Genomic DNA, 144,179 nt, shown 5'->3' on the forward strand with positions numbered 1-144,179 from the left:
CATTAAGATTATTTTAGGGATGTGAGGGCCATCTGACTGCGGCATCTGTCACCCCGTCGATTGCCAGGGTTGATTTGGCTGATCTGACAGGTTAGTCCCATCCTCCCAAGGTTCCATGTGTGTCCCTTCCTGAGCTGCACGGTCTGACCAAGAAGATGACCTTCCCCAAAGGAGGACCCAGGACATTTCTTCTGTCAAGTGTCTGCAAGGAACTTCACTACCCTGCTAAAATCTCCAGATAAGCTCTCGGGGTCCATTTGTACGAGAATGTAAGCTAGTCAAGCTTCCAAGACTCCAGACATATCCAAATGAGGCTCTGCATGTGGCAGTCTGCCTTTCTTTACATTTGTTTTCTTTTTTTTTTTTCATATAACAGATACAAAAAAAGCTATACAACTATTTTAGTATTTCACCGCATTTGATCATTACAGACATATTTTGGAAGTAGATCACTTTTTTTTTTCTTGAATTACTGTTAACTTGAATATTATATTTTTTAATAATTAAGTCCCTTTGTGAAATTACTTTCACCATTATTAGGTGAAATTTATCTTAAGTCTCCTGGCTCAAAATTTTTGTTCTTAAAAATTGTACCAGTAAGCACTTTTCTGATTTTCACCCAGGGTTCTGACAGTCAATACCTTTTTTTATTAGTTCCTCCTTTACCCATCTCATAGCACCATCTTCTCTTAAAACGCTGCAACACAGAAAAGCATAGAACTGATTAGTGCATTATGGAAAAAAATGCATGCATAATTAGTAGGCTCCATTCTCATGCTTATGTTGATTTTAAGTAAAAAAAAAAAAGCATCTGCTTTTACATTTAAATTGTATTCACCTTATTTCATCTGCTGAAGGTTAAGCATCGTATTAAATGATATCTTTTTTTTCCCCCCTCTTTTCACTCCTTGTAAAATAATTGCTAGTTTGAAACAGTGGCAAGTACAGTAACATCACATTAGAGAAAAGAAACAAGAATTGTATCTCCAACAGAGCCTTCTATCTTCTGGCTTCTATAACAAGTATAGTTCATTAAAAAGACAGGCCTTTTCCTGGCCTCTCGCTGTCTCTGTTCATTCACTCATAAATTTCTCACTCTCTGTATGGGGGTCTTCAAACTGGGCCGACGGATTGATACAATTCCCACCACCAGCCGAGATGACTGCCACACCTGCACACTGATTTGTGGGGTAGAAGTTCTGTCCTTCAAACCGGCCTCTGGCTTCCTTCCCGTTAGAGTCAGAGGTTGTGACTTTTAGATGTAAACACTATAAATAATCTTAGCAATGATGCCGTATGCTGACGGAGAGCACAGAATTTCTGTTAGAAGGAGTAGCCATGTGCTTGTCTTGTGAAGGAGGCTTCCAGACAGCCAAGTCATAAATAGTAGAGTATCATGAGCACAGAAAAACAACATTGTGGCAGATTCTCCACTTATTTCATTTTGATTTCATGCTGTGTTTCGAAATATAAATGTTCTAAATGTTTAACTCTAAGATGCAAATGACATATGCTTACAAAAAGCCGTGAAAATATTCTATGATAACCATTTTATATATAATATATATTTTTGGCATTAAAATTCAACATATGGAGCTACTACCCACATGTTAATTTTTTAGATCCTGACTCCACCAACATGATCTGTCTGATCCTTGAGGGTTAATTTTATGAGGTGTGTGTGTTGGGGGGGCGGGAGAGGGGTTAGGGGTAGCAAGAAGGATGAATTTTTACATGTTCACTAAAAAGTTTGTATTTTGCATAGAGACACACTGTATGGAAGATTTAAGTTACGGGTGCAATGAATAATTTGGGCAGTTTATTTCAGTCAAAACCATGAGTTATTTGCTTGTGACTACATAAAATTACTATTTTCAATAGCGAAACATTACAAAGTAAAGGATCACTAGCTCTAAAAAAGAAGATAAAATTATTTTATTAAGGTGCTTGCTTCTCTATCAGTCAAAAGAGAAGATTTCTAAGTGAAATCTTTTTTTTTTTTTTTAAGATTTTGTTTATTTATTTGACAGAGAGAGACACAGCGAGAGAGGGAACACAAGCAGGGGGAGTGGGAGAGGGAGAAGCAGGCTTCCCACGGAGCAGGGAGCCCAATGTGGGGCTCGATCTCAGGACCCTGGGATCATGACCTGAGCCAAAGGCAGACGCTTAATGACTGAGCCACCCAGGAGCCCCTCTAAGTGAAATCTTGCTGCCAATTTGTTTCCAGAAATATTAATTTTTAAATCAGTCCTTTTTTTCATTTTTTTCTTTATCCTAGCTTCTTCTTTACTTTTTTTTTCATGAATCACCACTAATGCATATATATCATATATTTTTCATCACTTTAAAGTTCGATTCTTTTTTTATTTTATAGGAGATGAAGTTTTTGAAAGGAGAGGAGCTACAGAGAATAAATAAGTGTTTTAATGTTTTGAATGTACCTTTGAAAGAGCATTTTAAGAATAGTGTTAAGATCATCAGTTTTAAAGTGTAATTGCTTACATGTTTGTCATACAAAGAGAACTAGGAAATGACACAATTACATTTCTTTTTCCATTGAAGCTGAAGAAAAAATTGTAAAATCACTCAAACTTAGCATAGAGCGCTAGGATATATCACTGGATCTTTTGAATAACATCCTCCTGGTCTTAACTTTCTGTTCCTGGAGTCTTTTTACCAAAATTCTTCTTCCAAAATCAGCCATCAGGAAAGGGAAAACAAAACAATAAATGAAGTGCAAATAGCTCATCCTATTTTGAAATATTACAAGGCTCTTCTCATCACAAAGTAGATTTGTAAGAAATGGAGAACATTTTAGGGAGCTACCAGAGCCAAAGAAATGACAATCTTCACAGACAGGGTGATAAGAGAGTCAAAAGGTTGTTCTGCCTGATGTCCCTGAAAGGAGCCAATGGTTAAATCCAAGTCCCAGTTTGGCTACAACCCAAGTAGGACAATGCACTCTCTTTTTGGGGGGTAACTTTGATAGTCTGTTCTGCTTTTGCTTTAATGAATAGCATGTTTTTACACAGCCCACTTCCTGCATCAGGAATGAGAATAACTCCAGTGTGAGTGCTCTTTCTCATTTGTTCCATATTCTATACGAGAATGCTAATTGTCCAGCATGTTCTTGTCAGAGGTATCACCTGTTGATTTAAGTGAAATCGTCAGTGTTAACAACCCATCCAGCATGTCCTTAGAGCTCTTGGCGAGAAAAATCAGTGGACGGTTGCCGTTGACCTGATATGCAGTTTCAGGTGCCTGCTTCGATTTTTCATGAACAGGATCTGAGAATCTTCAGCAGGCTCTCACAATCCGCTCCAGTTGTGTATGTCCTCTGACTCCCACAAGCTACTGAAAAGCACTCAGCTTGGGGAAGCTTCTAAAAATGGATGTAAATACACATTACACCCGCAGCGGTTTCCTGGTCTCCTCAGCCTCTCCTGGGACAAACCTGCAACAGGTTTTGTGTGGTTCTACGCTGTGGCAGGTTCAGTTAGTAACAGGGAACAATAAACAGTATCACGGCAAAGTGGCCATGGTCCCATCCAACCCTCCCTACTTAAATTAAGATAAATTAATTTAAATTGTACATGATTATGAGTTATATATTTTTTTAGAATAAGCACACAGTTATCTTTTAGTACCTGGGTACCTTAAATTACAAATCAGACAGCACACATGTATTTATTAAGCACCTACAATGTGCAGACATTGCTTTGCAGTAAAATGCTTGTATCATTTCCAGTGTCCTCCACTCCCTTCTCCGTTAAATCACTGTAAAGATGCCAAAAAATGCATTTCAAACAACGTGAGGCATTGATCTTTTTGTCTTACTGAACAATTATTGGGTCTAACCGACTTCGATGAAAAACAAATCATGGGGCATAACTGAAGTTAGAACTTTAATTTTTGCCAAAAACCTGTTTGTCTCTCTACTTGTATGGAGTCTTTAATCTAAATATATTGAGTCCAGGATGACAGAAACTATATTTCAAATACAATTATTTTGTAAAGCAAAAATTAAAACAGAAAACTGGGTAATATTGTGAGAAAGATGAAGCATGTCAGGCTTTCTCTTTGGGTTATATTATGCATTTCCTTCTCCCTACCTAGCAAAATAATATTTGTATGTATGTATCTTGCTCTGTAGTTTACAAAAAGATTTTCACCTATATTGTTTGATACCAACAAACCCCCAAGTTAGGTATTTTCAACCTTCCAGATGGGATCGTAGAAACAATTGTTTTCATCCAAGATGAAACAGCTAGGAAGAGCCACAGTCAAGATACTCTAGACCTACCCAGCTCAGCACAGCTGCTTCCTTACCTCTTTCCCTCAGCTTTGAACGTCTTTTTGCTTTCCGTATATATCCACTTAGCTCTCCCCATTTCAGGGAAGGCCCTATGCGCCCCAAACCCCCCTTGCTTCATGGACTCAAGATCCATACTTTCTTACCACCAAGAAAAATGAGTTATATTAGTTTGTTTTCTTCTTCATGAGAGAATTGCTTTAAGATGTATATTTAAATTATGAATAATGGATCTATCAAGGTTGGGTAAATGAGGGGGGTGGGTTTAGGGGGATAGTAGACTGAAAACGTTCCCTGAGATACAGAAATTTTTATTTCATGTCAGGTCTATTCTACAATGCCATGCAGGTAAGCCTGGAATATACTGGGTACCTTGATCAAAGGAGACTTAGGGTGCCAGAAAGAGGGGCATACTAAGTAGCATTACCACCTAATGCATGCAAAAATATCAGTGTCTGAACAACTGAGAATGTAGCTCTCAGGGAGACCAGAGAGATGGAATTTTATACAGCTCAAAATATTTAGTTTTGCTGTTAGAAATACATATTTTTAATCTAAAAGACGAAAACATTTCTTGTAGGCTCAATCTCCAAAATGTTATCTATCGAGTGAATGGAATTTTATTAGATTGTAAAGTGAGGTGCCTAAGAGCAAAGTCTAAAATGTTAATCCAATTTTTCATTAGATCCTAAGTGAAATGTTCTTACCCACGACTGTAGCAAGCATGTGTCCAGAGACTTTCACAGTGGTCCCCACTGGTCTATAATCCATACAGTCAAAAGTTAATGTATAGAAGTACAACACTCTTACACTTTATCAGGGGAAGGAGAAAAAGGTAAGCCAAAAAACATGCATAATAAAGAACTTTCCCCCACCACCAGAAAATTTATGTTCAAGACTAAATTAGTTTCTTATAAATTATGCACAAGCTCTTATGATGTGAGCAAATATGTGGTGCAAACTAATGTGAATTTGTTCCCAGTGAAAATTCTGTAGCATCTTTAAAAATGATTGTATTAATTTTTATCAAAAATTTTACAAGATAGCATTACTGATTTTGTTAAACAATATTTTTATTCAAGACGTTTACCTTAGCATAGTCACTAAAACAATGCGGAAATTAAATCAGGAGTTTTTGTTACCTTTAAATATTTGTCACAGGTATTTCTGAGGTCCAATGGTCTTAGTGTCAAAAGTGGTCAGTGCTGGTTGCCTGACCTTTAACAACAAACAAAGATGATGGTCAGAGGCAGAGATAGAGAGTATAATTTGGAGCAAGACAAAAATCTATAGACCACGTGAGTTTGGATTTTGTGTTTTCCCCATCTGGAAGTGCTCATACAAACAACACGTGTGGCTTTATGGTGTTAAGAATCTCTGACTGAGATTTCTTGATACATAGCACTTGACTGAATCTTCATGATGTTCTCATCCTATTAGGAAATTTCCAACAGACTAGCTTATGGTTAAATATGCATTCTCGCATATTGCTCTTAGAAAAGTAAACTGGCGCAACCTTTCTAAAATGCAATTTTTTTTTTAAGATTTTTTATTTATTTGAGAGAGAAAATGAGAGACAACACAAGAGGGAAGAGGGTCAGAGGGAGAAGCAGACCCCCTGCTGAGCAGGGAGCCCGATGCGGGACTCGATCCTGGGACTCCAGGATCATGACCTGAGCCGAAGGCAGTCGCTTAACCAACTGAGCCACCCAGGCGCCCCTAAAATGCAATTTGAGACCATTTAATATCAGCCCATAAATATTTATAACCCTTGGCCCAGTAATTTTATTTTTAAGGTGAAAAATTTCATTTATTGCGTATACACATATATATTTCATTCACAAGCACGTATCTATGTGTACAAGTGTATGTGTGCATGCACTCATATACTCAGGAAATTAATCATACCATTCATAAAAAACGAAGCAGGAGAACTACAATGTCCAGTAGAGGAGCACTAATTTAACTATATATTTATTAAATTTTTATTTAAATTCCAGTTAGTTAACATACAGTGTAATATTAGTTTCAGGTGTGCAATATGGTGATTCAACACTTCCATACAATGCCTAGTGCTGATCACAGCGAGTGATACCCCGTTACCTCTTTCACGCATCCCCCCACCATCCTCCCTTCTGGGGAGTAAGCTTCCTGTTAGTAGGTACAGGAAAAAATATCTCATTCTAGGAGAAAAAAAACAAAAACAAAAACAAAAACAACACAGTCCTCCTTGTGAAGAGAGCCATTTGCTCTAGTGGTTCCACACAATTTTGCAAAGTCTTTTTTTGTTTTCTGAAATGGTTTTATTCATTTTTGAAGAAACAGTGTGGCAATTTACCATCTTGAGAGGTCTGTTGTCTCAGTTTGGCAGTGGCTGATTCGGCGAGTCCTGTGGTACTGAGTATGGCAAACTGCATACGGCTTCAGGGGAGGAGAGAGCCCCAGCTGTAATTCGATGAAGAAGCAAATGATTTGAAATGACTGAAATTTTCTTCCCTGTTCCCTGGAACAGAGTTGGGCATTTTCAGATAAGGGACTACTCTCCAGAGGAGGAGCAGCGTTCTGTACTGAGCCGGAATCTCTGTCTCTGCCTCCCTACAGCTACTCCTGATCATTAAATAAGATAATTCTGAAAGATGCATTTCCTTTTGTGTTTGAATAGCATTTTTGAACTTAAACAGAAGAAAAGTGTGTTAAAAATACGAGTTCCCAGGGCCCTCCCTTTGGGAAAATCCGATTTAGTACCATAACCCCAAGACCCAGAATCTGCTTTTGAATGGGATCGATGCAATTCTCATAGTAAACTTTGAAAACATGTTGCCAGAGCATGTTTAAAACTCCAAGTCAGGTATTTATTAAATGATTTCTCCACCGATTTTAACTACAACTTCTCAATAGTGCTCAACTACTTTGATTTCATATGCAAAAAGAACAATCATTATATACAACCTTCATTTTTTGACATTAAGTATAATTTACTTTTAAATTCAAACATGTCTTCTAGTTTGGTTTTCTTCATTTATTTGTATTTTGTGCAATCTTTGGTTTTGTAAACTACTTCTTTTTTTTCCCTCTCTATTCTCTTCTTAGAAAACCAACCCTAAAACTGGAGGAAAAAATTTAAGGGACCTACACTATATGTGTGAATCCCCTTGTGATCCTAGAGCATGATTTCTCTCAAGGGAATGTTCGTGCGGTGCCAAATTGAAGAGTAATTTTTTTTTTTTTCCTCCTACCCACCAGACTCTGTGCTTTTCTTTCAAGGCTGAGATTTTTCTTGTTAAGATAGCTTACCCTACTGGGCATTTCCTAGGTGCAGAGTTGGGGAAGCATCTGGTGCCTCCAGGAGGACATTGCTTGCTTAACAGGAAGTGATGGAGCCCTAAGCCAGGCAAGGTCACCCCAGAGCCCAACACTACCCTACACAGATGTTTCACTGTGTGTGCTTCTGAGCAGAGGGTTGCACCTATGACAATGAAAATAATCACACAAACAAGTGTTTGTTGGATGACATAATGGACGTTTTAACAAAATCTCTGAGAAAACATAAAGGTGCTAATGTATTATACTACTGACTCCCCCCACCAGCAAATCTTAAAATACAGGGATCATGCCACATTTTCTAGGACTATTTTTGAGACACACACACTTTATATCGGAAACAGTTTTTTGTGACATCAGTGATGCCATGTGGATGATTAACAAATTATATATATAATTATGTACATAATGTATATATTTATTATAATAAAAGGCAGGTGTTTAACCACTGAAGATAACCCTACCTCCATTAGAGCTTTATATTTTGTAGAAATTTGCATAACTTTGCATAACATTTGCATAACATTCAATAAGGGTGTGAGGAGGGAATGAGAATCAGCAATCTAACATTGGTTGAGCCCCTAGTCTGTGCTATGTCGTTTTTATATTGTTTAATCATTTGACACATAAAAGGTTAAAAAGTTGCCATGTGTTACTAAATTATTAGATTGTGTACCAAGTCTCACTAGTGCCACAGTGGTTTGGACACCTCACAGGACCACACCCTGAAAATTATTTCTCAGGAGCATCATCATAGTATGACTCATTATTCAAAATGACTTTTTGGGCATGGGGTGGGGTATCACTTTACATTGCTCCTTTTTTCCCCCTTTTTATCTTAATGTGTTCAGGTAGATGCATATTTTACTATGAAGATGTAGATGCTTTTGCATAATTAAAGGTTAATCAATACCACATTGGCACATGTGTATAAATCAAACTTGGTTGGAATACTTAATAATCATTATTGAGCCCAAGTGCCAAACCAATGCCAATCAAATGACCCAGGGATCTTCAGAGGCATAATGATGTGTGACTCATATAGAGTGAATGCTTCAGGATAGACTATGAACTCTTCCAGGGGAAAAAAAAATAATTTTAAGATAAAATTTCAGTAATTTCTTTCAAAATGAAAAATAAAACAAAACACTTCGTATTTGTTGGTCTATATGTTCCCTATCTTAGCCATTTGGGGAAAAATAGTTTGCTTCCTTAAAGTCTTGCGAATTCTGCCTCTTCAAAATACATAGACCACAGGGGCGCCTGGGTGGCTCAGTTGTTAAGCATCTGCCTTCGCCTCAGGTCATGATCCCAGGGTCCGGGGATCGAGCCCCGCATCGGGCTCCCTGCTCGGCGGGAAGCCTGCTTCTCCCTCTCCCACTCCCCCTGCTTGTGTTCCCTCTCTCGCTGTGTCTCTCTCTGTCAAATAAATAAATAAACTCTTAAAAAAGAAATACATAGACCACAGTAACACTTCTACTTTCACACCTCTGCTCATGTCACAGTAGCTCGGGGCAATTTAATGACTGCTTTTTGAAATTTTATATGATGTTGTCCACTGGACCAATCATTACTAAACATTGGTTTAGTATCAATGCTCTTTTGAAGCAATTTTGAAACATTGGTTTAGTATCAACGAGGTCTGGAAATTCAAGCTGTCGTCTGTATGAGCGAATGGAAACTTTATTCATTGCGTCTGCTATTTACATGGACATATTCACATGTGCACATTACTGTTGCTAGGAAATTCAGAACGAGATTCTGCCACCAGCCAGGAGAGATGCATAAATAACTGTCACCAGATCACCCAGTTATCACAGCACACTGTTTTTTCTATTGCTCATCTTACCACTGCCGAGTTATACCACTTCAAAACCCAAGCCTGTTTAAATTAGCTCAAGCTGTCAAATGTTTGCAAATATCTTAAACTAAAATTAAACACACCACAGCAAGTCACTGTGAACTGTTCCATCTATAATTGATTTGCTGGTGTACATTCACCACATCTTTCTTCCATCTAGGAAAGTATAGTCAATCTCTTTTACTCCATCTGTATCTCTATCTACCTATATCCATTGCACATTCTCTTAGTCATTCAGCCCAGAAATTATAGTTTTTTCAAGAGGTTACTTTTTCTTCATTCATTCAGCATATTTTCATATTACTGTAATGATTGAACCGCTGAGTTCTCAGCAGTTCTGGAAATAATGGGATGAGTTAGACCTGGTTTTCACACAGAAGGAATTTGCAGTCAAGTAAGCTAAGTCAATCATACACACGAGTAAGTGCTAATGCCACACAAGAGCCGAATGTATTTTAATAGTCAGGCTCGTGGCAGTCTCCTGTAGGAGAAACCAGAGAAGACTACCTGGAACATGCGGCATTGGCTTTAGATTTAAAGTTGCGTAAAATGAGGACTTGCGTGAGAAGAAGAGTGTAGTAGGAAGACACAACAGCAGCAAGTTTGTTGCACAATCAGAAGTTGAAAGAGGTGTTGGTCACTCTGTGAAGTGAAAGTACGAAGATAAAGGCAATAAACTGTTGCTAGACAGCTGGGATCGGCCATGCTACCAAGAGCGTCCATCAGTGACAGAATGGAAAGGGGAAAGACGCCACTGGAATAATAATGAGTGTCTTCTTACTGGGATAATTTCACTGGTTCTGTTAAATCTATGGGAAGTTGGTACTGAAACGTGTGCACTTTTCTTTCCAGATGCATCCTTATAGGTTTTTTAATTTAAAAAATTTTTTTTCAAATTTTTATTTAAATTCTAGTTAGTTGACATATAGTGTAATATTGGTTTCAGGAGTAGAATTTAGTGATTCATCACTTACATATAGCACCCGGTGCTGGTTTTTGGCTTTTGTTTGTTTGTTTGTTTTAAACTGAATCTGATAAAGTGTCTGAGAGAACTTCTTAAAACATGCTCCATGAAGGAAATTGTGCCAAAAAAAAAAAAAAAACCCCACAATTTTGTCTTCTAAGAGTCTTTAAAAACATGCATAAGAAAGTACCAAATATATTTAAATAGCTGGGTTGCTTTTTTTTTTTTTTTTGGACAATGTTTATTTAGGAAGTGATGTGCCTCCCAGAGGGATACTAATTCTTAGCGTTAAAGTTTAACTAATACTTGTATAAGTGATATTTGATCTACATATTCTTGCATATGACAATTAAAATCACATTAGGTGACTACCTCCATTTGACCCCCGACACAGGTTAAGTATATTAAAAGTTGCTATTGACCTTAGTTCAAAACATTGATACTTACCAGAAATATTTGTGTTACTTGAGATCAATTATTTCTGAGGTATTAGGATACACCCTAGGAGTAAACTCATGGGCTGGCACCAAAATGCGAGTCTCATAGGAAATTTCTTCAAAAGCATAGATATATCTATGGGGTAGAACTGGCTTCTCCTGAGATAAGAATATAAGCTCTCTGGGGTCCAGGTAACAGGTTCAGGAATCAATAATACAAATTAGAAACCTTAAAAACCCACACTGTACCCTAACATTCTAAGACCTGGCTAAGCCTTGAGAGACTGGAGAATCGCTGGGACCGCCATAGCTGGGTGGAGGCTCAGGAAGGCAGACGGGCTCTGAACACCCTTGGGAGACTTTGGGCAGAAACCCAAATTAAACATTTCTTCAACTTGAATATGAATGCAAAATCAAAACTAGGTCAGTCCACTCCCACTTGAAAACAGAACCAAAGGTCAATAGCATTATCTTTAATTAAGTGGACAAAAAAATTGGGAAGAAACCTTAATTAAATATCTAGACTCAAAAATGCAAGTTCTAGAAGGGGAATTAAGTTAAAGCCAACACTACTGAGACCAGACATAGACTAAAGGAATAGACTAGATGAAGAACAACTTACCATTTATGGAAAAAGTCTGTGGGATGAGCACATTATAAATAAAATATTAATAAAGAATCAGATGTGTTGATAGTCATCCCACCCGAACCCCTTCATAGCCCTTTCTCTCAAGGTCTTCCCTCTACTTCTAGATACTCTGCATCTGAGATGGCCTCAGCTTTCTCTGCCTCTCTCCTTAGACCAACCTCCATCCTTTTAGGATCTTTCTCTTTGTTAAAAGATCAACCAGTGCTAACATGAACATGATTCAAACAAGTTGACACAGGTAACTCTCCAAGTTAACAGGTCTATACAATAGAAAGGACTTTACTAGAGATCAAATGTATTGGATACATTTGAGGGGTAATCATGAAGAAGAGATTTTTTCTACTCCCTGGCCAATGGGAGAAAGGCAGAGATTTAAAAGAAATAATTCAATAGTTTAAAAACACATCAAGTACTGATACTTTCAGAGATCCATGTGGACCTATGGCTCTTTTAATCCCTCACTACTATGTCATAATGAGAACAGCATTCCCATTATTAGTGGATGTTCATGGTATAGAGAAACTCCAATAGCATAAGAAGAAACCCCTCTAAAACAAGAGTTTATATTTTGCGGATGTAAACCTGCTTTCAGGATTTCATTACCAGCTAAATCTTGAAGATCTACATATTGTTATTTTTTGGAGGCACATTTTCCCCCTAATAAGAAGAGAAGTAATAAACAGTAATAAGCAACCCTCAGTTTCTATCTTCTTCTATTGTGTCAATGAAAACAATCTGGTTGGTTGGTAGGGTAAGTGTCGAAGAAGCTTTGTTCTGATCTGCATGCTTTTTATCCTGTGCTGAGGGGCAACCAGCGGGTGTCAGGGTTTGGCAGCAACTTTCTCATTCTCTTTTCTTTCCTTTCTTTTCTTCCCTTCTCTTTCTTTCCTTTACTTCTTCTATTAAAAATTTTTTTCTTGGGGCACCTGGGTCAGTCAATTGGTTAAGCATCTGCCTTTGGCTCAGGTCATGATCCCAGGGTCCTGGGATTGAGCCCCACATTGGGCTCTCTGCTCAGTGGGGAGCCTGCTTCTCCCTCTCCCTCTGCCTGCAACTCTGCCTACTTGTGCTCTCTCTCTCTCTCTGTATCAAATAAGCAAATAAATAAATAAATAAAAATTTCTTTTCTTTTCTTTTTTAAAGATTTTATTTATGTATCTAACAGAGAGAGAGAGAGTGCACAAGTAGGGAGAGTGGCAGGAAGAGGGAGAAACAGGCTCTCTGCTGAGCAAGGAGCCCAATTCGGGGCTCAATCCCAGGACCCTGGGATCATGACCTGAGCCTAAGGCAGATGCTTAACCAATTGAGCCACCCAGGCATCCCTGAAATTTTTTTCTTCTAAAAGTTTTAAAATACAATGATAGAAATAGCTGTGTTTTTTTTTTTTTTATCACTTCTTTCCTTTCTTTCTTTTTCTCTTCTGTCTTCTTCTTTGGATCTGTCTTATATTCCCTGTACATCAGAGGTGCATGAATACATGGGTTTGGAAAATTACAATAATAATAACTGTCCGATCAATATAGTGTGTCCTGGCCACAGTTACCATGTGCTGGATTGATATTTCCTGAATATTCATTATGGTCATAGAGTGTAGACAGCACACTAATCAAAGGATTTTCACCAAGATGAACCCCTTTGAACAGTTTTGGGATACTGACTTGTTAATGTATCATTGATATCACTTTTTAAGGGTGAGCAATTGAATATGATTTTTATGCCTTTCATCTGTTGGAGTTTACCAGGGAGGGCATGGGGGGAACTTTTTATTTCTTGCTGTGCTCTACCCTTTCTTCTAAGAGGTTTCCAAGGCTATTGTCTGGTTAACTTGTACTTCACAATTTCTTAAGACTGTAGAGTTGAAAGAAATATTAACATTCATTGTTACTTCCATTTTTTGGTAAATAAGATGAAGAAGCCCAGAAACTTTGGGGAGCGCATTTCCAGTGTTGCATAGACAGTAAAGTAGACGGGTCTACGGCCCCAGCTGGCTGTCCCATCGTGATGTGCTATGCTTCTCAAAAGCCTGGCATTGCTGATGAAAATTCTTCCACCGAAGACTGAACACCGTGTATTATATGTACGCATTGTGTCTGTGTTTTGGGGAGTTACAGCAAAATAAAGTTATTTCCTTAGTATAAACAAATTATCTAGGATAGCCACTAATAGTATCTGATGGTGACAACGTGTTCCAGGAGGCATTTGAGAGCAAAAACGTGCTCTTAAAGAAAATTATCTTTTAAAATGTCAGTGTGATTACTCTCTCTCTCTCTCTCTCTCTCTCTCTCAGTGTGGATCCATACACCTAAAATTGAGTACACATATTTATTTCTAAGTTATTTCCTTCTTCTGATTTCCCCAGTTGTTTTATCAACTCAAAGTTAAAATTCAAAATTACTTTCAACTCTTTTTTGTCTGTCCTTCTTCCCATCAACCAGTGTTATTTCATTCTTCGGTTTATACCTCAGAAATTTGGCTCATTTTAATCCCTTTTTCTTTTTTTTTTTTTTAATTCTTATGTTAATTCCCCATACATTACATCATTAGTTCTAGATGAAGTGTTCCATGATTCATTGTTTGTGCATAACACCCAGTGCTCCATGCAGAATGTGCCCTCCTCAATACCCACCACCAGGCTAACCCATCCTCCCACCCCCCTCCCCTCTAGAACCCTCAGTTTGTTTTTCAGAGTCCATCATCTCTCATGGTTCGTCCACCCCTCCGATTTCCCCCGCTTCATTCTTCCCCTCCTGCTACCTTCTTCTTCTTCTTCTTTTTTTTTTCTTAACATACATTGCATTATTTGTTTCAGAGGTACAGATCTGAGATTCAACAGTCTTGCACAATTCACAGCGCTTACCCAGAGCACATACCCTCCCCAGTGTCTATCACCCAGTCACCCCATCCCTCCCACCCCACCCCCCACTCCAACAACACTCAGTTTGTTTCCTGCGATTAAGAATTCCTCATATCAGTGAGATCATATGATACATGTCTTTCTCTGTTTGACTTATTTCACTCAACATAATACCCTCCAGTTCCATCCACGTCGTTGCAAATGGCAAGATCTCATTCCTTTTGATGGCTGCATAATATTCCATTGTATATATATACCACCTCTTCTTTATCCATTCATCTGTCGATGGACATCTTGGCTCTTTCCACAGTTTGGCTATTGTGGACATTGCTGCTATAAACATTGGGGTGCACGTACCCCTTTGGATCCCTACTTTTGTATCTTTGGGGTAAATACCCAGTAGTGCAATTGCTGGATCATATGGTAGCTCTATTTTCAACTTTTTGAGGAACCTCCATACTGTTTTCCAGAGTGGCTGCACCAGCTTGCATTCCCACCAACAGTGTAGGAGGGTTCCCCTTTCTCCGCATCCCCGCCAACATCTGTCATTTCCTGACTTGTTAATTTTAGCCATTCTGACTGGTGTGAGGTGGTATCTCATTGAGGTTTTGATTTGGATTTCCCTGATGCCGAGTGATATTGAGCACTTTTTCATGTGTCTGTTGGCCATTTGGATGTCTTCTTTGGAAAAATGTCTGTTCATGTCTTCTGCCCATTTCTTGATTGGATTCTTTGTTCTTTGGGTGTTGAGTTTGATGAGTTCTTTATAGATTTTGGATACTAGCCCTTTATCTGATATGTCATTTGCAAATATCTTCTCCCATTCTGTCGGTTGTCTTTTGGTTTTGTTGACTGCTTCCTTTGCTTTGCAAAAGCTTTTTATGTTGATGAAGTCCCAATAGTTCATTTTTACCCTTGCTTCCCTTGCCTTTGGCGATGTTTCTAGGAAGAAGTTGCTTCGGCTGAGGTCAAAGAGGTTGCTGCCTGTGTTCTCCTTTAGGATTTTGATGGACTCCTGTCTCACATTGAGGTCTTTCAACCATTTGGAGTCTATTTTTGTGTGTGGTGTAAGGAAATGGTCCAGTTTCATTCTTCTGCATGTGGCTGTCCAGTTTTCCCAACACCATTTGTTGAAGAGACTGTCTTTGTTCCATTGGACATTCTTTCCTGCTTTGTCGAAGATTAGTTGACCATAGAGTTGAGGATCCATTTCTGGGCTCTCTATTCTGTTCCATTGATCTATGTGTCTGTTTTTGTGCCAGTACCATGCTGTCTTGATGATGACAGCTTTGTAATAGAGCTGGAAGTCCAGAATTGAGATGCTGCTGGCTTTGCTTTTCTTTTTCAATATTCCTCTGGCTATGCGGGGTCTTTTCTGGTTCCATACAAATTTTAGGATTATTTGTTCCATTTCTTTGAAAAAAGTGGATGGTATTTTGATGGGGGATTGCATTGAACGTGTAGATTGCTCTAGGTAGCATTGACATCTTCACAATATTTGTTCTTCCAATCCATGAGCACGGAACGTTTTTCCATTTCTTTGTGTCTTCCTCAACTTCTTTCATGAGTATTTTATAGTTTTCTGAGTACAGATCCTTTGTCTCTTTGGTTAGATTTATTCCTAGATATCTTATGGTTTTGGGTGCAATTGTAAATGGGATTGACTCCTTAATTTCTCTTTCTTCTGTCTTGTTGTTGGTGTATAGGAATGCCACTGACTTCTGTGCATTGATTTTATATCCTGCCACTTTACTGAATTCCTGTATGAGTTCTAGCAGTTTTGGGGTGGAGTCTTTTGGGTTTTCCACATAAAGTATCATATCATCTGCAAAGAGTGAGAGTTTGACTTCTTCTTTGCCAATTTGGATGCTTTTGATTTCTTTTTGTTGTCTGATTGCTGTGGCTAGGACTTCCAATACTATGTTGAATAGCAGTGGTGATAGTGGACATCCCTGCTGCATTCCTGACCTTAGGGGGAAAGCTCTCAGTTTTTCCCCATTGAGAATAATATTCGCTGTAGGTTTTTCATAGATGGCTTTTATGATATTGAGGTATGTACCCTCTATCCCTATACTCTGAAGAGTTTTGATCAAGAAAGGATGCTGTACTTTGTCAAAAGCTTTTTCTGCATCTATTGAGAGGATCATATGATTCTTGTTCTTTCTTTGTTAATGTATTGTATCACATTGATTTGCGGATGTTGAACCAACCTTGCAGCCCAGGGATAAATCCCACTTGGTTGTGGTGAATAATCCTTTTAATGTACTGTTGGATCCTATTGGCTAGTATTTTGGTGAGAATTTTTACATCCATGTTCATCAGGGATATTGGTCTATAATTCTCCTTTTTGATGGGGTCTTTGTCTGGTTTTGGGATCAAGGTAATGCTGGCCTCATAAAATGAGTTTGGAAGTTTTCCTTCCGTTTCTATTTTTTGGAACAGTTTCAGAAGAATAGGTATTAATTCTTCTTGAAATGTTTGGTAGAATTCCCCTGGGAAGCCATCTGGCCCTGGGCTTTTGTTTTTTGGGAGATTTTTGATGACTGCTTCAATTTCCTTAGTGGTTATAGGTCTGTTCAGGTTTTCTATTTCATCCTGGTTCAGTTTTGGTAGTTGATACATCTCTAGGAATGCATCCATCTCTTCCAGGTTATCTAATTTGCTGGCATAGAGTTGCTCATAATATGTTCTTATAATTGTTTGTATTTCTTTGGTGTTGGTTGTGATCTCTCCTCTTTCATTCATGATTTTGTTGATTTGGGTCATTCCTCTTCTCTTTTTGATAGGTCTGGCCAGGGGTTTATCAATCTTGTTAATTCTTTCAAAGAACCAGCTCCTAGTTTCGTTGATCTGTTCTACTGTTCTTTTAGTTTCTATTTCATTGATTTCTGCTCTGATCTTTATTATTTCTCTTCTCCTGCTGGGTTTAGGCTTTATTTGCTGTTCTTTCTCCAGCTCCTTTAGGTGTAGGGTTAGGTTGTGTACTTGAGACGTTTCTTGTTTCTTGAGAAAGGCTTGTATTGCTATATACTTTCCTCTTAGGACTGCCTTTGCTGCATCCCAAAGATTTTGAACAGTTGTGTTTTCATTTTCATTGGTTTCCATGTATTTTTTTAATTCTTCTTTAATTTCCTGGTTGACCCATTCATTCTTCAGTAGGATGCTCTTTAGCCTCCATGTATTTGAATTCTTTCTGACTTTCCTCTTGTGATTGAGTTCTAGTTTCAAAGCATTGTGGTCTGAAAAGATGCAGGGAATGATCCCAATCTTTTGGTACCGGTTGAGACCTGATTTATGACCTAGGATGTGATCTATTCTGGAGAATGTTCCATGGGCACTAGAGAAGAATGTGTATTCCGTTGCTTTGGGGTGGAATGTTCTGAATATGTCTGTGAAGTCCATTTGGTCCGGTGTGTCATTTAAAGTCTTTATTTCCTTGTTGATCTTTTGCTTAGATGATCTGTCCATTTCAGTGAGGGGGATGTTAAAGTCCCCCACTATTACTGTATTGTTGTTGATGTGTTTCTTTGCTTTTGTTATTAATTGCCTTATATAATTGGCTGCTCCCATGTTAGGGGCATAGATATTTACAATTGTTAGATCTTCTTGTTGGATAGATCCTTTAAGTATGATATAGTGTCCTTCCTCATCTCTTATTACAGTCTTTGGTTTAAAATCTAATTTGTCTGATATAAGGATTGCCATCCCAGCTTTCTTTTGGTGTCCATTAGCATGGTAAATGGTTTTCCACCCCCTCACTTTCAATCTGGGGGTGTCTTTGGGTCTAAAATGAGTCTCTTGCAGACAGCATATCGATGGGTCTTGTTTTTTAATCCAGTCTGTTAGCCTGTGTCTTTTGATTGGGGCATTGAGCCCATTTACATTCAGGGTAACTATTGAAAGATAGGAATTTAGTGCCATCGTATTGCCTGTAAGGTGACTGTTACAGTATATTGTCTGTGTTCCTTTCTGGTCTATGTTGCTTTTAGGCTCTCTCTTTGCTTAGAGGACCCCTTTCAAGATTTCCTGTAGGGCTGGTTTTGTGTTTGCAAATTCCTTTAGTTTTTGTTTGTCCTGGAAGCTTTTTTTTTGCAAGAGAGAGAATGGGAGACAGAGAGCATGAGAGGGAGGAGGGTCAGAGGGAGAAGCAGACACCCTGCTGAGCAGGGAGCCTGATGTGGGACTTGATCCCAGGACTCCAGGATCATGACCTGAGCCGAAGGCAGTCGCTTAACCAACTGAGCCACCCAGGCGCCCCTGTCCTGGAAGCTTTTTATCTCTCCTTCAATTTTCAATGACAGCCTAGCTGGATATAGTATTCTTGGCTGCATATTTTTCTCATTTAGTGCTCTGAATATATCCTGCCAGTCCTTTCTGGCCTGCCAGGTCTCTGTGGATAGGTCTGTTGCCAATCTAATGTTTCTACCCTTGTACGTTACATATCTCTTCTCCCGAGCTGCTTTCAGGATTTTCTCTTTGTCTATGAGACTCGTAAGTTTTCTATTAGATGTTGGGGAGTTGACCTATTTTTATTGATTTTGAGAGGGGTTCTCTGTGCTTCCTGGATTTTCATGCCTGTTTCTTTCCCCAAATTAGGGAAGTTCTCTGTTATAATTTGCTCCATTATACCTTCTGCCCCTCTCTCTCTTTCTTCTTCTTCTGGGATCCCAATTATTCTAATGTTGTTTCGTCTTATGGTATCGCTTATCTCTCGAATTCTGCCCTCGTGATCCAGTAGTTGTTTATCTCTCTTTTTCTCAGCTTCTTTATTTTCCATCTTTTCATTTTCTATATTACTGATTCTCTCTTCTGCCTCATTTATTCTAGCAGTTAGCGCCCCCATTTTTGATTGCACCTCATTAATAGCCTTTTTGATTTCTACTTGGTTGGATTTTAGCTCTTTTACTTCTCCAGAAAGGGTTTCTCTAATAACTTCCATATTTTTTTCAAGCCCAGCTAGTATCTTTAAAGTGATGATTCTGAACTCTAGATCTGACATCGTACTAATGTCCGTATTGAGTAGGTCCCTGGCAGTCGGTACTACCTCTTGTTTTTTTTTGTTGAGGTGATTTTTTCCGTCTTGTCATTTTGTGCAGAGGAGAATAGATTAATGAGAGAACAAAATGCTAGCAGAGTAACCACGTCCCCAGAAAATATACTCTAAACAAATCAGAAAAGACCTGAAGCAGTGGGATAAGAAAGGGAAAGAGAGAAAAAAGAAAAAGAAAAAAAAAGAAAAAGAAAAAGATAAAGATAAAAACAAAAACAAACAAAACAACAACAACAACAACAACAACAAAACCAGAATGTGATCAAATATGATCTATATGGTATATAGCTCAGTGCCACACACTAGATTTGGGGTGTATTTTGGTCTTTTAGGAGAAAGTGCTTCCCAAAATTTTAAAGAAAGAAAAACTTATATATGTACAAAAATAAGGGTTGATATGATGAAGGGATGGAATATGACTGTAAAAATGGAAATTATAAAAAATTTTATAAAAGGAATTGATAAGAAGTTGAAAAAAGAAAGAAGAGGATTTAAAAAAAGAAAAAAAAAAGGGAGAGGATGTGATCAGGCAGGGGAATAGAAAACACCATATACTAGAGATTTAGGGTATATTTTAATCTGTTAGAAGAAACTATCTCAAAATTTTAAAGAGAGAACAACTTATATATATAAGCCAAAAATATGGGTGACTACTATGAAGGGATAGACTATGACTCTAAAAATGAAAAATAAAAATGTTTTTTTTTAAAAAAGGGATTGATAAGATGTTGGTTGAAAAAGGGAAAAAGAAAAATTCAAAAAGAAATAAAAAGACAAAAAGACAGTTTGAAAAAATTAACTTTAGAAGACTAAAGAATCATGGTAAAAAAGCCGTGAATTCTACGTGCAGTATTCCCCTAGCGCTGGAGTTCTGCCGTTCTCATTGATCGGTAAACTTGGTCTTGGCCGGCTGTTCTCGCTGATCTTCTGGGGAGGGGCCTGTTGCCGTGGTTTCCAAACGTCTCTGCCGGAGGCGGAAGTGCCCCGCCCTTGCCCCCTCCCGGCTAAGTAATCTGCTCGCGTTTGCTCTCCGGGGCTTTTGTTCCCTGCGAGCTTCCCGTACAGCTTTGGAGGCGGAGAGTGAAGATGGCGGCCTCCCAATCTCCGCCCCGGAGGAGCCGAGAACTCGGGGCCCCGCTCCTCAGTGCGCCCCCAGAGAAAAGCCGCCAGTCACTCCCGGCTCCCCGGTCTCCGGCCGCACTCCGTGCCCACCCGGCCTGTGACCGCTCGTTTCTATCTCTGGCGCCCGACCCCGGGTGGAGTCCCAAACCCAGCAGATCCCTGCGGTGCCCTCCCGCGCGGCTCCTCCCGGGGGAGGAAGGTGAGTCTCCCCGGATCTGCCGCTTGTCGGGTCCCTGCTGGAGGAGCAGGGGCCCGACTGTGCCGCGGATCACGGTCAATGGCCACCCCGAGCTGAGAGCCCGCGCCTGGGCTCCGCCTCTGCAGCCGGCTTCCCTGCTCCGTGTCCTGGGAGCTCTGCCGCCCTCAGGCACCCCCGGTCTTTCTGTGACCCCGAGGGTCCTGAGACCACACTGTCCCGGGGGGTTCCACCCCCCGCTTAGCCACCAGAGTGACGCCCTCAGCGGAGCAGACTTTTAAAAGTTCCGATTTTGTGCTCCGCGGCTCTATCACTTGCCAGAAGCCGCCGACGGAGGCCCCTCCCCCGCCGTCTGTCTTCCCGAATATCGCCGCGGATTCCCTTCTCCGCGCATCCTACCTTCCAGAAAGTGGTCGCTTTTCTGATGAGAGAGTTGTTGCTCTTCTTTTCTTCAATCTCCTGTTGAGTTTGTAGGTGTTCAGATGGTTTGATCCCTATCCAGCTGAATTCCTGAGAGGAGACGGAATCCAGGTCTCCGACTCCTCCGCCATCTTGCTCCGCCCCCCCAATCCCTTTTTCTATTTCCACAGCTATCTCCATAGTTCTAGCCTTCAGTTTTTTCCATTATTTCTCTTCTGGATGGAGCTTCCTAATGCAGGGCTATGTGTGTACAAATTCAGGTTGATCTTCATGACTGAACTGAGGGTAATACACCATCTCTACAATAGTTCTATATTCTCTCATAAGAGAAAGAACAGGACTTTCTGTTCAAGGTGGAAAAAAAAATCGTACAAAATGAAATAAAGTGTTCTAAATAGGGTGAATACAATCAAGTCAATATGAATAGGGAGGAAATATGACCCTGAGAAAATAGAAGGAAAAGAACAGAAAGGAGAAAAATGTGAATTGGTGGCCCTCTTCCATGGATGTCTTTCTTTATAGAGATAAAAGAGTGTATCTATTTAGTACTGGATCCTCTGAAACTTTCTTCTTTATCATGGAAAAATAAGGATCTTCAGGAAAGGTATATAGGAACTCTTTATTAGCATGCTAAGTAAAGAATGTGTTGTGATGCTAGATGACTCCTTGCCAATGTGATTCACTCGGAAAAATGTAGATCTGACTTAGCCAATGAGGAATAACTGTCTTTCATGTGTGTGTGTGACACCTTATGATGAAGAAAAATCTTTGTCTTATCAAGCCTGCTAACTACCATGCCCTGGGTGTAATTAGCACCCTTAGAAAATGTCTAGGCAGGAGGTCAAATAATGACTCCTTTTCTTCTGTTTTGAATCAGAATTGAGGACTGAAGCAAAAAATGGAGAATCTCAGAATTGGTTTTAAGGATGAATTGATCACAATCATCAGAACCCATTTCCTTTTCTTCTAGAATATACAGCCAGATAGCATTTCTTATTCTCCTTGGCAACTTGTTGTTGACAACAGAGTAGAACAGGATTGACTTCCATCACATCTATACCTGCATTCAGAACTTTCCCACCCATGTTTTTCCATGCTCCTCCCTCTGTTCCTGGCTGGATATAGACGTCCAGAACAACCTTTGAAATCATATGTATAAGATGGCAAAGTGTTCGTCAGTTTGAATCAGTCAATGCCTAGAGGAGCCATGAACTGCCTTGAATTTTTTTGAACAGTTTTACGTGAGTGAAAATTAAATACCTTGTGTTTAAACCATTATTCAGTTGGAGTTTTACTTGTTAAACCAGCTAGTATTGTGGTAAATAATACAAATAGAATCTAGAAGTGTATCTATGTAACTGATACGGATGGTATATAGAAGTGTTAAACATCTTTCTGGTTTATGGCTTTTAAATGCTTTTTTAAAAAAATTATTTTGTCTAATCAAGAATCATAATTTGAAAAACAGAGACTAAAGATGTGTTTTGCCTAGAGAATCACCGACCTAAATAGCAGAGGGTTTGAATGAAGGTAGGGTATAGAGTGTAAAAGAAAATTTTCTGGGAAATTCAAAATTATTTTATAATAGTTAATAAAGACAATATAGAAGAAAAACAGAAAAGGCAGTGATAAATAATTCATGTAAGAAATCATGGTTCATAAATTTAGTACATTCCTTATGCTTTCATACAACAAAGAATAATATTGATGTGGTCTTTATATACAGAGGTAAATAAAACCTCACAGGTTTGCTGTGGTTGAATATGGCTGTTACAGTTGTATTTTAAAATGATGGAATTTGGCAGAAATGGATTGAGGATTGGGTCTATTTGAAAAATATGTTTTCCAGTGTTAAGATTTTGCCTTGTTGATTTGGTTTTGGAAAGGAATTAACAATTTTTTTTTTTAAGATTTTATTTATTTATTTGACAGAGAGAGAGAGCAAGAACACAAGGAGAGGGAGAAGCAGGCTTCCTGCCAAGCAGGGAGCCAGATGTGAGGCTCCAGGACCCTGGGATCATGACCTGAGCCAAAGGCAGATGCTTAAGACTGAGCCACCCAAGCACCCCAGGAATTAACAAATGTTTTAAAAGCACTGTTTTAGTAAGGATACTTAACTGCTGGATTACAAAGTCCACAAAGCTTAGTACTTACCATACATGGGCCTCAGACTGGGAATAGTTGAGAAGCAAGGACTTATTTTAAGTTTTCCCAAATCAGGAAGATTAGTGAGGTCATAGCAAGTTCAGCTTGTTGGTGAGTGGTTGGCAAAGAAAGGGTCAGAAGACTGTAACTCATTCCTTCTCTCTTCCTGAGAAATCTGAAAAGAAGGCATGACACCAGTCAAATCTTGTTACGCTCATTTTAGTAGGCTGATCTTCAAATAAACTCATAAATGGTATTTACCAGTGGAAAGCTAACAGAGTCATTGTACATGAAATAGTTTTATCAGAATATGGTGGGTCTGTTTAGGGTATTTACTATAAAGAAATCTGGGGTTTATGGATTTTTATGACTGGCTGGGAAATGGGGTATTGTCACATACGCCATGTAGTTAATGTGATAAAATATGATGTTCCTCAACATCTCAGGATCATTGAGCATTCATTGCTCAGAGCAACCCCCACAGGTAGAAACCAAACCAGAATGCCTCTTAAAGCCAGAGATAAATGACCATCCTGAGCAGCTGTTTCAGACTGAGTGTCTCTAAGAGAATAATGCTTTATGTCTTATGATTGCTTGTATCCTTGGATTCACTGCTAAGGTGAATGAAAACTTGGTTATGGAGTAAAGTCTGTGATTCCTGTGATCCTGACTTGACGATTCAACATTTTGTGTCACCTCGGTGTTATAACATAGATCTAAGAAATCCCTAAATTATTTTCCTCTTCTTTATGGGAAAAAAGCCATACTTCCAAAATGGATAAAAAACTGAGCTTGTTATATCTAAATTTAGTCAAGAAATTGCAAGTGAGTCTTTAGATTTTCTACACGAATTTCAGTCTTTTGGTCAGAGTAAGTATATCAGTTAGGGTTGCATTTGGCTGCAAGTAACATGGTTAAACTAGATCAAGGTTTTGTATTAACCCCACATGAGAAGAAATCAGAAAGCAAACGTTTCCAGATCTGCTTCAGAGTTCTCAAGGATCCAGCTTCCCTTTATCTTTCTTATCTAAGGAACTCTCAGCAGGTGGTTTCACCCTCATGGCCACAAGATGGCTCTCTATCTCAGGATTACCTTTGCCCACTTTCTTTGGGGAAAGACGAAGAGGGAGAGAGGAAGAAGATGTAGTGAGCAAAACATGTACAGAAATTGCTAACAGACTTTAACTTACGCTTCATTGACTACAACTTTGTCATGTGACTATCCATAGGTGAAATACTGTCTGTAAAGTTAACTAGTTCTAGCTGTGCATATTGCCACATCAATAAAATTATGGTTCCCTTAGTAAGAAAAGAGAGTAGAACTTGGAAAAGCAGTTATCAGTGTCTCCACTGCCAAAATTTAAATATATATGTAAGTTTATATATATATATGTATATGTGTGTGTGTGTATATATATATATATATATATAAAAGAGACCATGGAATCACAGAGAATAAAAGAATAAAATTGGATTGTTATCACAAATAGTTCTTGAAAGTAGTTAAACATAGATTGAAGACTAAATGTGAATGTTTTAGAAGGGTTTTTGGATCGAGAGTGTGGCATTACAAAATCACTAATCTATCTTCCAACTGTGAGAGCTGATGAGTCTATTGTTTTCCTTTTTCACATCTCTCCATGGTCATTGTTTCACTCCATAATGAAAGCAAGTTCCTTTTCAGACACATCACACATAAATTCATTTCAATATTCAAATGCCTTTCAAGATTTCTAACTGGCTATCACTGATGCTGAATCAGAATTTATGACCCCTATGAACCTGAAGATTTTGGAAGTTTTCTTTGATTAAAATAGGCACTTAGGACTAGGAACTGTGCTTGACCTTTTGTTGTAACAGACTTTTTCAACCCTGTCTCTCTCTTCGTACTTTTTCTCCACCTCTCCAATCCGTTAGACCACTCAATGTTTGTCAGTCTACCTCTTATTTTCCTATCTCTGAAGCTTTCTTTTTTCTGTTTCTTAGTACAATGGCCCACAATAGCTGACTAACCATTTATTTCCAAAGTTTCTTTAATGGTTACCACATACAGGAATCTTTCTTATTTCTTCCAGGTAGTACTATTTCCTTCTTTGGACATAAACATGGTTTTGTGTGTATATTTTACATCTTTACAATACTGTGTCCCTTAAATAGCATTTTGAAATATCAGAATTTTATCATTTTTTGCCTCTTGGATATTTTAAGAAAAGAACATTCATATTGAACATAATATGTATTCGATGAATGTTTTTGTTATTTTTTTTGAGAAAAAGAACACAAAAAATAATCAGAGAAAAAAGAAAATAGAAATTTAAAGACCATATAAAAAATAAGTTATATTCAACGTTAAACTATGCCTATTACTTGTTTTAAGACACAACCCATTGAAATGAATGTATGGTATATAATTTGTACCAAAGTATGTTTATTTCTTCTTATGAAAAAAACATACAATTAAAGGCCAAATAGTCTGATTTTTAATGGACTTATATATATGAAAATCTCTTTGTGACCCTTGAGGCAGAATCTTTCTTCCCCTCAAGTCAGTATGTGTATGTGTGTGGGTATGTGTATAGATACATATGTGTGTTAATAGGTGTTTTGTGTGTATGTGTATAAATAGCTAGATGGGTAGATAGATGTATACATAAACATAATATAACAATGTCTACCAGTCTTGCATTGTGTTACAAGTTATGTAATAATTCATATGTTACATGTCGTGAGCTCTTTAATAAAGAATATTTCCCTTTTAATTACAGCTTTGTCATTAGGAAAATAGAAGTGGAAGAGTTCAGTGTCAAAAGGAACACTCATGGTTGTAACAGCTGTAATGGGCAGGAAAGAGAGCCTTGGAAATTAAAATCATTGTCAGCTTTCACATTTTTTCATTCACATTTTTTTCTGTGTCTGGGGTCTGAGATAAGTATAAATTAAGAAATCTGAAATGACATGAAACTTGATGATTAACTGCTGGGATAAAATGTAATCAGTATGCAAAAATCAACTGGGCTGAATGAAATCTATTTTCAACCTTCAAGGGTTTTGTTTTGTTATCATAACCCTAGCAGAACGAAAATGTGCAAGATAAAAAGTATTTGTATTGGATAATTAGTGGAAACTTTGGATACCAATTGTACAAATAAAATGACAGAATCTTTTTTTTTTTTTTAAGATTTTATTTATTTATTTGAGAGAGAGAGAATGAGAGAGAGCATGAGAGGGAGGAGAGTTAGAGGGAGAAGCAGACTCCCCGCTGAGCAGGGAGCCCGATACGGGACTCGATCCCGGGACTCCAGGATCATGACCTGAGCCGAAGGCAGTCACTTAACCAACTGAGCCACCCAGGCGCCCAAAATGACAGAATCTTATGAGTGAATTGAAATAGAACCAGAGAGCCCCTCCACCTGGTCCTTAAGAGAAAGCAGAAGATAATGTGAAATTGTCTATCAGGACAAGGGCATTGCCAGGCTCCCCTTTGCACTACGTTACTAGCGTCTTTACTTAGGTAAATTTTATTTTTTTTCTTTTGCAGTTTTCTACAAAGATACTGAAAAAGCCCTGAGTCTTTGATCACTTCCCTTACTGCCTACCCCCTTTGAAATCAGTTCTCAATAAGGGTTCCATAGGAATGTATCTGAAATTCAAGATATTAAGACTTTTCTCAAGTCTTTATTGGCTTATAAAACTTATTCCTTGATGTGATAAAAAGATCTTCTGTAATCTGCCCTTATGTCCGCTCCAATGTCATCTCTTCACACTGTTATTTGCAAATTTTGTCCAACACCTTGCTGGAAACAACTGTTGTTCTTTCCATCTAGATGTAATCTTCTCTACTTACAGGCACTTCCCCACATTCCAACTCCATGCAGTTAACCCCACCCCTGAAAACTCCTTTCAGGCATTAGTTTCTCCAGGAAGCTTTTTTGGCCAACAAAGCTTGGTTAGATGTCCCTTTTCTGTACCCTCATAATACAACATTTAAAAGTCACCTTTTTATGGAAGTATGACACACGCACAGAGAAAGGTAAGCACCATTACGTGCATAGTTTGACAACATGAGCCCATGTAACCAGCACTCGGGATAAGAAATAGGACCTAACCTGCATCCTCGAAGCCTACTTCACTGCACCTTTGTCAGCTCCAACAAAGAGAATCACTCCTCACTTCCAACAGCGTAGGTTAGTCCCATCTGTTCCTGAGTAATCTAATGTGTATACTTTTGTGTATCGAGCAAAAGTTACCTTTAAATAAGGATCTTGTCTTTGTATAGTTAAGTGGTGAGAATGTGATAGATGAAAGAACATAGCTAATTTTTCTTCCCTTTTTCCCCTTTTTCTTTTTCTGTTTGTAATAAATTAAAGTTTGTAGCATACTGCAAAATATTTTAATATGTAGCAATAGGTAGACTCACAGTTGTGTACAGTTCTTATAATAGTCCATCTGTGTTAATTGTGCCACCTTCTTTTGGTTTCTAAAAATATTTGCATAGCAGACCCTCCAGTTTCAGGTGACTTAGCGTGACATTTACATGAAGTATGTATACTATTCTTTGTAGGAAAAAAAACAGGTAATAAAGACAAAGAAACTATTAGATAACTCTAAACATATTGGATTAAATGGTATTTGAAAGATAGTGCGTAAAAGGACAGGGTTAATGTCATCTTCCGTATAAACGTAAAAAGAAATTTAAATAGGAAGCTTGAGTTATGTTTGGATCTGGTTAGAGAAAGTGTGCTTGCCCAGAATTATTGTGAGTAGAAAATTTAACCTTAATTGCAAACCAAGAAGTTAGCCTGTCACAGTTTCATGGATGCTGACAGAAGACATGAGACTCTTGATCAGAGACAAAGGACTTGATCACTCACAGGAATAATAGGGTATCAGCACTTCCTTAGGCTGGATCCCTGAGCTCCAATTACCACAGTGTGACAAGAAGAGGGCAAGTGGAAATCCACACACACAGTGGATGACATGATGAGAGAGGAATCTAGAGCTTACGGAACCCAAATCTTTTATGATGGACAGTCCATGTGCCTGATGTTAAGAAAGACACTGTCTCTCTCTTCCATCACTCTCTGCAAACCTGCACTTTGTTTGGAGGGAACCACTCTGTCTTTTAAGTATTTTCTATACCAGCTTCCTAGAAAAGATAGTCTGGAACAGAGGCCAGCTTCCAAGACATGCAGAAATGTGAGAGCACCATGGACAGTTGTCTCCCCAAAACAGATCCCTTATTTGTACATTGCTTTGTATTCTGGTGAATTTCCCTTAAGAGTACCGCTCTGCCAGCCTCTCTGATTAATCTGAACGAGGCCAAAACCAGATCTATTCATTGTGTTTCATATAAAACTTAATTAAGGCTACTATCAACACAATGCCGAGCAGGAGGATGAGGTCAACCTATGGTTTTGATTTCAACCATGACCTCCAGGGTCCTGGACCCTGCCAACTGAACAAATCTCATTAACCACTAGGGTCTATCTTAGAAAGTCAGATAGCTTTCCCAGCCTTCTGAACTGACCTTTCTACAGCAGGTCCAGCAGGGAGTATTTGTGACTACAGAGCTCCTCCTTACCTCAGAAGGAGGAAGTCTAGGCCATTATATCATCCCTAATGAACTGGCCAGTGGATTAAGGCTGGTCCTTTTCCCTTTTAGAGATGATGTCATTGATCATTGTAGATAAAATCAGAGACATCATTCATACCACCTTTTATGACTGATGACTCCCATTGTAGGGATAACTACACACACGGTAGCTCTCCACAGTAACCAAGAGGGGTTTCATTCTGGGGAGATCTCTGCCGTCATCTGAGGGCCACATGATCCACCAGTGGTATTTCCATAACAATTAAAGGTAACCTGTGGTCTTATATAAGATGTGATTCACTATGTTTTGGGGAGGGAGGTTAGCTAATACTTGAGTTTTACTTTTAAAGTATTGTCCAGATTCCCTGGAAAGTGTTCACAAGGGTTTTTTGTTGTTGTTGTTTTGTTTTTAGTGGGGGGGGGGGGCTCCTATAAGTGCCCAGGTTGTTAGGGGCTCCACTGGGCCCTCTCAGCAGACTAATAAGCCTTGGGGTTCCCAAGTCAGTTTCAGTAATCAAGTTGGTTTCTCCTTTTGAGACGGATTTCCTGAAGACAATCCAATCTGTCTTGTCTGTCTACACCACTAACCAGGCAGGATTCATTCACCCCAGTGAATGACCAAATGAAGGCTAGGGCAATGGGAGACATCTGGCGGTATGGTCAGGATGTTTTGCAGGGATGTGCAGGAACGGTGCCATCCTTGGTTGTTTCAGATAGACAGAGGTTCTGATAAAACTAGAAAAAATGATGATCAAATGGTGATCGGAGCCCAAGATTTGGCCAGGTTGGCAGATCCAGTGTCAGGTAAATTTCAGGCTTTGACAATCATTTGGGAATGCTGCACCAGGGTGCTTTCCTTCCTTATCAAGGCTGCACAGACAGACTCTGAAAGAGAAAAGATTACTAATGTCCTCTTCTTCCCTGTGCTTCCCAGGGTGGAAGGTGCTCCCTCTATAGACATGGGGTGGAGGATTTCTCTCCCTCCACTACCAGAACATCAGGGAACACATTCTATTGGTAATAACTTTACCTCTGTGCTATTACTTCCCAACTCACAGCCACAAGATCAGGTGCAAAAAGGACATGGGAAACATCTATAGAGTGTAACCCAAATGCGTGACAGATTTCCTATGCCCTGTTTTGGCCAGGCTGCCACCTGTAGGGTGTATCTTTGGTTTTCAACAGTTTGACTCTGATTTATCTAGTGTGGTTATCATTTGTATATCCTCCTTGGGGTTTACTATTCGTCTCATATCAATCAGTAATTTTGTCTTCCTCCTAATGGAAAGGTTCAGACCTTATTTCTCCAAATATTTCTCCTACCCTTTTCTCTCTCCTGTTTTGTAATTCCATTTACGTGGTGGTTGGATGGCTTGGTGTTGTCCTGCAGGTCTGTGAGGCTTTGTTATTTTTTTTTTAAACAAATTCTTCAATGAACTGTTTAATTTTTTAAAAATAAATGCTTGGGTTTTATGTTTAATAGCTTCAAATACTTGCAAAATTTACAATATACAAATTTTGTAAATTATTTTAGGAGTATTGTTGGAAGAATTTTAATCTTTGTATATGGCCATGTGAGGTTTACCACAATCAGATTAGAGATTATCATCCTTCAAAGGCTCCCCTGCAGTGACCACTCCCAGAGAAGCCAAAGTACTCCTTTCTTACAGAGCTTTTCTTCTCTCCACAAAGGAAACTATTTGTTTGACCTCTCATTCCTCTTCTTCACCCCTCACAGGACTCACTGTCTTCTGTTCCAAGCCCTTACTCTTCTGTCAAGCTCACCACTGTCATCCCTTACTTCCTTCAGAGTATCCTGAGAGTCCAGTTCTCTTCAGAAAACCATTTTTTGATTAGTGAAATAAAAATGTCTCCTCTTTAAAGATTTTATTATTTATTTGTCAGAGAGAGAGCATAAGCAGTGGGGAGTGGCAGGGAGAGGGAGAAGCAGGCTCCCCACTAAGGAAGGAGCCCGATGTGGGACTCAATCCCAGGACCCTGGAATTATAACTTGAGCCGAAGGCAGACGCTTAACCGACTGAGCCACCCAGGAGTCTCTGAAATCAAAATGTTTACTCTCTTCTCTTACTGGGCACTTTCCAAGGTGAAATGATTAAACAAACTAATGAGTATCACTTTGAAAAAACAAAATCATTCCCCGCCCCCCCCATCTGTACATGTTAGCAAGCACTATTCGCTTATAAATCATTTCAGTATTTATCTAGAATCAGGGCCACTAGAAAAAAATGAAATCTGTTTGAATTGTCTGTATGTGTCCAAGTATAGTTTTGCAGATGATGGACTTAAACATAAATATGAGGAGACATAGATTAAGAATATCAAACTGGTTATACTATGCTAACTCTGCCAAAGGAACTCAGAGGTTGTTTCTTTTTTTTTTTTTTTTTTTGCGGGACAAAGGTTTGGCCATGTGATAGAAAAGCTTCTAGTCATTCCCATCAGTTAAAAATGAAAACCCATATAATATATTTATTACATTAAAGCTTAAAAATATATATCAAATATAAATGCAAAAAACCTCAGAGTTTTTATTGCCATATCTTTATTTTTTTTAGATAGATTTTAGACATGGGTTTGCATTGGTGTACAGGACATATTCCTTTAAATTGTTTCATTACCTTTTTAGTTTACCACTCTAAAACACATTGATATCTCTATCTGGTAATGTTAAGTCTTAGATTTTCATTGTTGCTTATTTTTTCCTTAGTCCTTGCCTCTTCTTTGAGAGAATTTATGTTATTGTTCAGTGTATTCATTATGTAAATCGTCTTTGTCTATGAAAGTGTAATTTGGAAATGAAAATTGAATTTAAAACAAGTGCTAAAAGCTTACAATGGTCAAGTTTATAATTAACAGCACTTTGTATTGTGTGTCAAAAAATCTGTTTTCCATTTTATTTAAATATTCTTTTCTTGTTTATGTCCTGGATTCTTCTTGTCAGATAGTCATAATTAAAATAATTGATTCTGTCAAAAGATCCAGCAGTGTAATGCTTAACAGTCCATATCAAAAAGGTCAGACAGCAATTACTGTAATTTTGCATAAAATGAAATAAAAAAGCTGCCCCTTTCACTCCAAGTTAAAAATGTTAGGGTAATCAGAATTCTCATGAGGCTTTTTCAATCAATACATGCTTCAGTGAATGATTGCAGCCTCAAAATCGAAAGAACATTCTATTCAGGCCTACAATTATGGTCACACAGAATATAAGTCTTTTTAGAAAGACTTTTTTTCTGCTTGAAAAGATTGATTTTGGCCGTCCATAACCCTCATGTTTTCTCTGACACTGTATTTTGTATGTTTCCGGCGCTTAGTCCCTTTTGTGAATGTTTGCATTCACTGGACTGACTCCCAAAATGCTTGTGACTCTTTGTAACAAGGATACCTTCTTTGTTTGGACTTTCTGGGCTCTAACAATGAGACCTGACAATTTTAGGGGAATGTAATACTGTATAACCTTGAGAGTTCCTTTAAAGTCAGCATATGGAAAATATCACATTAAATCAGCTTTTTGAGTCTTAAATACAATTAATTTTTTCCCAGTAAAATACCATTTTTTTTTTCTTTTAGAGCCAACTACACATAAGCTAAGTTAGAAAAAAAATATTTAAGAGGTAAATGTTTAGGTGAAGGATGAGAACTTTCAAGAAACACATAGTATATATGAATAAGCAAGTATTCACCGAGGGCATTTTGTTAGATGCTTAAGGCATAAGACCTGCCTCTCCTACTCGTCCAGACTCTCTTGTTAGAAATGATAAAACAGAAAGTTAAGTTGGAATACGATATTTATTTAATCTATGGAGTGAGAATGTATGGAGTATAAAGCTACAGAATAAGAAGAAATTTATTTAAAGTATGACAAAATAGCTTATTATATTCACCCTGATGACATTTTCTTTTCAAAATTCAATTTCACTTGGGTCTTGAACAACAAGGTGTAAACGAGTAGAGAACTACATTGTATGTAGGAAAAAGAATGGATTAATTTGCTAAAACTGTGGATTTGTGCAGAATCATTTCAGATGGGCCCAGAGGGGGAAAAAAAAACCCTACACAGAAATCAGAGTGTCTACAGGATTTGTTCCTAGTAGAGGCTGTAAGGGAGAATCAGTTCCTTGAATCTTCCAGCTTCTGGTGGTTGCCTGTAATCCTTGGCTTTCCCTGGCTTAGATTTGTATCACTCTAATCTCTGCCTATGATGTCATGGGGCTCTTGCACTATGTATCTGCATCTCTTCTCCTCTTCATATGAAGATATCAGTTTTATTGGATTTGGGTCCCAGGCTGATCAAGTATAAACTGGCTCTGAGGCTAGTTCCAATTTGGGGGAGGGGTCCTCCACACCAACAAATTCTCAGACCCCAGCACCTTTTTTTTTTTTTTAGATTTATTTATTTGAGAGAGAGAGCACGTGCATATGTGGGAGTGGGGGTGGGGCAGAGGGAGAGGGAGAGAGAGAATCTCAAGCTGACTCCCCACCAATCACAAAGCCCAATGTGGGGCTTGTTCCCAGGACCCTGAGATGATGACCTGAGCCGAAATCAAGAGTCAGATGCTTAATCTACCCAGAGATAGCATCAGATTCCACAGGTTCAGGGTTCAGTCCTAAAAGACTCTCCTGAGCCCCCACTTCAGATGCCAGTCACAAGCCCAGGTTATTACTTGTCCTTCTAACCCACTGACCCCAACCCTTTCCTTGACTGCAGATACCAGTTGCAAGCCCTGGCTGTTGTTATCTGTATTTCTGATCAGCCGGCTATAAATCTCAGGTTCCCACAACCCCCTTCTTTGGTTCAATTAATTTGCTAGAGTGGCTCACAGGACTCAGAAAAACATTTTACTTATGAGATCAATAGTTTGTTTTAAAAAAGGTATAACTCAGGAGCAGCTAGTTGGAAGAGATACATAGATAAGATATAGAGGAAAAGGGTGAAGAGCTTCCATATCCTCCCTAAGCACATGGTTTTTCCCATATATCCATATGTTTACCAACTTAAAATTCCCCAGATCCCATCCTTCTAGGTTTTTGTAAAGGCTTCATTACATAAACATGACAATGTCCTCCAGCCCCAGAGGTCTGGGGGTAGGACTGAAAGTTCATCACATGGTTGGCTCCACTGGTAACCAGCCCTGATCATTAGGTGCTTTCCAAAGGGCACTTTATTCACCTAACAGGACAGTTGTAACTCTCTCAACACTTGGGAAATTTCAAGGGTTTGGGGAACTATGAGCCAGGAACCATGGATGAAAATCAAATATGTGTTTCCTATAAATCACAGTATCACAAATATGATCTCATCTTACCTTGATTACATCTGCAAAGACCTTATTTCCAAATGTCACATTCACAGGCTCTTAGTGGACATGGAATTTCAGGCACACTATTCAATCCTCTACACTATAAATAAAAAATTATAACTATAGTAATCATCTGCTTTCACCTTGATAGTAGAAATGCATTTTACATGCTTTGAAGAGCTCAAGACCACTCAAAGCTCTTTGCTCCCAACACCAAACAGCTAACCCAGACACACACACACAAACCATCTTCACTCTAATTTCAGTGTGAAATGTTCTGATATGGATATAGCACATCAAAATAGTATGTTCGACATTTCTGAAGCATAGGAAAGAAATATAAGGTATGTAGTTTGGCTGACCACACGTGGATCTGAAGGCCACAGGGAATATTCCCCTTTTCTCTCTTTCAGTTGAATTTGATGTGGCAAGATTCAGAGAACCAATTCCACAATGAGCCCTTAGAGAACTGTTCCCTAAGTCTGGTCCCTGGACCATGAACATCGCCTAGGACATTAGTAAGAATGCAAATTCTCATGTCCAGAAATCTGTATTTAATACGCCCTCTAGGAAATTGTGATGGGTATTAAGGTTTGAGAACTACTACTCTAGAAAGAACTAGCTTTTTCTCTACTTTTGGGCAGAGAAAGAGAAGTCCTTGGCATCTCTCCTGGTCCAATTATAATTCACCATGGTCACAAAGCAGAAATGAATTTGTCTTTGAGGCTTAGCCAGTAATATTAAAGTTCATGTTCTTGCTTTGTCCCTTCTACTTACCTTCTGCAACCCCCACCCTCATGGACTGTGGTGTCACTTTAGGGAGTAGTTGCTTTGTGAGATCATGAAGGACTTTATATATTCAGTCCAACACACACCTTATTTTCATTTTCTACCTCATATTGCAGACACTTAGGTACACGTTTTATCTCTTCTATTGATATGCATTCTTTTGGGACAGGGTAATATAATGTTATGCATCCATCCATCCCCAGTACCTACAAATAATAAGTTTGCCTTGTACATAGTGGCCACTCAATACTTTTTTTGCGGGTGTGTGGGGGGAGATGTTGAATTAAACATATAATTTTAGAAAAAATAATTTCACTAAAGCAATTTTTATGCCCCAGATTGTTAATCATATTGACATTTCATAGTATTTATCTGTTCATTTCAAAGCTAACGCCTTTCATTGGAAACAGAATAGAATTATCCACTAAACCCATTTCTATAGTGAGGAAAAAAAAATGTTTAGAGCAACATGAATCAAAATGTCCTTTTGAATGTAAAGTACAATGACAGTAATAATTGAAGTTCCCAGCAGCAACATAGCTGTAATGAGCTCCTACCACAGCTGTCATATACTTACTTATTAAGCACAGAAGAGATGTTTGCTGCTCTGGATAAAAAGAGCTAGACTCCTTGATCATTTGCTTAACTCCACTTTAGATAAAGTCTTTAGAAAATAAGCTTCCATTAAGGAGAATTTCTTAAAACCATTCAATGAGTCCCTACCTTCTATTTAATGTTAAAGATGTCAAATAAGTGTGACTTTTCTTTAGGAACTTCTACTGTTAATTCATTTCTACAGAATATAATATTCCTTCCCTAAATTACAAAAAAGATAGAGCTGTCCTAAACCATCATGTATGGTTCTTCATTCTCCTCAATTAAAATATATTTATACACATACATTTTTGATATCATGGTGTTGGGACAGCACCATGAAGAAGAACTGGACAGCAACATGAAGAAGAAAGAAACCCGACCACTTTCTTACACCATACTACACAAAAATAAATTCAAAATGGATGAGAGACCTACATGTGAGACAGGAAACCATCAAAATCCTAGAGAACACAGGCAGCAACCTCTTTGACCTCAGCCATAGTGCAGCTTCTTACTAGATACGACTCCAGAGGCAATGAATTCAAGAGCAAATATGAACTATCGGGACTTGATCAAGATAAAAAGCTTCTGCACAGTAAAGAAAATAACACAACTAAGAGGCAACCTACAGAATGGGTGAAGATATTTGCAAATGACATATCTGATAAAGGGTTAGTATCCAAAATCTATAAAGAACTTATCAAACTCAACACCCCCAAAATAAATAATCCAGTTAAGAATTGGGCAGAAGACATAACATTTTTCCGAAGAAGACATCCAGATGGCTAACAGACACATGAAAAGATGCTCATTAAATTTTTGTTTATCTAAATTCATCCTTTAAAAATAACAATTCTTTTAAAAGCTAGATATGATTTTTGTTTAGATCTTAGCGTTTTTTGGAATTTATTTAGACTGTAACATCCAAGAAGGGAGAATTTAGAATTTTGTTACATTTATCACTGATTACCAGACTAGAATATTGGTATTTATATAAGTATTTGAAAGACTGAATGAATTAATTTCACTACGAAGGTGAATTTCAATTTGAAATAACCCACCCAAGGAATAATATAGTCTAGGAATGTGCAACGGGGAGCAGTATATAGCACTATCTTAGAACTTGACTGAGTCTGAATTTCAAATACCAACTGTGTGGAGAGAAAGCTACCCAGTTTTTATAGAGTGTCCCTAAGTAGGTGGATATGCTTGAAGTTATATCAATATTTTATTATAAATCTAGTCACTTTTGAGTTGGTAATTTGAGAATTATCATAGCATTGTGGAATTTTAAAGAACCATTATAAACGGTAACAGGCAATGTCAGTATATGATGATAGAAAAAAAATGCTACTGGCTTTCTAGAGACTAATTTTTATCCCTAAAAGCAGACTAAGCAATTTAGGATGATAATTCATGCATAATTTACACTTCGGTAGAGTTTCCTCCCTATTAGAATTCATCCAATTCTTCAGGTTATCAATGCCAAAAGCAGGTATAATGTACTTTATCTACTGCTGAACTGAAGATAATCATCTTAAAGAAATGAAAACAACTTCTTAGCATAAAAAAGATGCTTATCCTCTGATATGCCTACTAAATATAGGTTCAGCCAGAGTTAAGAACACCCAGATTAAAAATATCTCATGCATACAAATTCGCCTGTTTTGACTCTCTTTTCTTCGGCTCAACCAGGCTGACAATTCCCTCCACATTTTCTCCTTCCAGCTGATCTTCCATCCTGCAGGCTAATCAGCAAGAGTTTTAACAGTTCCAAATGGGTAGTGCAGACAGTTTTCTGAACTAATATTTACTTACCACTTCTTTTCTTCATTTCCAGATAATCTATTGTCTCTCATCCCCCATCTTACCTTGATCTCATTCATAAAAATTATGTTCATATTCCACCCTTCTTCCCAAGCTTATCCTATTTCACAAAACTATCTAATTTTCACTTTCTACCTTCATTCTATGTATGGGCAAAAGTTTACCAAACTATGACTAAGTATAAAAGAAGTGCTAAAGACATACCTGAATTTACAAAAAAAAAGTACATATTTTGATGTGAAATTAGATTTAATAAAGTATTATTACCACCAACCAGTACAGTCCTTGATGGGTCACAGAACTCCACTTTGAAGTCAGCCTATTTTTTATTTACCTCTTTATAATCTAAGTCACTTTGGTCTTCTTTAAGCTGTAACTTGTAATACTAAAAGCATAATTTCTAATACTATTACATGATCTGCATTTTTTAATTTTAATTTAAATTTTTTTTGTAGTTTTTAATTTTATTATATTATGTTAGTGACCATAAAATACATCATTAGTTTTTGATGTAGTGATCCACGATCCATTGTTTTCGTATAACACCCAGTGCTCCATGCAGTACGTGCCCTCCTTAATACTCATCACTGGGCTAACCAATCCCCCCTCCCCCCTCCCCCCTCCCCTCTAGAACATTGTTTGATTCTCAGGTTCATAGTCTCTCATGGTTCATCTCTCCCTCCAATTTCTGCCCCCCATTTTTTCCTTCCTTCTCCTAATGTCCTCCATGCTATTCCTTATGTTCCACAAATAAGTGAAACCATATGATAATTGACTTTCTCTGCTTGACTTATTTCGCTTAGCATAATCTCCTCCAGTCCCATCCATGTTGATGTAAAAGTTGGGTCTTCATCTTTTCTGATGGCTGAGTAATATTCCATTGTATATATGGACCACATCTTCTTTATCCATTCATCTGTTGAAGGGCATCTCGGCTCTTTCCACAGTTTGGCTATTGCGGACATTGCTGCTATGAACATTGGGGTGCATATGGCCCTTCTTTTCACTACATCTGTGTCTTTGGGGTAAATACCCAGGAGTGCAATTGCTGAGTCATAGGGTAGCTCTATTTTTAAATTTTTGAGGAACCTCCACACGGTTTTCCAAAGTGGCTGTATCAGCTTGCATTCCCATCAACAGTGTAAGAGGGTTCCCCTTTCTCCATAACCTCTCCAACATTTGTTGTTTCTTTCCCTGTCCATTTTGGCCATTCTAACTGGTGTAAGGTGGTATCTCAGTGTGGTTTTGATTTGGATTTCCCTGATGGCTAATGATGATGAACATTTTTTCATGTGTCTGTTAGCCATTTGTATGTCTTCTTCAGAGAAGTGCCTGTTCATCTCTTCTGCCCACTTTTTGACTTGATTATTTGTTTTTTGGGTGTTGAGTTTGAGAAGTTCTTTATAGATTTTGGATACCAGCCCTTTATCTGCAATGGCATTTGCAAATATCTTCTCCCATTCTTCTGCCCACTTTTTGACTTGATTATTTGTTTTTTGGGTGTTGAGTTTGAGAAGTTCTTTATAGATTTTGGATACCAGCCCTTTATCTGCAATGGCATTTGCAAATATCTTCTCCCATTCTGTGGGTTGCCTCTTTGTTTTGTTGACTGTTTCCTTTGCTGTGCAGAAGCTTTTTATCTTGATGAAGTCCCAAAAGTTCATTTTTGCTTTTGTTTCACTAGCTTTTGGAGATGTATCTTGAAAGAAGTTGCTATGGCCGATGTCAAAGGTTACTGCCTATGTTCTCCTCTAGGATTTGGATGGATTCCTGTCTCACATTGAGGTCTTTCATCCACTTTGAGTTTATCTATGTGAGTGGTGTTAGAGAATGGTTGAGTTTCATTCTTCTGCATGTGGCTGTCCAATTTTCCCAGCACCATTTATTGAAGAGACTGTCGTTTTTCCATTGCATGTTTTTTCCTGTTTTGTCAAAGATTATTTGACCATAGAGTTGAGGGTCCATATCTGGGTTCTCTATTCTGTTCCATTGGTGTGTATGTCTGTTTTTGTGCCAGTACCATGCTGTCTTGGTGATCACTGCTTTGTAATATAGCTTGAAATCGGGCAACGTGATGCCCCCAGCTTTGTTTTTCTTTTTCAACATTTCCTTGGCAATTCGGGGTCTTTTCTGATTCCATACAAATTTTAGGATTGTTTGTTCCAGCACTTTGAAAAATGTCATTGGAATTTTGATCAGGATGGCATTGAAGGTATAGATTGCTCTGGGTAGCATAGACATTTTAACAATGTTTATTCTTCCAATCCATGAGCATGGACTATTTTTCCATCTTTTTGTGTCTTCTTCAATTTCTTTCATGAGTGTTTTGTAGTTCCTAGAGTATAGATCCTTTACCTCTTTGGTTAGGTTTATTCCGAGGTATCTTATGGTTTTTGGTGCTATTGTAAATGGAATCATTTCTTTAATTTCTCTTTCTACAGTTGTGTTGTTAGTGTATAAGAAAGCAACTGATTTCTGTGCATTGATTTTGTATCCTGCCACATTACTGAATTGCTGGATGAGTTCTAGTAATTTGGGGGTGGAGTCTTTTGGGTTTTCCACATAAAGTATCATGTCGTCTGCGAAAAGAGAGAGTTTGACTTCTTCTTTGCCAATTTGAATACATTTTATTTCTTTTTGTTGTCTGATTGCTGTTGCTAGGACTTCTAGTACTATGTTGAACAACAGTGGTGAGAGTGGGCACCCTTGACGTGTTCCTGATCTTAAGGGAAAGGCTTTCAGCTTTTCCCCATTGAGGATGATATTCGCTGTGGGTTTTTCATAGATGGATTTTATGAGCTTGAGGAATGTTCCCTCTATCCCTATACTCTGGAGAGTTTTAATCAGGAAAGGATGTTGTATTTTGTCAAATGCTTTTCCTGCATCAATTGAGAGGACCATATGGTTCTTCTCCCTCCTCTTATTAATGTGTTCTATCACATTGATTGATTTGCGAATGTTGAACCACCCTTGCATCCCAGGGATAAATCCCACTTGGTCGTGGTGGATGATCCTTTTAATGTATTGATGGATCCTATTAGCTAGGATTTTGTTGAGGATTTTGGAATCCATATTCATCAGGGATATCGGTCTGAAATTCTCCTTTTTGATGGGGTCTTTGCCTGGTTTGGGGATTAAGGTAATGCTGGCCTCATAGAATGAGTTTGGAAGTTTTCCTTCTGTTTCTATTTTTTGAAACAGCTTCAGGAGAATAGGTATTATGTCTTCTTTGAATGTTTGGTAGAATTCCCCCGGGAATCCATCAGGCCCTGGACTCTTGTTTTTTGGGAGGTTTTTAATCACTGCTTCAATCTCGTTACTGGTTATTGGCCTATTCAGGTTGTCAATTTCTTCCTGTTTCAGTCTTGGCAGCTTATAGGTTTCCAGGAAGGCCTCCATTTCATCCAGATTGCTCAGTTGATTGGCATATAGTTGTTAATAATAATTTCTAATAATTGTTTCTATTTCCTTGGTGTTAGTCGTGATCTCTCCCCTTTCATTCATAATTTTATTAATTTGGGTCCTTTCTCTTTTCTTTTGGATAAGTCTGGCCAGTGGTTTATCGATCTTATTAATTCTTTCAAAGAACCAACTTCTAGTTTCATTGATCTGATCTACTGTGTTTCTGGTTTCTAAATCATTGATTTCTGCTCTAATTTTAATTATTTCTCTCCTAATGCGTGGCTTAGGCGTCATTTGTTGCTTTTTCTCTAGTTCTTTAAGGTGTAGAGTTAGTTGGTGAATTCGGGATTTTTCTATTTTTTTGAGTGAGGCTTGGATGGCTATGTATTTCCCCCTTAGGACCGCCTTTGCAGTATCCCATAGGTTTTGGACCGATGTGTTTTCGTTCTCATTGATTTCCATGAATTGTTTAAGTTCTTCTTTGATTTCTTGGTTGACCCAAACATTCTTGAGCAAAGTGGTCTTTAGCTTCCAAGTGTTTGAATTTCTGCCAAATTTTTTCTTGTGATTGAGTTCCAGTTTTAGAGCATTGTGGTCTGAGAATATGCAGGGAATAATCTCAATCGTTTGGTACCGGTTGAGACCTGATTTGTGACCCAGTATGTGGTCTATTCTGGAGAAAGTTCTGTGCGTGCTCGAGAAGAATGAGTATTCTGTTGTTTTAGGGTGGAATGTTCTGTAAATATCTATGAGGTCCATCTGGTCCAATGTATCATTCAAAGCTCTTGTTTCCTTGTTGATTTTCTGCTTAGATGATCTGTCCATTGCTGAGAGTGGAGTATTGAGGTCTCCTACAATTAATGTATTGTTATCAATATGACTCTTTATTTTGGTTAACAGTTGGCTTATGTAGATGGCTGCTCCCATGGTGGGGGCATAGATATTTACAATTGTTAGATCTTCTTGTTAGATAGACCCTTTAAGAATGATATAGTGTCCCTTTGTGTCTCAAATTACAGACTTTAGTTTAAAATCTAATTTGTCTGATATAAGAATTGCTACCCCAGCTCTTTTGAGGCCCGCTGGCATGGAAGATGGATCTCCATCCCTTCACTTCCAGTCTGGATGTATCTTTAGGTTCAAAATGAGTCTCTTGTAGGCAGCGTATGGATGGATCCTGTCTTTTTATCCAATCTGCAACCCTGTGCCGTTTTATGGGAGCATTTAGGCCATTTCCGTTGAGAGTGATTATTGAAAGATATGAATTAACTGTCATCATGTTGCCTGTGAAGACGTTGTTTTTATAGATTGTCCCTGTAAATTTCTGTTATATATCACTCTTGGGGTCTTTCTCCTTTTTATAGAAACCCCCTTAATATTTCTTGCAGGGCCGGCTTAGTGGTCTCATATTCTTTCAGTTTCTGCTGATTTTGGAAGCTCTGCATCTCTCCATCCATTCTAAATGACAGCCTTGCCAGATAAAGTATTCTTGGCTGCATGTTCTTCTCATTTAGTACCCTGAATATGTCTTGCCAGGCCTTTCTGGCTTGCCAGGTCTCTGTGGATAGGTCTGACGTTATTCTGATGTTTCTCCCTCTGTACATAAGGAATCTCTTCCCCCTAAGTGCCCTTAAGATGGTTTCCTTGGTTCTAAGATTTGCAAGTTTTACTATTACATGCCGAGGTGTTGGCCTGTTTTCCTTGATCTTGGGAGGGGTCCTCTCTGCCTCTAGGACGTGAATGTTTGTTTCATTCCCCAGATTAGGGAAGTTCTCAGCTACAATTTGCTCAAATACATCTTCTAGTCCTCTCTCTCTCTCCACTCCCTCCGGGATTCCAATTATTCTGACATTGGAACGCTTCATGGAGTCATGTATTTCTCTTTCTATCTTCATGGATTCTGAGTTGTTTTTCCCTGGCCTCCTCTTTTCCCTTTTTATCTATTATATTGTCTTCCAGGTCGCTTATTCGTTCTTCTGCCTCACTTACCCTAGCTGTTAGATTATCTAGATTGGATTGGATCTCATTGATAGCATTTGTAAGTTCTGCCAATTCACCTTTCATTTCTGCCCTTAGAGACTCTGTTGTCATTAATTGATTTCTCCATTCTAGCCGTTGTCTTCACAATTGCTAGCCTGAATTCCATCTCTGACATTTTGGTTATATCTGCATCCATTTGTAAATCTGCAGCATAAGTCATAATCTCTGAGTCTTTTCTATTTTGGGGTTCCTCCTCCTAGTCATTCTGTTGATGGGTGTTTGAGGGAATGTACAGAGTCCAAATTATTAACCAGAACCCAAGCAAGATGCACCTGTTTTCTTGGGACCTTAGGGTTGCTGGCCTCTTGTTTTCCCAGCCTGTCTTCTGGGGGAGGGGCCTGTCATGCTGTTACTCAGGCAACCCTGTTTGGGCGGAGTTGCCCTTTTCCCCTGTGATGGGGGATGGGCTCAGCGGGAATCAGTCTTTGGGGCTTTTGTTCTCTGGCGCCTTTCCCTGGCGGCTTTCTGTGTCTCTTCCTCGAGTCAGAGCAGAAGAGACCGTTTCCAACCCTCTGCCTCAGAGCAGAGAGACCGCAGTCTGTTCTTCAGTGAGCTCTCCAGGCCACACTGTCTCCGTTTCTGTCCGTGCTGCTATAAACTGCAGCTTGTGGTTGTGTGCCCCTCTGCAGTGCTCCCAGTCCTGCCTCTAGATCGGGGCACGTCTCTGCCCTTTGTGCTTCTAAAACCGCCAGCCGCTCCCAATTCCCGCGCAGGCGACTCCCCCGCTAGGGGTTTCCACCCCTGGGGGTTGCAGTTCACCTGCGAGACCCAGGCACACTGGGTTTCCGTCTAGGAGGCTGCAGTTCACATGCGAGATCCTGCTGGTCTGGTCCTCCAACCCGGGGGCTGCCCTAAAGTCCCTTCCCGACATTATCGGTCTGCGAGTCTGTGCCCCATCTGCAGAGCTCGAGGCTGTCACTCACCGGCGGTGTAGGATCCCCACATCCAGGCTCCCTCCCGTCGCCCTTTATCCTCCGATATCTGCCCGCAGGATCACGGCTCTCCTCTTAGTACCTCGAAAACAACCACCTGCTATATTCTGTTTGTAGAGATCCAGATCTTCTTACATCTCAGGCTGGTTTCGTGGGTGCTCAGAGTGGTCTGGTAGATATCCAGCTCAATTCCGGGGACCAGTTGAAATAGGGTCCCCTACTCCTCCGCCATCTTTCCCCTCCCATGATCCGCATTTTTATTGTAACATTCTTTTTCACTACATTTCACTTAAACATGTGTGCCATTTAATACCGGTGAAGAAATATTCTGGCGATCTAGTTTGGGAAGCATACCATTCTTTACTGTACTCCTCTCATAGGAAACATCCCAGCTTTAGGCAAATGAATTACAAATGAAATAGAGACACACATCCGAAAGTGACTACTATTTGAGGAGTATTCGCTGATTCAGAATTGCTACTTAGAAAACTTCTAATACAAAAATATTGTTACTGTTATCCACAAGATTTCTTAAGGTGTATTTGTAAGCAGTTTAGAAAGGAAGGAAGAGAAATGAAAATTGTGGCCCTGGAATAAAGCCGGCTGCCTAATCACTTTAGAGAAGGCAGTGGATCCCAATATTTTTACTGTGCATGAGAATTACTGAAAGGGTTGTTAGTACACAGGTTGCTGAGATTCACTCCCTGAGTTTACTGTCAGGATGTAACTGGTGGAGTTTATATATAATATGTATTATGTAGAAATTTGTTTCAGCATATGAAATAAGTACACCCATGATTCACGTGTCTCGTAGCATGTTTTCATAAGGACATTCAAATTCCCAACATCCCCACTTTGTTGGAGTGATATGCCTTTCCACCACTATGGTGTTAAATATTTTTCTCTGAATTTTTGTTTTTTTAATCTATTATTAGATGTCCTTTATTAAAATTATTTTGTCTTTTATCCCTGAGGATAAATACTCTATTGGAAACTAGAAAGTGAGGGGAGGAATTTTTATGGTTTGACTAGACAGTTCATGTTGATTGTAACTTCATTCCCTAAAGTCAAAGAAAGCTGCCTGGAAATCAGTTATAGAAGGGCTCAAGTAGAGTACTTTTGTATGGCAGTAATTTGGGAAGTCAAACTATTTTCTTATACCTACAGAGGGATGGTCTCAATGAAGATCTTATCAAGATGAGATTAATCTCAATGATCACATTAAATTGTACCCCTTTTGCTTCTCCAGGCAGGGCATAAAGGGTTAACAGGGGAATGGGACATTTCTGGAATGGCTTTACATCTGTATTCCTTTGTTGGTTATCTAGTCTATCCACCTGTACTCTTCATGTCATGCTCCCTGTTCCTCACACTTCTACCAATCCCTTATGTATCTTCAACTTCTTTTTCTGAACTTGGCTTAATATAACTTTCAGGGGAGCATCTCTAACTTTCAACCAAGGTGAGTTCTCCTGTTGTATTTCTGGTAGCACACAATATTTCCTCTCTGTTATTATTTAATTAACCTTTGTTTATCATTCTGTCTTTCTAGTTCAGGTTATGAGCTCGAGGGGGGGCATACTACCTGTTTTGGGTAGTACTGTGTCTTTTGTATTTAACAAAATAGATATTGTGTTTGTATGTACTCTATATGTAGTAGGTATTAAATAAATGTCTTGACAGATTGAAAATTAATTTTCCACTCAGCATGAAATTGTAATTAAATGTAAACATTTCAACTGCATTTGTAATGAAGACTATTTCACTGGGAAATAAATTAGATTGGCCAATCAGTTTATCCATTAAAGGCCCAATAATAGTGCTATGGAATGGATCATTTAATGGAGACCTCTATACTTAGAATCATAATGTTTTCAAGCCAAAAGAGGACACAGTGGTATGAACAGGCTTTGGAATTAGATAAGTTTATGTTTGAATTCCAGATTTTCCAGTTAAGTATATGAGGCAAGTTTTCTGAATTACATAAGCCTTGAGTTTCTCCTATATGAAATGTGGTTAATGTTATCAATTTTAAAAATTACGACTTTTAGAAAAATTACATGAAAAATTTGTTACACAATTAATATTACTTATTTTATGCATACTAATTCAAATCATGAACAATAACAACATGTCATCAAAAAGAACATATTAATTTATTCTATAATTAATTTAGCAAAAAATTGTTATTCAATTCTTTCTATATTTCAAACGATAAATATCCAATTTGTCTAAAACTCACCTCTAGCTTTTAGGATGTACAATACAGCGTCACTTAAAATTTACTTGTGTCACAAGACTGTTTCTTCCAATTCTTGTTTCTCAATGTTTAAATTCAGCCTTTAAAGAAACATTGAATAACACTGTGAAATTATATTACCTAATGAATGAATTAAATCATTTTACCATGCAAACTATTATGTGAATTCCTTAAATCAATATGTTAATATTTAATTACATGGCATTAAGAAATAATTAACAGGGAGAGTTGCAATGAATACATTGTAGAGAAAGGTGATTTTTAGGTCTTAAACATGGCTTCATCATATTCTTATCCTTCAGGCTGTAGAAATGACCACTCCAATCTCAGATGAAGTGTGGATTGAATGCATATATTTTATTCTTTCCAAAAACTCCAGTGAAAGCTATTTTTATTTTTCTTCTTATTGTTTTTGCTCTTTTAAGAGATGAATTTACCAAGGCAGAGAAGTCAGAGAGGAAAAAGCAGCAACAGAGTTTCAGGAATAGGTAAACGATGGATAACTGGTAAATCACAGCTCAATCCCAAACATAGAGTGAAGAAAGATGGAACGCCAAGAATCAAATGTATTTTCCTGGCAAAAACCTAAAAAAATCACAAGAATTGGTGGCAACTATGACCTCTATGAAAAGGAGGTAAGGAGGCATGGCTCAAATAAGGAGGAGGGGAAAATTATTTAGGACCAGTTAGATCCCCACATGCCTTTCCTTATTATACCAAACTTCTGGGAGATTGCTGTCCCAGCTTCGCTCTGGAAATCTGGAGATTTATTCTCGGGAGGGGATAAAAAAGAAGGTTTCTGAACTGGGGGGGGGGGGGGGCTGTCAATCATAATGGAGGTATGGGAGCCAAACCAAAAATAGCAAGATAAGGAACCATCATCTTTTAGTCCTTAGCTCCCTATCACTCTGTCCAACTCACTTCCAGAAGCCTTCATCAGATGCAGGGTTTCCCACATCACAGTGGAGATTCCCCAAGTTGGGTCTGAGATGCTTTTTGACATCCAAGTAGAAATTGAATATTCTAGTCTGGAGATCAGAGATAGGTCTAGAAGGGATATATATATTTAAAAGTCATTTGTTCACAGGAACCAGAAAAGGAAACTGATGCAGACTGCCCAGAAAGTGTGATTTGTTGGATACTCACATAAAAGAAAATATTCAAAAGAAAAAATGTGATCAACTATATCACCAGTTGCTGAAAGATTGAGTAAAGGAGAATTGAGGGTTGACCTTTGGGTTTCAAGATATGAAGATGAGGAGAGATAGGAGGGAATTTGGAGACAGTGAATGAAAAAAATTTTTGAGAAATTTTTCTGTAAAGGGCAACGGGGCAATAAGATTGTTGTAAAGGGAGGAGGAGACTGAAATTATTATTATTTTTGTATGGGGGAAACATAAGATGTGTGTTAGCTCAAGGGACAAATATTTAAAGGTGGAGAAAGGGATGGTAATTACTAAGAACTGTCCTTGATAATATGAGGGAAAACTCCAGAATACATACGTAGAGGGGTTAGCTCTTACAGGAGTGCTTACAGTTCATTAATGGTAACAAGAGAAAAGCAAATACACGGGTACCAACACTGGGTGTAATTTTGACATTGGGAGCTTGTGACAAATTCTTCAATCATTCTACTACTCCATGTAAGCACTATTTGAGGAAGATTTTGGTAGTTGGGATTATAATTTTTTTAAAGTTAATGGTAATAAATGGGTATAAGATACAGTTATGGAAATGACTGGTTAAGGATGACTAAGACCAAATAACTTATATGCCAGGACTCAGAAACATCACACAAATACATATTGAAATAATCAAGAATTAAAACTACTAGAGATATCCAGTGAGCAAGGAGATAAGATTTCAAATAAGAAGGAGTTGTCTTCTGATACAAGCATCAAAGATGAGCAATTTTAAGGAGAGGGGGAGAATGCTCTAGAAGTAATAGGGAACAAGGAAGCCACATTTCATGGTCAAGCCAAGGTGTATGAGGAGTGGGGGAGAAAAACACATAAAAACTTGAAAAGGCTGCTGGGAAAGCAGCAAGCTCAGGGAAAATTCAAAATGCAATTACAGCAAGAAGGTAGGGAGCATTCTGAAAAACATCATGATAAAAAGACTGTGTTTGATTTCTTAATAGTTGCTCACACTTATGCATTATATAATAATCTTAATATTTTGAGAAAACAAAATGTTAATCATTTCAAGGAAAATAAAATTTTGGATTTTCAATATATACATTATAAATACATAATATGCATATTCAAGAATATGTTGCAGCAGAGGAGGTTACTGATATATATAGCGTATGTTGATAAATATAAATATATAATGTTGATATATATCTATATATAATACATATATATTATATATGATATGATATATTACATGACATATATCAATATGATATTGATAAATTATATATAATATATATCAATATATAATATAATATTGATATATAACTCTGATTTTACATATATACATATATCTAACACATCACAGATCTTCCAAATTTTTATGCACACTTTCATCTGATGCGGCAAAATATCTATTTATTCAATCAGTTACTTACTGACTAGAAAATTTTACATTTTTAATGAAGTCCAAAGTCTCCCATCCTTTAATTTTAAAAAGTCTACTCTGAGGCAGTTCTGACTTGATTATTCTAAGTTTAATCACTCCCTTATCTACTCTTCCACATTATGTTTAAAATTTGTTGTGAGGTGATTCAAAGTGCAAGAGCCTGCAGCTATGTTTAAATGAGAGCAGTATTTACGTAGAGAAAGAACTTTCTTCCATTCCCGTTGCCAGGGCTAAGTAAACGCTGCTTCCAATAATCAATACACTGTGGTGTTTAAGAGAGTTTTCATCAGGGCTATACTTACAGAATACCCACATACTATCACATGTGACTTTGTCTTTTAAAATACTAATCAAGAACAGAACAATCCTTGACAATTTAACACTCTTGGGAATGACTTCAATTTTTGTGAAACAGCTAAACATCAACCTATGACAGAATACTATTTTCTAGATTCAAACAAATGCTTGACAAGAAATAGAATCATAATAAATAAGCATAAAGTATAAGCATAATTTTTTTTTTTTTCCCAACTACCAGCATCTGGTTGCCAAACAAATTGAGAGGCTGCTTTTTCGGTGTGTTTATTTGTTTTTGTTTTGTTTTCTTTTTTTAAAAGATTTTATTTATTTATTTGACAGAGAGAGAGAGATAGCCAGAGAGGGAACACAAGCAGAAGAGGTAGGGGTGGGAGAAGCAGGCTTCCCGTGGAGCAGGGAGCCCGATGTGGGGCTTCATCCCAGGACCCTGGGATCATGACCTGAGCCGAAGGCAGAGGCTTAACGACTGAGCCACCCAGGCACCCACGGTGTTTATTTGTTTATCTATATGGCAGTATTTTACTTCTCTCATTTTTATGAACAAAGAGAATTGTTTTAGCTCTGGTCTACCTACTTCATACATTTAAAAAATCAATATTAGAAAAAGAAATTATATAAATAGGATGAGTTGAAACAAGTACATTTCAAAGGATATTCAATTAAATCTGAAATTGCTACTTTTAAGCATATATATTTGGAAAAGTTAGTATATAAGAAGACATGCAAATATCTACATTAGTTAAATTTTATGCTGATAAGTTGGATAATGTAGGAAATAAGAAATCACATGTGAAAGATAAGGACATTCCTTTATCCCCACCACGTTTCTAAGTCCTTCTATGACCTATCCTTTATATTACTGGAGAAGTCTAAGCCTTTTCCTAGTGAGTGTGATTATACAGTTATCATTGGTCTATAAATGTCCCAGAGCAGTCTATCAAGCTTACTTCAATCCCCCTTTGCTAGAATAACATTGGTTGAGACATTACCCCATAGAACCCCTAGCAAATGTTAAATGCTTTATTGGAATTCACCATTAATCCTGTATCATTTGTTAACATATTTCCATGAGTATTATTATACATCTGAGTATTACTCAAACTTTGAAATTAGTTAATAAGCAGAAACTTATTCAACATCCAAAGAAAACTTAAGCAGAAATTTTAAAAAGTAACATTTTGCATAACAGATACAATTAGACATACACCAATTTGATTAATGAAGAAACCATGAGCCGCATCAATTTTCTTTTTTTTAATCCACAGCAGCCCCAGGATGGGGCAGGGTACATTTTAACCAAATCCGGGAGAGGGATGAAATGAAGTTTGGAAACTACTAGATTAGATATTTGGGTTGTATGGTTATTACCTAAAATAGAACAGACCCCATTCAAAGAGGTCTGTGTGAATTCATTGTCTAGAGACACTAAAGACAGAAAAAGTGTATTGCTTCAGATTATTGTTAAAGGTAGGCCTAAGGGTCTTGACAAATAGGTAGTCCTAATTAACACAATGCTCCTAGGACATTTGGAAGAAATGTATTTGCAGTTAATCTAACCTACACAGCCCCAGACATATGTTTGCAGTTTGCTTTCTGGCCAAACTCTCCTCCTTCTGTCTGCTCATACCTCAACCTCACACAGTCTGTGAATCTTTAACTGGAGCCCTGATCAAGTCCAAAAGGTACCACTAAGCAGAGCTCAGATATAAAGAGATAATCGTCAAAGGATAAGCCACATAATCTTTATAAGTTTATAGTAGTACTGGATAAGCCTGCCTTTAACAAAGGAAAACACATTCACAGAAGAAATGCAATATAGTTGCATACTCTATATGGACTTTATATAACAATATTTAGTATTCATTAATAATACATTTAAAAATTTTCCCTAAATCAGACAATTTTTTGACCTCCAGGCATCTACACTTGCATAATTAGATGGAAGGACATTCAGGATTGATTTTATTGGGCCCAGGCTCCAATTTCATGGACACATTAAAAATTTCAATTCTTAAATGAAGTCAGGAAACCATTGAATGGGTTTAGATCTTGGTCTATATGAGATTGTCATCCTCACTGTTGCTCCTTTAGCATTCAGATGCTATTGTGGAATAATCGTGCTCTGCATGTCTAGACACACCTCGACTGAGAGAACTCAAGTACCCCCTTGGTGGTCCATCCACATAGTGCAACTATGTCACCAAAGTCTCAGATGCATCCTTCTTGCAAATGCATTGACATCCATTTCATGGTGCCCAGGGTGCATCCTCTTTTCAAACTAGCATGCAAACCTACCACCCAGTCAGTCCCAAAGATTCAAAATCAATACAATGAGACAGGATACTTTGCATTTCTGACTTCGGTTTCTAACAATCTCCCAAGTAACACCAGCGCTGCAGTTGCATGGACCACATTTTCAGTGGCCCTGCTCTAGAGGATTCCTCTTGCACTTCTCCATCTGGGATGATGCATGAAAGCAGGACAAGGGTTTTCTACCATGTATAAGGACATTTTCTTTGGTGTCTTCTCAATCTCCCTCACTCCAGCATATCGCTTCAGTTGTTTTGAACACTCAACACTCATCATTCTCTCATTGTATTTTAAATTTTGCTCCATATTCCTTCAACTTAATCCTCCTAGATGGGTCTGACACATGGTTTTTTGTTTGTTTTTTCCTGCAGTTTTAGTTTTTTTTATTTTTTACTTTTTTTAAATTAAAGTATATTTAACAGTGTTATATGTACCATATAATGATTCAACAGTTCTATACACTACTCAGTACTCATCAGGATAAGAGTACTCTTAATCCCCTTTATCTATTTCACCCATACCGCACCCCCCCCCACAACCACCTCCTCTCTGGGAACCACTGGTTTTTTCTCTGTGTTTAAGAGTCTGTTTTTTGTTTGTCTCTTTTTTCTTTTTTTGTTAGTTTGTTTTGTTTCTGAAATTCCACATGTAAGTGAAGTCATATGGTATTGTCTTTCTCTGCCTGACTTATTTTACTTAGCAAAGTTCTTGTTAATGGCTGAGGATTTTTAAGGACATTTAGAAAAAAATATTGGGCTTTTGTTTCTGTAATGTGGGTAGTGAAAAGATATGCTAACACTAGTTAAATGTTTCTTAATAAACCCAACTGAAGAATGTAGCAAATATAAAATTTGAGTAGGAGTTAAAGTTGGAATTTTTGTTTTAAGTGCAAGAAAAAGAATTTCTTTTGAAATGTAAACTTTATGTAAAAATGATCTAAAACTACAGGGCATTAAAGAGATGGAATGGGAAAAGAGTGAAATTATTTCAGAGATGTAAAACACTTTATGAAAAGGAATATGTAAGATCAATGCTTTCTGAAAAAAATGGGAATCAATAAATAGAAAAAAGCATGAAAATGAATAAATACAAGTGTGGAACACAATGGACTAGATAGGGAAATAAAAGTAATAAAGAAATTAAATGTAAGTTACACAAACACGGTGTACAATATCTATCCTATAGGGGAAAATGCAATGAAAATTCATCATGAACTAGGATGTTTACTTTGTACATTAAAAAAAAAAAAATCATGAACACAGAACTATATTGTTTATTTCCCAATAAAACTGAGTTTCTAATATCTAAAAAGGTCTAAACTTCTTGAAAAATGATTATGTCTTACAAGTGTTGAGGCATAAAAAAATATAGTCTCTAAAGCTGGGGGAAAATTGAGACTGGCCTCAGAGTTCCACTAACCCTAGATGCCAGAAGATAATGGAAAATCTTTTTAGAGTTTTAAAAGCAGATGGACATGTTTAAAATTCTCTAACTAGTCAGGATACCATCAAGTTAAAAGGAGCAGAATTCTGTCTGTGTAAATGCAAGCACTAAGAAATTATAGTATTCATTACTTGAAAATTTCACTTGAATCCATGGTCCAGGAAATAGTGGAGTTGAAATAAAAATTTATGAGTGAAGTAGTCATGAAAAGAGCTGGTCGGTCTTTCAAATAATATATTTTTTTAAGTAATTGTGGCAATTATACTTACAAACTGAGGCCTCAGATCCATTAAGTCAATGGTAAGGAATATATATTTGAAAAATTATAATACTACCAGCAGGTAATACCTATAAAAATGCACTAGAGATTACAAAGTAAAGTACTTACCGAAATAACAATATTTATTCCTATAAAAATCCATAAAATAACCAGAAAACAGTTACATCTTGTCCCCTAGGCTGTATGATGCTCCTATTTAAGGAAGATGCTACTTAAATAATGATCATTTTAACCTATATAAGTCATTTCAAATTTCTTAATTACAACCAAAAAAGTTCTAACCAAAAGTCATGGACATTAAGGAATGTGAGGGCGTGGTAAATAACACCCTATTTCTGTTTACTTTTTCTTTCTTCCAATTTTGCAGCAAGTTACAAAGCGTGACCACAGTTACTCCCTTCCTTATACTCATGCCCTGTTGAAACATGACTCTGAAGCTCTTCTAGCAGTAAGTAAAGTCAGTTCTCCCATTCCTTGACTCTGGATCGGCCTCATGACTTCCTCTGACAGACAGAACTCCTCAGAAGTAATACCGTGCAAGTTCCAGGCCTAGGTTTCAAGAGACCTTAAATACTCTACTTGTTTTCTTGAAAGCTTCCTGAGCTGCTCTGTGAACAAGCCCCAGCCATGCCTACTGGAAGAGGGGAGGCAAGTTATCCCAGAGAACACCATTCTAGATCACCCAGCTCCTGGTGACAAGAACCTGGCTCTAGACGCATGTGCAAGCCAAGCTGAGGCGACTAAATCTAGCTCAGACCAGAACCATCTACTAAAGCTCAGTTCAAATTTCCAACCCATAGACCTGTGAGTTTAATAAATGGTTGTTATTTTAATTCACTAGATACTGAGATGGTTCACACAGCTAATTACTCCTTCAACTGTTTATTTGGCTACTTACCAGGTTTAAATTCACAATTCTATCTATATCCTTCCTATAGCCATATCCATGCTATGATTACTCTTTTAAATGGAATTTTGCTGTGGGAGTGAGTCTTCTTTCTCAAACACAAATTATCTCTTTCATTATGCTTTCTCTATCCAATTTTTCTTCTTTTTCAAGGTAAACATACTCTGAGATGGTTTTCTATGATACCAGATCACAGACACGTGTGAGGTTTTGTGCTGAAATCTGAAAGATAAAGAGAAGCAAATAGGAAGAAAGAAAAAAGGGAGTGGTAGCTTGGTAAGAAAATCCTCTAGTGGAGAAAGACAATACAGAAAAATATCCCAAGGAGTGGGACAAAAGGCCCAGGCTGTAGCAGAATGAGCTACAAGCAAGTGATAAGGATTGAGAGAGTTTGGCAGGACTAAATCATGAAGGTCTTGTGCACATGGTTAGTATTTTGGCATTTATCCTTTAATTGCACTATATAGCAATTAGAAGATTTTTAGATATGGAATTGACATGACCTGATTTATATTTTGAATATATAACTATGGTGGTTGTATACAAAATGAATTTTAAGTAGAAAAATAAAAGCTTCCAGTAGTCCAGGGCAAAGGCAACAGAATTTGATGACTTGTACACAAATTTTGCCATTGGCTGTAGAATAACTCTAAGATACATATTTGGAGATCGAAAAGGCAAGGCTTGGCAGAGTGGCTTTGTGGAGTAAGTGAAGAGTGAATTCTAGTGTTGAACCTAAGCAAGAGGGTAAATGCCACCACTCATTCCTTAAGAACAGGTTTGGAAGTGGGAAGAAAAGTCACATACAAGACTCAAAAATAACAATTGACCATGAAATTGACATATTTGTAATGTGCTCTATGATGAATCCAATGAATATTGCAGTCATTTGGGGTCAGTCATGTGTTAAACTTTATTGCTGTGAAAATGGCTCTATGAATACCATAAATTATGTGTTAGGCAATATGCTCCATGACTGTAAACTCTGTGAGAACAGATCTCGTGTCTCATTCGTGGTGCCAAGCACAGCATCTTGAAAGGAGCATGCTAATGAATCATCTTCCCAACATGAAGAGCTAAGGAAGTAGAATCTAGGAACAGTCAAATAAATACCCGGGTCTTTACCGGGTATAAGCTCATATATCAATGAGCTCAAATAAAAATACAGTCATATAATTAATACCATCATATAATTAATACCACTCTTAATTAGGATCTATTTCTTACTATCTCCAATATTGTTTTCCTTTCCAGTATTTCATTGTCTTCTCCAGCTTGCTGTTGGAGCTTTCACAGGTCACTTTTCTAGCCTCGATTTTGCCCTGTTCTCTCTCTTTGCCTTTCTCCCTGACTCATCCAGCTGTCATCCAGCTCTGCTTCTTCTCTCTCAGGCAAATACACATTTCACTCAGAGTTAATTTTTCTGTTCTTGGCTTGGACATTTCCTTACACTTGGATACTCAAGCGTGGTGAGGCAGTTAAAATGTGTCCAAGAAGAGTTCAATGACATGTGTTACTGTTTCTGCATCCAAGGAACTAGGAAGTGTGTGAACCCTTAGTGATAAATCTCTGTGTCAGAGTGTAAGAGATCAGAAAGGGGAAGAAGTGTCTAAACACTATTTCCTTTCGGATGATGAGGGCTGAACGTCTGAGACCTTTTCAGTACATGGTGATAACTTTAGCCATCCACGATGCAAGTGTGATGTGCTCTTTCTCGCTGGAGAGGATTTGGTGGATGTGTTTGTTTGGTGAGAAAGCTGAGAGGTCCCTCAGAGTGGGCTTGCCTCTCCCAGGTCGACACCCTCAGGCGTCAGCAACACTCATTTTCCTGTGAGCTTCATGGAGGTGGGGGGCGGGGGGGAAGGAGGACTTAGCTACTGAAGCATCCTTGGTTACCTCTGGGCAAGGTCATTATAGGCATTTGTCAAAACATACGTCTTCTCTAAAGGCTTCTTTCCCTTTCTTTTTAAAACAGAATAGCTTCAGCTTTGCAGAACTGCATGTATTTTTATTCTGAGATGCATAGTATCTAGTCAGGCTTCATTAGATCTATTTACCTTTCCCCCTTTTTGCCCTATATGTCTTAAGTGTTGAAGCAGAGATGACATGGTTCCCAAATCCTCCTCATACACAGGCCCCTACTTTTATCCTGGAAGAGTACAGGACAGTCCAGTTTGGGCAAATGTCTTTTACCAGTTTTTCACAACACGATTTGATTTTGAATATATAAAACAAGAAAACTGTATTTGCCTTAAAACTTTTGCAAATATTTTATTTATTTATTTACTTGGGGGGGGTTGAGTAGGGGAAAGAGCAGAGGGAGAGGGAGAGAGAGAGAGAGAGAGAGAGAGAAACTGAAGCAGACTCTGCCCTGAGCTGGAACCCCATACAGGGCTAAATCCCACAACCACAAGATCGTGGACCTTTGCCGAAACCAGGAGTCAGGTGCTTAACTGACTGAACCACCCAGGCACCCCTTCCCTTAAAACTTTTAATTGGCTTTAGCAGTTTCATAGATTGAATATGTTTTTTTTTCTTTCAATAGTACCATAGAGTCATCATTTTCCAAAATCCACATGTAATCTTTTTGGTCAATTTTCCTGCTTTTGCTTTGTTCTTACATCTCTCTTGGCGGTCTAAATGGCTCAAGCAGGCTTCCGCTGCTTCTGCCTCTCACTTGTTTGCTGTCCCTGAGATTTCACGTTAATCTTCTTTTTATTCATATCTCAGTGTGTACTCATTTCTCACGACCTATTTCCTATGCTTCCTCTGGTTATTGTCTCCATTTGAGCTCATCCAGTTTTCTCTTAGGAGAGAATGCAGTCCCTGTTCCTATACATTTGCATTTTCATGAGCAAAGAAGAACTAATATTTGTCAAGTGCCTTCTATGTTTTCTGTAATTAGCATGATTTTTAGGTCAAAAGCCTGGATTTTGTATGTAGACATTTATATCTTCATCTTTAACAAGATCCTACGTATTCAATAAATGATTCAGAACAGATCAGCCCATATTCCATATGATATTTAGGCAACTACACTGAGAAACCTTTACATGTAAAGTGTACGGTCTGTTGCAAAGCTTAATACCTAAGAGTCACATGGGGCACTTCCTAACATAAAAATCCCCTCAACATTCTCTGAGATTCTGATCGTCTAGGTTTTGAGTGAAGCCAGAATTTTGTATTTTTAATAAATTATCCAGATCATAGATATGTGGATGGTTTAATGTGATACTGTGTAAATACCTGAAGCCTATCACTTTTGCCTTTGCCCCAAAGCTCCAAATGCGACTCTGTTTTAATCATGCAAAGTCATTCAGGCAATCATGGCGTTATGGAGATCTTACACTCTCTTATTCTTCCATATACAGATGTGCAAGTAAGTGGAGGGCATGATTCAAACTTGCTATCCTGTAGTAACTTGAAGCTCCATGTCTGAATATGTGCAGGATGATTTAGATGATCTGTAAGTTACCTCTTTATTACTTTGTCAGTATATTAGTTTTCAGTACTTTGAGAGATAAATTCCATGCTAGAGATTAGCCTCCCGGAATAAGAAGGGAATAAACATCTTACTGTTAGAAATAAGTTAAAATTACAGAAGGTCACAATGGCTATGTGATAGACAGAATAACAGCCCCCAAAGATGGTCATGCCCTAATCCCCAGAATTTGTAATTATGTTACATTATATGGCAAAAATGTTTTTGCAGTTGTGATTAAGATTAAAGGCGTTGAAATGAGGACATTATCTTGGATTATCTGGGTAATCACCTGAGTTCCTAAAAGTAGAAGAGGAAGGTAGAAGAGTAGGTCAGAGATGAGACAGAAGAAGAGGCGGGAGAAATATAAGAGGGACTTTACTCAACTATCGCTGGCTGAGTAGAGATGGTGGCCATGAATCAAGGAATGCAGGAACTTTTAGAAGCTTCAAATGATCTTCAGCCGACAGCCAAAGAGGAGATGGAGACCTCAGTCCTACAACCACAAAGAACTGAGCTCTGCCAACAATTTTAATGATCCTACAGATTAATTCTCCCCCACAGCCTTAAAACAAATGCAGATCTGCTAATGCCTTCATTATAATTTGGTAAGACCTGTATCGAAATTCTGACCTACAGACTGAGATAACAGATTTGTGTGGTTATAAACCAACACATTTGTTATACATTTTTTATGGCAGGAATAGAAACCAAATACAGTTGAATCTTGAGAAATACAAGGGTTAGGGGCACCAATCCCTCACACAGTTAAAAATCCACCTATAACTTTTGACTCCCCCAAAACTTAACTAATAGTCTAATGTTGACCAGAAGCCTTGCTGAAAACATAAACTGTCAGTTAACACATATTTTGTGTGTTATATGTATCCTATACTGTATTCTTACAAGAAAGTAAGCTAGAAAAAAGACAATATTATTAAGAAAACCATAAGGAAAATACATTTAGAGTGCTGTACCATATTTATTGAAGAAAAATCTGCATGTAAGTGGACCAGCATAGTTCAAAACAGTGTTATTCAAGGGTCAAATGTGCAGTGTAAAGGGATGTATTAAAATACTTGTATAACAAACATACAATTTAATGCTGAATGAAATTTTCATAACATACTTGACAATTTCATGTCAAATGGTCAGATTCTATTTTTGAAAGGAAATGATTTCCACATTGCTATTCTTTTTTTTTTTTTAAGATTTTATTTATTCATTTGAGACAGAGAGATACAGAGAGAGAGAGAGAGAGAGAGCATGAGCAGGGGAGAGGCAGAGGGAGAGGGTGAAGCAGGCTCCTAGCCGAGCCAGGAGCCAGACGTAGGGCTTGATCCCAGGACCCTGGGATCATGACCTGAGCCAAAGGCAGACGCTTAACTGACTGAGTCCCCATACTAGCATTTTTTTAAAAAAAGATTTTTTCTATTTATCTGACAGAGAGAGAGAGAGAACACAAGAACGGGAGCAACAGAGGGAGAGGGAGAAGCAGGCTCGCCTAGAACAGGAAGCCCGATGCAGGGCTCGATATGGGGCTCAATCCTAGGACCCTGGGATCATGACCTGAGCTGAAGGCAGGCGCTTAACCCACTGAGCCATCCAGGTGCCCCTTTTACTAGCATTTTGAAGCTGTTGCAGTAGAGCATACAAAATATTTCAGAGAATATAAAGCATTTATACAGATTAAGCCAGTTCTTTGTGTGTGGCTGATAAAGTTGTGGATTGAACTATGTGGAGATAAAGGGTAAAAGCCTCTGAAGCCAAGTTGAAATTACATTTGAATTGAATTTCAGTGCATCGTCTTTGTTTTACTTTTCTGGAAATCAAAGTAAGTAATATACTCTCCAAACAATGCAATTTTTCTTCTATGTATTGTGCTTTGAAGCTTATTCTTCACAAGTGAAATAATTTGGAGAATTTCTGTTGCATGGAGAGATTGATTTTTTTTTTCCTGTTTGTAGATGTTGAATCATTCTCTCTTAGTTAAATAGAGTGGAATTATTCATCAAGGTTTCTCTTCATTCCTGTACAACTCTGGGACTTATGCTTCAGAATGTCTCTATTCTATTGTATATAAATGGCATGCTGCTTTTATGTGCTATGGCTAAAAGTTCTTGTACTTGCTAATCAATGTTAGGAACCAACTGGCAAAGCTGAAAGTAAACTATTTGAGAAGGATAAATGTATTTTATTACTTGCCATCACTGTTGTTTTGTCTGAAGAGTGACACAAATTAATCTAATAGTTCACAAATAAACTCAGTTTTATATCATCTGTAATTATTGTCAGAACCATGTATGACTGTCTTACGTAAATGAGGTAGTAGCATTAAAAATTCAGTTATGAATGTTTAAGAACTTCAATTGCACTTTTCTTTTGAGAGAGTTTGGTAATTTTCAGTGTATTTCAAAATGAAATTCTTTTGGGGCGCCTGGGTGGCTCAGTCGTTAAGCGTCTGCCTTCGGCTCAGGTCATGGTCCCAGGGTCCTGGGATCGAGCCCCGCGTCGGGCTCCCTGCTCAGCAGGAAGCCTGCTTCTCCCTCCCCCACTCCCCCTGCTTGTGTTCCCTCTCTCGCTGTGTCTCTCTCTGTCAAATAGGTAAATAAAATCCTTAAAAATAAAAAAGAAATTCTTTCATTTGTAAACATTTATTCTACTTCCAATGTTACAGAATGAAACAAGGATGATTTTTATTTATCTTTGTATCAGATGCCCTGGCCAGTACAATAAGACAAGAAAAGAAATGGAATGGATGATAAAATTAGAAAGGAAATAAAACTGTCATTACTCACTGATGCCATGAGTGCCTACATGGAAAGTTCAAAAGTGGACAAATCTTTAGAAATAATAAATAAATGTATTCATCTTTCTAAATACCAAATCAACATACAAAATTTCATCATATTTCTATATACCAGTTACAAACAAATAAAAACCAAATCATTAATATCCCATTTACAGTAGAATATACCAATATCAAACATAGGCATAAATTTCATGAAAGATGTGCAAAACCTCCATACTGAAATGTCACAGGAGGGTAGTGAAAGAAATTAAGGAAGACCTAACTGAATAGGGAAAAAATATATTCAAAAATTGGGAGGCTGTATTTTAAAGATGCAAATTCTCCAGAAATTACTCAGTAAATCAAAGCAATCTCAATCAAAATCTTCTGAGTTCTCTGGGGGGAGAGGGCACATATTTAAAAAATAACTTTAAAATACTTATGGAAAAGCTTGTATCCCAGACACGTGGCAATTTTGAAGAAGAAAACCAGAATATTCAAATTACATTCCTAGGCCCTGTCAATATTAATACCTATTGTGCAGATTTGGCACAAAGACAGGCTAAGCAATCAATAGAAAGTAAGAGACACTCTAACAACACACATATTCCATTAGATGACTTATGTCAAAGGCGACTCAGTGGTGTAGTGGGGAAAGTGTGAGAACTTCAATAATTGATGATGGATCGATTTTCTAAAAGTATCTTGGCCCCTAATTTATAGCATACATAAAAATACATTCCAGGTGAGCTGAAGATCCAAATGTGCTTCCAGTACTTGGTATTATTAGAATTTTATAATTTAGACATTCAAAAAGGTGTGCAATGGCATCATATTTTAGTACTAATTTTATTTTCCCTAAAGACAAATTATATTTGGCATCTTTTCACGTGCTTATTTGCCATTCATGTATACTCTTTTTTGTGAAGTATCTTATAAAACATTCACTAATTCTTTTTTTTATATAATTCAGTTGTGTATTTTCTTATTTTTGTGAATAAAAAATTATTTATGGATTCTGGACACAAGTCCTTTGTAAGATATATGATTTGCATATATATTGTCCCACTTGTAGCATTGTTTTTATTCTATTAACAGTGCCTTACACAGAGCAAACATTTTAATTGTGCTAAAGTCAAATTTATAGTTTTATATCTCTTATAGATCATGCTTAATGTCATCTTTAAAAGCTCTTTGCCTAAACCAAGATCATGAAGATTTTCTCCTATCCTTCTAAATATTTTATATTTCTAGTTTATATTTAATTCTATCATTTATTTGAGTTAGCTATTTAAATAAGGTATGAGGGGGGCGCCTGGGTGGCTCAGTCATTAAGCGTCTGCCTTCGGCTCAGGTCATGATCCCAGGGTCCTGGGATCGAGCCCCGCATCGGGCTCCCTGCTCCGCGGGAAGCCTGCTTCTCCCTCCCCCATTCCACCTGCTTGTGTTCCCTCTCTCGCTGTGTCTCTCTCTGTCAAATAAATAAATAAATAAATAAGGTGTGAGGAATATCTCAAGTTTCATTGTTTTCCATCTGATGTTCAATTTTTCCAAAACCACTTGAAAAACCTGCCTTTTGTCCATTGAATAGTCTTTGCAATTTTTTTCTCAAAAATCAATCATCCTATGTGTATGCATTTCTTTCATAATATTGGAGTTCCTGGAAATAAAGCCAATGAATATGTGGGGTACCCCAAAGACTGTGGGCCCCAGAAGTTTCTCCCTTCCATGTTAGTTCACAATCATCCACCAACAATTGTCAAAATTACCATTTAAATGTTGTTACCAAGTTGTGACTCCATTGCTCCTTTCCCAGTGAGGCACCTTTTGGCTCTGTCTTTCAGAATTTGTCCTTCTAGGTTCCTAATAGTAGTTTGTTCTGCAAACCCAGTTCTCTGGTGGTCTAACAAATGTCATTGATTTTCAGTTTATCCAGAATTTATGCGACTGACAACTTCCAAGCTCTTTACATCTCTGAACTGTGACCTGAAATCCCCGTAGCCTCTTGCTTAAGTTGTACTTCATGGTAGGCTAGCCACCCAGTCTAAGCTGGTATACCAGATATTTTAGCCTGTTTGAAGTCTAATGTGTTGATTTCATTTGTAGCACTAAGAGTGGGTTCTTGTTACTTCTATCCAAGTGGACCCTAACCAAGTGGCAACTAAATGTTACAGCTTCTTTACTACACACCATATGTAACTATATGCCAAAGCTAGAGGAATCTTAAAAATTGGGCAGAATGTAAATATCAACATATCAACAGCAGCCAAGCAATTACAAACTGGCATTTGAAGGAAAAAGTAGCTGGCTATTATTTAAGTTTGTCATGAAAGTCAATGGCACTCTTAAATTCAACCCAGCATTTCAAACTAATGTCAACCTATTTCACTTGAGCAAAGTTCACCTTACTTACAACCAAGACTTACAGGCTTCAAGAAATTTAGTGAACAATCTGATAAGCAAAGGAGACCATATTTGTTTATAGGCCCAGGACCCGAAATTTCTCAAACATCATAACCAAAATAAGTACATATGAATTTTTGTACCAGAAAAACTGTCTCAACATCATATTATAAGTATAATATATTTTGTCCATTACATTGAAAATAAGTCTTCATTGTGTAACATAATTTTATATGAATTGTGCCTATTTGTAGGCACCTCATTAATCTATCTACCTAAACAATTATTTTTGTAATTTATTTTTATGGCAGAGCAAGTCTTACCTTATTACTCATTTTCAAAACATTTCTAGCCATTTTTATAAATTTGGTTGGAGGGGAGTGGGGTAAACTTTAGAGGCATTCTTTTAAATTTAAAATAAGAATTGTACTGGGAATGCATTTACTTATGGATTAAAGAAGAATTATTGTTGTTGTTGTTTTTATAATTCTGGAACTTTCCATACTGGAGAAACACATCTCATATCTTTCTCTTGACTCCAGTGTATGGGTCCTCTCTGTTTATTACGTTAGTTCTTGATCTGTTCTTTGAGCAGGTAAAGTTTGTTTTTTTTAATGTCATTGAGTAAAATACTTTTAGACTGAAATTCAAAGCAACTGCATTTTATTTACTCATGGCTATGCTCAAAGATTTCTACAAGTATATTTAAATCATACTTAAAATATAAATTCCTTATGACATTTTTTCCTTTATGAAAAGTCTATATTGGTTTTATTTCTCATTGGTTTTAAAATACAGCTTATATGGAGTTCTATATTGTTGAACTGACACATTTTGACTCCTTTCTTCTCCCATTTCTTCTAGGATTTGAAATCCATCGATAGTAGGCTGTCAATCTTGTTTCCCTCAGTTTTTTTGCTTTACGAATATCTCTTAATCCTCAGTTTGCACATTCTTTGTCCTGTGGAGTCCAGACAAAAATCTTTCTAAATATTGCCTATGTGTTTTTTTCTAAAAGATTTATCTGTTCCCTGCTGTGTTCTTTCTGACTGTATTTTTCTTTCACAGGCCCACAGTTTTCTTGGGGGTCAGAAATAGTTTTTAGATGAGAAATATTAGGTCAACTTCTAAGGCTCTTAATCTTGGGCAAATTTCCTCATCCTCTTCTTGATGTTTTCCTTTTTCTTCTCTGCATTTGTACTGTAGCTTGTAGGTTCATTGCTTTACAATAATTACACCTAATTTTACTTGTAAAGTTTTACCTATAAAAAACAAATTAGGCACCCATATTTTGTTCACGAATATTATGCCTTTTTTAAAAAAAAAAAAAACCTTAGCTTTATGAAAAAAAAGCTTTCGCTCTCTTTCATATATTATAATGTACAGGAAAATAAAATCTTTGAATTCTGTTTATTTACAACGATACCTAATAATGTCATCAGGTTTCTTTGTATCTGTTCTGAAGTGTGCCTCTTTGGGAGAACTGAAGATGATACTTAGTGATTGTTACACTTTCTGTATGGGAAAAGGCTGTGACATTAAATCACACCATCATATGAATTCAGTTTCATTAATATATCAGGAACCACTACAATAAATTGCATTATTTTTTCCTCAGATGATGGGATGGCCTAAATAGTTGAGTCAGACAACTGATGATTCTCTAATTCTAAAATCATATTGTAAAAAGTACATATTAGTCCACTAAGTTGAAATGTTGTTTTCATCACAGGATATATTTTTACATGGTTTTAAATCTATTTCTGGGCTCTGCATTAATCTATCAACTTGCACAACAGTTTTTTTTTTTTTCAATCTATTGATTTCATGCCCCGTTTCAGATTCCCCTCTGCTCATCCGATAGCAGTGCAGCCCTGGTGATGTCTAATGCCACTGACCTGCCACAAACAATCTCTGGCAGCCTCATTGTGCTTCCTTTTTTTTTTTTTTTGTCCTGTAGCCAAGGAAAGCCATCCAAGTAACAACAAGGGGCAGCCTGAAAATCTTGGAAAATTAAGGCCCCAGAGGCAACAATCAATCAAATGGAATGGGGATTAGTGGATGAATTGCTTCTTATATCAGAGGGAGAATGCTGATGTGCATGTTGCATGGATCCTCAGGGGATGCCCCACAGGAATGGGCACCATTTCCCACAGTGGTGGCCCTATCAATAATGCATGCTTTATTGTCTTTTCTTTTTCCCTCTTTCACTCTCCCACTGTCCCCTCCAGTTCCTGAAATTACCTCCAAAATAATATGCTTGCAACTAAATTCTCATTTCAGGTTCTGCTTCGGTGGAACCCAAAATAAGAAAGGTGTAACGGAAGGGGCCCAAGAAAACAGTTGCTCAGAATGGGATTGTGACCTCGATCACTTGGAGGATCCTGGACAAAAAGACAATTTACTGGTAGAAGCAAAGGTGGTAGGAGCTCTGGTATGTGGTAGCCTCACAATTATTCTTTTTTTTTCTTTTTTTGCGAGGATATAATACTTTATTCACTAACATGGGTCAAGGGGTTGTAGTGAGCGGGGAGTGGGCGCCGTTTCCAGGGTTCCCAGTGAGGGGATTCTCCCCGCCTCCCAGTTCCAAGGCAGCCAGGCCTGCCATCCCACCCTTTCCCAGCCCCTGGTGGTGAGCCAGGGAGGTCCTGATTAATGCGGCCCCAGGTCGGGGTCCCAGCGTGGCCTCACAATTATTCTGACCTTTCCCTGTGCTGAATGGGAATAGGTACAGGGAGAAGGGGGAAGCTTTGGTTCATGTAGTAGCTCTAGTACTTGAGTGGTATGGAGGTAAATAGTAATTAAGATTGTGGAGGTGGCTTTTTTATTAACTGCCTTAAGAGCCTTGAAAAACACGAATGTCAAGCTAAAGCTGATAACTATCAACTCAGAGCACGCTGTGAAACCAAAAGGTCTCCAAAGACGCGTTTATAGAGACATTTAACTCTTGCAGATGGAAGGCAAACAGTGTTGAGGATTAGGCCTAGGATTTAATTATGATCTTAGGAGAACTTCAGAGGCAAATAAATGTGCAGTCTCAAAAAATCTTCACAATAAAGTTAGGGCCCTGATATTAAATAAGAACACAGAGTTGGGATGGAGAAAGATGAGTAAATGAATTTCAGAAAGTTGAACTCTGAGATTCTCCTAAACCTCACCCTCCCCCACTAAGAAAGCTAAAATAGACCCCTCCCAACTGCTAGCACTGAGAAGGTCTTCCATTGCCTGGACATTAACCTCACAAAATAATGATTATTTCCCTGAAGATTCATGTCTGAATATCATCAGTACTTCCAGATCAATGCATAGGGTCAGGTTCATGCATAGTCCCATCCAGAAAATACATGAAAGGAAATAGTTATTTACAGATAGATTTGCAAGATTCAGCGCATATGTATGAGCACTTGTCTGGTTACAGATGTACCAATGGAACGTGAGGGTTTTAGACCAAGCTGTTAGGATGAGTTGAGGGTGGAGTGCATTACAAGCCTGGCTGGAGAAGAATTTATTGCTCTCCTATGCCCTTTCCTATGGTCGGTGATTTAACATCCTTGGAAGGACAGGTGGAACAAGTCCTAATCTTGCAGTATGGGAATTTTAAGGGACCACTAGAAAGTGGCACCTGAATCTCTGAGAAGCTCAGTCACTGTCCTCTGTAGGTCAGGGTTTCACTGTAACAGATGCTGATAGAGAACTGGGTTCCCTAAGGTCAGGGAGATTGACAGGATTCTAAATGAGCAGAATCCAGGTGGTGGCACTTACCTGTCAGGGACATGGTTGACATAATTACTGTCATTATCAGCAAAATTGGAATGGCAATGAGCATGGCCTGTAGAGATTTATGGCAATGTCTAATAGACCTTGCTTGGTGTTCCTATGGATCATGTAGAGGAGCAGCCATATAGAGTATTTATTACCTTGTACAGCCAGAAAAATATTAAGTACCACTAAATGGAAGACTTATGTCATCTACTAAAATGGGAAATTGTGATTTCTTGCCCAGTTTCTAGACTGAGGCAGTTCTCAAGTCCATGGCCATTGACTGTAGATTGGCTGGTTCCCTCTGAGAAAGGACCCTGAAAGACCATTAAAAATATAAACAGTAAGTGCTCTCCCAAATCTTACCCAAATTGATTGGTGCCCATTTATCAGCTTGACTGTACACTGGGGGACAAAGAATGTCAGGCTTTGGAAGAGCAGCTGATAGAGTTAGGAGGGGGCCCCAACACCAGCATGGCCAAGCCGTTAGAGTGCAGACATAGGGAGCTCATGTGTAAACAGAACACTGGCTTGAATGTGTCTCACCGTGGGTCCTCTGTCACCATTACCCTGGTCCTCAGCTACATAATTGGGATGAATCTACTTAGCAGCCAGCAGAGCCCTTAAATTAACTTCCCTTCCTGTGAGTAAGAACTGTCACAGTGGAAAAAGCCAGTCAGAAATCCCAGAAACTGCCCTCCCAACGCCAGCCATGTTGATAAAGCATAGCGATTCCTCATACCAGGGGAACTGTAGACAGTGCAACTCTCCAAGATAGATTGCTCTTGTCAAATCTATTCCATGGCCTCTGCAACTACCAAATAGATTTTGGCACAAAACCATGGACTGCTGTAATCTTTTTTTTTTTTTTTTTAATTTTTTTATTGTTATGTTATGGACTGCTGTAATCTTAACCAAGATGTTGCTATGATTGCGACTGTGGTTTCAGATAGGTCTTTCCTAAGTCAGATCGGCAAGTTGACGTAGCCAATGTGTTCTTTTCAAATGCCTTCGGGTAATGGAGTAAATGGTTATTTGCTTTTACATGGGAAGGATAGCAAGCCTGTTCAGACCCCTCTGCTCTTGTCATGGCGTAGTCCACAGAGCTCTGATTGTCTGGAAACGTTAAAGAACACTGGGAAATCTGGCTCAGGGTACCTGCTGAACAGGAAGTGGCAAGTAGCCCGGATCTCCCAGAAGGACACATTCTGGTACTGGTGTCTGAGGGGAATTTAATTAGATTGGCTCTGACAGTTGTAGAAAAACTATAGTTAGCTCTTGTCACCAAGAGGAACTGCTGCCTGGGTGTCATCACAGCCTGAGAAGAGGATGCCCACGGGGACGGGAGGGAAATCAGAGGCCATGTGGAAGCAAGAGGAAGGAGCAAGTGTCTTCTTTCCCCTCCAAGCATATAGTCTCTCTTTGGCAGTCCTATTGGCAGAGCCTACAGTGAGCAAGCTGGCAAGGCAGAAATGCGGAGTGCTGGGTCCAGCTATGGCATGCAGTGGCAGATTTTGGGCTGAGTGGCGTGCAATGGCGGATTTTTGAGCTGAGAGACAATGTCTTCATAATTGACACAGCCCACATGTGTGGCAGCTCAGTCACAGACACTTTACTAGTTTTCTCTGCCTTACTGATTCACTGTCCCTACTTCTTCCCTCTGGCCTCTTAGGATCACTTCTCAAATATACTACTTGTACCCAAATCCTTGCTTTGGTCTCTGTTTACAGGATGGAACCTGCTACGGACTGAATGTTTGTGTCCCTTCAGAATTCATACGTTGAAATCTTAAACCCCAACGTGAAGGTATTAGGAGTTGGCGTCTTTGGGAGGTAAGTAGGTCATGAAGGTGGAGTCCCCATGTAGGTGGTTAGTGCCCTTATAAGAGACAGGAGAGCTTGCCTGAGGCCAAGTGTGAGTACAGTGAGGAGACGGCCTATTGTAAAAACAGGAAACATGCTCTCACTAGGTATCTGATGTGTAGCCACCATGCTCTTGGACCTCCCAGCATCCAGAACTGGGAGAAATAAATATTTGTTGCTTAATAGCCACCCAGTCAATGATATATTTGTTATTACAACCCAAACTAACAAAATAAAACAGTGATTCTTATTTAAAATACACACAATTGCATCAATCACATAAATAAAAATCACGAAGAAAAGTTCAGTTTTTAGAGAATCAGGTTTCTTTGTATGATCTCTAATCAATTATGCTTCTTAATGTTGAGTCATCGGTCAGGTCACTTAAGCTCTAGCTTGCCTAAAGAGATTTGCTGGGATGCAGTAGTGTATGATATACAAACTCACCCCTTTTTAATTATGATTGAATTGATCACTGATTTTTGTCAATTTCAAGATGCACTGAAATGATAGTATACATTAACCTTAGCATTTTTTTAGTCAAAATCTGTGAATTCAGCAAAACTTTATAGCAAAGCACAAAGCTACTTCTGAATTTTACCTTTTTTCATATTATTCATATTATAAAGAACACAGAGAAAAACATTTCATTTACTATAAAATGTATGTAGATTAAAAGTATAGTCAAAAAGAAGAGTATCTGTAACTGATACACTTAATTCTACACTGTAATTGCTCTTACTCTCTATTATAAATGCCCACTGTCTTCTCTCTGAAGCTGCAATTCAATAGCTTAAACTCTTAATGAGAAATAATCCCCTTTGAATTGACTTTAGCTTTTGGATATCTTGGGCTGACTGACTTTTTTTTCTTTTTTATAGAGTTAAATTCTGTATACTATAGGTAAAATTAAGTTTACCTCTCAATTCACCGGATTCAATTCAATTTAGTGCATTGAAATCTTCACAGTTTAACAAAGCTTTACCAATTTGTCCTTTTCAAATGTGTATTTTGCATTTAAAATTTGAAAATGGATTGCTTAAATCATTCAAACATTCAAAAAATATTTATTGATTGCCTGTTTCTAAGGGTTCATATTCTGGATCTATCTTAATATTCTCTTTTGGCCAGAATCTTTACTTTCGTAAAGGTTGTGATCTGGTCTTTAAAAATAAATTTATAAATAAGGAAAAATCTTACATTTTCCATTTTCATGTTCCAGTGATTTTATATAAAATATAACTTTCAAATATTGATTTATGTTAAATCTTAGTATGTGAATTCTATCAGGGAAGGTATTTTTGTCTGTCGTTCACTGCTGTTATGCTAGCATCTAAACTGAGGTACAATACATGCTGAGAGTTTAATAAACATACATTTAATAAATGAATTGATGTTACCTGTTTTTAAAAGAGAATTTCTTTTTACAAAAAACAAAACTGCAGTAGGCAGGTAAGTGGTTGAGTTAATGACATTCCTAAATTCTTGGTATATTTTTATCAACCTCTGAGAAGCTGCCTTCTATTTTTATTTAATAATCTTATTTATCCCATGCCCCTCTCCTATTTTTATTTGTCCCCATACATCTGTAATCAATCTAATCATCGTACATTTATTTAATATATATCTACTGTTTTTATGTATTCTTACAGAAACATTTTTTTAATCATTGAAGTATAGTTGACATACAATGTTATATCTACATATTTTTAATTTAGGCAAATCATACATACATATATAGGTATATATACATTTATCGTGTATTTCTTCTTTTTTCCCATGAAGTACTGCCTTGTAATGGATCTAGCTATGTTGCTATGTGAATATTTAATCCATTATTCTTTCTTGCTAAACAATATTCCATCTAAAACATATCCAGTCATTCAGATAGATGCATAGCTTGCCTCTAATTAATCACAACAAAAAGTAATGTTGAAATAAATACTTTTATCCATATCACTTTTTGGACCTATGAAAATTTTCTTGAGATCTACATGGTGGAGTGTAATTGCTGGGTCATAGTTATGTGCATACTTAACTGGAATGTCATATCAGAATATGAATCCCTACTAGTAGTTTTTCATCATCAGAGTTGTATATATGTAAATTAATTTGGTTAGCTTTCAAGTATCTTTTGAGTAGTGTGTTCACAGTGTATCTCATCCAAGTAAAATGATCTTAGTATAATTGCCTTCATATTAATCCAATTTTCTTTCATCCCTTTGATCCTACCAGTAATGCGTTATGTCACCTCAGAAAACCAAAGGGAATTTATCTAAATATGTACTCCTATTAGCCTTATAAATTTCACTAATATGAAACTAAAGTCAATACAAAAAAATTGAGTATTATTCTTTCTTATTCTGAAGACAGTATAATTTCCTGTGCCACTAGGCTCTGATACTAGTCCCCAAATCTTGATATTTCTATTTTCATTAGTGAGAAATTCAAAACAAATGTTTATAATGACTTTTAATGAACAAAACCAGGTGAAAATACTTGATTTTTTATAATACAGTAATATCTTTATTGTTGGTATATTGTGGTAATTCTCTAGATCTTACCTTAATGAATAAGTATTATAAAACTTGTATCATTAACAAATGAATTAGTAATTAATTAATTACTTTTTGTTTATTATTATGTTTCTATTTATAATTTTCTATTTCCACTTTCTGAAAAGCAAATTTGCATTTCCCAGGTTAATCAGCAATAATTATACCATATCCTTGAATATACACTATGACCAAGTTTATTAAATTATGTTTCATAATAAATTTCATGTTGCACTTATCCCAAGATAAGCCCCGTGGGAAATGGACAATCCACATGATCTCAGGGCAACAGATAAAATGCCTAAATATAAGGTGTAATAAATATCTGCCAAGTTTTCATTCAACTCATATATGTTATATCCCATAATTCTATGGAATTATGCATAAATCATTGAACTCACAACTGATTAATATACATTTTTAATTGTTATACAACAAAAGTAGATTTGTTTCAATATTAGAAATCAATTGTAATTAATTATAGTCAGCCACTTTTAGGAAGCCTGAAGTACGGATAATTATTCTCTGGGTAGGTTCTATACTATTGGAAACTTCTGTTCATGACCTAGCTTGGTTTTATATGTGTATGTACATTTATTCAAATATATATACAAATTGCCTTCAGATTTTTCATATATGTAACATATTAAGATATATTTTAAATCATATATATTGTGTTATGTACATATATACATATATTCAGATTGGCTTCAGATTTTCATATATGCAATATACTAAGATATATTATAAATCATACATATTGTATATATTTTTGAAGCCAATTTGATGATATTATACATCATCAAAATGGTTCAAAAATATTAAATATGTCCCTCTTCATAGAAAACAAAGTATAACCTACTCTAGTTTTCATCATATATTTCATATGATTTGCCTAAAATTTCTCTACCCGTTTAACTTCACCCTCAAATACTGTGTAGCCAAATTATTTTATAATAAAAGATTATATTAAAGCATTAATCATCTTAATGACATTATTTTTACTATCTTATCATAAAACTAGAGCTTGAAGAGAAGATCACATTTCTCTCTCTGTGAGAATTTAATCCATTTCACTTTTTCATTTATTTATGCTGTTTAATTCTCTGCTCCTTTTATAGTATAGGTATATGGTAATTCTAATTAACTATAACCTTGTATTGTTTGACTTGAAAAATAACTTATCTGGGGCACCTGGGTGGCTCAGTCGTTAAGCGTCTGCCTTCGGCTCAGGTCATGATCTCAGGGTCCTGGGATCAAGCCCCGCATCGGGCTCCTTGCTCAGCGGGAAGCCTGCTTCTCCCTCTCCCACTCCCCCTGCTTGTGTTCCCTTTCTCACTGTCTCTCTCTGTCAAATAAATAAATTAAAAATCTTTAAAAAAAAAAAAAAGAAAAATAACTTATCTGTACGAAATAGGTGCTTGGCAATAAATAATTTCTTGAAAATGAAGAGATTAAAGATAGAGGTTTCCAGCTACTGTATGAATAGGTCACAGGAGTAAAAAGCACAGCATAGGGAATACAGTCAATGATATTATGACAGCGATATACAGGGGACAGATGATAGCTGAACTTGTGAGCATGGCATAATGTATGAACTTGTCAAATCACTTAAGTTGTACACCTGAAACTAATAACACTATATGTTAACTACACTGGAATTTAAAAAAAGAGAGAATTTAAGAAAGGTAGATGGAACAAATGATTTTGAACAAAAGATGGGTTTGGTTTTGGGAATGCTGGCTTTGATTTTTGGCATATTTTAATGCATCAGCTTACTCCAGAAATGTTCATTGAATGCCTGTATAATAGTGAGAAGCTGATGGTAGAATAATTAAAGCAAAATATTTTATCAAAGTTCTTATAATTGTATTGCAAATTTGGGAAATTGGAGCAAAATTAGAAGAAGCAGACTAGTCGAACTTCTCATAATAAAAAGGAAATAGAATAGTAGAATTTTGGGGGCACCTGGGTGGCTGTTTGTTAAGCACTCGATCTCAGCTCAGGTCTTGATCTCAGGGTTGTGAGTTCAAGCCCCGCACTGGAGCCTACTTAAAAAAAAAGAATAATAGAATTTTTGAATTGGTAGAGATTAATTTTTCAACCCTCATTATTTAAATTAAGGAAAGTAGATTAATGCTTTTGGTTTTTTTTGTTTCAAGTTTTTTGTACAAATATTCATAGTTCTCTCATTAGATTAAAATAGAAAAAAAAAACTTTAAACAGAAAAAAATCCAATTGGGCATTTTTTTTTTTTAATTTTTTTTTCAATTGGGCATTTTTATTTAACCTGCTGTATTAGTTTTCTATTGCTGCTGTGATGAATTACCAAAAATGTAGTGGTTTAAAACAACATTATTATGTTACAGTTTTGGAAGTTAGAAATCCTGAAGTCAAGAGTTCTGCAGGCTGTGTTCCTTCATCAGGTTCTAGAGGACAATCCATTTCCTTATCTTTTTCAGCTTCTAGAGGCTACTCTCATTTCCTTAGCTCATGGCCTCACAGTCAACAGTAATAGCCTCTTCCAAGCCTTGTCTCTGACTCTAACTCTCCTGTCTCCCTTCATTAAGGACACTTCTGCTTACATTGGGCCCATCAGGATAATCCAGGATAATCTTAACTTTATCCTGCTGCAAAGTTCCTTTGCCATATGAAGTACCATATTCAGCAGAGACTCAGGAATCAGGATGTGGACATCTTTGGGGGGGTCATTACTTACCCCATCACACCTGCAATAGTGAGTGAGGGTGTTATATAACTAACTCTAGCAAATGCATATTGATTGCTCAATTTTTAATCAAAAGTCTGTTCTAATAAATATCAGAAAAGAGCAGTTTTTGAAATGTCTGGTAATAAATATTTATAAGGCTATTATATATAGAAAGTCATTTATTATTTATTGGCTCTTGTTGAGAAATTCCTCTAAATTATTTTTGTGTTGATTCATCTGCTAGTTCATGGATAACTATTGAACAACTGTTGGATGTTTACAAAGTCCTTATGTTATTATTTCAAGGAGGAAACAACCAAGGGCCAATCCTCAGGTGTGCCTTAGGCTAGAGGAAAGGGCTCAAGGTCAGTTTTCTCCACTTTCTATTTTTAAGTAGTTACTAGAGCATGATCATGTTTGATCCTAGAAAGCAGAAAGTTACCTACAGTGGCTAATTTTATTTAAACTAAATACTAAATCTCAAATTTCCATGAGAAGTTAACTGATACTTCTCATTTTTGCACAATACTTACATTACAACTAGAAAGATGGTCTTCTTGTCTTATTCTGACTACAAACTAGAGTCTCTATAAATAAAGTCACCACATGATCTGGCCAATTTTTAACTCATCTTCCTCTGCTTTACCCCATTTTGCTATTTTCTGGTCATATTGGCCTCCTGGCTATCCCTTGTCCCTTCCTTTAGCCATGTTCCAGCTTCCCTGTATGTGAGCTCTTCCCTGTGTGTGAGCTCTTCCCTCTACCTGGAAAGCTCATGTAATGGATATTTGTGTGACTTTCATGTCCCTTGTGTCACTTTTCCAGTACTGTGCTATGAGTCATGCATCCCCTTGTTGCCCTGGATAAAAGAGCAATGCCCAATTTCATAATACCTCTGTCCTTTGCCATAACTGTTTGTTTGTTTGTTTATTTATTTATTTATTTATTTATTTATTTTTAAAGATTTTATTTATTTATTTGACAGAGAGAGACTCAGTGAGAGAGGGAACACAAGCAGGGGGAGTGGGAGAGGGAGAAGCAGGCTTCCTGCTGAGCAGGGAGCCCGATGCGGGGCTCGATCCCAGGATCCTGAGATTATGACCTGAGCCGAAGGCAGACGCTTAGCAACTGAGCCACCCAGGCACCCCGCCATAACTGTTTTTTAAATTAATATTTATATCCATGCATCTGCTGCTTCATCTATTGGCTTTATGATTTTATTTTTTCAGTTTATCTCCAATGCCTAAAAAAATGCTCAACTATTGTTGATGGAATTCAGTTATGTATTTATTTGTCTAGCCTTATATTAACACTGATCTTGTTTAAAATGTTTTAAAACATTAACTCATCCAATCCTCAGAACAATACTATGAGGTAGACCCTCTTGGGATCTGCATTTCATCAATGAGAAAATGAGTGAAGTGTCATTAAGGGACAATAGTATAAAAGATGAGTACAAAAATGATTTTCTGTAAGCCTTTTATGGTTTAAAAGTATATCTTGATTTCCTCTGCTGCTATATATATAATGTTTATTATTACATGAAGAATTTTTCAGAGTTCTTTTTTTATATGTTTCTCGAAATATCTCTGTGTGCTTTTACAAAGCATTTGGCATGGTGTCATCTATAAAACCTTAAGGTGATGAACCTCGGGATGTTGGGCATTTGCCTCATTAATTACAAGTGAGATTTTTAGATAGGTTACTTTGCAAAGTTAAACTTGTCTTCTATAGCACTATACTTCTTTTTAATTAGAGGTCTCAGTGTCTTTGATCTTTAGAATAGTCTTTTGTAAGAGGCAGAAACTTACTAGTGTTGGCTGATGGAAGGGTCCATTTAATTTCTACTCAGCTGTTGTTCCCATTTTAGTTTCATCCTCAGCTGGTTATCTTCTGTCATGAGACAATTTTATAAACTGCTTAAAAATAAAAAGCCAGCTATTTTAACAGGAATTTTACCAGAAATTAGTGTATGAAATTTCCCACTTATGATGACTGTAATATATGATAGTTAAAAATAGCTTCTGTCTTTATTTTGCACTGGGTAGTGTTAAGAACAAAGCAAAATAAGGGGCGCCAGGGTGGTCTAGTCAGTTAAGGTTCAACTCGTGATTTTGGCTCAGGTTATGATCTCGGGTTATGAGATCGAGCCCCACGTCTGGCTCTGCACTAAGCATGGAGCCTGCTTAAGAAATCTCTATTCCTGCCCCTCCTTCGCCCATGCTAGTGCTCTCTCTTTCTCTAAAAAGAAAAAAAAAAAAAGCAAAATAAGACAAACAAAAAAAGCCAAGTGGCTGCATTGTGTGTTGTCCTTTAACGATGCCCTAACAGTTACTCTCTTGCACACTCTGCATCAAGGATCAGAAATGTGAGTGAATGTTTAGAGATTTCAAAAAGGAAACTTTAATACATGAGCCAGTTTGCAAATGCAATAGAAGTTGGCAAGATTTGTGGCAAAATGTAGAATGAAAGCCAGAACTCAATTACAGCAAATTATTGTAAATATTGAGATATGGTCCCAGGATGATCAGATCTTTTCATTTCTTCAAATTTAACTTGAACTCTGGATTTTGGGTGAGAAGTAATTCATAAATTTAATAGGTTCCTATTATCAAATGCTGATTTATATAAGTGCTATCTAAATTGATTCACTTAAATAGAAAATAAAAATCATCTGTCGGGGGCGAAATTCTTGGTAATTTGAGCTTGAACATGGAATTATTTTTAAGTGTAATTTGTCTCATATTTTAGTAAATATATATTTTAGTTATATTTGTATAATATTTACAACTCTTTACTAAGATAATATCAAAGAATACAAAAAATTAAAAATGATAAAGAAAAAGTAAATTAGGATATTTTGACATACTCGTAACAGAATCATAGGAAAGAGTTATAAGAATGTCATCATTTTTTATGAAAAATTTTGCAAGACATTATAATTGAAGTCTTTTCTCAAATTTCACAAGAACTTCCTTCATTCAGTTAAATCATCTGCTTTTAAAGTACATATTGTGTCATTCTTGCTGATTTTATCTTCCTCAACTATTATTAGGAATAACACTCATCCTAGTGATCAATAAGTTTCTGTATTTCAGATAAAGACACATTTCTAGATAAAGACAATTGCTTGATATATAGCAATAAACAGTAAATAATGTTCAAATTGCAAATTTGTTAGTGGTCAGCACATTAGTGAATATTTTCATATCAGCCCAAATTTTGATGTTCTAAACATCACCAGCATCATATTAATCAAATAGTTAATACTAAATGAGGACCACGTGACAATTAATTTTTAACAATACGTCTAAACTAAAAGTCATTTACTATACTTCCTTCCTGGACTCTTCCTCTATCCACCTTCTTGCCTCCCCCAAAAAACTAGAAAAATCACTGAAAAGAAAATGAGAGAACGTGAGAAAATTGAAAACCATCAGCAATCATACATGTAAGTGAATTAGATTCACTCATCAAGAATAGAGATTTCCAGAGTTGGTATGAACCTAAAATCATTTCAGGAGAATTCAAAATAGCTTTGAATAGAATTTAGCAAACATTCTTTAGTAAAAAAATTCTTTGGTAACTAAGGGTTGCATAAATTCATGCAAAAATATGACAGAAACCTGAAACAAATTCATCATTTATGGTAAAGTCTTAGAAGACTTTTAACTAAAGTTAGGGGCAAGTCTGTTTTTTATCATTGCTAGTAGAGTTAGGTGCTAAAACAGATAAATCTAAAAACTTAGTGACTTTATACAATTAGAGAATTTATATTCTCTATCCCAGGCCAATGCACATTTTGAGGATATTTGCTCCAGGTAGTCACTCAGGAAACCTGTCAATTTTTTTTTGTCTCATGGTTTCAACGTATTCTAGAGTCTCATCATCCTCTGCACTTGACAGGTGAATAGGGAAAAAAGAGAGTGAGAATTGCCTGGGAAGAATTGGGATCAGTTTGGGTGGAGAGCTGCCCAGTCTTTTCCATTATTATCAACAAGTGCCATTGTTCTTATGCCTATAGTCGATACCATCAAAAAGAAAAGGAATAAAAATTATCAGTATTCCTGAGGAACCATTGTCTATTTGCTATGCAAAGCTAATTTCCGACGACAACAGACCATTTAAGTGAATCTACTAATAAAACTAGCTATTAAAACCAAAAAGAGAGCTCACAAGGGTGACATGCAAAATCAATATTGAAAATTATATAGATAATTACTATATAAAAGAAAAATTCATTTATGCTAGAAATAACATTTCATAAATGTATATAAACTGTATATATGACTTTATAAGCAAAGTATAAAATACAACTGAAGTATTGGAATATTCATTTTGTAAAGTGACATTTCCTATCTCATTTGGTCTCTAAAATCAGTATAGTTCTAATAAAAATTCTGAGAGGACTATTTTATGGGACACAAATATGAAAATTCATGAGGAAGAGAAAAGACACTAGAATAGCCAAGTATATTTTGTAATAAATGAAAAGAGAAGAAGATTGATCATTAGTTAATTAACACTGTTTACAAAGTTAAATACATAAGCATGATAATATTGACATGGGGATTAATAAATGGATCAATCTTTTAATAAACTGATCATGATATTAGATTACATGAACAGGCATATGAATATCTTTGAAAAATGGCATTTCAGGGGCACTGGGTGGCTCAGTTGGTTAAGTGTCTGACTCTTGATTTTGGCTCAGGTCTGTGATCGAGCCCCATGTCCGACTCTGTGCTGGGTGTGGAGCTTGCTTCTCTTTCTCCCTCCCCACCCTCCCTACTCAAAGAATAAAAAATTAAATAAATAGGGCGCCTGGGTGGCTCAGTTGGTTAAGCGACTGCCTTTGGCTCAGGTCATGATCCTGGAGTCCCTGGATCGAGTCCCGCATCGGGCTCCCTGCTCGGCAGGGAGTCTGCTTCTCCCTCTGACCCTCCCTCCTCTCATGTGCTCTCTCTCATTCTCTCTCTCTCTCTCAAATAAATAAATAAAATCTTAAAAAAAAAATTAAATAAGTAAGTAAGTAAATAAATAAATAAATAAATAAGAAAAATGACATTTCAAGTTGGTAGAGCAAAGAGAAATCACTAAATCATTGTTCTACATTAAAAATTGAATCAGGCTCTTTAAGAGCATTTATAAAAAATGTATATCAGATGAATTAAATTCACAAGTATAAAACAACCCACAATGTTAGTATTAGTGGTATTAGAAAGATTAAAGAAGGTTTTATACATATATGTGCTTAGTACTGGGACAATTTTGTTTAAAAGGAGACAGTCAATAGGGAAACAAGAAATAAACCTGTTACATCAAAACCAAAGAGAATAACAAAAAAATCCTGTAAATAAAAAATATAGCATAAAAAGTTGAAAGTCAAGTGACAAACTAGGAGAAAATATTTACATTATATAGAGTAGATTGATAATATACACCTATAGCAAAAATCACTTCTAAAAATAAGAGAAATAAAAATACACAAAAATATAAATAAGCCATCCAGTGAAGAAGAATTAAAAATGACAAATATACCTAGGACAAATGCTTAATCTAAGTCATCACTGGAAAGCAAATTAAGCAATAATTAGCTAATATTTTTCCAATTAAATTAGCTGAAATTCAAATCAGGTTCTCATATCCAGGACTAACAACAGATTGAGAACGAGGCACTCCCATATAATACAGGTGTGGGTAGAAATTGGTACAGTTTGACATAGCATTTGGACACCATCTATTTAAATTAATCATGTGCATAGCCTATGAATCAGAAATAATTGTGTGCATATTGATGTGCACTCAAGAACAATTCTTAGATATGTAACCAGATGTCCTTTTTAGAGATACCCATTTTGGGTCTTTAAACAACTAGAGGACACTAACAGTACAGCATGCCATTTACAGGTAAAAAGTACTTACGTTAATGAAATAGATCTGGATGTAGAACTAAGAAAAATTTGACATAATAAATTATTGAGTATAAAAAGTTACAAAGCAATACATACACTATCATAACTGCAAGTTTAAAAGAAACTTACAAACACAACTCTATTTTTCACACACACACACACACACATAGAAACTGATAACATTGATTATCTCTGTGATTTTGAACCTATAATGGTTTGTTACAGAGGGATTTAGCTTTTTTTTTTAATTTTTTTTTTTTTTAAAGATTTTATTTATTTATTTGAGAGAGAGAGAACGAGAGACAGAGAGCATGAGAGGGGGGAGGGTCAGAGGGAGAAGCAGACTCCCTGCCGAGCAGGGAGCCCGATGCGGGACTCGATCCCGGGACTCTGGGGTCATGACCTGAGCCGAAGGCAGTGGCTTAACCAACTGAGCCACCCAGGTGCCCCGGGATTTAGCTTTTTTTAAATTAAGTTTTTAACTAAGAGTATACCCATATTTTCCTTAAATAATTGTAATTATACGTCAAGAAAACATTAAGCTAGAAATTAAGAATTTTTAAACTAAATTTTTGTAGACCACTAACTCTCAGTTACATAGAGTCAGTGTTAGATGCATTGATTTGTATCCATGCCATTCAAAATGTCTTTTTTTTTTTTTAAAGATTTTATTTATTTATTTGACAGAGAGACACAGCGAGAGAGGGAACACAAGCAGGGGGAGTGGGAGAGGGAGAAGCAGGCCTCCCACCGAGCAGGGAGCCTGATGTGGGGCTCGATCCCAGGACCCTGGGATCATGACCTGAGCTGAAGGCAGACGCTTAACGACTGAGCCACCCAGGCGCCCTTTTGTCAAAATTTCTACAGAATGTTTTACATTTGTCTAAAGCTGTAGCTGTTATACTTAATTGGGTTGCACTTTTATTGGAAGAGATGAAGCTTAAAATCAATTTATTCTGCACATTTAAACCTTGACCTCTTGTGCTTATAAAATCAAAGACAAAAAACCCCACATTATATTTGATAACTTTGTAGTTGTCATGTTAAATATTAATAATGTGAACTGTTGTGGCTTATAATGCTGAATGCACTTATAATTGGTTGTAATTAATCAAATCTGCATTGTTAACGGAAGACTTTTTAAAACTACCATACCCCCTTTCTCTTAATTATTAAAAAATAGTATTTTACTTAAGAATCAAAAAATAATTGTATCAATTTTTTTTCCTGTTGATGAGTCACAGTTAGCTAATTGGTTTAACATACACTAGGAGGAAAATCTGTCAGGAAAGGATCTGCCAGTGACACCCAAGGAGTCCGCCATGTTTCTTGGTGACACTGTACTTTACCAGCCTAACACCATAATCTTCATACTACCAGGACCAGGAGGAGGTCCTTCAAACTTTATAAATTACTGGCAAGATTCTACCTTCTCTCCACTTATCCCACCTCACCCCACAGTTTTAGCTTCACAACCATAATTTGCCTAAAATATCCTTCTAATACATTTCAAGAAGCCCTAGATTCCCAGGTAATCCCTTATCCCTGCAGACATTCATCCCCATGGAACTCTGTGCTTCCTTCCCAAATGAGCCCCCTTCACAGCACATCACTAAATCCCCAAGCATTCCACTAAGTCTGCAGGAAAGTCAATTACCCCTTCTCTTTCTTCATCTTCTTTTCCTAACTACTATCCTGGGTCAGCTCAAGGACACAGCTATTACTGTAAACATCTCCAGTGATGCTATTTCTCTCCCATAATTCAGATTCCAAACACCTGCAGATGGAAACGACATTTTCCTTGCTCTTAGTTGCCACTTTACTATTCTTTTCCTTCTCTCTTTCTTATCACCTGGCTTCTCTAATTTTCTGGCAATTTACTAGAAATCTACTCCTATATTTGATCGCCGCAGTTTATTTTCTTCAGGTGATCTTGCCCAATGGTTCTCAGTAGGGGTGGCCTGGGGGACATTTGGCAAAGTCTAGGACATGTTTTAGTTGTCACAATGGGGGATTAGAGGTGCTACAGGCATCTAGTGGGTAGAGGCCAGAGATGCCCCTAAACATCCAACAAAACACAGGACAGCTGCCCACAACAAAAATTATCTGCCTGAAATGTCAATAATGCCAAGGTAGAGAAACCCTGTTATAGATTATTTCAAAATATTTTGCCCAACGCCTCAAAAACTTGCAATGGCTCCTCATCCCAGACAGGTACATCACCATCTGTCTCATCTCTACTCCTAATATTCACACAAAGCCCATTCTTGACTCAGTGCTTTTATATCTGCTGTTCTCTTAGCCTAGATGGATGGATCTTCCTTTAAATCTCTACTTCAATAACCTCCCTGATTAATTCATGACAATGTTCAACAATCACCTTCTCAGAGCATCTTTATACTGAACAATTATGGAACCTCTCTATTACTTGCTCTCCCTCAGGGCTGTCTAATGTCACCTCTCGAAACTAGAAGATAATTTCTGTGAAAGCAAGGACTACTTTGCTTTATTTTTACTTCTGTATTTTTAGAAAGTGACTGGAACCGATTGAATGGTTGATAGGCATTTGTGAAAGAACAAATACTATTATTTAGTTTAATAGGTTATTTAGAAGACATAAAAAAGTAGAATTCCCTGACTTAAAAGCACATTTTCTTTTCATAAGAATAAGATGGTCATTTATTAAATGATACTGGAGCTTTAAAAAAGATACAATGTCTAAGTGAATGATATGTGTAAGGATGCAAATATTTAGGGATTCAGAGAAACCAGAGTTCAGTCTGGTTAATATATCAAAGGTGACGCTGTTGAAGTATTTTAGAAATGGCTATTTCAGGATCATCTAGCCAAATGACCTCATTTTTGAAATGAAGTGCTTTAGGCCAAACTATTTTGGCAAATTTCTGATACTGATTTAACTCAATTCTATGGCTAACTTCTTTTTTTTTTTTTTTTAAGATTTTATTTATTTATTTGACAGAGAGAGACACAGCGAGAGAGGGAACACAAGCAGAGAGAGTGGGAGAGAGAGAAGCAGGCTTCCGGCTGAGCCGGGAGCCCGATGCGGGGCTCGATCCCAGGACCCTGGGACCATGACCTGTGCCAAAGGCAGACGCTTAACGACTGAGCCACCCAGGCACCCCACTATGGCTAACTTCTATGCTCATTTGTCACCATCAGAGATTTATGGAACTTTGAACAAGAGTAAAGATTTTATGAGGAAAGAAAAATATGTTGCTAAAGGAATTGAGAGCATCTTACTCCAAAATATGCCTTTTGGGCATATTGATTATTTTCAGTTAAAGACATCCAAGAAACAGCAGATGGAAGAAGGGCACTCTGACCTTCCTTTTTAGTTTCAAAAGCAGGAGATAAAACTTCCCTCTGAAAAGTACCTTCTCTGTGCCGGGGGGAAAAAGACATTCTTATCACCAGACACAGGGAATAGAGGCCGAAAAATCTGTATAAATAAACCTTGTTAAACTAACACTTATCTTCTGGTGGCTTCATCATAATTTACTGCCTCTAGCCCAAACCCCTCTGTCTTGTCAATCCTTCTCAAGTTTATTGTTTCTTTGACTAAAAACTATAAAAGCTTTCTTCTCTGGTCACTGCCTCAAGCCTTCATTCCTTTGTGAGGGCTCCCATGTGCATGCAAAAATTTTAATATAACTTGTATTCATTTCTCCTGTTAATCTTTTTTTATGTTAGTTTAATTCTTAGGTTCAGCCAGAGACCCTAAAAGGGTGGAGAATTTTTTTCTTGCTTGCATTGCTAAGGTTTCTAATTCATCCCAACATCAAAATGACTTTTCTTTTATACTGATTGATCTTTTATTTAGCTGGACATCTATCCCAGCTTCACTTGTGTGGCAGAGTGAATCACTGATGGGCAGTGTCCTATAAATAGAAATAGATTTTGTGAGTCTTTGGAAATATCCTTAAAAAGACCATTAGCGCTCTTCTTCCATTTTTTTATCTGGCTGGCTGAAATGTGGATATAATGTCCCCACTGTACTGACCATCTTGGACTATGAGCTCCCCTTGGGAGTAGAGACAAATAGCACAGAAAAACAAAATATAGGATGCTGGGATCCATGTCACAATGGAGTACCACACTAGCTTTGGGCTAGTCATGTCTAGACTTCGATATGAGAAATAATTATGGGACGCCTGGGTGGCTCAGTCAGTTAAGTGTCTGCCTTCTGCTTGGGTCATGATCCTGGGGTTCTGGGATGGAGCCTCACCTCAGGCTTCTTGCTCAACAGGGAGCCTGCTTCTCCCTCTCCCTCTGCCTGCCACTACCCCTACTTGTGCTCTCTCTTGCTATCTCTCTCTGTCAAATGAATAAATAAATTCTTAAAAAAAGAGAAATAATTATGCTTCTCATTATTCAAATGACTGACATTTTGGATTTCCTATCAATTGTAACTAACCTTACCACTAAGGCAAGAGAAAGAGTGAGAGAATGTGAGCCTGAAGGCAGGTATGATGTTATGCATATGTGGAGTAAAATCAGTGGGTAGGAAAAAGTTATTATTATATGTTCCTGAATTTTACTTGTACTTTCAAACATTTTAGAGGTACAAAATTCCCAAGAGCAAGCTGAAGTAGAGATAAATTAGGAATCGTTTTGATGGTAAATTATATATGAACTGACAGAGGTATGGATTAAGTTGGTGTTGTTGGAGTTGAAGAGTTAGGACAATTCTATGAGGTTTGATGAATTTTAAATGAGAAGAAGGAGAAAGGGAGAGAGTTTTCAAAACCAGGGGATGGTAGCATAAAAAAGAAAGCGGGGGGAAGATTTAAAAGAAAGGGGGGTATTATATAAAAATTCCTGTATGTCAGTGAGTCTCAAACCTATTTGAATAAATTGACCTTGAAATCTGAAGCATTTGTAAAATACTATACTCAATGCTGAATGCCATGCCAGTAGAGAATATGCATGAAATCCTATCACAAAGTTTTCTAACATTATTACAATTTAAAAATGACTATGATTTTTATGGAAAAAGTCATAGAATAGGCAATTTCTAACTAATGCAAGTAGGGAAGAAAATTCTCCAACTTAAATTGGTTATTTTATAGCTTTTTCATTATATTTATTATATAATAATACTATAATATAACAAATATGTTTTTTAATCATTTTGTCATATGGTAGCACTAATTATCAGATAGATGGTTAGTTTACAAAAGTTATAAGGAAAATTATATAAGAGAATATCTACATTAAGATAATTTTTTGAAAATGTATAAAAGATTAACACTACACTAGGTTAGAAATGGAACACAACTATATAAATATTATAGAACCAGTGTTCCACAAGAGAAGAATTTGAAAATTAATTTTTTAAAATATTTAAATTTATTTAGGTAGGTATTTTAGTTACACTTTGAGCTTCCCAGCTACAATTTGGGTCACATTTGTGTTAGATACTATGAGATGATATGGTGTTTTGCTAGACATGGTAGACAGTAGATTTATTCATGCAGTCATCAACAACATCTACTGAGTGCCTATATTGTTTTACATAATGGGATAGACTGTGATAGGTCCTGGAGGTATTAGTCCTATATAAGTCTTCGCCCTTGATCTCAAAATACTCAACAATGTTTTCTGAGATTCACTAACTGATAATTTAAGAAAAGGTATTTTGAAATATGTTGCTCTTTATTATTAACAGAAGAACAATAATTAAGCAGGGTAAGACAGAGAGCTATACCAAACTAAAAGTCATATCGTTTGAATCAAGCACTGATTTATTTGTCATAATTTTACAGATTAACATAGTATTTGCCAGGTTCTGTGACAGGCTCTGTGGCAGATGCAAAATATAAAGCACTCACAGATATTTCAGATTTAGGGAAACATGATATGGTTTCCTTAAAGTTGGCAAGACTTGAGCGCAAAGTAAATGCTGTAGAAATGTTACTTCTATAACACAGGCTATTTCATGGAGAGTGTGGTTTTCAGATGGGATCTGAAGGGTAGTGGGAGTTGTATATAATAAACCGATCAATGGGGACAGTGAAGAGTTTAACATGGACTGAGAAGCCAAGATAAATAAGGGAGAGCTTATAATTTGCATTGACTTGAGCAAGAAGCCTGAAGAAATGAATAAAAGAGGAGCCTGTGATAAATTAGATAGGAACAGGTCATGGAAGGCCTTAAATATCACTCACTGAAGAGCCACAAATGTTTTTCAGCAGAAAAGTGATTTAAAAAATACTGTTCTTTGGAAAATTAATCTGACAACATTTTGGAAGATAAATTAGTTTTGAAAGAATCTGAAAGTGAGATATGAAAGTAGAATGATATGTTGCTGAGGTAAATTCAACAGAACTTAGCAAGATATATAAATATAAAAGATACATTAATGCAAAATTTATATATAGAAGGTGCGCAGTTTCACGGACTCTTCTACTTTTAATAAAGGTTTGACCCAAACTCATCTTTTCTATTTTCCTGTGGAAACTTTTAACAGTTGGAAAACCAACTTCCTTACTTAACGCTTTACTCCATCACTTTGCAATTTAAAAATTCACCCTATGTATGTTTTCTTCTCATTTGCTCAAAACTAAGTTTTTTCTATAAACTAGAGAATAAATGACAGTGAATAACACCCTCCACCACTGTTTTCTCCATATGTTAACATTATAAATTGTGAGAGAAATGGTCTCTTAACCTGGCAGGATTTTCTAGATTAACACGTGTTTACCAACTTTAAGTTGGTCATTGCTTTTTCAAGAAGCCAGGCAGAGAAAATCACTGAGAAAACTCATCTCTTGATTGTAGTCCTGCATTTTTACGTCCCTTACACTTTGTGCTTGGGGTTCTGCCGATATTTCTCCAGTGCTCTGTTTCATGTTACCAAAACTTGCCTCTTGACCTTCTTTTCTTATAAGATTTTGTCTCTTAAGATCTATACCCCATGACTACTCAACATTTTACTCCTTTTGACTCTGGTATCTTGCTTTCTCCCTCTACTTCCTGACCTTTGCCATGACAAGTCTCTTATGAAAATTCATTGAGAACTCCTAAGAGTGTCTTTAATCTCGAAATATTCTCTTTTCTCTAATCTTACTGTATATGCTCAGCTGTGAGGGTTTTTTTTCTTTTTCTTTTTCCCAATAATTTAGGACATCTGTTGACATTTATTTAGCCTGACTTTCTCACACACTATATTATTAATGATGATTTCCCAACGTAGTTACTGTTTTTTGGTTTTTTTTTTTAAAGATTTATTTATTTATTTATTCATGAGAGACAGAGAGAGAGACAGAGGCAGAGGGAGAAGCAGGCTCCCCGCAGAGCAGGGAGCCCGATGCGGAACTCGATCCCAGGACCCTGGGATCATGACCTGAGCCAAAGGCAGACGCTTAACCGACTGAGCCACCCAGGCGTCCCTGTTTTTTGTTTTTTTTTAAATGTTTATAAAGATTTATTCATTTAGTTTAGAGAGAGAGCAAGAGAGAGAGAGCAGGGGGAGGGACAGCGGGAGAGAGAGAGAATTTCCAGCCCACTCCCGGATGAGCTTAGAGCCTGATAGAGGCCCGATCCCACGACCCTGAGATCACCGCCCCAGCGGCAACCAAGAGTTGGATGCTCAACGAACAAGCCACCCAGGTGCCCCAGTGTAGTCACTGTTTAAATCATTTAGTCCACAAACATAGGCTAAGCATCTTCAAAGCACTTGTGGACACTTGTAAATGTTAAGGAGACATAAAAACGATTGATATATAATCAAATACCTCAAGAACAATATTAAACAAGTTTAAAGTTAAAAAAAATATTTTTAATACAAAATGATATTTGTGAACAATTAATTCTTCTAATATTCACTGGAACCTCATGTGGTCCAAGAAATGTGCTAAAATCAGGGCAAACAAATATGAATTAGACATCACCCATTATCTACTGGAGTTTACATCTTATTAAAAAACACAGTACAGGGGTGCCTGCGTGGCTCAGTCGTTAAGTGTCTGCCTTCGGTTCAGGTCATGATCCCAGGGTCCTGGGATCAAACCCCACATGGGGCTCCCTGCTCAGCCTGCTTCTCCATCTACCACTCCCCCTGCTTGTGTTCTCTCTCTAGCTGTCTCTCTCTCTGTGTCAAATAAATAAAATTTTAAAACAAACAAACAAACAAACAAACAAACACAGTACATATGAATTCCATACTTTCAGCTCAGTGGTTTTATTCTATTTTTTAATTAACATTACCTATAGAATATTTATACGATTTTTCAATAGAATTAATTTATATTAAGGTAAAACAACAAAATGAGTGTTTAAATAATTTTAACTACATTTTGAGTTTGATTATTCTTTATAATCATAGTATTTCTTATAATACTACAGAGAACATTGGCAACTGACTAGAACAAATCCCCCCAAAAGGTTTTTCTTTTATCATATATAAGTTCTGTCAAAAAGTTTAACTTGTTAAAAGGAATATACATTGACGTTGAGTGATGACTTACTATATGCTATTTCTGTCAATGGCATTTAGAAAAGAAAAACTGATAGTTTCTACACTTAAAGTCATTAAATACTAGTATTAGCAACAGACAAGTAATCAAGTAATTACCCTGGATGAAAGTCTGATTGCCCTGCATTATGGAACTGCATTTAAAATTACTTAATCTAGTTTTTCACAAAAGTCTCTGGCATATTAAAAAAAGAAGCAATTGTGTTTAGAGAAAGGATGGAAAGCTTTCAGTGATGAAATAAATTTGGAACATCGGAAGGATTTCTGTAACATCTTTCGGGCTATGAAAATTTTTTTAATAGGGACGCCTGGTGGCTCAGTTGGTTAAGCATCTGCCTTCAGCTCAGGTCATGGTCCCAGGGTCCTGGGATGGAGCTCCACATTGGGCTCTGTGCTCAGCAGGGAGCCTGCTTCTCCCTCTCCCTCTGCCTGCCTGTCTGCCTACTTGTGATGTCTCTCTCTCTCTGTCAAATAAATAAATAAAATCTTTTAAAAAATAGTTTATTTATTTATTTGAGAGAGAGAGCGAGCGAGCGAGCACAAGCAGGGGGAGGGGCAGAGGGAGAGGGAGAAGCAGACTCCCTGCTGAGCAAGGAGCCTGATGTGGGGCTCGATCCCAGGACCCTGGGATCACGACCTGAGCCAAAGGCAGACACTTAACCAACTGAGTCACCCAGGTGCCGCCCCCCAATTTTTAATATATTAATACAATTCCAAGAGGGAGATGTCTACACAGAATTTTCCAAACTTATTTTACCACGGAGTTATTTCCCAGGACTTCTATTCCTCAGAACATTAGTTGTAGCAAGTTACAGTGTACTGTAATAGGGTGTTCAATGGGGAGAAAGAGCACAGGATGGGATGAGGGGACACAAGCAGGATCTCTAATGCTTCCTTGGATTATTAGGGAATTATTCCTGGAGAAGGTGACTGCACTCTAAAAGTAGTCTTAAGTAAAATTTTAAATTGCCTCTTCATTATTAGTTCTTCAAAAGTGAATAGATTTGCTAAAAAGTAGTTAAGAACTTATTTGAACATAATGTAGCTTAAATAGATTATTTAAACACACAAAAAAGAAATAAATACCTTTTTTTCCCCCTAATCCTCGAGATTTTATATATAGCAAGGTCAATCCATTACCTTCTCATTTGTGTGGCCATAGATGACGTGGAGACAATCAGCGAAGTAACAATCCTATATTTGTGTGAAAATGTATGCACAGGAAGAGCATGCACTGTTAAACACCAAGGTCTTTTCTTCTGGCCCCAGTAGAGATGGCACTTCTGACAGGGAGATACCATGTGACCAGAGTGCCGTGTCCTACGGTAAGGTAGGCTCGGCCTCCACACTTTTTTTTTTAATTTTTAATTTTAATTTTAATTTTTTTTTCCACACTTTTTTTTTTTTTTAAGATTTTATTTATTTATTTGAGGGAGAGAATGAGATGGAGAGCATGAGAGGGGGGAGGGTCAGAGAGAGAGGCAGACTCCCCGCTGAGCAGGGAGCCTGACGTGGGACTCGATCCCCGGACTCCAGGATCATGACCTGAGCTGAAGGCAGTCGCTTATCCAACTGAACCACCCAGGCGCCCCCAGCCTCCACACTTTCTAAGAGGGACATAATATAGCCGGGATTGGGCAGGACAGTGGCAGAAGGTCCAATAAACCAGACTGCCATGTTCACCCACCTTTGTTCACCACTCCTCCAGCTCCTAATATGGATGTCCTTGTGGGGTTCCAGCTGCTTGAGGAGAAAACATTCTGAGGCTAGCTGATAGATCAGTCTCTGGTGTACAGTTACAAGTTAAAAATATCATATTACTGGGGCGCCTGGGTGGCTCAGTCGGTTAAGCGTCTGCCTTCAGCTCAGGTCATGATCCCAGGGTCTTGGGATCGAGCCCCGCATCGGGCTCCCTGCTCCACGGGAAGCTTGCTTCTCCCTCTGCCACTCCCCCTGCTTGTGTTCCCTCTCTCGCTGTCTCTCTGTCAAATAAATAAATAAAATCTTAAAAAAAGAATCATATTACTAAACTAAATCCCACTCAGGGATGAGAAATAGAGAAATGGAGTTCCTTGGGGACAAGAATGGAGGCTAAGCATGAGTCAATCAGCATGGGCCCCCATTCACCAAAACTGATCGAGCTGCAGCTGGTACTGTTACAGGGTTTTTTTCTCCATAGGCGCCCACGGTTCTTGGTCACGCCGCTTCCGAAGAATGAAGAGGGAGACTAGACAGAGTGGTGGGCAGCAAAGCAAGGTTTACTGAGTGATAGCAAAGTGATAGTACAAAGCTCCTGAGGAGGGAGGGGGTTTTTATGAGCTCATTGGCAGGCCATTTTAATCTGATTATCCCTCCCTGAACCTGTCATCCAATCAGGATTTTGTCACATGGAAAAGGATGGAGGGCTCCTTCCAGGGTGGTATAAAATCTTTTTAAGGGTGGTTTTCTCTTAGGGTGGGGGCCCCTGGTCCCTGCCTACCTTCCAACTATGCTTCATCAGTACACCTGAACAGAGTGCTGGTAACACAGTCTAATGCTGAGCCCTTCACATGGCAGCTTCTCAGGAGGAGCCCACCTAACACCTTAAGGGCGATTCAGTCACGATGGGCTCCTTCCATCCTAAACATGGCAATAATTCATCTTGATTGGGATTGTTCATACACCAAGAGTTGATTGGCCTTTCCTACCCACAGGGACTCAGCCAGCACCATACCAGTGGATTACAGAGTGTTGGCTATACCAGCGGGCATAGAGTACAACTTCCCAGGGACAAAAGAAACTACACTTTACAGCAAAGAAAGTGCAGCGGTGATTATATCACTGGGGAATCCCCTGGCCCTCGCACGTACAACACCATGCATGAGTTGCCACGTGATAGAGTAAGCAGAATGGCCTCTTGAAGGCCTACTGAGGTGCCCGATTGGGGAGGATTCCCTACCTGTACACAGTTTCATCCTTCAGAGCACAGTATGCACCATAATTCACTGACCATTATTTCATGCTAGGCCACCGAAACAGAATACATGGGCCTGGAAAATAAGGAGTGGACATGCTGGCCTTATTTATCATCACTCTCAATAACCTACTTGGGGAAACTGTGCATCATATCCTCTTCATGTCAGACTGTGGGAGTCTAGAAGTCCTGCTCTTAGAAATAGAAAACTCTCCCTGGGAATAAGAGCCTTATTAAACATGATTGATTGATTTTAGTTTGATATATATATATATATATATATTAGCAATTATATAGCAATAATATATATATATGTATTTTTTAAACAGCTTTTTGAGGTATAATTGACATCAAGAAAGTGCACGTATTTACCATTTACAATTTGGTAAGCGTTAAATAAGAACGGCCTATAGAACCGTCAAACGTTAGTGACGGTTAGCGTATCCATCTGCCCAATTTGCCTGTAATTCCTCTGTAATCGCTTCTTCCCTTACTGCCCTGTGGATACCTGCAGGCAACCACCAACTAATCTGTGCTTCCGTAGGTTGGCTTGCATTTTCTTTCTTTTTTTTTTTTTTAAGATTTTATTTATTTATTTGAGACAGAGAGAATGAGAGAGAGAGCACATGAGAGGGGGGAGGGTCAGAGGGAGAAGCAGGCTCCCTGCCGAGCAGAGAGCCTGATGCGGGACTCGATCCAGGGACTCCAGGATCATGACCTGAGCCGAAGGCAGTCGCTTAACCAACTGAGCCACCCAGGCGCCCTGGCTTGCATTTTCTATAATTTATATAAATGGAATCATAATGGGTGCACTCTCCTTTGCCTGGCTGCCTTCATTCCACGTTATTATTTTGATATTCATCCATGCTGTATGCATCAATTGTTTAGAGTTTCTATAGAATTGTTCTTATTTCTTCTTTTTTTTTAAGAAGTGGAGGAGGGGCAGAGGAAGGGGGAGAGAGAGAATCTCAAGGACTCCACACCCAGCATGGAGCCCAATTCAGGGCTCAATCCCAGAATGCTGAGATCATTACCTTAGCTGGAATCAAGAGTTGGATGCTTAACTGACTGAGTCACTCAGGTGCCCCCTTAGTTCTTCTTTAAATGTTTTATAAAATATACCATTAAAGCCATCTGGACTTGGAGTTTTCTTTGTATGAATGCTTCTAACCACAAATTTAATTTCTATATTGCTATGGGTCTATGCAGGTTATCTGTTCCCACTAGACAGGCTTATATAGTTTATGTCTTTCAAGAAATTTGCCCATTTTGTATAAGTCAAGTCCAGATTCTTGACCCCCAAAACTGAAATAGTAAATGTTTGTCTTTTTAATCTACTAAGTTTTGGGGTAATTTATTGAATGACAATGTATAACTAATATAGTTTATCTGAAAACTCACTTTCCATTCTTTTCATTCTTCCTGAAAAAAGTTGATGGGATCATTACAGTAAATTTTAAATATTTGAGAGGGAAATATTTTGATATATGTCCAATGTACTTAAAAAAATAATTGCTCTGAACAGCAGGACAATATTTAACAATAGATGGAATACTAATTATTTAACCCAACCGTTCCCTTCTGGCTTCACTATTAGTAACCAAATCAACAGAATAGGGGTGCCTGGATGGCTCAGTCATTAAGTGTCTGCCTTCAGCTCAGGTCATAATCCCAGGGTCCTGGGGTCGAGTCCTGTATCAGGCTCCTTGCCCATCTGGGAGCCTGCTTGTGCTCTTTCTCTCTGACAAACAAATAAAAAAAAACCATCAAAAAACACAAAAAACTTTTATTTTGTATGTGGGTCAATTCAATCTTACTTTCAATATCAGAAACACAAATGAATATTATTTTATTGAAATAATGGATCATTGTTTGAAAATAAATTTAAAATTGAATGCATTTAGATTATATTTCATCTTTTGAGTGTATGCAATTATCAATAATGGTGTTATAAACATTTTCATACAAGTCTTTGTGTGGCTGTATATTTTTATTTTTCTTGAGTAATACTTAACAGTTGGATTACTGGATCATGCTATAATTTGTGTTTAAATTTATAAGAAATGATCAAATCTGATTTTAATTTAACTTGGGTAAATAGCTTATACAATATCCATATGCTGAAAATTTCAAAATATTTTTAAGATGTTAGATATTTACCCAAAGAAAACAAAATACTAATCCGAAGGGATACATGTACACCAATGTTTATAACAGCATTATCTACAATAGCCAAATTATGGAAACAGCCGAAGTGTCCATTGACGAATGAATGGATGAAAAAAATGTGGCATATATAGACAGTGGAATATTACTCAGCCATAAAAAGGAATGAAATCTTGCCATTTTCAAGGACATGGATAGAGCTAGAGAGTATAATGCTAAGTGAAATAAGTCAGTCAGAGAAAGACAAATACCATAGGATTTCACTCATATGTGGAATTTAAGAAACAAACCAAATGAGCAAAGGGAGAAAAAAAGAGAGGCAAACCAAGAAACAGACTCGCAACTATAGAGAACAAATTGATGGTTACTAGAGGGGAGGTGGGCAGGGGATGGGTGAAACAGGTGATAGGAATGAAGGAGGGCACTTGTGATGAGCACTGGGGAGATATATGGAAGTGTTGAGTCACTAAATTCTACACCTGAAACTAATATTACACTGTATGTTAACTGGAATTTAAATAAAAACTTTTTAAAAACCCAAAATATTTACAGAAGAAATTAGAGGTATTTACCATGCTCATAGATCAAAAGGCTCAATATTATTTGGATGTCAAGTTTTACAAAATTGATGAAATGAAAAATTGACTCAACCTAATGCAATTATAATCCAGTCAGGCTTTTTTCCCATGGTTCAGAATTATATGACTAGAAAGCAATTTGCAGGTGCAACTTCTAGCTATATTGGTCAGTAAAGAACTGGCAATGTTATGCTCTTCCAGATGGCCTGCTTTTTTACCATCCCAGTTGAAGGTAACTTAAACACCCCGAAGAGAATCCAAAAGACAAACAGGCAAGAAAATTCCTGTTCTTGCTATAACAGCTACTGACCCACAACTCTCGGCCTGCCTGTGGGAGGATGGGCTTCAGAAACATGATGTATGTTGGAGCTGTAGGAGGGTATGGGGGAGCTGTAGGAAGTCCACAATAGTGGCTTGCTCCCCTGTACCTATCAGGAGAAACAAAACTGAGGTCCCTTTCAAAAATGCATGGAAATGGTATTATAGTAGTGTTAGCAGAAATGGAATAGATTAAAATTTGTGGAATTTCCTGGTTCCCTGAAGCCAATTCTTGTATAAAGATGTAATAAACTTGTGCACTAAAGCATGTGGTGCTGAGAGGCTGGCCTTCTTATTGGAGTCTTGGAATTGGAAGGAAGAGTCTATAATGTTTGTACATTTCAGGATCAGTAGCAAATGATGAGACCACAAACTATAGTAGTGGATGCCCCCAGATGGTGTCTCCAAATATAACCAGTCAAACCTTACTGGTGACCCGGCCATGGAGCCAACGAGAGAAGAGCTGATGGAAATTCATGAGCTGAGGACACACTCTCATCCCTTACCATGAGTCTAATGTATCCCGGAACACCACTTTGAAAACAGACATCAGGCACATGAGATCCCGAAAAAGTGAGAATGCATGCAAGTGTTTCCAAAAACACTGAGATGCCTTCAGTGACCATTAAAAATATGGATCTGACCAGATTCACTAATTGAAATAAATTCCTTTTTGCTTTTCTTTCCCCGCTCCCCAGTGATATTGAGACTTAACAAGGAAATCAGATCACTGGGGAATTAAAAAAAAAAAAAAAAGATAAAATCCGCAGGAAATAAGTGATCCATAAGTTCTTTAATTGAAAATACTATGAAAATATTTTGACCTATAAAAGAAAATTATGTCTTCTAACTATCCTGCATGTTTTTCCTTCAGAGGTGATCAAAGAGTGCTTTTCTTATCAATGCTGGAAGCTCACATCCATCAATGGAATAAGTAACAAATACGAAATAAACTGTTTTTATGAAGCTTATGTAGCAGGGAACAGGTATGAAATTTACTTCAGCCCTATTTCCTTTCAGGAAGTTAATTTATAAAAAAAGGTCAATGTTACCTAATAGCGGATGCTACCTTCTTTATTTTCCAAGCTAGGATTTAACTGAATATTTTATTTAACTGAATATTTTTATTTCAGTTGGGATAAAACATCACGGTAACTTTTTTTTTTTGAGCCATTTCTAGTCGTAAGCATTTTAAATTAGCATACTGTTTTGAACAAAGGTTATATTTGCAGTCTGCATGGGAAAGCAGAGTTTTCCTAGTACTAAAGACATTGATATACAATAGCATATTTACACTGTCAGAGAGACTACTCCAATTATGTTGATTATAAAGGTCACTTAGATGGTTCTCTAGTCAGTTCAGGAAGCATAAGATTTCCCAACACCATTCTTTTTAATATTGTTAGTGAAGTATTGTCAATTTTATTTTAAATAGAACAGTATATTGAGAATGCCTTTTGACACAGAGAATGTGAATTTTTGAAATGCACATTGAGGTATTTGATGGGAATTTCACCAAAGATTCATGGATGTTAGTTGTTAATGCCAGTTGAACATAAGTTATCATTCCTTTACACTAGAGTTATTTGCGTTTAAATTTTTTCCTTTCATACTGAGTTTTATCATCCACTATATCTAGTCAATTGTTTAAGTAACCTAAAGAAATATTTTTGATATATTTGAATAGAGAAATTAAACTAATTTTAATAAAACCTTATCTCCTGATTACTTCAGGTTTAGAGTGGAACATAGCATTGAATACATCAACATGCATAAAAGGTACTATAAAGGGTTTTAGCAGTTAGCATGAAACTTTAAATTGTAATCTTCCCCCCTTACAAGTGTTTGACTTTTACAGCACATTACCTCATTGTATGGAAACTGATGAAATTAAGTGAGTGCTATGTATTTCCATTAAGTGAGATAATGTGCCTTAAAATAATACTGTCAAATGGTTTTTCATAGTGTAATTTTTTTTTACTGCCTTTTGTTTGTAATCCCCTTTTAAGACTTTAAATGGGATTTGGTTCCCTACTAATTTTATCCCTTTCAATTGGAAAACAGTAGCTTTTCCCCACCCTGTGTTTCTAATGGAGCTTGAAATTAATATCGTGCTTTTGTTGTAATTTACTTTTTATTATCATGGTACTGAAAATTGGAAAATGTTCATAGGGTTTTTAGAAAACATTGCTTAGTGTTAAAGTATGTCAACCAAATGCAGGAATTTTTTTCGAAATGCTAAACATTGTGAACAGATGGTGACTTTCATTTTATCAAATTATTTTAATTAATTTCTTCATAAGTGAAACATAAATGACAGCCAGAAAGCCATGAATATGGTGGTCACTTAACTAATCTTTGGGTGAATTCCTCTTCATTAAGATGAACAAGGGCTCCCTTAAATTAAAAAGGAAATGATTCCAATCTCATTTCTCTCTTCAGTTATTCTGCCTCTGTCTTCAGAAGCTAGTCTTCTACACTGGCTCTGTTGAGGCTGTTGTTTATAGGATTTTGTTTAGTGTGTACTTAAGTCTATGCAGAAGAGTGGAGACAAATGTCAGTTAGTATCTGGGATACTAAATCTACTGCTTCTTCATTTTATTTCACCACGTATTGAAACCTCTAGTTCCTCCATCTGTTCTACTGGCTGGAAGTGAAATAAAACTCACTCTGTGGTATGGAGATTCTGTTTTTTTCTTGATAGTATCTTACTATCTTCTACCATTTAAAATTGTCAGTAGATAGAAAGTAAAAGCTTATAATGTCAATGGGGTATTTATTCTGACTTCCATTAGGAAATGCACTGGGGGCCTCCGATTTTAGCTAAAAGTTGGTAATTATATAGCCTTAATCAATCTAAAGAAGTGTCCATAGTCCTGCATGCACATTAAAATGACCTGAAACTTCCTAAAATACTCACGTGTAAATTCCCCTGACTGAAAATACAAGATAATTGATCTGGGATAGGGTGGGCCATAGCGTGTGTGTGTGTTTGTGTGTGTGTGTGTGTGTGTGTGTGTATACACAGGTACAGGGATTATCACTATTATGAGGAAAACTTTGAGAATTTCTGTCATAAAATATTAAGATTATTTCTTAGCATCTAATGGAATCTCACTGAATGCTTGGCTCAATGTCTATGGACCTTGGGGGTATAATACAAAGCCCTCCATTTTGTCCATTTTTGGAAAAATCTTGCCTACTATTCTGGCCCTTTAAAAAAAATTTAAATTAATTTACTGTCTTTTATATCCCATTTTTGTATTGATGTAACTGTTTTTAATTCATTTAAAAAATCTTCTCTACCTCTTTTTTCTTTTTTTCATTTATTTATTTATTTATTTGACAGAGAGAGAGAGAAAGCACAAGTAGGCAGAGAGGCAGGCAGAGGGAGAGGGAGAAGCAGGCTCTCCACTGAGCAGGGAGCCCGATGTGGGGCTCGATCCCAGGACTCTGGGATCACAACCTGAGCTGAAGGCAGCCGCTCAACCAACTGAGCCACCCAGGCGCCCCCATTTTTAAACATTTTTAAATTTAAATTCAATTAATTAACATATAATGTATTATTAGTTTCAGAGGTAGAGGTCAGTGATTCATCAGTCTTATATAATACCCAGTGGCTCATTACATCACGTGCCCTCCTTAATGTCCACCATCCAGTTACCCCATCTCCTTACCCCCTTCCCATTCAGTAACCCTGTTTTTTTCCTATGATTAAGAGTCTCTTATGGTTTGTCTCCTTCTCTGATTTCGTCTTATTTGTTCCTCTCTTCCCCTATGATGCTCTGTTTTGTTTCTTAAATTCCACATATCAGTGAGGTCATATGATAATTGTCTTTCTCTGATTGACTTATTTCACTTAGCATAATACCCTCTAGTTCCATCCATGTCATTGCAAATGGCAAGATTTCATTTTTTTGATGATTGAGTAGTATTCCATTGTATATATATACCACATTTTCTGCATCCATTCATCTGTTGATGGACATCTGGGCTCTTTCCATAGTTTGGCTATTGTGAACATTGCTGCTATAAACATTGGGGAGAAAGTGCCCCTTCAGATCACTACATTTGTATCTTTGGAGTAAATACCCAGTACTGCAATTGCTGGGTCATAGGATAACTCTATTTTCAACTTTTTGAGGAACCTCCATACTGTTTTCCAGATTGGCTGCACCAGCTTGCATTCCCACCAACAGTGTAGGAGGGTTTCCCTTTCTCCACATCCTCTCCAACATCTGTCGTTTCCTGACTTGTTAATTTTAGCCATTCTGACTGGCGTGAGGTGGTATTCTGGCCTATTTAAAGTTGGCATGGCCACATCTGTCCTTGACTTGAAATAGGTACAAGATTTCTAGAGGACTGTGGTTAGATCTATGACACTTTGGGGACTTGTCATTGGTCCATTGGGAGCTAGGCAACAGTTCTGTTACACTTAACAACATTCCCAATAAGATTGAGAACATGACTTTTGTCTTCTTAATTTATTTTGAACATTTATTCAGAGAAGACCTTTATCTGAGGCACTTTGTACACTTTGATAGATTCTGTACATATTGTCCTTAAAACATTAAATAAGGCTAATTTTTCAAGTACATTTCACCTAATAGTTTTAACAGCTGTCCATTCACTACTGACATGGTGTATGAATACAAGGAGGTGATGATCAATGAGGTAATTATAATGATGGTGTAGTGGTTTCACAGTTAAAGTAGACCCAAATTGGCAAGACCCAAATTCTAGTTAATTACTCCTACCTTCTCCCTATGCTAAGTAGGTAGAAATTGATCCAAGTGTCCTTGTTTTGCCTGCTAGAATGCTTTGCTATATTGGTAGGGTGATGGTAGGGGAAGGAGGGCAGGTAAAGAGCAGCCAGGTCATTAGATAGAACACAAACATGCATATATAATAAGGTACAGAGCCATACTTTGTTTCTTCTTCATTGAGAATGCCCTCCTCCTTTTACAACAGTTTTGCTTATCGTTTTATTTTTTTCATAACTATAGTAATGACTCTTCTAGATAAATTTGGTTAATTCTTTCAGCTATATCCTTTAATTCTGATTATTCTGGTAATTTTGGAATGTCTTCCTACAGAATACAGCTATGTAATTCAAACATAGAGCACAATTCATTCATTCATTCATTGCACATTTCTCTCTTGTCAGATAGGAGAAAGAAAGATTGAAAAAAAAAAAGATTGTAGGTCTTCTACTGTTAAGACATAGCATGTTCTCTGCACTTTGTATTGAGTGCGGGTTTAATAGGAGTGTAGAAATTTGAGGTCCAAGTATTTCTATGTGGTTTCTTGGTCTTTACTGTAGCAACCTAATGTCCTCAGATAACAATTTTCTAATCTGCAAAATAAGCTTCTTAGACTCACTTACAATACTCTCTTGTGTGTTAGGAGCTATTCCCCTGTGATTAGTTTCTAGTTTAGCTACGGAATCTTACACAATTACACATAGGTGCATATTTATCACACATTAGACTGTGATGCCCATCAGGAAATAGGCAAACTTATTTCTGAATCTCTAGCACTAACATGGTGCTCAAATCAACCTTGGAGCTCAAAAAATTATTGCCAAAGAAAGTATGCATTTTCTTATGATTCTGTAGTTCACCATTCAAATATGTTCTTTCATGGTTTTGGAGACTAGAAGTCTGAAATCAAGATGTCAGAGCCATGCTCCTTCTGAAGACTCTGGGGGAAGATACTTCCTTTTGTCTTCCGGCTTCTGGGAGCCCCAGGCATTCCTGGGCTCTGGCAGCGTAACTCCAAACTCTGTGTCCCTCATCACAGGCCATCTTCCCTCTGTGTCTTTGTCTCTGTTCCACTCCTTATAAGGACATCAGCCATATTGGATTAGGGCCGACCTATTCAGTAGGACCTCCTCTTAACTTGATTACATCTGCAAAGACCCTATTTCCAATAACATTCCTTTCACAGAACTGGAGGTTAGCCCTTCAACATACATCTTTCTAGGGACACAATTCAACCTATAAAACTATTTTTTTGCACTGTCTTTTTTTTTTTATTATGTTATGTTAATCACCATACATTACATCATTAGTTTTTGATGTAGTGTTCCATGATTCATTGTTTGAGTATAACACCCAGTGCTCCATGCAGTATGTGCCCTCCTTAATACCCATCACCAGGCTAACCCATCCCCCCACGCCCCTCCCTTCTAGAACCTGCAGTTTGTTTCTCAGGGTCCATAGTCTCTCATGGTTCATCTCCCCCTCCGATTCCCCCCTTTCATTTTTCCCTTCCTGTTATCTTCTTCTTCTTTTTTTTTTTTTTAACATATAATGTATTATTTGTTTCAGAGGTACAGATCTGTGATTCAACAGTCTTACACAATTCACAGCACTCACCATAGCACATACCCTCTTCTGCACTTTCTTATATTATTTTTATAATAAAAAAGTTTTAAATATTGGCTTATTGAAATGTATTATTTTTAATTGAAACAAATTTGAATTGTTAAATCCAATTTCAGAGTATAATGAAAGATGGAGGTTTCTATATATAATGTTAAATAGTTATTAACATTATGAGGTTGATACATTTGTTTTTATTATTTTTACTCAGAAGAACTATTCTCATCTACTTATGGAGCAGCTCACATTCCAATATATTTTAATTTACATGGTATTTTCTTATTAATATAAAATAGTTTGACTTAGATTGAGTGTATAGTTAAGAAACATGACAAATTTTTATTTTGACAAATTAATACTTTTGACATTTTCTATAAATGACATTACATGAAAAAATCATTAAATGTATGATTAGAGAGGGGCGCCTGGGTGGCTCAGTCGTTAAGCATCTGCCTTCAGCTTGGGTCATGATCCCAGGGTCCTGGGATCAAGCCCCACATCGGGCTCCCTGCTCTGCAGGAAGCCTGCTTCTCCCTCTCCCACTCCCCCTGCTTGTGTTCCCTCTCTCGCTGTGTCTCTCTCTGTCAAATAAATAAAATCTTAAAAAAAAAAAAGTATGAGGGGCACCTGGGTGGCTCAGTCGTTAAGCGTCTGCCTTCGGCTCAGGTCATGATCCCAGGGTCCTGGGATCGAGCCCCACATCGGGTTCCCTGCTCGGCGGGAAGCCTGCTTCTCCCTCTCCCACTCCCGCTGCTTGTGTTCCCTCTCTCGCTGTATCTCTCTCTGTCAAATAAATAAAAAATCTTTAAAAAAAAAAAAAAGTATGATTAGAGAGTAATTGATTTAAAAATCTTCTTTAAAAAACTGAATCATACATTTGAAGATTATGCATTAATCAGAATTATTCTTTCCAAAATAAATACAAGTTAAAAAGTACATATCTACATATGGTGTATCTTTAGGTTTTAAATCTGTATACAGAAAGAGTGTACATGCATTTGGAGAATTAGTGGAATATGAAGTCTCTTTCATGTTAAGGATATAAATGTAATTTATTAGCCTTTTACTTATGATTTAAACCTTATATTTAACTGGCTTGATGCTTTTTCTACAAGCTAAATTCCAGAAACTGAGTTTAAATCTTATGCAGTTTTATGTGTCTCTTAGACAATATAATAAAATACAAAGTCTTTGCAGTAGAGGGCATTAAAAAATATAGTTCTCAGTTATTTAGAGAAATCTCTTTTAGGCTAACACCACATACTATGTGACAATGTAGCATAGTATAAATTCTCAGAGGTCCATAAATATTCTAACAAAAATATTTTACCATAATGTTTATATTTTAATAATTGATATAATTTATCAAATAGATAAAATGATAAATGATAAAATATTAAATTTACAAATAAGATGCAGTACTAAATTTGTATGCGCCTAATAGCATAATCTCAAAATATGTAAACCGAACATTGACAAGATTACAAGGAAAATTGACAAATCCTGTGTGCCCTAGCATTTTGGCCACTTATGAAGTATTTATTTCCATTTCTTCCAAAGTAATAGAATTGTAGCTGGACACAGGACCTCTCCCTTTTTGCAGGATATTGAAGCCATGTGATGAAGTTCTTGATAATTGAATGTGGGGAAAATTGATTTGTGCTGCCTCCAGGCAAATAATAAAAGTTCCATCAAGTGCTTTCGAATTTCCTTGAGCCACAAATAGGCATGCCATAGTTTCCCTAAATATTTTTCGTTGCCATAAATTCATTTTCTAATCCATTCCTCAAGAAGGCTCATGGGTACAATACGTCTTGAAGTTTTGCATATTTATAACTGATTTTACTGTGCCCTTTATAATTGAAGGACAGCCTAACTGAATCTAAAATCCTTCACTTACATTTGTCTTTTCTTGAGTATTTTCTTGAATAGTTTGTAAACATTACTCTTTTGCTTTTTAGCACAATATGTTGCTTCCAAAAGTCTGATAACAATCTTATTTTCTTGCTCTTAGGAGGAACTAAGGAAGATAGTCCCCTGCAGAATATTATGGGCTGGATGCTTATTTACATAGTGTACTTCCAGTGTGTAGGCTCAATTTTTATTTTCAGAAAAGTTTTAGGTAATTATTCTTTCAAATACTTCTTCTGTTTTGTTTCTTTGGTTTTCTGCGTAGAGAACTCCAATTATATTAATATCAGATCTAGGGCCATCTCTCTTGATCTGCGTGCGACCCATGCAATTGCATAGAGACTCAAGCTCAGAAGGACCTTGTAGTTGGGAGTTTCATGCTCAGAGGTGGCTGTCTTGAATGTCTCAATAATTTTATTTAAATTTGTATTTTATAAGTGAAGGCCTATGGACAATGCAGTAGGTGCCTGAGGCATGGGGCCTTATTTTACCAGTCCTGCATGGCAGAACAGTGGCCATTCCCACCCAGGCTGGAGACTGCATAACACGTTGGGCCAGTGGCTGGCTGCCTGGGAGCCTCTGGTCCATCCCTTTCAATTAACTGGTGAGACTTGACAGGGAGGCTACATTCCCTTGGATTCGCCTCTCTGCTATAAGTTAAAACAGCTGGTCAGGGGAAGAGGAGATATCTGGTTGGATTTTGTTGACCTACCATGGGCAGCTTGCTGGTCCAGCAACTGGGAAAAGGGGGATCAGCAATGATGGACCACACAAAGCAGGGTATAAGGTGGGATGCAGGAACCGTGAGTCTCTATACTCACTTGGGGAACACCTCCCTGCCCAAAGGACTGTGACATTAGACAGCAAATAAAAAGCATCAGAGGTTGAGAGAGAGATTGTAGAAGAAATTTTGAAAGCTGCCTAAATATTCAATTCTTTTAACAGCAATTTTCCCTACTTTTTGGACAAGAGCCCCAGTATTTTCATTTTGTATTGGGCCCCACAAATCCTGTAGCCTGTCCTAATATGACCTTCTTTACCCATCTTCTATATCGTTCCTTTCTTCCTAAAGCCTTTTTATTCTGTTTCTTATTTATGTGTATTTTCTTCACTTTTCTCATTTCTATTCTTTATTTCAGACTGCACTTTTTGTGGTGTCAATTTGCTTGTTGTGTTCCTTTTAATTTAGTTTCTGCTCCTAAAAGGTTTTAATATTTCAAACTTTCCTCAATTCTTCCCTTTTAATAGGGCATGACTTCTAATTGCTAGAGTTGACTGCTCCTGTGAAGTAAGCAAGATAGACAGGAAGTAAGAGAGTGGTTCACTTCCAAACCACTTCATACTTTTGTTAGTCTTTGCTTCTCTCTCTGGCATAATTTGCCTGTTTGCATGGATTTCCATATATAGAAACTAAGAATCTGTTTAAGAGCTTTGAAATACTGTTTCAATGATATGTTTAGTGTTGTTTGAAGTCTATATTGTAATGATGAGAAAAATGGAAATTGTTTAAACTCCCCTAATGAGTCATGTAATTGGAAATACACTCAATTTAAAAAGGTAAATATTGTTTTTGTTGCACATTTGCTATAAAATAAGCAAAGATGAGACATTATTCTTTTGGAAATACTGAGTAGAAATTTCTCAATTGCTTTGAATTTATTATCATTTGTTTCAAAAGAGATTTCAAGAGAATAGCAATTTATTTAATCTTAAATTAACCGCAGGAAATATAGGCAGAGATGCTTCTATGCAGCATATGGATACAGCAGTATATAAATGCAAGATAAATGATATCAACAGCAGGCTATTCTCAGTCTAAAAGGTCCTTAATGACGTTCTTTGCATATGCATCAAATTCCCTTAAAGATGTATTTGGACATTGTATTTTTAGTCATTGCAAAAGCTTGTCAAAAAGATTGTATAGCAACATTTCATAGGATCACTGGAAACAAAGTAAATAAGAAGTTGCCTGAAGGGTGAGGCTCTTAATGGATGAACATTACATATGTTAGACCCCAGAATAGAAATAATCATGACAATTCAGCATTTCAAATTGAGCAGGGCTATTACAATTGTAAGGCTGAATTTAGATGAGGAAAACAATGCAATCTCTACTCTGCTATAATTTAGATTAAAATACATGAGTATTTCTTTTGGTGAGATGATTTACAGTAAATGCTAGGAATGTTGTGTTGATATTGTTATTTTATTAATACCTACCAAAAATAAAAGATGGAATATTAAAGATAAACTTAACATGTATAATAACACAATGGAATATTTCCTTCTCATTTTAAAAATAGTTACCTCAGAATTATGTTGTTGACTATTTTGTAGATATTACATTGAGAAATGTTTACATTTTGAACATAGATTTTTTTTCTTCTTATTGTAATATAAAAATAAAACCCTATCCCAAAATAGGATATTTTAGCTCTTTTTAGAGAAATAAAAGGGAAAGTCACATTGAAATCAATGATTATTCAATCAGGAATTTCTGCATGGTGGTTATTGTGTGGAATATCTGACAATTATAAAATACACTCCATCCTTTGTTCAAAAAACTAGCAATCTTGTTATTGAGCCTTATTATCACATTTACCTGAATCTACTATATTCTTTAAATAATGTTAAATATCTAAGGGAAAAAATATTGTTTAATGGTATAACTAGCCTAAAGATTGCCAGCTTTCTAACACATTCATTGTAAAGCATAGACAACCATACAGTATATACTAATCTTAAAACAGGAATGGTATTTTAGGAATGGGATAATTACTAAAAATCCAAGTGCAAAATACCTTGATTTGCAAATACAATATTTATAAGAAAACAATTCCACTGTTCCAATAATGGACATGGAGTAACAAATAGTTCTTTATAGAGCCAAAGCATTTTATAGACCCTGTTTTCTAAATCAGGGGTTGAAAAATAATGGACACTGTGTCAAATCCAGCTTGTTATCAGGTTCTGTAAATACAGTTTTATTGGAACACAGCCATGATTGTCTGCTTATGTGGTTTGTATGGCTACTTTCATGCTATCATGCAGAACTGAATTGTTGTAATGGAGACAATATTGCTGCTATGTCTAAAATATTTACTATCTGGCTCTTATTAAAAGAGTGTGCCTATCACCTTTCTAAATCATTATTGTATACTAGCACATCAACGACAACACAGACAACCAAGGTTAAATTACCATGCAGTGGTGTATTGATCAAAAATCTTGTCAAATTGTTTATATTTTATACTGGTTTGTAAAATTTACATTCTGACTGCAGATTGAACATTTGTCTCTATGTGACAAGGTATTTATCTTAAGTTCCTCAGTTTATTTTTTTAAGTGACCTTTGCTAATATACTCCTTTGGATATGTGTTGTGGAGGGTGGGATTATAATGTTTAAAATATACGTAGTATGTGTCATATTTACCCCCACTTTGCCTTTCTTTATGTCCTGGAAACTTGAGATTTTTGTCTTAAGTGAACCTTGTGAAAAACTTTCTATTTAGAACAATGATATGAATCTACTAAAAAATAATGAATTATTTATTTTTTTAAATTTCTTCATGTTGCTATAAACAAGTCTTGAGAAAAGATAGAAAAGTTAGAAAATATATACTAAATTTGACTTGCTATCACCAATGGGATTTCCTATGAAGCTCTTCTCTAAATGGAGAACATAATCTATCATTTCATATAGAAAGAAGTGTTCAAAACAGTGATACAAGAAGATTCTTTGACATAGTCTTACTGGAAATTTATTTATTATTATTATTATTTTTAAAGATTTTATTTATTTATTTATTTGACAGAGAGAGAGACAGCGAGAGAGGGAACACAAGCAGGGGGAGTGGGAGAGGGAGAAAGAAGCAGGCTTCCCGCTGAGCAGGGAGCCCGATGTTGGACTCAATCCCAGCACCCTGGGATCATGACCTGAGCAGAAGGCAGATGCTTAACAACTGAGCCACCCAGGCACCCCCTTACTGGAGCTTTAGAGTCAAAAACTAAATTCCTTTACAAAAGCTAAAACTTATTTCTCCATAGAGGACAGGGAGGATGTACCAAGCTGGATATTATTAACATATGGTTGCTTGGTTTGAATGTTTAAATGAGAAGGTTTTTTCTGAGAAATAAAAGACAAGTAAAAGTAGTAACATAGGCTGGGGATAAAAATCTCAAGACATTAGAATATTATTAAATATAAATAAGAGGGACTCAGAAAGGAGGGGATATTGGAAAGACATGAGCGAAGAGTTGAATCTGCTAACAGCCTCAAGATGGAATCTAACCAATTGTCCAGGAGAAGAACACCTTAGTCAACACACACTGGGCAAGAAATGAATACAACGAGACAAGGATAAACATGGCAGTACTATCGCTGGGGTTTGGAGAAGAGTTGAGGTTTGAGTATCCAACCCATGGAATTGTAGAGAACATATTTTTATGTTTCTTCACAGAGTTTTCTAAGCAAATTTCATTACAATTGGGTTAATGGACAAACCTTTTAAGTAAAAGGGTGATTCAATGATAAGAGATCTCTGAAGAAATGTGCCTTCCTAGAGGTATGTGTTTACGTTTCAAGATGAGTCTCAGAGCCATGGAAACATTCCAGAGATTACAAATCCTGAGATATTGCTCCTGTTTCTACCCCAGAAACATTTATTTTCATTCCATAAAGTAACATCCCATGATTATTCTCTCTCTCTCTTTTTTTCCATTTCATTCCATTACAGTTTTCACTGTCTTTTATAAGCTCTCAGAGTTTTGACTTCAAGGCTCATCACTTACACAGTACAGAGGTACCAGATGAAATCTGGTTTTCATCATATTGCCACAGAACAGGGAAGGGTTTGGGTCAAGGAGAACCAGTGTATTAATGATGAGTAATACTTTTTTCTGTCCCTGCCCAAATTCTCCTATGTTCAGAATAATGTAAATACATAGAGATACTAAACATGTATCTTATTTTTCCCATAAATGAAGTTATGAAATCATGGTTTGAGAATGAGGAGGAGCTGGTAAAGGAGGGGAGCTTAAGATCAGAGATGTAGGCTTTCAACAGTGATCCATCCCATGGTGAAGGTGGAGATCACCTGAGACAGAGAGCTTCCCAGCCCTTGAAAAGTTTTGGTTGAAGACAAAAGTGCTCAGAGCTATACAGATTTTCAGATTTTCTCTAGCAGCACTCAGACTAGAGCTACTAAATCTGAAAACCTGCTTACTCCTAGTGTTCACCATTTTATTTTTCAGGGTTTATCTAGCAGCAATTTGATAATTCTGCTTAGGGTATATCAGAAGGCTGATTTGAATTAACCAGTGTGTATAATCTGATATTTGACTTCTATGAAATGTGTCTTTTATTCCTTATTTTCTATAAGAAATTTTACCCCTCTGAAATATTTCCTGTAATCCTTCAAGTTTTGAAAATATCTTCCATTTCATTTAATAATGGAGGCTTACATAATTAAAGCAATGACCTCATTTAAAAGGTTCTCTTTCTACTCTTCAACCCACTTGGCCTTCAATTACATTCTAACTAACTTTGTTCTTCGCAATTTGAAGGTAATTATACTTTCTTCTGGAGATAGAAGTTACATAGGAGATTATTGGCCCTGTTCCCATATTCACACCAAATAGTAGGGTTTTTTTCCCAATTTTTCTTGTTATTTAAAGTTTCTTCTTTAAATTTCCTGTTCACATTTCATAAATTTCATACCAGTAGTTAAACTTTGAAAAATTATCCCTGAATCTTTGTGCTTTGCTTTTGATTTTATTTTTTATTACTTGATTTTATTCTTCATTATTCTTCCTGTATTTTGGTCAAGTCCTTTTAAAATTCCAGAGCTGCTTGAGTACCCTCACTGAGAGTTTCCTACCCTTACCACCTTCCTTTACGACAGAGGTCACTTTGGCTTGTATTTTCTGAATTTTACTTTTTATTCTATTTGCAGTTGTATTTTCTGACCCTTCATCTGTCTTAAGCAATCTGACCATAGAATCATTCCCATTTTTGTCTGAAATTTTTAATACCGCTTTTCTAAATGTAAGCTGAATATCTGAAGAGGTCTTGTATTCTCTTTCCTGTCTTCTATAAATCCTTCTTCAAAGAATCATCACCATAATATATAATTTTTCTTCTTCTTTTTAAAAAATATTTTATTTATTTATTTATTTTGGGGGGGGAGAGCATGAGCAAGGGGAAGGGCAGAGGGAGAAGCAGACTCCCCACTGAATGGGGAGCCCCACACAGAGCTTGACCTCAGGACCCCAGGATCATGACCTGAGCCCAAGGCAGATGCTTAACCAACTGAGCCACCCAGGCACCCTGTAATTTTTCTTCTTTGGGATGTAAGCATTTGTGATTCCTGGAGACTGGTTTCCTGTTTGCTCCTCATTGTAGTCTTGAGTCTACACTCATGTTAGGTGGGCACAAGCTTGCTTGGTGCACCATAAAGAGCACACATTCCCTTCTCTCTGTGAACTCTGCCATGATGTCCCATTCTCTCATGACATTTAAATGGCCCAATGATCCCAGTAAATTAGCTAGATTTCCTTACTACAGGATTTTTGAGAGACTCTGATGCTTCCATGTGCAAAAGGGAGAGAGACTGTACCACGGCATTCCCAAATATAGTAGAAGAATAGCTCTTTCTGAGAGAAGCCTATCAGGGATAGTGCTCACCGAATTACACTCTGAGAAAGGGAGATCTAGGTGTTTCTCTGGACTAGACCTTCTCCTAAAGCTAATCTTTGCAAAAATTTGCTGAAATCTAAACAAAATGATCATTTACAAACTTCTTTTGTTTGTTGGTCATCTTTTAGTAACTATATTTTCATTCTTTCTTCATTATTGTGTTTTCAACATTTCCTGTGAAAAGTCTGTATTAATTTTATAATCATAAAAAAGTAAAAAAGTAAATTTACTCTAAGAACCTAAAAAAATGCTCTAAGGGAAACTTCTTTTGTATTTCTGTGTTGGATTTTTTTTTTTTTTCACTTTGGAGAATTTCATTTTTTCCAGTAAACTTGAGAGTGGAGATGTATGCCTGATATCCCTCCTTCTACCAGGAGTATCTGATGCTTATCAGACATAGTTACTTCTACAATACATGATCTTAACTATACACAATGTAACTTAAAAAAAAATAGCAGGAGGGGAAGAATGAAGGGGGGGAATTGGAGGGGGAGACGAACCATAAGAGACAATAGAATCTGAAAAACAAACTGAGGGTTCTAGAGGGGAGGGGGTGGGAGGATGGGTTAGCCTGTTGATGGGTATTAAAGAGGGCATGTTCTGCATGGAGCACTGGGTGTTACACACAAACAATGAATCATGGAACACTATATCAAAAACTAATGATGTAATGTATGGTGATTAACATAGCGATAAAAAATTTAAAAAATATTTAATAGATCTTAGTTATTTCAAAAGCATCATTTATCCCAGAAAACAGAAAATAAATATGGACACTTCAGGGTAAAATCTAATCAATTCATACTTTTTCCTTCTTTCCTTCCTTCTTTCCTTCCTTCCTTCCTTCCTTCCTTCCTTCCTTCCTTCCTTCCTTCCTTCCTTCCTTCCTTCCTTTCCTTCTTTTTTAAAATTACTCCCAGTTTAACTCGGTAGATTAGAATTTTATCTACACTATTCCCTTCTCTGACTAAATTCTAGAGTCTATGAGGTGGGGAAACCAGTCAATAATCTTGAACTGACAGTGTAAACATCTGTTGAGTGTAAATCCACACCTTCTGAAATCTTCTCTGGATCTGCAGCACCTCTGGTCCCTAACACCAGGATTAGGTCAATCTCTTGTGCAAACTTCCCTTATTATACAAGTTAAGATACATCCCCAATCTTTTGATTTCTAGGAATCCATAGGTCAGTGCTTTAGTAACAATATAATCTTAAATGCTCACACCTTGTCATTAAAACTAGATCTTAAATGTTCTCACCACAAACAAGAAATGGTAATTTTGTGATGGGATGGATGTTTTAGCTAAAGGTAAGGAAGTAATCATATTGCCCTGTATAATGTGTCAAATCAACACATTGTACACCTTAAACTCATACAATGATATATGTCAATTATAACTCAATAAAAAAATGAGATAATGTAGTTTTTTCCTTCACATTTTCCATGGAACTAGTTCCATTTCTTCCTTCCTATGGCCCTGTCTTCTGGGCATTGGGTTCTACCTATTTTTCATCATTGTTCCTAAGGATGAGAATTATTGATTATTGCTTAGGAAGTCCCAGATTGACATTTGCCGTGTACCAACAGTTCTCCTTATGACAGAGGTATTACCCACTTCTTATAGCTTTTCTCCTTTGCTTTGCCCAACTTATATTTAAAGCCATTAACTCACTGAGAGATTGGCTTTACCAACACTCAAGGTCAGATCCTGTATAACAACTGAACTCTGACCCACAATCTCTGCCGCAGCTCGCCTGGGAAGCCAAACCAGGATTTCCAGAGCCCCAAACTACTAGGACTTGATAAAACAAAAACAAAAACAAAAATGCTGGCTTCCATAATTTTTGCCCCCAATTCCAATTTAGGATTAAAGAAAATGCAGTATGCACCACTAATCAATCACATAAGATGTCCTGCTTCTAGTTAGCCTATTTCCTGCTTCCCCATGCCAACGACCTTTAATCAGGATAGTGGTGTCATCTTCTCTCTCTCTCTTTCTTTTCTTTTCTTTTTTTCCCCCACTTTAAAACTTTCCCACTTTCCTGCTGCCTTTAGGACCTTGCCAAATGTAATTGATGGTGGCTGACTCCCTCTCTGCAGCAAGCTCCTAATAGTCTTTGCTTGTTCTCATTTGGGTGGTCTTTGTTTATCAGACCCATATCAGACTCAGGATTCCAGCCCATCATAGAATGCTAGTAATGGGGAACAGCACAGGTCAAGGGAGCAGTGGCTGCCAGTCAACTCCACTCAAGTTCCTAATTTAGTGGTTTGGTTCTTGCCTTATTTTCCGGTGGCCAAATACTTGCTTTGAAACACAGTTTTAGAAAATGTACCTTGGTCTGAAAAGGCTTAGGTCTGGCTCTCCTTTTTGTCCTTTTCACTTTAGGACTAGGATTATGTTTTGCCTTCTTAAAATTCCAAGAACTGGCAATCGATTAGAGTTCCACCTTCAGCGACCATATTTCATGTGCAGACGTCCCTGCAACTAACCTCCTGATTACTTTGGACTTAAGACTTTTTTTTTTCTCTCTGTTTTTTGTGGAGACTTCTAATACTAACTTTCCTCCTATTTGGGAGGTTTGTTGACACTGTGGACTTTCAGAACATTTGCTCTTCCTTTGCAGATCTCTGTAATTTGGCACTGAGTTAATAACCGGCACTTTAAGGTTTGCTCTCTAATCATTCCCATTTATATCTTCTGTTTTCAGTTCTCAGGCTACTCTGAATATCTTTTAGCTGAATAATGATATTTTCTGACTCCACAAATATTTATATGTCTATTACATGGTTTCAACTTGACTTTACATTTTCTATGACCCACTTTTTCCCCCCTGAGAACTGGTCTGTTACTTCTTGGCTTCACCATTTTGTTACTCCAATAAGAAAGTATTCTTGCTTTCTGTTTAACACTTTATAAGACATATGATTAGCCCTTTATTCAATTGCTGCTCTAGTAAATATAAACATTCTATGTAGTAAAAGTATTTTTCAAGTTCAGATTGAAGTAGCAATCTCCATGCCAGATGTTGAAGGCATTCCTTATTATTAAACTTAATTAAATTATTGGCTATTAGCTTCTCATTGAATCTGTCAAAGGAAGGCAATCTCTTCTTGAGAATCTATAAATACCAAAAGGTTGTGGTTTTAACAGAAAAGTTAATAAAACTCAACAGGAACAACATGATCTCTGTCATTTTTCTTGCTAAGTGCTCAATGTACACATCTCTGTATCACAATCTAAGCATTTATAGAGATAAGTCTGTTTCTTTTCTATGCTCAATGCTAACTTTTAGAAAAAAATATCCCCCATTTGACTTTCCAAATGTTTTCTCTTGGGTGTACTGCAGAGTTTATTCATGCAAGATACAAAGTTCCTGATGAATCATTTTTATCTTGAACCAGATTATAAAACATGCATAAATTTGGCTTGGAGTTTCATATATGTAAATAGGCAAGTGACATTATTCATCTTAAATAATCATAGATGTGAAACAATATTAGAAATAATAATTATTATTTTAATATTATTGTAAATAGTGAGGTGACTCAGTCCTTTGGGCATTCCTCAGTGCATACAACATCAGGAAGGGAAATTCTGTGAAAACCACCACCCCTCTGATGCATTCTTTGTAACTTTTCTCAAAGATGCCTGTGTGCAGAAATCTGTCATCATTGTCTTTTCTTTGTTTTCCTCCCATATCCTAGCCATCTCAATATTGCTGACACATGACAAGACTCACTGGGAAGAGGGCTTAATGTATAGCTACTTCTTCAAATATTGGCCGCTAATTACTGATAATATTGTTTGGGGAATGATGATAGGGTATATTCAAAATATTTCTGTAGTAAGTAGGATGCACCTTCAGGCACTTTCTGGGAGGTGAGGGTGTGAGAACAACTCTAGCAGTTTCCTCAGAGCTGTAAACATCAGGAACACGGCTTTCAAAGATAGTTTTAATTTGTAAATCAGTTATTGTTGAATGTAAATTAAAAATCAGATTGTTGATAGGAAATTATAAAGTAGATATGCATATGAATGCTAGTGTAGTGCTTTTTAAATAGTTGGCATTCAGATGCAATGGGACTTGTGTAATTTAATGTCTTTAGACATCTATGCACATTTTTTATTGTGGATCAATTCAAAATGTCTTAGCACATGAATCTCTATAATTATAAAGCTTATTAAAATTCATCACCAAATGATTCTGAAATCCTTTTTGTTGGTTCCCTTTGAACTGAACAATTCTTCTCTATCTGATGGCAGGATAAATGATTTCTATGTAAAAGTTTCCTCAAATAATATGCATTATTCTCAACTATAGGAAATTATAGATGCAAATAAATTACTTTCTGAAATTTCCCATTCTTTTGTTTTCATAAGACAATTTCAGACTTGAAAAATAGCATAATTTGAAGTGTTTGTCCACTCTTTCTGAGGTCACACAGGTTTCCTGCTGATGTTCACTTAGCTTCAAGACTCAAATTTTTTCCTGGAACTTAATCATGGTGAAGCACCTTACACACACTTATTGGCCTGGATTTTTTTTTCTTTTAAAATAAATGAGAAGCTTTACTGTGACATCTTCTGACACAGGCAGAGGGCCTGACATAGTAAGTTCTAAATAAATGTGCATGGAATGGAATAAGCAGCATATATTCTAAGAATCATGCCTCCAGTGAGATGCTATTTACTCATTGTATGTGATGAAATGTTTCCCCATATTAACAAAGACTACCTAACTTTTTTTCTATTTACTTACATTTGTTGATACGTATAATTATGTGTCTGATGGGTATGCATAAATACATCATTTGTTTATAAGCCATGAGCATACAAGGAGAGATTTTACTCAGGAAATACATATTAATTCTGAGAATAATTTTAAAATTACACAGTAGAGTTTGCTAATAACAATATTTTAGACAAAGCCTGGTTTAAGAATATAAACCATTTGGAAGAACAAATACTGTTAAAATGTCTATGCTACCCAAAGCAATCTACACAGTCAATGCAATCCCTATCAAAATACCACCAGCATTTTTCACAGAGCTAGAACAAACAATTTTAAAATTTGTATGGAACCAGAAAAGACCCCAAATAGCCAAAATAATGTTGAAAAAGAAAAGCGAAGCTGGCGGCATCACAGTTCTGGACTTCAAGCTCTATTACAAAGCTGTCATCATCAAGACAGTATGGTACTCGCACAAAAACAGACACATAGATCAATGGAACAGAGTAGAGAGCCCAGAAATGGACCCTCAACTAAATGTTCAACTAATCTTTGACAAAGCAGGAAAGAATATCCAATGGAAAAAAGACAGTCTTTTCAACAAATGGTGTTGGGAAAATTGGACAGCCACATGCAGAAGAATGAAACTGGACCACTTTCTTACACCATACACAAAAATAAATTCAAAATGGATGAAAGACCTAAACGTGAGACAAGAATCCATTAAAATCCTTGAGGAGAACACAGGCGATAACCTCTTTGGCCTCAGCCATAGCAACTTCTTACTAGAAACGTTGCCAGAGGCAAGAGAAACAAAAGCAAAAATGAACTATTGGGACTTCATCAAGATACAAATCTGCACATTGAAGGACATGATCAACAAAACTAAAAAGCAGCCTACAGAATGGGAGAAGATATTTGCAAATGACATATCTTATAAAGATTTAGTACCCAAAATCTATAAAGAACTTATCAAACTCAACACCCAAAAAGCAAATCCAGTTAAGAAATGGTCAGAAGACAACAATAGCCTTTTTTCCAAAGGAGACATCCAGATGGCTAACAGATACATGAAAAGATGCTCAACATTACTCATCAGGGAAATACAAATCAAAACCATGATGAGATACCAACTCACATCTTTCAGAATGGCTCAAATTAACACCACAGGAAACAACAGATGTTGATGAGGATGCAGAGAAAGGGGAGCCCTCATGAACTGTTGGTGGGAATGCAAACTGGTGCAGCCACTCTGAAAAACAGTATGGAGGTTCCTCAAAAACTTAAAAATAGAACTACCCTATGATCCAATAATTGCACTACTAGGTATTTACCCAAAGGATACAAAAATATAGATTTGAAGGGGTACCTGCACCCCGATGTTTATAGCAACATTATCAACAATAGCCAAACTATAGAAAGAGCCCAAGTGTCCATCAAATGGTGAATTGATGAAGAAAATGTGGGGTACACACACACACACACACAATGGAATATTACTCAACAATCAGAAAGAATTAAATCTTGCCATTTGCAAGGATGTGGATGGAATGAGAGTGTATTATGCTAAGCGAAATAAGTCAGTCAGAGAAAAACAAATACCATATGATTTCACTCATATGTGGAATTTAAGAAATAAAATAGATGAACATAGGGGAAGGGAAAGAAAAATAATATAAGATAAAAACAGAGAGGGGCAAACCATAGGAGACTCTTGACTATAGAGAACAAAATGGGGGTTGCTGAAGGGGAAGTGGGTGGGGAGAGGATGGGCTAAATGGGTGATGGGCATTAAGGAGGGCACTTGTTGTGATGAGCACTGGGTGTTATATGTAAGTAATGAATCACTAAATTCTACTCCTAAAACCAATACTACACTATATGTTAACTAACTTGAATTTAGATAAAAACTTTGGGAAAGAAATAAAATATAGGCTTTATTAGGGATGTGAATGCTGAAAAAAATAATAAAATAAATTAGTTCTGGAAGTTAAAAAAAAAAAAGAACATAAGTAGCAGAGAGTGTTTTATTATAGAAGCTAGAAATGTATCAACTTCAAAATAATCCTGAACGTCTCTTGCTGGGAACAGGAACACTGGAGGTGTGATGGGAGAGAAAATTCCATAGCAGTATCACATAAGAATCTCCTTGAGATCTGACCCAGTTTGTCCAAACTTTATCTAGCTATTCTTTTTTGATAATAAAAAAGATTAGACCTTAGAGAATGATATAAGATTAATTAATAATAATTTTTACTTTACTTTTATTTTTTCTGACTCAAAACTTCTAGAAAAAAAAAAAACCCTCTAGGAAAATAAAGGAGAAATATGCTTTGAGTTTTAATTTCCTAAAATTTTGTATAGACACAGTTTTGGAAGAGGGCACAGATTGGAAACAATACAGAATGGCAATAACTAGATGTGGGAGAGATTCAAAATGTGCAAAGTATGGAGGCTGGATCGGAAAGGATTATGGGAGGAGAAAACACAGCTCAGAATCCAAGATACCAAAGGAAATGTCATTATGGAGCAAAAGACCCAATCTCCCAGTATTTGGTGATAAAATTTACTGAAAATTACCAATGACCCCCTCATTTTGTGGTAGATATACACAAATTAAGTCGCTATGGATAAACAAATCTTCCCTAAAATTATCTAGAGTTCCCCTAGCTTAATTTAGTCCATGGTGGAATATTCTATACCAACTACATTATGTAGCAAAATGTCTTGATTTAATTGACCAGAAGTCAGGTAAGGAAGCCCTTCCTTCCTTCCTTCCCTCCTTCCTTCCTTCCTTCCTTCCTTCCTTCCTTCCTTCCTTCCTTCCTTCCCTCCTTCCTTCCCTCCTTCCTTCCTTCCTTTCTTCCTTTCTACCTTCCCTCCTTCCTTCCTTCCTTCCCTCCCTCTTTTCTTCCCTCTTTTCTTGTACTCAATTTAACAAAACTAGTTTTGGTTAAAGTGTATACTTTGGTTCCAGAACATGGAGTGCAGAGCAACTAAAATGTAGAAGGGGGGTGTGGAGAAGTTCAGAGTGCCAGAGAACCCAAACCATGGACATTCAGCTCAGGATTCTCATCCTTTCAATCAGTGCTTTGAAGTGATTGTTTCCTTCTTTTTATTACATGTTTGCTTGTTGCTTTAGGCGATTGCATCACACAAGGTTTCTTTCTGGATCATTGGTAGGTTCCAGAGCCTTTTGAGTTGTGTCCATAGGATATCAGGGTTTTTAGGGACGACTGTATGTAAAATATTTTGCAAGGTTTCATGAGGAATGTAAAGAAGACTGTGAAAACCTTGCATTTGAACTGTTAGAATTTAGTAAGGAAGAGGGAAATACCTCATGTAACAGCAAGGAGAAAATCTTGGGAATTCAATAATCCTCTTTTTTTCTCAAGTATGCTGAAAATCCTCATTGTATTACAGAAAGACCCATAAGAGCTAACATTACTGTTCTGTGTATTTATAAAAATAATATCATTAGCTGTCAGCATAAATCTCTCTGTCACAAAGCTTTTTGCAAAAACGTAATTTAAGCAAAGTGTTTTAGCTTTGGTCCAAACCCAGCATATTATGGTACTCAGTTCCCCCTTTGTGTTTTGTAGATCCAAAACAAACCGTGAGATCTGAGTGACAGAAAAGTACTACTTGCACCTGTAATTGCTTTTCAGAAAACAAAGAATTCATTTAAAAACATATGTCAAGAGCAAGAGCTAAATGATTTCTTTTTACATTCAGCTCAGATTAAAATGGCTTTGAATGTAATAAAGACTCCTTTAATACCATATATCCCTATGCATGACTTTAAAGCCATATTCAAAGTAATGAATAAACATTACGGAATATAGAAATAAAGGAATGTAGACTATGGAACAGTAGCAAATCATTATGCTCCAGCTTCAGTCTTTGAGAAAATGTAACCTAGAAAGTACAGGTATAAGTTATTTAGAAAATTTAAATAGAAATTTTATGACTTGTCGGAATTTTAAAACTGGAATCTTCAATATTTTGATCATTTTAACCATTATTTATCTTATATCTGGAAATCTATTTGTAATGCAATAAAATGAATTAGGTCCAAACAAAAAAGAATATTAAAGAAAGGTGCCAGTAAATTTAAAATTTTTATTTGGCTGAATAATAAAATTACTTAAGGTAGTCAGATGTTCAGAATATACACATTTATACTTGTTTTCTTTCATCACCAGTAGCATCCTATCTCAGATTCATGTTCAGCTGTAACATTAATGCTTTTTTCCATAAGACTAGGTGTCTAGAAACAAATGCAAAACATACAAAGTCATTGATTTATAGGGAAACAACAACAACAAAAAATCTAACGTTTATACGTTAGAAATGCCTTCATTTTCCTTTGAAGTTTCAGGTTTGGAGTTTAAGATCTTTATTTTTATGCCATATGGGATGGTTGCTCTTTGAAATATTCTGAATGGAACAAACAGTTCATCCGTCAAGCACTTTCAGAAATGGGGTGAGACAAATGATATTTCAGAGAATCTAAGTTTTATGTTACTTTTTTATGTTTTAAAGGTTATCTCAGCTCTATCCTTATATCCATTCATTCAACAAATATTTATGGAGTATGTAATTGGTAGTAGGAACATTATTGATGGTGGATCCTGTGTTTACATTACTTATGTCTCATAAGAAAGAGAGGACGTGCAACAATATACATTGTTACATGGGATAAGGACAGAACAGAACAAACCCTTCCTTAAACTTATCTAACTTATCTGTGATTGCTGGGCTCATTCTTTCAAGGCAATAGGCAATTAAACTCATTTTTTTTTTTTGATATGCTATTAGGAAAAAAAATCTTTTGTCCTCCCCAACTAAATCTGCTCCATATTCCACATAAGTAAACAATATGGATATGATATTGATTATCTGGAATCTTTGACTGGCAAGTCAGAAAACAACCTAGCTTAAGCAAATGTGTGTGTGAGTGTGTGTGTGTGTGTGTGAGTGTGTGTGTGCGTGCGCGCATGCACGCACAAGCACTTTGTTTTAGTTTTAAATATCCGATCATTAAATATTTTAAATATTTGTTTTAAATATTTGGTCATGGATCCATGGACTTTTATTATATCGTTCACTGCGTTCTTTTGTTCTCTGGCTTTGGCTCTCTCTTGGACTCTCACTCTTGCTCTCCACCCCCAACCTAGAATCTGTACCTGTTCCTTTCTGCATAACGGTTATATTGTCTCTTTCCACAGATAAACCTTCTTCATGTGTCAACAAACATGCTTGCAGGCTTATGTTAGCCCACCTTAAGGCCTCAATGAAGAGAAATTATTTTTTCCACTAAACAGTTAAAGAATAAAATCTCAGAGAAAGACTTAGTATTGACCTAGACTGAGTTACATGCCCAATTCTTGGACCTTGGTCAGTTACCTGGGACATTGACTGGTTAACCGTGGACTGCGCACCCTTTCTTGTGCCCAAAGAGAATGGGGGTAGTGTGATTATTATTGGGTCACTTGGTTCTTGTCCCAGAGGCACCAAAGAATTGTAAACCCAAGACCAAAATGGGGAGATAGAGTTTATAGAGTAGATAAGGGTAGTACATGTTCAAGAGTGAAAGCTGGCCACTGCTGGGGAGAGAGTGGCAAAAGCCCCAAGAAGCTCTAGCTGCTTCCTTTTAACCCTGCTTTGTGTACATGTAAATTTGGCTTTGATTGACCGTTTTGACTGACAGCTGGTGGTTCTGTAACATTTTGGCCTCTGTGCATGCACCTAGCCATGACGCATTCTGTTATAATTGTATTTATTTATGCGTTGCGTATTTATGGGCTTTTAACAAGCTTTGTTGTGACTTTAAAGGTACCTAAGGGCACACTGCACCCCTTGTGCGCATGCTTGGCTCTTGGGAGCCCCTTTGTGGCTTTTGAGTCAGCTCTGGGGCTAGGTGTTTCTTGTTCTGTTAGCTCTTGGTGGCGGCTCCGAAGTTGAGGCTGTTAATCTTCAGAGGTGGCTCTGAGAATGTGGCCAGCACCTGCTTTGTCCCTCTTTGCTCACGTCTAACTCACTGCCTAACATGATTAGCAACCATGAATAGCATAAGTTAAAAAAAATGGTCGCCTAATCCAGGTGAGCAATTTGGTTAGGATAAAAGGGTTATGTCTTAAGCTGGATACATCAGAAGCAGACCCTGGGATCAGGTTTTGGATTATGTCATTTATTTGGGAAGATGTTTTTACCTGCAGAGGCAAGTGGGCCATAACAAATTGGCCATGTGACCACGATGTCTAGACAACCACCACCATCGCCATGGGTTTTTCTTCTCTTGCTTGGATTTGTTACTCTGCTTGAGAGTCATGATGCACTGCAGCTTGTGCTTTGAGCTGTGTTTTGTGTGTTGTGTGTGTGTGTTGCGTTGTTGAGTTCCACCAAGGTCTGTTATAGATTTAGATAAACGATAAACCTAAGGCCATAGTTTTGAAAGTTACTGGGACTTAGGTATGGCAGTATGGGATCGGAGCCTTCCTTAAGGTGACCCTGGTTGTACATCTCAGCCAAAACCTGCCTCCTGTGTTTTTGAATGAAGTGGTGACTGATGCTAGTTAGCTAGGCTCAGAGGAAAACTATACCTATGACAGATTATATGTGTGAGTCAATCAGGTGTTGGCCCCCGGTCTGTCTATAGAGCACTCAGAGGAAAAAACTTTGCCAGGTGGGAGACATAGGCTCGTTGGGTGGTTGCTCATGAAGAAGCAGTCTTTAGAGTGTATGTAGACACAGAGTGAAGAGAGAAGCGAGAAGAGAAAAGGGAGAAAAATGGCTATTAGGCATTTTAAGACCCATACTTTCAATCATATAAATATCCTTAAATACCCCTCCTGCTACTGCCACCACTGCCTAGACTTCTGTCACTACAAAGGTCCCGGTCCTGAGAGTTATGCAGAAAACCAGGATTAGCACACCTGTGGTACAGCAAAGAGGCTAATCCCAGCCCAACTCAGGCCTGGGGCTTTAAGCCCTATAAAGCACTCATTGCCCTAGGGAAGGTCCCTAACCTAACAATACTGATTTGTAGCTTCCTGAAGGAAGAAAAGTATAAAGCTGAGTAGGGTAGAGAGGATCACCCTGGAGTTTATCTAGTGATTAAAAAAGAGAGAGAGAGACAGACAGAAATGAATAGAAAATAGAAAGACACCCGGACACTGGGAAAGGAAAGAGAAAACAACAACAAAAAAGCTGAAACAAATGTCCACAATTTGACCCAATTGGAAATTCAAAACTTAAAAAAAAAAATATACACAACCAAAAGACGAAAGAGTGCTGAATGGGTTTTACGCTTCTGTCATATAGGTTTTGAATGAACTTTAACATCTGCAGAAAATGCACCAACTGCAAACCTTCATGGTTAATACTGGGACTCATATTAAAGTTAGACCTGGAGGGGCATCTGGGTGGCTCAGTCGTTACGCGTCTGCTTTCCGCTCAGGTCATGATCCCAGGGTCCTGGGATCGAGTCCCGCATCGGGCTCCCTGCTCGGCGGGAAGCCTGCTTCTCCCTCTCCCACTCCCCCTGCTTGTGTTCCTTCTCTTGCTGTGTCTCTCTCTGTCAAATAAATAAATAAAATCTTTAAAAAAAAAGTTAAACCTGGAGACTGTACTAGATTTAAACAGGATATCATCAGTTAACTTAAAGGAGTCACTGGATATACAATAGAGGACAAATAGATATGTGTCTTTGGTACTGCTGCTTTACTGAAATTCCCCACAGTCATAGCATCCACTGCCCTAAAATATTTCATAGAGGGTATAGATACTATGACTGAATGGATAATAAATTAAAATTAAATTAGGTTTTTGGTGCTTACAAATTGGCTTGAAAAAATGGGACCCCATGGAGCTTACCTCCCTGTTAAAATAGTTTATATGGTCTAATATAAGTTACACAGAGTTGTCAGGGTTTGAAACTAATATAAGAATGAATATATATATATATATGTGTGTATACATATAAGAGCTAATTTGTGAAGGGGTGAATATCTCTACTTCTGCATTTAACAACCTAACTCAGCCTATTTTTAAACCTGGCAAAAAACTGAATGGTACTTCCAGGTGGATTACCTCAAACTGAACATCGTAAAATTCATGAAGGTCCCCACACCCAATATTATTCAAATTATGGACTCCTTCCAATTAGCAACCAGTAAATGTTTTGCAATTCTATATTTGCCTAATAGGTTCTCTTCAGTGCCTATTTTAGTAACCTCTTAGCAGCAAGTTGCTTTCCTCTCCACAGAGACACAACACACCTTAACCTGGCTGCCAGTGGCGTATCTGAATAGCTTTGCCATCATGCACGAACTCTTCAGGAAAGGCTTGAACTGCATCCATCTCTCTCCAGGGCATGGATGGGGCATGACATGGATCACATCCTCCTCTAGGGAGAGCCACTTGGACACACTTCTCAAGGACATGTAGATACTCACAAAAGAGCCTCCAAAGAGGGCTGAACCATTGCTCCACACATAGCGCAAGTCCGATTCCTCCAGTCAGATTCCTGAAAATGTTGTGAATGGAAGTGTGCTCATTCAATAGAACTTTCACCTCCCTACCGGCCTCAGGTCGCAGGTCCCATAGAGCGCCATAATGACTGGCTTAAATTCAAATACAGTGAAATCAAATGTCACATTTCAGTCATCAGTCAAACATCAGGGTGAGTTGTAATCCAATGTCTAACCCCATTTTTTGATGTCTGAATGCTGACAACTGTTATGCCTTATGCCTATCTCTTCTTCTGCCTCATGTGTGTGCAAGGTGAGGGGAAAGTCTGGGTGCTCCCCACTTTGGCATTGCAGGAGGAGTCCAAGCAGGTCCTTGAAGGTCTCTATGAAATCTGTGAGACTCCTCACCTTCGCCCCACCCTTAATTAACATTAACCATCCAGGCCAGTTTCCCTTGCTTTTCTCTCTCCAGCCATTGCAGACCTGCTTGAGAGGACGGTCCTGCTCTCCCCACAAACCTCAATTACGTAGATGTTAATCTTTTCCTGCCCTCTTGGTATATGTAAGACATTATTATCAACACTGACACCAAAACCATACTCTGGATGGGAGTCCATCTGCCTCCATGGACAACTAGAACAGAGGGGATCCCAGAACACATAGGAATGAAGGGAGGAAAATGAGACAGGAGTGAAGCTAAAAAAAAAAAAAAAAAAAAAAAATGTATGATGTGCTTCTGAGCAGTTAACACAGGTCAGCTGGATCTCTATCTCGCTGAAACACATACAGAACCGTGCGGAGTATGCTTTAACAGCATCCCCACCAAGGGTGAAAGAATCATGAGACTTATCTACTGAGGCCCCTATTTGATTAGGGCTGTTTACTGAAGATCTCCAACTTGCCTTCCACACTGCACAGAGCACAGTGCCTTGAGAAGAGAAGGCCTTCATGCAGAGAATTGCAGATACTTGGGTACCCACAGAGGTATGGTGAGTACCGGGCAGATGGAAGGTGGGGTACAAACAGTGTTCATTACGGGGAGTGATGCTGGTCAAAGTGTATATATTTGACCACTTTCAGACTATGTTGACTATTTTAAAGAAGAACCTCTTAGGAGAGAAATATCAGATAGTCTGGCTTTTAAATATGTATATATCCATAAAGATCACTTCAGCTTATACCTATTAGATTTTGCCAGTAAGATCAGTCCCAATGGGGTGAATCTGTTTAGAGTCTATGAAACACAGTTTTTAGGAACGGCCTCCTTCTTTACCAAGTATGTTCTCCTTCACTAGTATCAAGTTCAGAATCTTTCCTTAGGACCCCAGTCCCTCTATGTTAAACTGAGTATGAGGATGTTATTAACTCTGACTAATTTACATACCTCATAAACTTTACAACCTTCAGAAGAGATTCATTTGCATTGTAGAATCTTAGCAAAAAAGGCTCTGAAGTACTATATTATTGCTAACACTTCACTGATACATCGTCCCAAAGGCAGACAACCCCACACCTGCATCAAGTGCAAGGAGGTGAGAGATCTCAGTTTATATCCTCATATATTCATCCATGTTTTTGGGGTTAGTGGAGCAATGCGCAAATTATTTTCAAGGAAATTTGGGTATTCAGAACTTGACATTTTATTTTAGAACTTAAACTTTTATTTTGGGTCTTTCCATAGAATTAACCACATTACCTCTTCTGAGATCAACCCAAGGCTGAACCCCTTTTGGACATGAAAGATTTGTTAATTATTTATGTTCCCCAACTGCGATGTTGATTATAGGGCTGGCCCAGCAAGCATTCGATAAACAAGTGTTAAACAAATTTTGTGCTATCTTCTGGGTGAATCGTAAGCCAGGGACAAATGCAATTAACCCAGTCCAGGGGATTACTCCTGACAAATTACTCTAAGTGGCTTTATATGATTTTAGTAGTGGAGAAGCTGTGGTTGTGAGAGATACTTCTTGGATTAGACTTATAAATTCTTGCAAGGGAGACCTACAAAACATTCTCTGAAGGAATGCAGATGCAATTTCTCCCCTTTCCTCTGTTCTCACTGTGAAGTAGAGAAACAATGCCAGGGTCGGGAAAGGATTGTCTTTATGGAAGATCACAGGGGGAAACCGTACTTAGTCCCAGGATCTGCAAAAAATGAAGAAACATGGAGTGAAAGGTGCTTCTAGAAAGGAGGATGGGGTGGACTGGGCTAGAAGAGTTCACCTAAGTAGGAGAGTTTCAAAGACCCCCAAAGATGTCCCTAATTATGCAGAAGGTGGGAGAACTATAAAGGCATCTTTCCCTTTGGCAGATATGAAATCTGAAACAATGTGTGTAAAAGAAAGCTTCCTCTCTTCCTTTATTTCACTGGGCTTCATTTCATGTGTGTGTGTGTGTGTTTGAACCAAAGTATGTTAAAATCCAAAGAACATATAGATCATGGAATATATCAACATGTGAGATGGAGAATCTAGACATTAAGTCCCAACACACACTTCAATGTGGAGGAACTTGGAAACATTATTTTACGTGGAAAAAGCCAGCAGCAAAAGACCACATTTTGTATGATTCTATTTATATGAAATGTGCAGAATAAGTACATCTATGGAGATAGACATCAAATTAGTGGTTGCCAGAGACTAGGAGGTTGGAGAAATAGGGAGTAACTCCTTAATGGGGGTGGGGTTTCCTTTTGGGGCAGTGAAAATGTTTTGGAAGTAGATAGAGGTGACAATTGCACGACACTGTGGTTGCCCTAAATGCCGTGGAGTTGTACACTTAACATAAAACGGTTAATTTTATGTTATGTGCATTTTCCCTTGGTTAAACTAAAACTTAAAGAACGCAGTAGAAGAGCCAGTGTAACATGGGAAGACCAAGTCGAGTAAGATAAATCTGCGTGTGAACAGGCACCTGTCAGTGAAAGTTGTCATAAATATTAGTTCCGTGGAAAGTGATAAGTAGAGTATCTCTCTTATAGTAAATATACAATTAATGTTGAATTGCTATTGTAATTTAAAACTTTTTTAAAAAGATTTTATCTATTTGTCAGAGAGAGAGAGAGAGTGCACAAGCAGGGGGGAGGGGCAGAGGGAGAAGCAGACTCCCTGCTGAGCTGGGAGCCCGATGTGGGGCTCGATCCCAGGACCCCAGGATCATGGCCTGAGCTGAAGGCAGACGCTTAACTGACTGAGCCACTCAGGCACCCCTGTAATTTAAAACTTTTGAATAAAAAAGCACTGACAATGAGCAAATGATAGTTTGTCTCTGATAGGGTATTCTAAACACTTAAAAATATAAAACTTTTGTCTGTTCTTTAAAATTATGCAGAACAACAATGTGTCATCATGGAATGATGCCCAGGCATAGAGCGCAGATATTTGTGTTGCACCATGGAATTCACAGCTAAGTGGTAGTGAAAAACACGTACAAGTTAGTTAATAATTCTAGTCCTTCATTTTGGTTTCTATAAAATTACGAGTTCATCAGAGGAACACTTAGTTTTCTCCCAAGTCTAATATTATAGGATTCAATCATATACATTAAGGAATAATTCCTGTGATTTAGAATTTGATTTTCTAAAAAGATAAAGACAATGTGAGGATAGCATCTTTGAGGTCAGAGATCATCTGGCTAACTTAAGATAGATGAAAAATAAGTTGTTTCATGTGTCAGATCCATTTGGTGGACAATAACTAATCCTCCAGAGTCCTGTGCTGGGCAACACGTTATGATTTGGCACTGTGAGTAACCAGTGCCTTCGGCCATGCTGGGGGGCGGGTGGTGCTGGGAAAGGGGGAACAGGCTGGGAGGGGCTGGCCATACAGATGTCGCCTATTAGGTTTCCCGGGTGAAGATGAAGAATAAACTGTTCAAAGATGGAAACAACAAATATGGTCCATGAAGGGAAAAATGGATGGGAGGAGCATCATTTTAGTTATTCCCTTTAACCAAGCATAATAAATGGTAGTTTATGCCCAAATTTCACATTATCTAGTGTATGACTGAAAATTCTGAGGATAAGTAGATCTGCTCTTTTTTTAAATTATAGAAATACTAAAAATTTCTCCAGTCATTGTTATATTCTTATCTCAAAAGAAAATTTCATGTTTATCAAAATTTCTCGTATCTGCAAGTTTACGATTTGAATGTGCACATGTGCGTGCATATGTGTGTGGGGGGGTGTGTCTGAAGGTTGGAACCCAAGTTTTTATTTTCTTAACTCCTGTGGGCACCACTTAAATCCTTTAAGACTCAGCAGGCTTGCTGAGCCATCCCGAGTTGTTCTTGCTGTTTGGTGTTTAATCAAAAGGTCCAATGGCATTATGCAGATAGAAAACAATTTTGAATATGCCATATGGCAACTCCTGCTACGTCAAGATTTTGAGCTATAGTGGGTAGTAAGATCTCTGTCAGCAAGGAAAGAGATGTTAGTCATATTGGGGATGATGTGAAATTAGGGAGCACTGAAATGGGAAAATAAAAGGGTGCAAGCAATGGGCGAGACAGATATGCAATAGAAGGGACGGTCCCTCCGAGTGGAATTCTCTGGTGCGTTACCTTTCACGAATGTTAAAGAGCCCGTGTTGTCAGAGTGGGAGAAAGATTTATTAATTTTTCAGGCTCTTTCACACATCGTAATTCATAAAATACGTTGTTTTGATTATAGGCAAAGTTTACTAAATTCAGCTTTTTCTTGTAGCCTGTTTATTTTCCTAAAGTAAAAATATATGTGATAATGTTTAAGTCAACAGAATACAGGCTTCCAAAGTCCCAGGGGCAGGAGGTGGAAACTGCAGTTGTATCCATGCTGAACCAACACTAGCCTCCCAGCCAGGTCTGTTCCTTTAGCCATAGTCAAAGCTAGATGGCCCTCAGGAGATAAATATGTGCTCTGGGTTTCTGATTAGAGCAGTTAGAAAGACACAGGAAGACCATTTTTAAGTTTTTTTTCCTCCTCAACTGCAGGTCTAATATGCCTTAGGAGCTCGTGCAGAACTTTTATTGTAAGCCTTTGAGCATGGATTTGTGGTGTTGGCTTGAATCTTTGGAATACTTCCCGTGCAGTTTTGAGTTTTTGGCAATTACACAGCTCCAGATGGCACATGCTTGCCTACAGGCATGAGGCTCTTTGTTAATGTCGTGAATGCTGAAGTGATTACATAGTCATGGATATTTCACGTCTTTTCACATCACCTTGTAAGCCGTTTAAAATCATAAAAACCAAGAAGCAGTCAAATTTTTTAAAAAATAAATAAATGGGAGCCAATCAAAATAAATGATCTTCATCATACAATAAAAAGAAGTTCTATTAAATTGCATTCCACTGAGGGAAGAAATTCTACAATTCTGTTGACTCGTCACCTGGTCTTGCCTGTTCCACTCCGAGAGGAGCCATGTACATCGTGGTGGAGGTCTCTAGTCCTATGTGCTGATGCCCTAACTCGGGCAATTCCGATGTCATGGAACCCCCTAGTGTTTTTACAGTTTTCCTGTGGCATTATTTCTTCTCCTACACATTTTCAACTACGGAATGTCAATCAAAAGCAAACAGACTTCATGAGATAAGAATTATACCTCTTTGATATAAAAATATAAATATTCATTGAAGTAATTTTGTAAGTAACTGACATTTTTATTGTGTTCTTCCAGCTTATAAAAACCATTCAAATACATGATTTCACTGATTGTCAAAACAACCTGTAACATGTGTATAGTTGATGTAATCACTATCCCATATCATAATGCATATGGACTTGGTCAGGGGGCATCTTGGGAGGGTAGAGGAGATAAACCAGAACTAAAGAAACCCACTCAGCAATGGATTTGTTTCCCTAGACAGGTTAGTAACCTTCAGTCTAACTCACAATATCTGAATGGGCACTAGTTTTTATCTGGACCAGTGTCATAATACTATAATTTCAAATCCAGTAGGTGAGGTTTTGCAGAAGCCTCTGAAAAATGATAATACTCAACCTCAGATGGGGGGCACTTGAGGGGTCCATTAATTGTGATAATTATGGTCAAAGATAAAAGCATCTTACCAAATCACTAGGGAAAATGACTCATCAGAACTAAATGGGCAAAGGGACGCCTGGGTGGCTCAGTCATTAAGCGTCTGCCTTAGGCTTAAATTGTAAGTAGGAGAAAATAATCCCAATTGGGTGTCCTCTGTACCAGCATAAAACTCTGGGGGGCGCCTGGGTGGCTCAGTTGGTTAAGCGACTGCCTTCAGCTCAGGTCATGATCCCAGGGTCCTGGGATCGAGTCCCGCATTGGGCTCCCTGCTCTGCGGGGAGCCTGCTTCTCCCTCTCCCACTCCCCCTGCTTGTGTTCCCTCTCTCGCTGTGTCTCTCTCTGTCAAATAAATAAATAAAATCTTTAAAAAAAATAAAAAATAAATAAAACTCTGGAACTAAAGGGGCTTAGTCTTCTATTTGATAGATTGATGGCCTTAAATGCAGTGGTTTAGCAACATAATAAATTATGGCTTTCACATCGAAGGTATCATGTTTACAATCAAGAGGAGCAAAGGAAACTAGAAAATTCTGCACAGAGCACATAACTTCTTAGAATAGTCTATAAGAAGTACATGGTATGACACAGATGTTTTGAGAATGGGATATTTGATATGATATAAAAGACAAATACTGATTTCATCTTAAATTATAAAATGATATCGTTTCATTATGTTCATAAGCCCCATCTCCTCTCTGACTAGCTCCTTTATGATGTCTATCCTTGTTGAAAGCATTGTATAGTATGTGATTTTTTTCTCTTTGTAAAGTAAGTGATAATCTTATTTAAAAATCTCAAGTCATAATGGATTATAGTGGTTTTAACTTTATCGTCACATTCTATATTGATTTAATTTTAATTTTTGTCCTTTAAATAATGGTGAAAATTACATGCACTACATGGCCAAATCACTTGTCCTATAGTTGCACACAGGTCTTGCTATAATACTTCATGATTTTCTTAAAACTAAGTGGTCATTTATGACTGATGGTACCTTTTATAGAATGTAAAATCTTGTATCCAGGTAAGAAAGATAAAGTGTCTTTTATTTCAAAACAAATATTAAGGGGCGCCTGGGTGACTCAGTCATTAAGCGTCTGCCTTTGGCTCAGGTCATGATCCCAGGGTCCTGGGATCCAGCCCTGTATCGGGCTCCCTGCTCTGCGGGAGGCCTGCTTCTCCCTCTCCTTCTGCAGCTCCCCCTGCTTGTGCTCTTCTCTCGCTGTGTCTCTCTCTCTCAAATAAATAAATAAAATCTTAAAAAAAAACCCCAAATATTAACTATTCTCTTTGTAAAAAAATGTTGTCAACAGTTGAAATGTTAGTACCATTTTTATTTTTCTTCATAATTTTATAATAGTTGAGTTAGGAGCTGGTACTTAGTGAAGAAGACACCACTGACTATTGAAAGTCAATCATCTGAAAAACTGGGTTAAAATCTGTTGAAGTTGGATAGATAGTATGTTAACTTGAAAAAGAACAGCCCTGTAAGCAAAATAGGCTGTTTTCATATCTTGACAATTTCAACAAATTAGCAGTAGAGAATTGACTAAATCTCAAATTGTGAACTTATTTTAAAATGATGCCATATTGTTAGAGCCCTCGGCAACTGATAGCGTCAAATCAAAAACCTCTCTGCATAAAGGTGCCTTCATTCCAGGTCTGCAGCAAACGCCACCAATGATTTTTCCAGGATGATAAGCATCGATACTTATTTGCATTTACCCACACATTTCCCACCATCCCATTGCTCTTCATTCCTTTCTCATCTTCTGGCTTCTACCTGGGGTTTTTTTCTCTGTGCTGAAGAAAACCCATTAGTATTTTTTTTTTTTTTTTTAGTAGAGGTCTCTTGCTTACATTTTGCAGATCTCCAACTCAAGAGGAGAATTTTGTTTTAATAACAATAGTTCAGAGCTACTACTGAGAGGGACTAACACACATGTAATTGGATTATCAGACAGGGAAAGTAGAGAAAGAAGAAAGGTACAATTTGAAGAGGTAAGAACCAAGAACTTACTAAAATTCATGAAAGGTATCAATTTACATTTTCACAAAGATTTACAAACCCTTTAGCAGGATAAATAAAAATAAATGTTACTCAGGCAAAACATAGAATACAGCTAAAATGTGAAGAAGGCAGTTGCTTACATTTTAAACCACCCATAGCAGTAAAAATCATGCCTACGTTTTTTCAAAATGTTGCAATAAGCACCCTCCTAGCTGGTTCTGAGTCAGCTTCTCACTATTAGACAAGTAAGTCTCTCTCTGAAGTCGTTCTCTTTTCCATAACCCAACCACACTAATACACTCTTCTCTTCACCTCATAAAGACTTTCCTCAGTAGACTCTTATATCAGCTTTAGATAGATATACATGCCTTTTCCAGTGATATGTAATTTATTTTTATTTTTTCTCTTTGAAATGCAAATCATTTTTCTCAACTGTGGGAATATCAGACAGAGACTACCAAGGCTTAAATTAATATGGTACCCCGACTTGTAGTGCTTTTCTCATCTTTCTTATGCATTCTCTTTTGAAAAAATAGAGAGGAGTTCTTGAAAATTAGCACTCATCAGAATCATATGCTATGAAAGGGTAACCACTAGAAATCTTTTCTGGACGCACAGTATATCATATGGGTGCTCTCACTCTTTCCTTTTTCTTAATTTATCTTTATCCCTGTTCTCATATTCCTTCAGTATATGTATAGTAAGAGCACATGCTCTTCTGACCTATGAAGTGGATAATGGTAGGTGTGAATTACAATAATGCAGATAATGACAAGGTTATAAAATTGTGAAAAAAAATTGCAAAAAGCAAGTTGCATATTTGAGTTTATAAAATTGGTGATTTTTTTTTTTTAAAGATTTTATTTATTTATTTGACAGAGAGAGACACAGCGAGAGAGGGAACACAAGCAGGGGGAGTGGGAGAGGGAGAAGCAGGCTCCCCGCAGAGCAGGGAGCCCGATGCGGGGCTCAATCCCAGGACCCCGGGACCATGACCTGAGCTGAAGACAGTCGCTCAACCAACTGAGCCACCCAGGCGCCCTATAAAATTGGTGATTAACTGGTTTTTAAAATGCCTCTTTTAGGAAAGACAATAGGAGAGGTAACTCTATGAAGATGTATTGCATAACATATATATTAGAACACAACCACTAATTCAAATTCCTTTTATCCTGAACATATTTTTCTGCATAGTTTTAATATCACATCATTCATGTTCTCTTCCATCCCTGTCCAAATTGTATTACATGTGTTTTATTTGTTTCTTTTTTACATTTTTTAATGCTAAATTTTAGTAGTTAATAACCATATTAGTGACCAGAACTTAGCACAAAATTTAGCCTCAAAGTATATCGGATTCTAAACTTATTGGCAAAGTTTCATCAAATTATATAAAAATAAAGGCAGAGAGTAAGAATTAGCCAACATCAGTATGGTAAGATTTAAAATTAAGTACCAACCAGAGTTGAAACATGGCAAGTGCAGGTAGAGAATTTCAGGTTTGTGCCAATCTAAACAATATCAAGTTGGTAAAATATTGATACGTTTTCAGACAATGTAGCCACTGTTGGAAGCTGCCAGTACACCCGTCTTTCAAAGTGCTTGCCCAGAACATCACCAATGTCTCCACAATCGATCACCACACAGGACACACCTATAAATGGGAGGTGACTGCAGGAGACATACGGGACATTTGAGGTACTCTAGAGATGGAGGACCCCTAGGCTGTACAGGGTCTTCTTTTATTACCCTGTTATATTTCACTTCCACTTCATATTACCAATTAATCAAAACTCACAGATTTAGTGATTATGAACAGCAACAAAAAAACTATTAATTTTACCTACCAGGACCATTAAGTATTATATATTGTGCCAAGCAACTTTTAAATTATATGTAAATTCATACAAGTAAAGCTGGGACTTAGCTAACCAAGAGGATGCATTTCAGAGACATATTTCATGATCTTGATTAGGAAATGTGGTTGATTCTGAAGTATGGAATCTTGAAGGGAATCATAAAATGTATACTAGTTGTGCTTAAAACACTTGTAAACCTCCCAAAATCTATTAATGCACCTAATGTTTATTGATTAAGTAGCTAAGAACTATGCTCAGCCAGATTTATTGGGTAATAAATAAATCAAATTATTTTTAATAGGGGGTTACCTATTGACTATTTCTCCCCACTGTGATTTTAAGAGCCCAGTGCATATATATTCAGTGATGACACACATAATTTAATAAGACTGCCATATTTTGTGCAGGACTGACCCTAAGGACAGAAGTAGGCACCAAGAGTTTGCATATCAACATAAAATCAAGGCTACCTGAAGGTAACTTTCCTAGATAGTTTCTCATGCCTGAGTTTCCAATAAATCTTTAATCATTTAGGAAAAATAAATATGAATTTTGGAAAGTCCCAATTGAATTAAATATGTGTTACCTGGGAGCATTTTCAGCAATATTATTTTCATTTTCCACATTATTTACAGAGCCCCTGGGCATGGAAGAAATGAAATACAAGGCAAATAAGTTTTAGAATAGATTTAGAGTATGGCAATACTAAAGCTTCCTGAAGGCTCTGAGTTAGGAGTAGTTTTATAAGGAGAAGGGAATCTTGGGGAGGGCACTTGGGTTTTTGGAAGGTCACTAAGGAAAAGTTTTATGTTGATTAGACATATAGATTACATTTCAGAAAGAGCTGAGAAATTGCAAAATGCACTGAATTCACTATCTTAACCTGAATACTGACATATTTGTAATCAACTTGTATGTTGATTTTATTTATGAATTATGCATAAAATTATGAAAGTTTTATTTAATAGAATCTAGTTTGAGTCAGTGATTTGTGAACCAATGATATTTCCCAAAATTTGAAAATGTTATAATCAAATACTATTTCAGAGTAACTAAAGATTTAAGTTCATTATGCATCTGGATTACATGATACAGTTTTGAGAAATTCATACATCGTTCTTTAATTGACTCTTTAATAATCTAACATTTTTTTCTTCCTCTATAAATTGAAGAGTTTACATACTAGTATTCTTCATCAGAAAAACATGATGCCTTGCTTTTATCTTTATTAGTTTAGGTCATAAGTCGTATAAGGTCAGATATGGTTTCTCTCAAGTGGGTCTGCTGTATTTAAGCCAATTTGTAAAAGAGACATTTTGGTTAGGGGTGAAGGGTTTATTTTAGATCAAATGTTATGATTGTTGATAAAACTTACAATGTATTATGTTATCATTATCATATATATAATATGTTATTTATGTATGTTTGATATGTAAATGTGATTTAAAAAGCAAATCCAAGAAAGCATTTTTAGTCTATATCATTCAAATCAATATCTACTGTGTTCAAAGTTTATTTCAGTTGTGGTTCTTTTTTTTAGGCAAAGCAATTTTTCCAGTAAACAGCCATTTTCAAATGAGGTTAAGTGTTCTTGGAGTCTTGAGGAAACTTTTCTCTTTTTTTTAATGAGAATTATGATATGTAATGAACAGTATTCTAACAAGAACAGCACTGAACAAATACATTAGGCGATCTTTGGAATGGACAGAACATACCTACATGAATCTTACTTTATTTTCTAGTTAAGAAATAGTACATTGTAGAAGATAGAACAAAAGTTGGTTTTAATTCTAGTGGGACTGGTTTTTCCATTTGCTTTTATCCTTTGGCTTATCATTGTTTTTCAAAGTTCTTTATTCTGACTGATTTTCTTGTCAACCAGCCCGTATGCAGAGAGCTAGATGTTTCTTATTTATACCCAGCCCATCCCCTCACCTCTAAATTCCTCCTGTACCGTGGCCGCCTGAGCTGTTTACAAGATGTTCTCAGACTCCATTGAAGCCAGCATTCTGGATATGCATTAGCTTTTGCTAACGATGTGTTCTCATTGACATTTACAAGACTGAAGTATTAATTAAACAGAGAAGAGGATGTTTGCAGCCAGTGCATGCCATGTTCCACCATCTAACTATCAGTGCTCTGAGAAGCGGTAGTAGGGACATTATAAGTGCCAACATCTGGATCCAGCCACTATGATGTCTTCAGTGTCGAAAGTCCAGTGGTGGCCCCTGTACTTTTTACTTCTCCAACCGATACAGAAATCCCATGTATCTACTATTTGGCTATCACAATTATTATTTGGCTACATTTTCTTTATCTGTTTTTCTTCTGCTGAATTATTTGAAAGCAAAATTCCAGATCATTTTACCTCTGAATAGTTTAGCTTTAGATCTATAAAGTTAGAACATTTTTCTGATATAAGCAAATGAACATTACTGCACCTGAAATATTGCAATGGCTTAATATTATCGAATACTTCATCCTTATGGAAAGTACATGATGTTTGTCTTAAATGGAGTATTTTTACATTTGATTTGTTCAAATCACCATCCAAGAAGATGTAAACTTTGTAATTTTTTAAGGTCTCTTAAATGCCCTTCAATCTAGAATAGTCTCCACCCTTTATTTTTCATGTCATTAATATGTTGAAGACTCAAATGGTCCTCTACTATGCCTCCATGTCTCGGTGTGTCTGCTTAGTCTGTTATGTTGTCATCTGAGTTATTCCTCTATCCCTTTGTCTTCTGTAAACTGGAGATTCAAACTAGAGGCTCAATTATATTTAGATTTAACTTTCTCTTAGAATATTTAATTGTTGATGTGTTATCTTTTGTATGGCTTGATATCAGCAGGCACATAGTATGATTCCACATCTAATGATGCTCAAATTTGTCACAAAAATCATGTAGTCTCATACCCTCCTTTGTAAAGTTGCTTTTAATATTTATTTATTTATTTATTTATTTATTTATTTGGCTGTCAAGTAACCTGTAGGATGATAATTTGGCACCTGGCAAACATCCAGTTTCCCATTTTACTTAATGAAATTAAGTCCATTGATAATAGTTATCTGAATTGATTACTTTTTAAGTTGCATTTATTAGCTTAAAGTCTTCTGTAAAGAATAACTGTGCCTTATTATATTTTGGGACAATATGGCTCAAATGGAAAAGACAGATTAAGTTCTTAATCTTTCCCCATAATTATCAATATTAATTGTAAGGGTAGGTTCATTAATTTCTGCCAATAGTTATGTATTCATGTTGCTGTTGATGGTGGTCATGATGAAGGGGTTTTTATTTTATTTTCTCCTTTTTCTGAATATCATCATGATCTCCTAAAATTTTATTCATTTAACATTTAGCAAATCTCTGCCTTAATTCTTTGTGATGCTGGAGAGATGTTCCAAGCACAAATAACAGTGGTCTTTGTAAGTTTGAACATCCCATGGACAATTATGGAAAGATTTAAATAAGAAAGAGACTCTCTGACTTTTCATTTCACAAAATATCTTTCTGGATGTAAAATGTGAAATGAAATAACATAGGTTAAATTCAAGTTCAGAGAGATTAAGCAGAGATTATTGTAGAAATCTTGGCTAAAAATTATTATGGCTTAAATTATGGTGGTGCGAATAGACATATGATTGGTTGAGTAGAGAAACACGACATATTAGGAGGTATAAAAAATAATTTTGCAATAATCTGGGTGCAGGTTTAAGAGGGGGAAAAAAGGGGCGCCTGGGTGGCTCAGTCATTAAGCATCTGCCTTTGGCTCAGGTCATGATCCCAGGGTCCTGGGATCGAGCTCCGCACTGGGCTCCCTGCTCCACGGGAAGCCTGCTTCTCCCTCTCCCACTCCCCCTGCTTGTGTTCCTGCTCTCGCTGTCTCTCCCTCTGTTAAATAAATAAATTAAAAAAAAAAACTTTATTAAAAAAGGGGGAAATAAAGCATAGTTCTTTATCATACAGAATGATATAGGATAAAAATGATGAATAATAACTTGCTTTGGGGGAATGGTAATGAGTTTGATTTTATGTATGTATGCATATAAAGCACATGATATGTTTATATGTGTATAACATATGTACATAATTATACATAATATATACTACATGTAGAACACATTATATGTGTATATGGAGAGAGAGTTATTAATATTTCTTTGAGATGATCAAATGGAAGCATTAATTTGACAATTGGCTATTGGTCTTATGGGTCTGGGATTCAGGACAGATGTTATCAGCATAGAAATAAAAACTGAATCCATAATAGTAGACCCAATTCCTTAGAAGAACATATAGATAGAGAATTGCAAAGGCACAGGGAAACTCTCCATTGTTTCAAGTTAAGATAGAGAAAAGAAACAATGTAAAGGATATTCTGAAGATATAAAAGAAGAAGAAAATCTGGAGAATATGTCCACGGACCACCTGAGCTGCTGAATACTGCTACATGGTTAGTTCAAGATCTGGACAAAAAGTACACTTTAGGCAGAGCAACATGGAGATCACTGTTTCCCAGGATGAGAACTGTTTCAGGCTACATAGGAGAGAAGCTACTGGAACAGATTGAAGTAGAGTGTTCCAAGAAAATAAAGTGAAAACCAGTTCTTCAAAAATCCTAGCTCTGATTAAGGAGGGTAATGCGTAAAGAGCTTATGGGAATTTTTTTAAATGGGGGAGGGTTAATCATATATAAATGGTGCATGGGAAGGATTTATTAGAGAAGACAGTGCATATTCAGAAGTAATGGCTGAGAATTTCTTTTGAAAGATTCTTGAAATAGTTCTTTAGGAGATAACGGGTTCTTAACCACAGGTAGAGATAACAGCCATGGAAATCAGGTGAATGAAGAGAGGAAGGGAAATAAGCACAAATGACCATAATGATAATACATAGAACAATGGGAACATTTGTACAGCAGTGTTCTAACATTTCATATATCATCTTTCATAATGGTTTCGAATACTCCCTGTATTTTATACATACGGGAACTGAGGAGGCCTAGAGGAGGTAAAATGGTGTAGTGTAAAGAAAGAATTTGAAGACAGGTCAATCCAGCTTTATTACCTACCTATGCAACAATGACAATGAGCTCTACGTTTGTAGATTTGAAGATCTGTGTGACAATGATTTATGATACTTTGTTTGCCTTGTGAAGTAAGCGAGTCTATAACATATACATCACCCTGGAAGTTTGGTGGTCATGAGTTTATAATATGATTTTATTTTTTTTCCAGGAGCGGCTGAGATAAAAGAATGGGGAGGGCAGTAGTTGGGAATCATCCTATTTTTCATTCCCATGGTGAATGGGAAAGAAAATGGGACCAGTAAATTAAGACTGTTGGCAAGACAGCAGCTGAAAATAGGAACCATGTGATTTACATTTACAAGATTTATGGGTCCAGGCTGCATAGGGAAAGAATGAAGACTAAAAGAGGCTAAAGGAGAAAGAAAGAGAATTTTTTTAAAAAGGTTCAATGGATTGCATATCCTGGTCAGAGTAGTGAAGGAAAGTGTGGCTGAACCAGCAGTCTGAAAGAACAGAACAAAGGGACTGAAAAGAATAACAAAACGAAGGGCGCCTGCGTGGCTCAGATGGTTAAGCATCTGCCTTGGGCTCAGGTCATGAGGTTATGAACCTGGGGTCCTGGGATTGAGCCCCACATCAGGTACCTTGCTCAGCGGGGAGTCTGCTTATCCCACTCCCTCTGCCCCATCCCCCTGCTCATGCTCTCTCTCTCTCTGTATCTCTCTATCTCAAATAAATAAATAAAATCTTTAAAAAAAGAATAACAAAATGATAACAGTAACAATAATGATGTTAAATAATAATATACATGGCTGACATTTATTTCTTACTATATGCAAAATTGTCAGACAAGGTGATCCATATTAAATTATTTCATAGAGAGAGAAAATACAGGGTATGGTCATGAGGTACATTCACTGAAACGAGTTGAAGGGAAAGACAAGCAGGGGACAAAAAACCCTGGATGTAAATGGTCAACCAGGATCCATACTGAAGGCTGCTAGAACTGTGGTAGGATTTGTTGAGAAAAGGACAACTTACTGCCATTGTCTTTGAAGATTGGAGATAGGTGGATGTGAACAGAGCTAATGAATCATCATTCTGTAAGACACGCTGACACCATGCTTGTCGATTCCCAGCATGCATTTTTTCCCCTACAAATATCAGTTTGGGCCCATATAATTCTGGCAAAATTCATTATATGGCAGTCCTTAAACCTTTCTTCTTCTTGTTGTTCTTTAAATTTTGAACTTTAGAAAGACAATCAAAATTCGAAAATAATCAAACTTTGTATGGAATAAAAATGTTTTGAGAAGTTAATTTATGCTTGAATGAAAAACAGTGAACTACAAATGACATATAGAATAACATACTTGATATCTCCAGTCTCATCTCCCTGAGGAATTAATGACATACTTGATTATGTGTGACTAAGAGTATTATCTCTGTCCTGATAATATTTATATTCTCTTCCATTATTGGTCTTCATTATTCATTGATCTTTCTCTGTCTTCAACAGTCTGAGTCTGGAGAGTTAGTTAATTGTTTTAAGGCATTTTTAGTAGCTGTAGAACATGTCGAGTTTGTCTATAATTCAAAAAGAAACTTGAAGTTCATAGCCCTATCCACTCATTTTATAGCTTTAGCTAATGTTTCTAGTTGTACACTGTTACAGAATACAATGTAAAACCTTGTGGTGGTTTACTACCCTCCATTTATTCTACAGACAATTCTTGCTCCAACTGACTTTTAACTAGAAATGCCACCCAAGTAGTTAGACAAGATTATACATACTTCTGAATAGTTTTTTTTTTTTAATTTAAGAGAACAGCCTGCTCTCAAAGTATCTCTCCCTATGCAAAGTCATTTACTCTGTATCACCTTACATTATCAACCTTCTTACCTGTATGCAACTACCCATTTTATGACCATTTAAAATACATCACTTCAATTCCAAACTCCAAAACTCAGTAGAACCAAAATAAAACCCCCATCACCTACACAGGCCATTTCAACATCCCTCCTAAGAGCTTTCACTAGCTCTAGAAACCAGGCAGCACCTTCACAATGCATATCAGATCCCACTATTAACATCTTAAAATCCTCAAGTGTCTTCCTTCTGCAGTTACTTATATCATGGGAGATGAAGTTGGCTCAGGCTTACCTTTTTGGTACCTTCTGTAATGGTATTTGTTCTCTCCCTTAAGCATGCTATGCTGCCAATTCTAACAAAAATTGATCCCACCCTTTGGAAGTCTTTTACCACAGATCTCATGCATGGCTCATTTTCATTATTCAAGTCACAAAATAAATGATACCTTCTTGTGATGCCTGTCTAACACATAGAAATTAACTTCACCCATGCTACCTTTAAACCTCTTTCCTTTGACCCCATTTTATTTCTCTTCACAGAATTTATGTGACTAAAGGCAATATTATTGATGTGTTTATTGACTACCTATTCAGGTTATTGACCTTTTCTGACTATTTTATTATGATCTTCCAAAAGCATACAACAGAGCTTATCACACAGTATGTGTTCAATAAATAGCTGAATGAATGAGTGGAGGACCAATACATGTGGATTACTTTGTGATTTGGAAGCTATATAGTTTTAAATAAACTTGAAATCACAAACATTCCTTTATAATAAATTTATATATTTTTGCCATTTTACAACTAAATAGAAGATATATGCCAGATGTAATAGTGCCATAATTAATATAAAATTTGATAGAATTATAATCACTCCTCTAAACTAAAAAAAATCCATCTATATATAAATAAAGTGATAATAGAATGTATTAAATGCTTTCAAAATCAGTCTGTGTTACCAATTTCCATTTAAATGACAGATACTGGAACTTTACAATCATGTGTGTTTTGGTGCAAAGAAACTATAGATTTGTAGACATATGGGTATTCAGGCATGTGCACAATTCTTTTTTCCCTGTTACGGTTGTGACAAAGAGCTAGGCTTATTTCCAAATGGACATATTTGAGTTATAAAGCACTCTACAATCTATTTTGAAAAATATCACTTAAATATTTATGAAACCACACAGGATTTTAAAAAGCTGTGGTTAAGAATTTTAACCTATTCTCTTTATTATGAAATATTTCAGACATTAAAGGTATGATGCATAGCATTAAAAAAAAATCCATGCATCTAACTCCCAGCTTAAGAAAACAAAACTTATAAATAGAACAGAAGTCCTATATGTACTCCTTTACAATCACAACCTTTTCCTAACCCCTAAAATGTAAGCATTATTCTGAATTTGGCACATTTCATTCCCATGCTACTCTTAAAAATTTTACTACCTATTTATCTCTAAACTACTCATCCATATTGTTTTACATTCTTTTAGACTCTTCATGTATACTTCAAATTGCTTTTTTTGTGCTCAAAAATGTCAAAGTTCCTATATATTGACAAATGGAGTTGTACCTCATTCATTTTTTATTAAAGCTTGGAGTTCCAGGTCATGCATTTACAGGTATCTCCCACTTTTCAACAGTTCACTTTCTACCATTTGCTTTTATGAGAGACCTACATCGGTTTCTGTTTTTGCTTACTGAAAGAAACCCAGAGGTTTTCACTTTAAAATAAAAAGGTGAAAAACAAAAATAACGTGCAGCGTTTGTTTTGCAGGGGGCAGTTACAGAGGCAGGGCGTGGTGCAGCAAGAACTGCGCTGTGCATCTCCACTCTCAAAGCTGCCAAAGCTTTGAACTGTCCGTGAACATCTGTGCTTTATCTCAATTGATTTTATACATCCGTTGGCAAGATGTGTCCTAAAGTATCAGAAAAGCCCAAAAGAGTTTACGTTTGGGGTCTGGAAACACACACATTTTTCCATATAAATTAATGGTAAGTGCTTCTTTGCTTTACACCATTTTGGTTCATAAAAGGTGTCGTAGGAACCCTCTACTTTCAGATAGCGAGAGAAACCTGTAGCAAACTTTATCTAATTTTATAATGAAATAGTAATGAACTTCTAGATTGTTTCCAATTTTCTCTGTTACAACAATGCTGCTACTTTCCAATTCTTTCCAAACATATGCCCAAGAGTTTCTCTCAGATATACATCTAGCAATGGGATCTTCACTTACTTAACATTTGCTGAGTTGTTCTCCAAACTGATTATCCAATTTACATCTTCATCAAAAATATAATAGATTTTCTGTTCCTCTACATTCTTGGGAAGAGTGTTATTTTAAAGCTTTTTAAAATTGTTTCCTATGTGAAGAGTTTCAAATGTATCTCTAATTCTTCCTATCCTTATTACCAGTGAAGATATTTTTTCGTGTTTATTGGCATCATGTTTCTTCCACTATAAATTGTACATTTATATATTGTCCTTAATTGTGTATTGGATTATATCTCTTTTATATTTGTATATAGAAGTTTTATACATACATATACATATAAAATATATATAATAAGCATACATAAATATATGTATATATAAGAAATATATATGTATATATAAATATATAAATTATATCTATATAAAGGGAGAGGGAGAGAGAATCTCAAGCAGACTCCACACCCAGCACAGAGCCCAATGTGGGACTCCATCTCACAACCCTAAGATCATGACCTGAGCTGAAATCAAGAGTCCCACGTTTAACTGACAGAGCCATCCAGGTGCCCCAGAAGTTTTTAATATTTTTGAATAGACAGTGTTTTGTTCAGTAGTGTTTTATGTATCACTCGTCTGTGATTATCTTTATTTTTAAGGAGTTTTTGAATGAACAGAGTTTTGTTTTAATATAATGGAATTCAATTTAACAATATTTTTCTTTATTTTGAATTTACTCATTAACAACCTCTTCTCTAAGGGAAGCAAATCATAAAAGACTTTTTTTTTTAAGATTTTACTTTTTTTTAAGATTTTTTATTTTATTATTTACTTGACAGAGAGACAGTGAGAGAGGGAATACAAGCAGGGGAAGAGGGAGAGAGAGAAGCAGGCTTTCTGCCGAGCGGGGAGCCCGATGCGGGGAGCCCAATGTGGGGCTCGATGCAGAGAGCCTGATGCAGGGCTCGATGCGGGGCTTGATGCGGGGCTCCATGCAGGGCTCGACCCCAGGACCATGGGATCATGACCTGAGCTGAAGGCAGACGCTTAATGACTGAGCCACCCAGGCGCCCCAAAAGACTCTTAACTATAGAGAGCAAACAGGGTTGCTGGAGGAGAGGTAAGCAGGGGATGGGCTAAATGAGTGATGGGTTTAAGGAGGGCACTTATGTTGAGCACTGGATGTTGTATGTGAGTGATGAATCATTAAATTCTACTCCCGAAACCAATATTACACTATATGTTAACTAACTAGAATTTGAATAAAAAATTGAAAAAAAGGAAAAAAAGAATATTAAAAAAAGAAACTCTATTTTGTCATGAAGACCAGCATACGATAATAGAATTGAAATTGACTATGTGAAGTGGAGGTAACAATCCAGCGCTTCCTCATATGTCTAACAAATTGACTCACCTTTTTTTATATAGTGTCCTCACTGTACTATCTTATTATTTTCAATCATATGTCTGTATATCTTCTTTAGTTTTCTGTCAATGACCATATTTTATATCATTAATTATTGCTCAATTGTAATTTCCTAATCTTGACATTCAAAATCTGTCATTTATTCTCACTGTGAACACTTGTGACATGAGCACACTTTTGCAGAGTAATTGTGATATCAGGTATTCGGGACTGATTACTGACTTTTAAGGTCAGGTTCTAACACAATACAATAAGCTATGGTACAATGTAATTAAATATAATATTTGTATATGGGAATTTGGAAAGAAATCACTTTATGCAGCCTATGCTGTGATTCTTTTAAAAGTGCTACTATAGACTGAATGTTTAGGTCCCTCCAAAATTTCACATGTTGAAATCTAATGCTCAATGTGATGATATTAGGAGGTGGAGCCTTTCTGAGGTGACTAGGTCATGAAGGTGGAGCCCCCATGAGGGGGATTAGTGTCCTAAAGACCCCAGAGAGCTCCACCGTGAGGACACAGCCAAAAGACAACATCTATGGACCAAGAAGTGGGTCTCACCAGATACCCAATGTGCCCCTGCCTTGATCTGGGACTTCTCATCCTTCAGAACTGTGAAAAATACTACACTTGATCTTAGCCAAAAGGCCGAGAAACGAGAACTGTGAAAATAAATTTATGTTATTAGCCACCAGTCTATAGTGTTCTGTTATTACTAATCCCAATTTAGTGCTAGTTCCACTGAAATACACAAGATTTTTACATTAATTAGATGTTAACCTATCAAGCTATCCCACCTAATTTAATTGTTAAATTAATCTATTTTATTTTATTTTATTTTATTTATTTAACTGACAGAGAGGGAGAGACACAGCGAGAGAGGGAACACAAGCAGGAGGAGTGGGAGAGGGAGAAGCAGGCTTCCCGTTGAGCAGAGAGCCCGATGTGGGGCTTGATCCCAGGACCCTGAGATCATGACCTGAGCCAAAGGCAGTCGCTTACCCAACTGAGCCACTCAGGCGCCGCTAATTTTAGTCTATTGAGTATGAAGATCTGTGGGTCCCAGGGCATTTTAGCTGATTAAAAACAAACAAACACATCCAAAAAAAAAAGAACAACAACAACCCAAAAATCAAAACCGCATTCCTTTTCTTTGTTTTGATAACTGCACTCATTTTATTATGTTATAAAATTGATCTTAAATGGATGTAAAGACATGTATACAAGCAAATTATAACATGCACCTAAAATATAGTGAGAATGTGTTTTTGTTGACAGAAATCAGTATTTCACATGGTGCAACACTGAACCTATAGGGAATTGCCGTCCTAGCTTGTAAGTCCTGCTTTTATCTTCACATACTACAGTAAAAGGCATTTTAGGACTATAAATTAATAGATTGTCATGACCCTCAGAATATGCCTGCAATACTTGTGTGTAATTGAGTTAAGCCAAATTCAAAGTCAGAAAACAATGTGTATGTATATTCCTGATCCTCTTGGCTCTCTCTGCCTGCCTTGCTGTCATACTTAATTCTTTTCAATCATCCTCAGCTCTCCTTATGTCTCAGGGAGAAAAAAAAAATGTGTAAGAAAATAACATTCCATTTGGGCAAAGAAAA

General features: G+C 37.1%; 1 long non-coding RNA gene across 1 annotated transcript; it reads left to right on the forward strand.

The window, feature by feature from the left end:
* The first annotated feature begins 20,503 nt into the window (after nucleotides 1-20,503).
* LOC135362444 (uncharacterized) lies at nucleotides 20,504-68,173 on the forward strand. Its single transcript, XR_010407146.1, has 3 exons — nucleotides 20,504-20,769; nucleotides 64,892-65,042; nucleotides 68,098-68,173. It is a non-coding gene; the product is annotated as an uncharacterized LOC135362444 (long non-coding RNA).
* The last annotated feature ends 76,006 nt before the right edge of the window (nucleotides 68,174-144,179 follow it).

This window comes from Mirounga angustirostris, unplaced genomic scaffold (genome assembly GCF_029215605.1).
Source record: "Mirounga angustirostris isolate CCGP_5_RB_7025 unplaced genomic scaffold, mMirAng1.0.hap1 SCAF_14, whole genome shotgun sequence".
Lineage (NCBI taxonomy): Eukaryota > Metazoa > Chordata > Mammalia > Carnivora > Phocidae > Mirounga > Mirounga angustirostris.